At 41.5% G+C, this 144,179-nt stretch overlaps 2 protein-coding genes across 10 annotated transcripts in view; one reads left to right on the forward strand and one right to left on the reverse strand.

The window, feature by feature from the left end:
• Positions 1-24,744: 24,744 nt before the first annotated feature.
• Positions 24,745-113,921, forward strand: spdef (SAM pointed domain containing ets transcription factor). 2 transcript variants are annotated; one of them, XM_043716944.2, is made up of 6 exons: positions 24,745-24,842; positions 68,639-69,109; positions 91,065-91,262; positions 99,944-100,027; positions 108,087-108,227; positions 109,764-113,921. In XM_043716944.2, exons 2-6 carry the CDS (start codon positions 68,662-68,664, stop codon positions 109,940-109,942), a joined length of 1,050 nt encoding a protein of 349 aa, XP_043572879.1. In that variant the 5' UTR covers positions 24,745-24,842; positions 68,639-68,661; the 3' UTR covers positions 109,943-113,921. The 2 variants fall into 2 exon arrangements, with proteins under 2 accessions (XP_043572879.1, XP_043572881.1); XM_043716946.2 differs by having other exon boundaries at positions 99,944-99,991.
• Positions 113,922-136,174: 22,253 nt separating this feature from the next.
• pacsin1b (protein kinase C and casein kinase substrate in neurons 1b) overlaps positions 136,175-144,179 on the reverse strand; it is a 390,938-nt gene continuing 382,933 nt past the window's right edge. For all 8 annotated transcript variants that reach the window (XM_043716952.2, XM_087973658.1, XM_087973659.1 and 5 more), the window contains 2 exons: positions 142,596-142,795; positions 136,175-142,277 (listed from right to left, as the gene is read on the reverse strand). In XM_043716952.2, coding sequence (XP_043572887.1) covers positions 142,168-142,277; positions 142,596-142,795 — 310 coding nt within the window. In that variant the 3' untranslated portion in view covers positions 136,175-142,167. The remainder of the gene's footprint in view (positions 142,278-142,595; positions 142,796-144,179) is intronic.

The raw sequence follows: 144,179 nt of genomic DNA on the forward strand, positions 1-144,179 counted from the left end.
GCCTTATATTGGCCTTTTATATTTTGACCCCTCAGCCAGAGCTTACAAGATTTACAGTATCTATATTGTCACTTGCCTTTCAGCACAGACACAAAATCAGTCATCCTGTCATGCTTGACAGCAGTTATCAAGCTAGACATATTGCTGTGAGTGACAAACGCACTGCATGTGCTTCAAGCAAATGGCAATGTTTCGAAGTCTAGATGTTGGATCTTAGTCAAGTCAAGGGAGACACCTTTCCATCAGGCAGTCCAGCACAATAAGTGAAGGGTAACCTATGATATTGATCAGAGGCTTGGGCATGGTTAGTTGACCACCTGCAGTGGTCAGGGTTGAGGGGGGAAGATTTGTCCTTCTAAACCTGGAGAGTGCGCTGCAATCAGCACTGTGAGTTCAGTGCAACCATTCCAGGGAGTTGTGGGAATTCAGTTCGAGAGCTGTACAGGTATCAGTCAGGGGTCTGGATTCATCATTTGAGTCTGTCTGTTTAAGTCAGTCAAGCGCTGGGTCATGGTCAATCCTGGGGTTCTATCTATTAAAAGTCAAAAGGAGGTTATCAGGGGTGGATGCTTTGGGAGGGACACTGGGGAACTTAATTGTGAGGATTGGAGAGAACAGAGATCCATTATTTCAGGCTATTCTGTCCAATGGAGCTTATCTATTTCATACTCAATTTTATTTTGTTCAGTCTCTTCCCATTTACAACCAAAGGTCATCTGATTCCTTTTGTCATTTTAAGAGTTCCCTGATTCCTGGTCCTGCATATTTCCTCTTTTCCATAGATATCTAGATTCTTTACATCTCCCTTTTCCACCTGGACAGTATCAGTGCCTCAGCAACAGAGGCCAACTAGTCTTCATCAATCACTATTTTCACACATTGAACAACGTCTCCTTTGACTTCACTCACTTTGTTCAAAGGTATTTCTATAAGATTCTATATTGGTCTAGTAATGCCTGCACTTTTGTGGGAGAAATGGAACATACTTTATGCCAGTGCCACACCAAACCCCTTCCTCACCTATTGCGCCACTGCATTGTTGGCCGGACAACCATGTCAGCTTTGTTTCCAATATCCTTCTCTCAGCTTCACACGGTTACTGGTAATGAACTATCTTCTAATATTTATTATAAATCCACCAAACGTGGAATAAGCAACTTCTACTCAGGCCTCTGGTCAACTATGTGATGACCATAGTTCATAACCCTAGATTTCCTATTCCAAGTTTTATTTTTTAAAAGAGGATTGATACTGTCAAAATAACTGAATGTAAATCCTCTGGAATGTCACATGTTCAAGCATCAAAAAGGCTTCAAAGGGGAAAATGTACTAGAAACCGGACTGTAATTCCTGTGAGTATCTCAGATTATGAACGTGAATGAGGACAGGATTAAAAACAAGTTTTAAACCTTCTCTGTGTGTTAGTGGCCTGACATCATGATGTGCATGGACTGATGTGCTGTAAGGGCCACAGGTTTGAGAACAGCTATTAAACACGCCAGCAACGCAGGTGGAGAAAGGGAAAACACTTATTGTAGTACTATCAGCCAGCCACTGTTGAAAGCAATTAGGACAAGAGAATTTCAATCAGCATTCAAAGCCAAGAATCTCAAAATCAACTGTTCAACTATCAACATCAACACCAATGGTAACAGCCATTGTAACGAGTGCAATGTTCTTCCATCTATGCTTCACACATGATTCTGAGACTGACTTGTAATCTTTTTCTAACTTTACATTTTTTTGGACTCAGGTCTTATTCCCAAGCTGCGTGTTGCGTTTTACTTCTTTGCACATTCAGTAACTAACAAACTCATTCTTTTGCTAACTCAAGAAAGATTAAATTGACTCCTTTTAAAGCATAAACATATTTGGTCTGGGTTAAAGTAACCCACAATAGTGCTGATCCTTTGTCAATTAACTTTGTTGCGATTAATTGAGAGAATGGTTTAATAATGAAGGGAATTCAGTTTATCCTTCTTCATTAGAAGCTTGACAGTTTGGGGTAATTTATTTGGAACTGTAATAACTTGGGGAACGTGACTCTGGCTTGGTTGTAACATTGTTATTTTAAATCTGCCCCACTCCAACATTGACCTGACTATCCTTGGCCTCACACACTGCTCAATGAAACTCAGTGTGAACTTGAGGAACAGCAGCTTCTTTCAATTAGACATTTTACAGCCTCCCAGATGCAAACTTAAGTTCAACAATTACAGATTATAATCACTACCCGCACTTCACTCAGCAGATATTGATAATGATCCTGCTATACCTGTTTACAATTTAGAGTCATAAGCACAGACACAGTGTCTTCAGTCTAACTCACCGATGCTGACCAGATATCCGAAAGGAACCTAGTCCCATTTGCTAGCATTTGGCCCATATCCCTTTAAATTCTTCCTATTCATATATTCATCCTGATGCCTTTTAAATGTTGTAATTGTACCAGTCTTCAACACTTCGTCTGGCAGCTCATTCCATACACGCGCTACCATCTGTATGAAAACGTTGCCCTTTAGGTCACTTTTATATCTCTCCCCTCTCACCTTAAACCTATGCTCTCTAGTATTAGACTCCCCCACTCCAGGGAAAAGACCTTGTCTATTTACCTTATCCATGCCCCTCATGATTTTATAAACCTCTATAAGGGTGCCCCTCAGCTTCCAACACTCCAGGGAAATCAGCCTTAGCCTATTCAACCTCTCCCTTTAGCTGAAGCCTTCCAACCTGGCAACATTCTTGTAAATTTGTTCTAAAGCCTTTTAAGTTTCACAATATCTTTTCTATAGCAGAGAGACCAGAATTGAATGCAATTCTCCAAAAGTGGCCCTGTACAGCCGCAACATGACCTCCCAACTCTTCTACTCAGTGCTCTGACCAATAATGACAAGTGTATCAAACGCCTTCTTTGCCACCCTATCTACCTGCAAATCCGTTTCCAAGGAACTATGAACCTGCATTCTAAGGTCTCTTTGTTCAGCAACACTCCCTAGGACCTTACCTTCTTTAGGCCCATATTTTTGTTCTTTTACTTGCCTGATTACCATCCATTTTTGTCTTGCATTATCAACTCTTCATTTCATCTCTCGTGCTTCTCACCTGATCCTTTTATTCTTTCCCTCACCCTTCATTTTCCTGCCCCAGTACTTGCTTAAAGCCTGTAGCATCTCCACCATTTCCCAGCTCTGATGAAAGATCATTGATCTTGAGCATTACTTCCATTTCTGGCTCTTTAGATGCTGCCAGACCTCCTGAGCATTTCCGGCATTTTCTGTTTTTATTTCATCCAAACTAGTCACAGTTGGGGATCTCAAAAACTTTTATTACGTCCTATTACAGTTTTCAGAAATATTTCTAAGTGCTTCACGTATGATGCATTCCTCTATACTGCAGACACTGTTTCCAATGTAGACATGTTGCTCCGAGTCAGGGAGCTTGATTATTTTCAGCAGCTGCACCTGACTACAGGGAAAATTGAGCTCATTCTGCTTCTCCTACAGCCATGCAGTCACTGTTAGAATCTTGAATGCCTCTTTAATACCTCCAAGGACACTGTGCACTGCTAATGATCGTTATGTATTTGAGTTATACTTTACACTTGTGAATTATTATTTCTGCACTTTTTTGTTCAGACTCTGATATAACAGTACTGCAGCCAACAAAAGGTAACAATCACACCCATAACATAAAGCAAAGCAGCGAACCAATACATGTTCTGTGCTTTATAAATAAATCATTCACTAGAAAAGCTACTCAGAGTTCCTCAGATTGCTCTACTGTGTGGATCTCAATCATACTCTGTAGGAAGAAATTGGTGTTGCAATGAGGACGCTTTGTTTAGGACCTAGGTTGGTGAGAAATCCTTTATCTTTCTTGGAGCTTGTTGGGTTAGTAATTCATCACTGGTCTCCTGACATAGATTTGTTGCCAGAGAGCGCATTAGATCTCCCATAATGGAGTCATTGTCGGCTACAGCTTAGAACTAGCACCTTCATCTCAAAAGCTTGTTTGTTCAAGTCCCACTTCAGAGTCTTGAGCACAAAATAACTAGGCTGAAGCTCCAGTGCAGTACCAAGGCAACATTGCACTGTTGGAGGTGCATCTTTGAGATTAAACTAACGTCCTGTTGGTATCTCAGATTGATGTGGAACATTCTGTGCTACTATTTCAATGAGAATGTCTTGCTCAATATTATTCTCTCAACCAATCAATGGATTATGTGGTGATCATCATGTTTTGTTTGTGGGCTAGCTGGATATAATTTGACTATCAGGATTTGGGCATTACAACAGTAAATACACTTCTAAAATCCCCTGTGATTGATTGTAAATTTGCTCAAGAATGAGGAGGAATCGATTTTTAATGCCCCTGAGATGCGATAGCCAGCACTGAGATTTACATGGGAATTATTTCAACAAACCTCAGGGAGCTAAGTCTCAGCATGTGTCAATGGCTTCAGGAGAGGAGGGTGAAGAAAAATAAGTGAGATTGCCAAGGTCAAACGAGTGAAATACGTGCTTCGTTATAATGATGTATACAATTAAAGCAGATAAGGAGGGCAATATGACCTGCTCTTAAACCTTTGCCAAAGATTTTCCTTCTTTCCTATTTGGGATTCTGAGGTGGGAGTTGGCCTTGCTGCTACTGACTACTCACAAGCAGGGGCAAAGGCGAATGGTATCGAAATTTAGGCAATGCCCATGGAAAGCATGCCTATTTCTGTCCTGCCCACTCTATTACACATTGCTGTGTGGCAGAACAATGGGGGACATTGAGTGTGTCACCTACCTATTGCTCAATTGATGCACGTAAATTGGTAAAGAAAGCCTACATTTTTTGTATTCACTTGTAGGATGTGGGCGTCGCTGGCTCAGCAAGCATTTATTGCCCATTCCTCATTGCCCTTGAGAAGGTGGTGGTGAGCTACCTTCTTGAACAGCTGCAGTCTATTTTCTGTAGATAGGGCCACAATGCCCAGAAGGCAAGAATTCCACGATTTTGACTCAGCAACAATGAAGGAACATCAATATATTTCCAAGCAAGGGTGGTGAATATTTTGGAAGGAACTTGTAGTGATTGGTGTTCCAATGTATCTACTGCCTTTGTTCTTCCAGGTGGAGGAGGTCATGGGTTTGGAAGGTCGTATCTAAAGATCTTTGGTGAATTTCTGTAGTGCATCTTGTAGATAGTACACAGTGCTGTTAATGAGCGTCAGGGGTTGGGGGGAAGGGGGAGGTGTGAGGGTGTTGGGGGAGAGAGAATGCTTGTGGATGTTGTGCCAATCAGGTGGGCTGCTTTGTCCTGGATGGTGTCAAGCATCTTGAGTGTTGCTGGGGACAGGCTTTGGGAGTCAGGAGATAGGTTACTCACTGCAATTTTCTTAGACACTGATCTGCGCTTGAAACCATTGTCTTTATAAGACGGGGAGAAAGTGAGGTCTGCAGATGCTGGAGATCAAAGTTGAAACTTTATTGCTGGAACAGCACAGCAGGTCAGGCAGCATCCAGGGAACAGGAGATTCGACGTTTCGGGCACAGGCCCTTCTTCAGGAATCTTTATAAGACGGGTCTAGTTGAATGTCTGGTCAATGGCAACCCCCAGGAAGTTGATAGTGGGGGATTACGTGATGGCAACACCATTGAATGACAAGAGGTGGCTTCTGATTTGTCAGTAACTACTCTCCAGGAGAAACATCCTCCTGGAGGTGGCCAGAAGTCCTGCCTCAAACCAATTAAAAGGCCAAAAACCAACAAATTGAAGCTCACCCACTTCCATCGTTTATGCCAGGATGTGGGGAAACCATCCTCAGCATATAATCCAGCCCCTAATTCCTGAGAACCATTGGAAAGTGCAGATTGTCCACTGAAATCATTTGGTCCTGTGGTGATCTGATTCTGTCCAAGATGGATGACTTTCAGGGTAGTTTTTGTTATGAGAGTGACGTTTGTGTTAACACCCCATTCTTGTTTTGATTGGGTATTGCAGTCCAATGTATTGCATCACAGCACTTGTTTGCTGAGCTGATCTTGGATCTAAGTATAGACCTATTGAGCATACGTACAACACCCTATCCCTGTACAGTACAAGACAGAGATCTGTTATGAGCAGCATTTGTTCTTTCTTAAGCCTAGTTTAATGATAATAGTGGAACATTGAGATTAAATTCTCCTGCCTGCATCGTGGATTGGTTTGTTGGGCTTCTGGCACTAATGAAAGAAGTCGTGAGCGTCAAGAGTAGGCTATCAGAAAGAATGCTGTAAAAACTGAATGTTAATTGTTCAACTATTTACAGATATACTTGGCAGGCTTCCCAATGCTTCCAACCAGGGGTAACACTATGAATATAAACACATATATTAACTTTAGTGGTGTGGGGTTTGCTGGTTTGAATGGTTTAACATACTGGTATCAAATTCCTCGAAAATAATAACCCAATTCAAATTATAATGCTCTTCCAAGCCGACAGCACGAGAGGGAAACCATTTCTTCCACAGCTCTGGATGGCTGCTATAATAATGAATACTGCTATATGTGGACTAGTTAACAGTTTGACTCACAGCTCTTTCCCAGGAGGGCTGGTTAGATGTGATGGAAGATGGGGCATTTCTCCTCTCCAATCAGATACAAGTGTCCCACTGGACATCAACCCAGAATTCAGAGAGAAAAACTCTTCCCTCAGCAAGGAATAATTAAACTCACAGTCTTTCAACTCAGAAGAGAATGCTACCCCTACACCCCTACCGCTGTCAGGGTTTGCTCACGCTAATACCTGTGTTAATGCAGAATTATCTACAAATTAAAGCAGGGAAGCAGGTTATTTAGTGACCGTTCATTGCACCAGCACCTTGATAGTGAATCAGTTATCATCCTATCCCCTCCCAGAAAGGGTTAGCAATACTTTCAGGACTTTATGCAATATGACAAGGTAACATGCACTTTGTGGGTGTGTCTAACGTCCAGTTTAATGGAGAAATGCAAATATATTTGAAGGAAAATAAGATGAACATTTGAGGAAGAAGTGAATAGATATTTGTGATGGCAGATTTAAATGGACTTGTTAAGAGCAAGTCATATTTAATAATTTTAAAATAACATAGAGGGCTGATGAGGATAATGCAATTGATTTGATGTACATAGACTTCCAAATAAGGTATTGCATAAAGTGCTATACAACAGTTTTGTGAGTTCAAGGAAATAAAAAGTAACACTATGTTTGAGACTGGAGGAAGATTCTGGAGGTCAGTTCCAGGTCCCTGACTGTCCCTGACTGTACATTACTGAACCTCAATGTTGCTGGAGAGGATACAATTCCAAATTCTGTGGCTGACATAAAACCTCCATCAGTATGTAGCACTGGTGAAGCACTGTTTGAGATAGTTCACTGCCACCAATCCTCCTTTGTTTTAGTGATGAGTAATAGATGTGTTCAGGTGTAATTACTGGGATCATAGGGATATGGATATATGGGCGGCACGGTGGCACAGTGGTTAGCACTGCTGCCTCACAGCGCCTGAGACCCGGGTTCAATTCCCGCCTCAGGCGACTGACTGTGTGGAGTTTGCACGTTCTCCCCGTGTCTGCGTGGGTTTCCTCCGGGTGCTCCGGTTTCCTCCCACAGTCCAAAAGATGTGCAGGGTCAGGTGAATTGGCCATGCTAAATTGCCCGTAGTGTTAGGTAAGGGGTAAGTGTGGGGGTGTGGGTGGGTTTCGCTTCGGCGGGTCGGTGTGGACTTGTTGGGCCGAAGGGCCTGTTTCCATACTGTGGTGTAATCTAATTTATAGATATACCCACTCCGTCCAAATGCTAGAGTAAAACTCTTAGTTTCCAGTCACGGGCTGTGTGTAACATCAGTAAAATGTTTGGAGTGAACATTAACTCTTCAGGACCGTGACCTTATCCAGCATCTCCCCTCCCTGGTATTTCTGTCACATTTAACACATTACACAAGCATGTATACAAGTGGGGAGAATGTACTATTATCCCACCTGAACCATGCCCCCCACCTCATCCCTCCACTCCCCCTTCACAGTGCATCCAGTCTGGGTATTTCACACTTTTTACAGATTGCATTCTCTTTGGACTTGGATGAATGATAGGTATGTTGCTTATGGACGTTGGACCCTAGTCTGACCTTGTCCACTGGGATAAACTTTTCATATTCTCAATGTTACTGGAAGATTGATGCTCACTCAGCACCACCTCTGTCACTGACATTGACTGTTCTGTTTTAGAAGACAAATGATTGAATATTTCCACTAGTCATGTGGAACCTGTGACTTCAGTAATATTATATCTCTTAGGCCCACATACTTGATTCTTTAATAAAAACAGAAAGAACTGTGGATGTTGTAAATCAGAAACAAGACCAGAAATTGCTGGAAAAGCTCAGCAAGTCTGGCAGCACCTGTGGAGAGAAATCAAAGTTAATGTGTCGGGTCCATTCTGAGAAATGTTCACTGGACCTGAAATGTTAACTTTGATTTATCTTCACAGATGTTGCCAGACCTGCTGCTCTTTTCCAGAAATTTCTGTTTTTGTTGCTTTATTCTTTCTTCTCTTTGGATTCCACGAGGAGTCTAGGAAGCTCAGTGATTTTTTTAAAATTAGTTAAACATGACTTGCCCTTAACAAATGCAGTTAAATCTGCCATTACAACTGTATATTCACTTTCTCCCTCAAACGCTCATTTTGTTTCTCCTCAAATGTATTTACATTTCTCCCTTTAACTGGACGTTAGGCATACCCACAAAACGCATGTTACATTGTCATCCTGCATAATGTCCTGAAAATATTGCTAACCCTTTCTTGAAAGGGGGATTTGGGAAAAAAATACTTTTCTCACTTAGTGGATGGTAGGAATCTGGATAGTACTGCCTATGGAGGTAGTGGAGGCTGGAAACCTAACAACCTTTAAAAAATAATTTGAATGAGTATTTCAAATATCATAACATTCATGGAAATTGCGATTAGCATGCTTTAAGTGGTAGTTATGTCAGTGCAGATGTGATGGGCCAAAGGGCCTTTACTATGTCATATGAATTGTTTAGTCAGCCTATTTTATTTATGGTCAAGTTGTTCTCTGGGAAGTTATTGATTTTCTTTAACTTTTCTGATGTCATTGGGATTGAGAAGTCCTCGCAAGCTTAAAAGTGAAGTCAGTTGAGTGTGAAGTTAATGACCACAGATCAGAACCTTGAAGTACTATGGACTTTTAAATCATAATTCCAAAATGTTGATGTACAATGAGTGGCTGTCTGGGTAGAGAGGAATGTCACACCTAAAGTTGCAAAGAGGATTTCAAATACAAGCCCCAGCAAAGGGAGAAGAGACAAGTCAAAATCGACTGAACTGTGATATCTTCTGACTCCGTAGATAATGAATGGATGGTAACATTACTCTCAATAGCAAGTCAGCCTCCGTGGATTATGTCCCAAACCGCAGACACATTTTATATTTTTCCCTTTGAAGAACAGGGGTTAGAAAGTAAGTTTCACGTCTGCTGGAGCATACTATTGGCACTAAACATTTTAGTGTGCACCAGCTGGGTTTGAGCATTTGTGTGTTGTCAAGTTTAAAATCAAAGTACTTTCCCATAGTCACTGAAATATCTGCACAAGGGCCGAAATCCCGTCATCAAGTTACTCTTTATTTACTTGTCAAAAAGTGTGGCGCTGGAAAAGCAGAGCCAGTCAGGCAGCATCCGAGGAACAGGATAGTTGATGCTTTGAGCAGACGCTCTTCATCATTCCTGATTAGATTAGATTAGATTCCCTACAGTATGGAAACAGGCCATTTGGCCCAACAAGTCCACACTGACTCTCCGAAGAGTAACCCACTTCCCTCTGACTAATGCATCTAACGCTACGGGTAATTTAGCATGGCCAATCCACCTGACCTGCACATCTTTGGACTGTGGGAGGAAACTGATGAAAAGCTTATGCTCAAAACGTCGACTCTCCTGCTCCTCGGATGCTGTCTGACCAGCTGCGCTTTTCCAGCCCACACTTTTTGACTCTGATCTCCAGCATCTGCAGTCCTCACTTACATTGTGCAAAGTATACTGGTTATGGCCAGCCAGCTCAGAGTCAGTCCCCTAAACTTAGGAGATTCTAAATCCCCTGTTTATATTTTATTACGCGAATATTTTTCTGAAAACACCAGTTGCGCTGGTGCTCAATATCAGACAAGAATTCAATTTTCTTATTTTTGTACAGTGGTAAATAGAAATGCAGTGAGACCTTGAATGTATTTCTGGTGTAGTACAGCTAATGTTTATCATTTTGGACTCTCTAATTATTTTTATTGTGTGTATTTGTTGTGTTACTAATGTTTCTTGTGTTTAGTAGTTAATAAACTCTTTGCTAACTCAAGAAAACCATCTGCTTTGAAACCATTAGTTCTTTTGGGTATGGGAGAAGGATATCAACATGGGAAGGGACCCATTTTTAAATTAACTTTGTTCTGACTAACTGAGGATACAGTTGAATGAAGGGAAACCAGATCATCCTCACCTGGGACCTTAACAATTTGAGATATCTCATCTGGAACTGTAATAAATTGGGGAACCTTGCTCCAGAACTGGCAGTAACATGAGCATCATTCACATTTTCAACATGTGTGTAACGTATAGCATTCTGGAGATAGTAAGAATTTCAGATGCTGAAGAGTCAGAGTGGATAAAGAGTGGAGCTGGACAAGAGTAGACATTGGGCCACTTCAAACTGATGCTGGAAGCCTAGTGATGGGAGATAAGGAAATAGCAGGAGAACTTAATAAGTACTTTGCGTCAGTCTTCACAGTGGAAGACATGAGTAATATCCCAACAATTAAAGGGAGTCAGGGGGCTGAGTTGAGTATGGTTGCCATTACAAAAGAGAAAGTGCTAGAAAAGCTAAAAGGTCTTAAAATTGATAAATCTCCTGGCCCTGATGGGTTACATCCTAGAGTTCTGAGGGAGGTGGCTGAGGAAATAGCGGAGGCGTTGGCTGAGATCTTTCAAAAGTCACTGGAGTCAGGGAAAGTCCCGGATGATTGGAAGATCGCTGTTGTAACCCCCTTGTTCAAGAAAGGATCAAGGCAAAAGATGGAAAATTATAGGCCAATTAGCCTAACCTCGGTTGTTGGTAAAATTCTAGAATCCATCATTAAGGATGAGGTTTCTAAATTCTTGGAAGAGCAGGGTCGGATTAGAACAAGTCAACATGGATTTAGTAAGGGGACGTCGTGCCTGACAAACCTGTTGGAATTCTTTGAAGAGGTGACAAGTAGATTAGACCTGGGAAACCCAGTGGATGTAGTCTACCTAGACTTCCAAAAGGCCTTTGATAAGGTGCCACACGGGAGGCTGCTGAGCAAGGTGAGGGCCCATGGTGTTCGAGGTGAGCTACTGGTATGGATTGAGGATTGGCTGTCTGACAGAAAGCAGAGAGTTGGGATAAAAGGTTCTTTTTCGGAATGGCAGCCAGTGACAAGCGGTGTCCCACAGGGTTCAGTGTTGGGGCCGCAGCTGTTCACATTATATATTAATGATCTGGATGAAGGGACTGGGGGCATTCTAGCGAAGTTTGCCGATGATACAAAGTTAGGTGGACAGGCAGGTAATACTGAGTAAGTGGGGAGACTGCAGAAGGATCTAGACAGTTTGGAAGAGTGGTCCAGGAAATGGCTGATGGAATTCAATGTGAGCAAATGCGAGGTCTTGCACTTTGGAAAAAAGAATACAAGCATGGACTACTTTCTAAACGGTGAGAACATTCGTAAAGCCAAAGTACAGAGGGATCTGGGAGTGCTAGTTGAGGATTCTCTAAAGGTAAACATGCAGGTTGAGTCCGTGATTAAGAAAGCGAATGCAATGTTGTCAATTATCTCAAGAGGGTTGGAATATAAAAGCACTGTTGTGCTACTGAGACTTTATAAAGCTCTGGTTAGGCCCTATTTGGAGTACTGTGTCCAGTTTTGGTCCCCACACCTCAGGAAGGACATACTGGCACAGGAGCGTATCCAGCGGAGATTCACATGGATGATCCCTGGAATGGTAGGTCTAACATATGAGGAACAGCTGAGGATCCTGGGATTGTATTCATTGGAGTTTAGAAGATTAAGGGGAGATCTAATAGAAACTTACAAGATAACACATGGCTTGGAGAGGGTGGACGCTAGGAAATTGTTTCCGTTAGGTGAGGAGACTAGGACCCGTGGACACAGCCTTAGAATTAGAGGGGGTAAATTCAGAACAGAAATGCAGAGACGTTTCTTCAGACAGAGAGTGGTGGGCCTGTGGAATTCATTGCCACAGAGTGCAGTGGAGGCTGGGATGCTAAATGTCTTCAAGGCAGAAATTGATAAATTTTTGATGTCACAAGGAATTAAGGGCTACGGGGAGAATACAGGTAAGTGGAGTTAAAATGCCCATCAGCCATGATTGAATGGCGGAGTGGACTCGATGGGCCGAATGGCCTTACTTCCGCTCCTATGTCTTATGGTCTTATGGTCTTAAGCACAGCAGGACAGGCAACATCAAAGAAGAAGGGGAATCGATGTTTCAGGTCGGAACCTTTCATCAAGACACTTATCGCATTCCTATGTTTCTGGCAGTTATTCCACCTGTTGTTTATCTCTATCGGATGTAATTTCTGCCTCTTTGGTCTTGGTAACCAGTCTGATGGTTTATAAAATTTACTCCTGCATCAAACCAAAGTCTACAGACTGTATATTGGCTTAGATAAGCTGTGTCTCTTCTGCTTCAGCTGTATTAGTTAATTCATCTGGGAAAACATCTGATGCCTTCTCCAGTGGAAATATCTTGTGAATTGCAGGTTTAATTTTGAATGGTCATTGGTTTTATTGTACAGACCTCTATACAAATTGTGATTGCCAGTATTTTACTGTGTCTTACTTCTGCACATTTTCTAGAAGTGACCTATAGTTTTGCAAATCTAGTCCTCCTTAATGATGACTTGAGATTGTGCCTGTTGGCCTTGTTGCCCCAAAGCACCGACAATGTTTGTTTTTAATACTACATGTTTGGCTTATTCCCCATGTAGACTTCTCATGTCCCTCATAAGAGTGTCCTTACCTGAAAAAATTAATAAATTTTGTTGCCCTCTTAAGGTAGTGTCAGTCACTTCCTGTCATGGTCTGTCGATGAATCACTCCGACTCCTGCTTCCAGTATGCTCTGAATCGCTTTCCCTAAAGTTCAATCGTTCTTGTATTGTGAATAGTCTGACGAAATTTCATCAAAAGATCCAAGCATAGTTTTGTCTTGTATGAATTCTGATTTCAAAGCTTCATTTTCACAGTGTTCCATTAATCTGTAGAGGTAATTAATGAAACTGTCTATGGATTCTCCTGGATGCTGAACTCATCTGTTAAATCTTGCTTGTTCAAGAATTTTCTTAAATTGAAGTAATTATCAAAAGCCTTTAGGACATCTTCAAAAGTGCAATTCTGAAGAAGAGTCATCGGACCTGAAATGCTAACTCTGATTTCTCTCCACAGATGCTGCAAGACCTGCTGAGGTTTTCCAGCAATTTACATTTCAAGGTATTCTTTCTTTGATGTTTTACCTGTTAATAACAATCTGAAATCAAATCTACTGAACATAATGGTCTATTAACTTTCTCATCTTCAGTCTTAGCTTTTAATTTTGAGGTAATGATGTTTCTTAAGAATTGTCACCTCCTGAAACTCAGTCTTGTATTCTGTACAACCATTCACACACCCTGAATCTGTTAGGAAGTGTTATTACTTTTCCCATTTCACTTCATGTCTCTCCAGTTTTCATATTGCTCACCATCAAACTGCAACTCAGGCCCCAATTCATAGGCACCGGTCACCTGTGCTCTGTATTCACAGACATTGGCATCCGACATTTAACAATCCTTCATGGCCATTGTCTAGTACATTGGCAGGACAGACATAGGAAGGACAGACCTACATTGTAGGGTGTACCAGCAACCGGCATTGAATGCCCACGGCAGAGATAAACTCACAGACTGGAATAGGTTGCAGCTCAGGGCTATCACTTCCTCACTTAGTGATCATTCATTTAGTACCTACCTGTATTCTCACAACACCCAGGAGTTGCTGTGCCTATTAGCCAGAGCTGTATCAGCTGTATTAATGTGCTGCTTTGTGCAGATATATAGACAAGCTGCTTGACAGTAGGGATTTGTGTACGGAGGGGGTCAGGTTGATAGAGGTATATAGTGTTGGTAGTGCTCTGTTTAACACCTACAGCATGTGCCAGCTGCCTGCACAGCGAACACACTGCATGTGTCATCAACCAAATGGCCATGTCAGAAACTGGGTGGGAGATAGTCCTCAATCCAGTTAAGTGAGGAAGCTGTTGCTAAAGAGTCTCAGTACTGTCAGTCACAGACATTGTCCACTCACAGTCAGGGGCTTGGCCACAGTCAGTTGTCTGCTTTGATTACTCATGCTCAGGGGGTTAGTCTGAGGAGAAGACAACAGACCAACAGTAGCAGTCAGGGCAATCATTTATCGTCACTCAGGGAGCTGCACTGACAGAGGTCAGATTTCTGGTTAGTCATATCTTGACTTATTCAACTCAGTGAGAGGTAAGGAGTGAAAACAATCCTGGAGGTTTGTCTGTCAATCTTTAAGGAGGGTGCAGGGAGGGCCTATAGGGACAGCAGGGGATTTCTGCTAAAAGGTTTGGGACGGTCAAGGCTGGGGATGGAAGCAGAGGCCTTTGTTGAGGTGGGGACGTGGATGGTGATGAGGGGATGGGGTTAACAGCCTATGGGGGAGGCGGGACATCATCGAAGGCCATTGTAGGCTATGGAAGGGGGTTTCTGGCAGTGGCCACCACTGTAGCCTCCACAGGACAGGCATAGAGAAGCAGGGTGGACAACTTGAGTTGTAATGTCAAGGTTCAGGGGTCAGAGAGGACAATTAGAGATGAACTTTGATTGGGTGGGTCTCCATAAAAGGGTGATGGGTGGAAATGGGCAGTTGGGGTAGAGCAAGTTAAAAGGGGACATGGAGACTTGGGCCAGGGAGATGGGGTGAACCATGACTACCAGGCAGGGCCCAGTGCCGATGGTGCCCACCATGAGCTGCATTTCCTGCCATCCTTTGTCATTTTCTAGCTGGGAGAAGCAACTGGAAAGTGGTTAGGACAATGCCCTGAATGGGCAGAGCCAACTTTGACAAGCGAGAGTGTCCATGGCTGTTGGACACTATGACATTACGGGAACAAAAACATGAAGCAAGCATTTGCAAACTGCAGCTAAACTTAATTTGCAATTTTATCTTCACTTATATGCGATACATGCGGAGTGAACATGTTAATGAATCAACTGCTGCCAAAGGTGGATGGCAGCATGCCATTGGTCCTCGTAAATCTAACATTGTCCTCTGAGTGATGGAGAAGTTAGTGGCAATGACTTTGAAGAGGTGAATACTTACCAAAAACATCTCATCACTTGTGGAATTTCCAATGCTGTGACTTCAATAGAATGGGCTTAGCCAACGTAACATGAAAATTAACCTGTTCAGAACCACAACCTTGAGCAATAGCTGGATGGGCAAAATTATTTTCATGCAGTGCATGGTTAGGATCTGGAATTAACTGCTTGAAAGCGTGGTAGAGGTAGTTTCAATTGAGGCATTAGAAGGAAATAATTTATTATCTGGTGTTGTAGTTATTCTCTTGAAAAGATGAGAGGAGACTTGTGTAGCACGGACTGGTTGGATCATGGCCTGTTTCTGTGCAATGTATCATTTGTAAACCTATCTCATCTGACTGTACTTCCAGGAATAATTTGAATTAGCATTGGTGATACCAGATTGAAGTCAACATTTCAATAATCCCTTTTTTGTAAGTTGGATTTCTGACACATTTCTATCTCTGACACACTCCACTGTCCGTCAGTAACAAGCATCAGACATCCCAACTCCACAAGGTCTGAAAGGATCAAGTGTCAGATTGTACCGTACCCAAAGCACTAGCCAGCTAATCTGTTCAAATAGGCTTCACCAAAGCACCTGTTTATTTATATGCGGAGTAATCAAAGCATGTGGGCAGCAATTAATTTTCTGAAGTAAAAACACTCAACAATTCTGGCAGCATCTGTGGAGAAAGAAACAGAGTTAATGCTCACGTCAATGACCTTTCATCAGAACTAAATTCACTTTTGTTTTTTTTTAAAGTTATCGGTACAGAATAGCCAGTCCTGTTTTGCTGCACCCTTATTCTAAAAGATTTATGGGGACATTTTGCTCCTATTGTGAGACCTTCCTGCAAAGTTGAGAATTTTTCTCTCCTGTGAGAATTAAGTTATTCAGCTTGATTTGCCATTTAAGTAGAGCACTTCTGATCTGTAATCAGAGTTTTCTGCTATGTCTTTTTAACTCTATGTTGCCCCCCAGGATTTGCAGCTGATTTCATGATCGTTTTAAATAAACATTGAGGGTATCTGGCACAATCTCAAGAAAGACTTTGTGAGTTGCAGTTTGCTGTGTATAACAGTGGATGATTCATACAAATGTTTGACTTGGTCAACAGCACTTCAGAACAGGTTTACTGCCCCTTCTCCCAATAGTCCAAAGGCAAAAGTGGGGCGAGATGGATGAAAAGAAGAGGAAGTAAATTAAAAGTCCTGAGGTTTACCCTGTCATTTCTGACATAATCTCCAACAAGAGAGAATCTAACAATCTTGGCATTACCATCACTATCAAAGTCATGGGGGATACCATTGATTAGAAACTAATCCGTTGGCTACAACTGAATTGAATTGAATTGAATTTATTGTCATGTGCACCGAGGCACAGTGAAAAGCTTTGTCTTGTGAGCAGTACAGGCAGATCACAGAGTTAAATAGCATAGAAAGTAAATAATAGGTAAACAGCTGGAAAGACAAAAACAGTGGTACAGGCGAATGTTAAGAGTTTGCAAGTCCATTCAGTATTCTAACAACAGTAGGGTAGAAACTGTTTCGAAACCGGCTGGTGTGTGTGTGTTCAGGCTCTGTACCTTCTCCCCTATGGTAGAGGTTGTAGAAAAACATTGCCAGGGTGAGATGGATCTTTGAGAATGCTGGCGGCCTTTGCTTGACAGAGGGCCTGGTAGATAAATACTTTAGACCCGGTCAGAGGCTAAGAATCCTTCAACTCCTGCCTTTCAAAAACCCGTACGGACCACTTACAAGGCACAAGCCAGAAGTATAATGGAATGTGTTCTACTTGCCTGGCTGATTGTAGTTCCAACAACACCCAGCAATATTACAGCTTCCAGAACAAAGAAGTCCACTTGATTGGCATTACATCCAATCACTTTCAGCATTCACTTCCTTCATCATCAAAGTCAGAGGTTGCAGCAATGTGTACCATCTCAAACATGTACTGCAGCAACCCACCAAGTCTCCTTCAACCTGACCTTCCAAAAACAAACCATATGACCTAGAAGGTTAAAGGTGCAGAATCATAGGAACCCCACCATGTGCAAGTTCACTTGCAAGCCACTCACCATCTTAATTTGGATTTTTTTCACCATTCCTTTTCTGTTGAGAAAGTCAAAGTCCTGGAATCCCTCACTAACAGCATTTTGGGTATAATTAAGGTACAAGGACAGCAGAGATTCAAGAAGGTAGCTTACCACAAGCTCCTAAAGGGCATTTAAGAATGAGCTGTGCAATTAATAAATAATTAGCCAGCGATGCCCATGACCCATGAAAGAATAAAAGTCATTGGACTCCGAACTCAGGAATATTGAAACTTCGGTTCAACAACAATGTTAAGCATTTTTAAATCGCAAACAAAATTCAAGGAATGAATTTCTGAATGACTTTGAACAGAGTTACAACAAAAACTCTCCCTCATTTCCTCTGACTCTTCTTTTCTTCCCATTCTGTACAAAATCTCTTATTCATTTATTCAGCTAAGAAATGGTCTTTTTAGCAAGTTTTGAGAAGTTTTGTTGTTCAGGTTGAAGTTCTGGATGTAAGTTTGCTCGCTGAGCTTGAAGGTTTGTTTTCAGACATTTTGTCACCATACTATGTAACATCATAAAGAGTGGGCCATGTCACCAGTGCTTCACCGGAGGCTCACTGATGATGTTTTTGAGGAGAAAGTGAGGTCTGCAGATGCTGGAGATCAGAGATGGAAATGTGTTGCTGGAAAAGCGCAGCAGGTCAGGCAGCATCTAGGGAACAGGAGAATCGACGTTTCGAGCATTAGCCCTTCTTCCTGAAGAAGGGCTAATGCCCGAAACGTCGATTCTCCTGTTCCCTAGATGCTGCCTGACCTGCTGCGCTTTTCCAGCAACACATTTCCATCACTGATGATGTTGCCTAGTATGGTGACGAAATGTCTGAAAACAAACCTTCCAGCTCAACAAGCAAACTTACATCCAATTTTATTTGTCCTCTTCTTGCATCATGACATTGTAATCATGACAAGTTGAATTGTAATCTTAGCGGAATGTGCAAGATTCACATTCCAACTCAAAATAGAAAATTGGTTCAGTCAGGATGTTAAAAGTTGCAACATCTTGAATGAAATGTATTTGTCCTGAAGGGAGAGGAACTAGAGAGATGGCTTTATTTTCAGCACAATAAGACTGCATGCCTTATGTCACATCTCGGCTAAGCCAAAAGTTTTAAATTACAAAGTTGCCTAAAGCATTTTGCATGGTTTCATTGAAATTGTGAAGTTACCCCAAAGATTTGGCGTACCTCAAACGTCAGTAAAATTTTTATTCATCCCCAGCGGGAAAATATGTTTCAGTATGATAAGTAAATCACCGAATGGTTGCAATCCCAACAAAAGCAATATAACTAATGTCAAGGAACTGAAGAACTCCACAGCAAGGAACTGAAAGAGTCATGAGGAAGATGTACCAGAAAATTAAATTCTATAAAATGAGAAAGTTGAAAATTCCATCCATAACTCATCCTACTTGGGTGGATTCTAATTCTCACTGGTCAATAGCAAAGTTTGTTGCCAAGAGATTAGGGTTGAGGTTTTGGAAGGTAGAGTTAGAATAAGAATCATAATTCTTGCGCAGTGATATGACTCCTTTCGGATCCACTGAAATTACTTTCCGGTTTTGTCCTTTTTGACAGTGGCTTACACAGTGCAACCCAAATCCTACAATGACAATAGGGACCCTATCTACACCATAGAACCCGAATTTCCGTATCCAACAAAGTCCCAGTATCTTGAACTATCTGGTTCTCCAGCTACTGGATGGTCAAGCTAGTTGGGAGTGAAATAAACTGCAGTAACTTTAAGGGTCCTTGCATCCAGTTTCTTCTTATCAAGAATCAGTGAAACACCTTCTCCCGGTTTTCTTCCAAATTTATTCTATCCTAGGAAAGTGTAAATTGTGGAATTCCTTACTGAGCTCTTTGGTCCTATGTTCTCAGTTTTTAAAGGTCCTACTCAGATTGCAATTAACTATTTCCTTACAGTTTTACTTGCCTCCTCACCCACTCTTTTCCAGCTAGATACTTTATGACAATCTGCTCTTTCAGCCCATTTCATTTAAAAGGAATTCCTCCCTATTTATACATTTCTTGATGCTCTTAGTGAGTTTTGAGAAGATTTGCTTGCTCAGTGAGCAAGCCTACTTCCAGAACCTCAACCTGAGCTACAAATCTTCTCGAAACTGGCTAAGACCTATGGGTGCAATAAGCTAAAAATGGCCCGAAAATGGGAAACAAATGCCATCCGTCCGAGTGCCACCCGCGAACAGCTGTACTTCCTGCACGAGTGCCTAAGAAAACAGGTTGGAAATGAACCTCCCAGCTCAGCGAATAAACCTACATCCAGCTCTTTCAGTCTCCTCTCCTGCATGAATTACTAGGTCTCTAAATTCAGTCTGCTCCTATTCATGCTTCTCCTATATAAATTGATAAGGAAATGCTGGATTGCCCCAGTGAGATCAGAAAAGCATAAATGTGTCTCTTTTAGAGGGTTACAACTGATAAAGGACTAGAATTTCCCACATTACAACAGTGACTACACACTGAAAAGTACTGACATAGAATCCCTACAGTGTGGATTTAGGCATTTGACCCATCAAGTCCACTTTGGGATCCTCCAAAGTGCATCTCACCAAGACCCATCCCAACCTGGTAACCCTGCATTTCCCTGGCTAATCTACCTACTCTGTACATGCCTGGACACTATGGGCAATTTAGCATGACCAATCCACATAACCAACACATTTTTGGACTGTGGGAGGAAATCAGAGTAACCAGAGGAAATCCACGCAGACACAGAGAGGATGTGCAAACTCCACACAGTCACCCGAAAGTGGAATCAAACCTGGGTCCCTGGCACTGTGAGGTAGCTGTACTAATCACTGAGCCACCATGTCACCACTTTGTTTACCATAAAACACTTTGACATATCTGGTCATCATAAGACCAGAAGATATAGAAGTAGAATTAGCCAATTGGTCCATTGAGTCTGCTGTGCAATTTGATCATGGCTGATGTGTTTCTCAAACCAAACAAAGAGACCTTGGGGTGTAAGTTCATAGTTCCTTGAAGGTGAAGTCACAAGTAGACAAGGTAATGAAGAACTCCATCCACCTGGACACCCCGCGCTGGCCTATTACCCACCCTCGACCTCTTCATTTCCAACTACCGCTGAGACATTAACCACCTCAAACTGTCTGCCCCCCTCCCCACTCCAACCTCTCACCCTCACAACACGCAGCCCTCCACTCCCTCTGCTCCAATCCCAATCTCATTATCCAGCCAGCAGATAAAGGGGGTGCAGTGGTAGTTTGGCGCACTGACCTCTACACCACTGAAGCCAAACACCAACTCGAAGACACCTCCTCCTACCGCCCCCTCAACCATGACCCCACCACCCCATCACCAAACCATCATCTCCCAGACCATAGAACCTCATCACCTCAAGAGATCACCCACTCACAGCTTCCAACCTCGTAGTCCAGGAACCCCGCATTGCCCGATTCTACCTCCTTCCCAAGATCCACAAGCCTGACCACCCCGGCTGACCCATTGACTCGGCTTGTACCTGCCCCACCGAACTCATCTCCACCTACCTCGATACTGTCCTATTCCCCCCTAATCCAGGAATTCCCCACATACGTTTGAGACACCACCCACGCCCTCCACCTCCTCCAAGACTTCCGTTTCCCCAGCCCCCAATGCCTCATCTTCACCATGGACATGACAATCCCTCTACACCTCCATCCGCCATGACCAGAGCCTCCAAGCCGTCCATTTCTTCCTCTCCCGACGTCCCCAACAGTACCCTTCCACCGACACTCTCATTCGTCTGGCTGAACTGGTCTTCACACTTAGCAATTTCTCCTTCGAATCCTCCCACTTCCTCCAGACCAAAGGGGTAGCCATGGGCACCGTTACGGGCCCCAGCTATGCCTGTCTCTTTGTTGGCTACATAGAACAGTCCACCTTCCGTAGTTACACCAGCACCACTCCCCACCTCTTCCTCTGCTACATCGATGACTGCATCGGTGCCACCTCGTGCTCCTGCGAGGAGGTTGAGCAGTTCATCAACTTCACCAACACATTCCACCCCGACCTTAAATTCACCTGGACCATCTCTGACACCTCCCTCCCCTTCCTGGACCTCTCCATCTCCATTAATGATGACCGACTTGACACTGACATTTTTTACAAACCCACCAACTCCCACAGCTACTTGGATTACACCTCTTCCCACCCTACCTCCTGCAAATATGCCATCCCGTATTCCCAATTCCTCCGCCTCCGCCGTATCTGCTCCCAGGAGGACCAGTTCCACCACAGAACACACCAGATGGCCTCCTTCTTTAGAGATCGCAATTTCCCTTCTCACGTGGTTGAAGATGCCCTCCAATGTATCTCATCCACATCCCACACCTCCGCCCTCAAACCCCACCCCTCCAACCGTAACAAGGACAGAACCCCCCCGGTCCTCACTTTCCACCCTACCAACCTTCGCATTAACCACATCATCTGCTGACATATCCGCCACCTCCAAATGGATGCCACCACCAGAGTCATATTTTCCTCCCCAACCCTTTCCGCTTTCCACAAAGACCATTCCCTCCGTGACTACCTGGTCAGGTCCACGCCCCCCAACAACCCACCGTCCCGTCCTGGCACCCTCCCCTGCCACTGCAAGAATTGCAAAACCTGCGCTCACATCTCCTCCCTCACCACTATCCAAGCCCCCAAAGGAGCCTTCCACATCCATTAAAGTTTCACCTGCACATCTACCAATGTCATTTATTGTATCCATTGCTCCCGATGCGGTCTCCTCTACATTGGGGAGACTGGATGCCTCCTCACAGAGCGCTTCAGGGAACATCTCCAGGACACCCGCACCAATCAATCCCACCGCCCAGTGGCCAAACATTTCAACTCCCCCTCCCACTCTGCTGAGGACATGCAGGTCCTGGGCCTCCTCCACCATTGTTCCCTCACCACCCAACGCCTGGAGGAAGAACGCCTCATCTTTCGCCATGGAACACTTCAACCCCAGGGCATCAATGTGGGCTTCACAAGTTTCCTCATTTCCCTTCCCCCACCTTACCCCAGTTCCAACCTTCCAGCTCAGCACTGTCCCCATGACCTGTCCTATCTGCCAATCTCCCCTCCCAGCTATCCACTCCCCCCTCCCCCCGACCTATCACCTCCATCCCCACCCCCATTCACCCATTGTACTCTTTGCCATCTTCTCTCCAGCCCCCCCACCCCACCCCCAATTTATCTCTCCACTCTGGAGGCTTCCTGCCTCCATTCTTGATGAAGGCCTTTTGCCCAAAACATTAATCTTCCTGCTCCTTGGATGCTGCCTGATCTGCTGTGCTTTTCCAGCACCACTCTGATCTATACTAAGGTAGTGAAGAAGGCATTTGCTATGCTTGCCATTATTGGTCAGTGCATTCAGTACAAGAAGTGGGATGTCATGTTGTGGCTGTACAAGACATTAGTTGGGCCACTTTTGAAATACTGCATTCAATTCTGGTCTCCCTGCTATAGGTAAGATGTTGTTAAACTTAAAAGGGAGCAGAAAAGATTTACAAGGATGTTTCCGGGCTTGGAGGGTTTGAGGTGTAAGGAGAGGTTCAATAGGCTGGAGCATCAGAGGCTGTGGGGTGACCTTATCGAAGTTTATAAAATCATGAGGGGCATGGATAGGGTCAATAGCCAAGGTCTTTTTCCCAGGATAGGGGAGTCTAAAAGTAGAGGGCATAAGTTTAAGGTGAGGGGGAAAGATTTTGACTATAAGAGCTAAGACTGTATAAGGCTCTGATCAGACCGCATTCGGAATACCATGAGCAGTTTTGTGCCCTGTATCTAACGATAGTTGTGCTGGCATTTGAAGAGGTTCAGAGGAGATTTACAAGAATAATCCCGGGATGAAGGGTTTGTCATATGAGGAGCCGTTGAGGACGCTGTGCCTGTACTCGATGGAGATTTGGAGGATGAGGGGGATCTGATTGAAATTTTCAGAATATTGAGAGATCCAGATAGAGTGGACATGGAGAAGATATTTTCCTAGTAGAAGAGACTAGGACCTGAGGAGTGAATGAACAATCCCTTAGAACTGAGATGAGGAGGAATTTCAGCCAGAGGGTGGTTAATCTGTGGAAATCATTGCCACAGAGGGTGGGTTCTAAGGGGCGACTTTTTCATGCAGAGGATGGTGTGTGTATGGAATGAGCTGCCAGAAGAGGTGGTAAAGGTTGGACCAATTACAAAATTTAAAAGGCATCTGGATGGGTACATGAATATGAGGAGTTAAGAGGGATATGGGCCAAGTGCTGGCAAATAGGGCCAGATATCTACTTGGAATGGAGGAGTTGGACTGAAGGGTCTGTTACCGTGCTGTATAACTCTATGACTCCTGCTTCTCCCTACAACCCTTGATCCCCTTACTAATCAAGAACAATCTATCTCTGTCTTAAATATACATAGGCACTTGACCCCCACCCAATGATTTCCACAGATTACCCACTCCTCTGGCTGAAGAAATTCCTCCTCATCTCAGTTCTAAAGGATTGCCCATTCACTCCTCAGGTCCTAGTCTCTGCAACGAGGAAAAAAATCTTCTCCGTCCACAAAACTGCTCACTGTATTCTGAATGCGATCTGCTCAGAGCCTCGTACAGTCTGAGCTCCTATATTGTAGCCCTCTTGAAATGAATGCTAACATTGCATTAAACTTCTTAACTGCTAACTGAACATGGTAATATTCATGGAAAGAACTTCAGAAATACAAATATTTAATTTCAAAATAGAAATATTAATTAAGACTAGTATTAACCAATCGTAATATTATTTGATAGCAATACTATTTCCCATCCCTACTGCTCAGTCCAGTTCCTGTTGAACCCATTGTCTGGGGAAAATGCCAGGAATGGCATGCTCCCTCTCCACAACCACATTAGGGTGTTAGCATAACCACTCTAGTCAGAGGGACCACCCTCATGGATCATGTTCAATCTAAACCTTTGGACTGCTGTCTTTGCCCGGGGCAGACCCACAAGGAGGTCACCTTAATTACCCCTAACCCATCAAAGGGGTAAAGTGGTTTTCAGTTTCAACTTGCTATCTTGAGTTAAGCAGAAAACGGATTGAAGAGTTAATCACTGGCTGGAATACACAAAAAGTCAACTGATGCAAGCCTATTGTGTTTGCACAGGTAAACAATGTGTGATTATAAATTCAGCCACTGCCTACAGCTGCTATAACCTGACAGGAAACATCAGTACAAGGTGTATTGTGGAGCTGTACCAGATAGTCCTCAGCCAAGCAATCTGACGGCGGATACAAAGAATTCTTTTATTTTTTTTCACAAGGGGAAAGGTGCTGAGTGGAGGTAAGTCTGATGTCTATCAATATCCATTTATGAAATGAAGTTAAACTTTATTAAAGCAGCTCAATATAATATGGACCTGAAGTGATTTTAAATGCAATAGATTAGGAAGGACAGAGTGTTAACTGGCAGAACCTGTTGGATTATTTTGCACTGTGTGTTGCAATTTTTTAATACTCTTCTGTCTTTTGTATTGATCAGAATAAATTATGTACAGACTTACACTTTGTCTTAAACTGCTTAAGAGTAAGTTGGTCTGTTCAAAATTTATAGATTGCATAAATCAAAAGAAGGACACAATTAGAAGATTTAAGTGGCATTGGTTTAAGTGCCAGTAGTGGAGGCCATTCAGGCTCTTTGAAGGAGCTACACAATTTGTGCTCCTTCTTTATTTCATTCTCATTGCACAGCATTACTTTTCCTTTTTGTGTTTATACATAAGTGATAGCTGCACACTTGCCAAAACCAAAAACAATGAGGTTGTCTGAAGTTACAAACTGATTGTAACTAGAAAAACGTGCTTATTTCCTGTGTTTCCCTTTACAATATTGCATCAAATCTGCAGACATGGGTCACAGTTTATTCCTGTTCTCCTACACAATTAGGTGAGTCCCATTGAGAATAAATGCAATGTGGACAGCTGTCATAAGGATGCATATTTAACTTGTCTTTCCCATATCTAGTGTAGAATGTGTGTGCTATTTGAACCTAGTAGAAGTTAGCTGACTGTTAGTAGTGCAAATGTGAGCTTCTCCAATAGATCACTGGACATGGTATAAGAGCCCACGAAAGTCTTTGTTCCAATCCTCAGTCTGTGTTGTGTTTGACTGATCTCAGTCAGAGTAGGGACATGATCATGTGGCCAACTGGTATTGGAAAGTGCTGGAAAGTATGTGTGCAGTTGCATCACACAAGGACAGGATTCAGTTTGGCTACGATGCATCACACAGATGAATAGCTTGTTGATGCCAACTCTCAAAGCTCACCCATATAGGCATTGGATAGGGATACAGGAACCTAGTTGACAGTCAAAGTGTCAGTACCATATATAGGGGAAAATATGGGGAAGGTACCTGGCTGTCCTAGTGGAGACCATGCAGATGCTTTCATATGTGGCCAACATAGTCTTTTCCTGCAGTTCCACTACAGTTCTTTTTGGAGCACAGTTAATACATACTATGCTCAAAGTTTCCTGTAAAGGTGGCGCTTGTGTTCTGAGGAAGGATCACTTGACCTGAAATGTTAACTCTGATTTGTCTCCACAGATGCTGCCAGACTTGTTGAACTTTTCCAGCAATTTCTGTTGTTGTTGTTATTGTTGGCGTCCTCTGTTCATTGGTCAAGAGCTTAAACTTACTGCACTTTTAGATGGGTGCAAATGTTCTATTCCAGGATTTCACAGGGTCAAATCACACTTTGAAATATCTCATTGAATTTCCAGAAATATCCGATACTAAATGCTTTGAAAAAATAAGTTCCAAAAAATTAGACTGAATTAAAGTTGCATGTCTAAGTCAAACAGTCACTCTCAGTCAAAAGGACACAGGTTCAAATTATTATTAGACAAATTTAAGATTGATGAAGGGTTAGAAAAAAAATTGACATCAGAAGTTCTTCTTACAAAGTCTGATTGACACTTGGAAATGAATGCCTGGATAGAGAGGTGGGTGAACTTTCCTATCAAGTGTTAGGTGTAGAGGCTGGAGTGGGCGCATGGTTTAGTTCAGTTGCATGTTCATGTCGAATGAAACGTCACCATGGCCAGAACCACACCCATCCATCCGGCTCTGGGTGACACCCTTGATGTTGGCACCTTGTGTTTCTGTCATGTCCAAGAAGCACCAGTAAACAGTATGCAGTTTCCTTCTATAAGGGCTGATCTATATGATTGTATCCTGATCACATGACAATAATGAAAACGGTAGGCCATTTGGCCCAACTTAATTCATCTACTGGCCTATCCCAGGGGGCTATTTGAATGTTGACCAATTTTTGTGTGAAAAAAGAATGCCTGATACTAATTCAAAATATTATTTTGTGCTCATTGACCTACTTACACAATTGTGTTTATAGAATTCTTTTCAGTGGCATGTGTTAAAAGGTCACCTATTGGACATCTCCTTTCAGAGAGGAAAGACTAGATACCAATTGTTGTCTGAAAGCACGGGGGGGGGGGGGGCACCACCATCTGTCAAACCCCCTCCAACACTGGACTTCTAACTCTGGAAGACAATTCAGTAACATGGTTGTGAGAGACAGAAACTATGACTGTACTTCCCTAACTCAGACAGTAATTTCTTACCCGCTCTGAGGTACTGCAGCTCCAGTTAAACCGTTCCTCACTGTACTCACATGAGGAACAGAAAAACTTAGGTTCACCTTACATATTGGAGTAACATATTAGCTTACTTACAGTGTGGAAACAGGCTCTTCGTCCCAACAAGTCCACACCGACACGCAACCCACCCAGACCCAGCCCCTACATCTAACACTACGGGCAATTTAGCATGGCCAATTCACCTAACCTGCACATTTTTGGATTGTGGGAGGAAACCGGAGGAAACCCTCACAGACATGGGGAGATGAGGTAGGAATTGAACCCAGGTCTCTGGTGCTGTGAGGCAGCAGTGCTAACCACTGTGCCACCCATGAAATTTATATGTCCGTGAAATATAAATACAGAGAACCTCAATTATCTGGCATTCGATTATCCGAATATCGGATTATCCGGCAAGATCATAAAGTCCCAGTGCTTGACGAAATGATATTATCTGGAATTCAATTATCCGGAATTCAATTAACCGAGCAAAATACTCCCGCCTGTGTCCTTCAGATAATCGGAATAACTCTGTGGTTAAAGTGGATTGAAGGGACTGGGAGAGAATACAGATCAAGGTGAATTGGCAGGGTCTGAAGAGCTGAACCAAGAGATCTTGGAGTACAGGTTCATAGTTCCTTGAAAGTGGAGTCACAGGTAGATAGGATAGTGAAGAAGGCATTTGGTATGTTTTCTTTTATTGGTCAGAACACGGAGTATAGGAGTTGGAAGGTCATGTTGCAGCTGTACAGGACATTGATCAGGCCACTTTTGGAATATTGTGTGCAATTTTGGTCTCTCTGCTATAGAATGGATGCTGTAAAACTTGAAAGAGTTCAGAAAAGATTTAGTAGGATGTTGCCAGGGTTGGAGGGTTTGAGCTATAGGGAGAGGTTGAATAGACTGGGTGATTTTTCCTGGAGTGTCAGAGGCTGAGCAGTGACATTATCAAAGTTTACAAAATCATGAGGGGCATGGATAGGGTAAGTAGACAAGGTCTTTTCCGTGGGGTGGGAGAGTCCAGAACTAGAGGGCATAGGTTTAGAGTGAGAATGAAAAGATTTAAAAGGGATCTGGAGGCAACTTCTCCACACAGAGGGTGGTGCGTGTATGGAACAAGCTGACAGAGGAGTTGTGGATGCTAGTACAATTACAACACTTAAAAGGCATCTGAATGGGTAGATGAATAGGAAAAGTTTGGAGCGGTGTGGGCCAAGTGCTGGCAAATGGGACTAGATTAATTTAGGATATCTGATCAGCATGGACAATTTGGACCAAAGTGTCTGTTTCTGTGCTGTACACCTCTATGACTCTAAGTAGCAGTCTTTTCTTTTGCTTTTGCTGAATTGGAAGTGAAGCCCACTTATATCCATATTGCTAAGGGTCCAGACTAGATCAAATCCTTGAAACAGGTGTCGTGTCAGTGTGCATTTGAATTGAGAACAGAATTACACTCAAGTGTGATGTCTTCAAGGTTCAGTTACCTTCAGCCAAATAAAATTAACATTCATAGATGAAGAATGGCTACGTGCTTTAACTGAAGAATTACTCCATTGCACTTGAACCCTCCAGGAAAGATGAGGAGAAAATACCATGGATGTATGCAAATTAAATTTTATGCTTTCTTTCATGGGATGTGAGTGTCACTAGCTGGGCCATGCATTTATTACCTATCCCCTGATTGGCGGTGGTGAGCTACTTTGGTGAAACACTGTAATCATTGTGGCCTGATTAATCTCTTACTCACACTGACAGATTTTTAAGGCAGGCTTTGGAATTTATTTTCACTTTGGATAACAATGTAAAAACAACCAGGTTAAAGATAATCTGTTCTGTTTATCAGAGTGATCATTCATTATCAATGATTCATCTTTTTATCACTAACTGGGACTGGGAGAGAAAGCTCCTTCTGTGATAAAAGATCAATGCAATTGATTATTGATTTTCAGTAATGGACAGGTTTATCCCTAGATTGATGGAGAACTGTGTCCATTTCATCTGAGTTCTCATTTCAGTACCTGAGTTTTGTAGCTGAAGGGTTTGTTGTTAAAATGGAAATAGACCATTGCTTTAAAAGGCGTGTGATAGGATTGTTTATTTTAGGGTGTTCTTAGAGCAGGCACACAGTGTTTTACAGTTATGGCCTTATCCCAAGTGTTTTTAAAAGTTGGTAAGTGCAACACTGAATTATTGCTATTCCGATCTGTTTGTATAGCTAGTCCAGCACAAACGAATTTTTGTGAGCAAACTCTGCTCCCAATCAACATTGTTTGAAGAAATAAACATCAAAATCTGTTTGTCACTGCATTAGGCCATGCATCCTGTCACCTTGAAGTTGAGCCAGAAAGCTGTTCAGGCTGACCCTATTAGTTGACCTCATCTCCTGTCAGCCAGCATAGTGATGACCATGATAGAGCCTTGAGACTGCAGCATGCTAAACATGCCTTCAAGACCATGACTGGTTGGTATGGGCCAGTTTGGGTCAAAGGGGCCTGTCTCCGTGCTGTAGGACTCTATAAATCTATGACTGGGACAAATCCAGACCTGTAGATATGGCCTTTAGGCCCCACAACACAAAGGCAGCACAGTGGCTCAGTGACTAATACTGCTACCTCACAGTGCTAGGGACCCAGTCTTGGGTGATTCTCTGTGTGGAGTTTGCACATTCTCCCTATGTTTGTGTGGGTTTCCTCTGGGTGCTCCAATTTCCTCTCATAGGCCATAGATGTGCAGGATAGATGGATTGGCCATGGTAATAGTGTGTCCGAGTAGAATGTTCTTCAGATGGCTGGTGCTAAGCTGATGGGCTGAATGGCCTCTATCTGTATTGCAGGGATTCTATGATTTTGGGGAAGGCAGCCTGGTGGATGTATTGTCACCATTATGAATGGTTCATAGTAAGCTTCCTCTAGACTTTATGACGAACTCTGCCGGAATACAAGGAAAATTTCGAGAGATTTTGTATCATTTTCTTTGTCTTCTCTGGAACACTGGCCATTTGAGAGTTGAGAAAGAGCTGGTGAGGGTGATGCTTTTTGACTGACTAGATGCCATGTCCAGTTGACAGCAACTAATTTCACAAGAGTTCTAAGAATCACTGGAGCAAACAATGGCATTCCAGGAAATCAAAATGAGGACTCAGAAAGGGAATGATTAAATTGGAAGAAATTAAAAGCAACTTCAAATTGTTCCGAAGCAAACCCTGTGATTTGCAAAGTGATCTTAATGGCCATTCTATTTTTAGAATAAATCAAACATCAAATAACTTGAAGAAAGGGGTTGCACCCAGTGCCAGAAGATGTGCAGGTGACCTTACTTCTCTCATCATCTCTATTGAAGGAGTAGACACAGCGTAGAAGCTACGGAGATAGTCAAAGCGCACAAAAACACACAAACTCCATTCTGCTATAAATATAGGTTGCCAGACAAAGTGCCAATGTGAACATTTTACAAATCAGTCAAATCCTCTAGAGTCATAGAGTCATAGAGATGTACAGCACGGAAACCAAGCCTTCGGTCCATCTCGTCCATGCTGACCAGATATCCTAAATTAATCTAGTCCCATTTGCCAGTACTTGTCCCATATCCATCTAAACCCTTCCTATTCATATATCCATCCAGATGCCTTTTAAATATTGTAATTATCCCAGCCTCCACCACTTCCTCTGGCAGGTCATTCCATACACGCACCACCTTCTGCACGAAAAAGTTGCCCCTTAGGTCCCTTTTAAATCTTCTCCCTCTTACCCTAAACCAATGCCCTCTAGTTCTGGACTCCCCCTGAAAAGAATTTGTCTATTAACCATATCCATGCCCCTCATGATTTTATAAATCTCTATAAGGTTACCCCTCAACCTCCAATGCTCCAGGGAAAACAGGTTCAGCCTCTAAATGTCAGTCAATTTCCTTCCATCATGTCATTTTACTTTGACATCATATCAGCATGAAAGAGGAGGACTTGATGTCTGTTAAATAATTCTGCAATAGTCTAGATACATTTTAACAATAACCTTTAATCATAAACTTGAGTAACCCATGGTAATCATGCTTCAGTTGTTGAGATCAATTAACTCAGAGAAACAAACCAGAGACTTTTTATAATCGATTGATTCTTTCGTGAATTTAATAGCTATCATATTAAAGTTAAACTTTGTTCCCAAGACATGTTTCAGCCTCTTGTTGGTGTGTTGTTTACAGCACCAGTTTACGTTGGTAATGGCTGCAGGACATTTCCCAAACACTCATGATTCTTGAATTCTAAGGCAGAACCTCATTATCCGGCAGCTAAGAATTACAAAGGCAAGTTCCTGAGGCAGGAAGTGAGATATTTCCCAGTGCTGACAAGTTTGTGATGTACAACTCCTCTGAGTGACATGATGATGATAACTTAGGCTTTAAGAACATAAGAATTAGAACAGAAGTAGGCAGTTCAGCTCCTTGAGCCTGCTCTGCCATGAAATACAATCATGACTGATCTCAGCTTCAAGTCCAGCTGCTGTCAGTGGATTCAATCGCCTCCTCCAGACTTGATATTAGAGGGAGGCCCACTGGTGTCCTCTAAGCTGCCTGTTTGGAAGAAGACAGAGCGAGCCTTTCTCTGAAGAGTCAGCGCATGTGCCTCACCTCCTTTCCAAGAGTGAGTGAGACATCTAATGAAAACAACAGATTCCATACAATGTCTTTGAAGAAATTCGTTCTGGATGTAGGAAGCTATTATATGGTCTGGTGGTGACTAGCTGGTATCCAAAACCTCAACCAACTGGCCCTTTGGAGAGTCTATGGCCTTTTTGATCCTGTTCATACAGTCAAAAACAACTCACATCTTATGCTTTTCAGAGAGTAGACTTACCACTTTGTATCAAATTAATACTAACACTTAAATAACACTGATAAGAAAATCGAGGTTCTCAATATCCATGTTGAACCCCTGAATTATGGGTTTGAGCAGGAATTCTACACTGCATATCTGAATAGTTTCTGTATATTATGAGGATACTGTCCGATGTGACTCATTGAGTGTTATTTTACTGACTGCAAAGGAGGTTTTCAACAATCAAGAGAAAGTAACATTTAAACAATGAAGGAAATCTAGGGTAATGGGAGATAAAGAAAGAAGAGCCCTTCACAGTTAATTCAATTCATCTGCTGGTATTTTCCTCTAGGGTGGAATTACCTGAGCAAACATCACACACCTATTCATAACGTGTTTTTGGGAGTGTGCCAGGCCAGGTAGAAAATAATGAGCAAACATGAATCCACCTACTATGTAAATAAGCAGCTTCACCTGCTTTGGCTGATCACCCGCAAAGTATTTCTCCCACAGAAAATTTTGCATAAATTTTAAACGGACAATTGCAATTGTATTCAGATTATTTTATGTAAAGAGTACAGGCCCTGCAAAGTGGAAAGCTGTGTGCTTTGAAATTTTAGGAGACTGTTTGTTGAACTGTTGTGTAATAAGGAACGGTTATATCCAGTAGTTATTACCTCCCCTTGTACGTATTGTATGTATATGACTAATGTGCTGACTGGCAACTATTTATTTTACCCATTCAGTTCTGAAGGAGACATTATTCCTCTCTGTTGATTTTTGAATCTTTCGCAAGCTAAAGGACAATATTTTGTCAATATATATCTGCAATCATGACAACCTGGGGAAACGGTTTAACAGACGCAATAAGGTTGATGACTCAAAGTGACCCGGAACATGCCAGGTCATGTGAAATGTAGCACTTCCCTACTCAGAGTCAGTAGTTCCAGGGGTCCCAGCTGCATTCCAGTGACTTCAGCCTAAAGTTTGGCTGCAGGGTGATGCTGAAGGAATGCTACACTCTCACAGGTGCTGACTAAACTGGAATCTCCATATGCCCCCTTTGGTGGTTGTAACAAATTCCATGGCATGATTTTAAAAAGAGCAGGACATTCCTCACTAATATTTGCCAGTGAAACAAATCTATATGCTTATCATCTTACTTGTGGGAGCTTGAGCACAAACTGGCTGCTTTATTTCCTATGGTAGAGTGGTTACAGTTTAGAAGTACTTGGTTGACTGTAAAGCTCTTTGGGGTGTTCCAGGGACATGAAAGGTGTCTTAGAAATTGAATTTGTTTTCTACATAAAAGCTATGGGCCACAGCGTGTACATTCAGTTATGGAAATACCCAACATTGGAAAATCCTTATGCCTGAGCATAGCACTGGCATGGGGTAGTGTCCTTGCCTCTAAGTCAGAAGGTCAATTTCTACCTTCTCCAATACCAGATTGATTGAATATGTTTATATCCAGCACTGGTAATTCTCTAATCCTGTGCTCCAGTCAACATTCACAGCAATATGGAGTCCAAAGGTAAGAACTACAGTATTGCAAATCTTTCTTTGTCCCATTGCCTCATGCAAATGATGCTCCCGAATGGAAATTCAGGTTCATGTATTTATCCCAAGCATTCCAATACTCACATTGGAATCATAGGAAATCACAGGCACTTTGGATCTGAGTCACTAATCATTAATTTCAAAATAAATGGATAGTAACTCACAAGGTGAGCACCCATAACATCCCAAGATCAACTCTCTGTCCATTCCATTCACATTCAGGTTCTAGATCATGTTATCACCCATTCATAAGAACACAAAAAGCTGAAAGGTGCGCAACTGGTGGTACAAATCTCAAGTCTGACAACACTGCGACTGAAAAATGCTCAGCCTTGTTTTTAAAACCCACCATGGCTCTGTCCCTCTCTGACTCTGGAATCTCCTCATAACCCTCCATGATCTTGATGCTGTTCCACTTTTGGTCTCTTGCTCATCTCCGATCTTAACCATTCTACTACTAAAGACCAAATTACTTTCCTGCACATTTCCACCTCAACAATTCTTTCCTGCTGTAAAGCAGCTTAATGAGGCAGCTTCTATTTTAACCATGCAATCCTACTGTCTCCTTATGTGTCAAAAGGTGTGGTGCTGGAAAAACACAGCCGGTCAAGCAGCATCTGAGGAGCAGGAGAGTCAACGTTTCGAGCATAAGCACTTCATCAGGAATGTGGGGGTGGGGGGGGGGTGGGTGGGTGGTGGCCCAAGGGGGCTGAGAGATAGATGGGAGGTGGGTGGGGCTGGGAGTAGGTAGCTGGGAATGTGATAGATAGATGAAGGTGGGGGGTGATGGTGATAGGTTAGAGAGGAGGGTAGGAAGACGGACAGGTAGGACAGTTCAAGAAGGTGGTGCCGAGAAGAAGGGTTGGGTCTGGGAAAAGAGGGGGGGAGGGGAGATGAAGAAACTGGTGAAGTTGACATTGATCCCATGGGGTTGGAGGGTCCCAAGATGGAGGATGAGGCGTTCTTCCTCCAGGTGTCGGCTGGCGAGAATCTGGCAGTGGAGGAGGCCCAGGACTTGCATGTCCTTGGCAGAATGGGCGGAGGAGTAGAATTGTTTGGCCACAGTGTGGTGGAATTGATTAGTGTGTATATCCCAGTCCCACTCCCCTTCCCACTCCATCAATGACATGCAAGCCCTGGGCCTCCTCCACCACCAAAATCTAGTTACCCGACACATGGAGGAATGCCTCATCCTCCAGTTTGGGACCCTCCAACCCCGCAGGATCAATGTTGATTTCACCAGTTTCCTTATCTCCCCTCCCCCCACCTTATCCCGGATCCAACCCTCCAACTCAGCACCATCTTCTTGAACTGGCCTACCTGTTCATCTTCTTGCCCACCTTTCTGCTCCACTCTCCACTTATCGCCATCACCCCCAACCTTCATCTACCTATTGCATTCCTAGCTATCTTCCTCCAGCCCCACCTACCTCCCATTTATCTCTCAGCTTCCTTACCTGCCACCCCCACACCCCACATTTCTGATGAAGAGCTTATGCTCAAAATGTCGACTCTCCTGCTCCTCGGATGCCACGTGACCAGCTGCGCTTTTCCAGCACCATACTTTTTGACTCTGATCTCCAGCATCTGCAGTCCTTACTTTCGCCCTGTCTCCTATGTAGTTTGATATTGTATTTTGTTTGATAATCCTCTTGGGAAGAACATTGGAACATTTTATTACTTCCAAGCGTCAATATAAATATAGGCTGTTGTTACTTTGTTGTTGAAAGCACAAGATTTACTTTCTGAGATGATCTGGGGCATGTTGTCCCAGACCAGTTTGATTTGTGATACTTTATTTGATGCACTTTCCAGAACTTTGAAGTCTACAATGGATCAGATGATTCATGTCTGCCCCCTCCACAATCCTCCAGAGTAGGTATGTCGCTATGAATAAATCATCTATTTTTAAAAATGGTTATTTGAAACAGTGAAACTAACAAGAACATTTGATCTTGCTGTTTTCTAATACACAGGAATCTAAAAAATGTTTTTAATCTGAAATATGACCAATTTTTAAAACAAATACATGGGGCTGAATTTTCACCAGGGAGGTGAGAAACAGGAGTTGGAACTGTTTTTGGGGTTTTGAACCCACTTTTGGTGTGAAACTGATTAAAGTCAACATTTTCAAGTGGGTGACCTCTTAGTTGCCATGGAAATGAATGGAGGCCCTGTCAGTTGAGATGGAGGGACAATCAGAGGACTACCAGCTTCAGACATGCACTCAACTACGCAGGTAAGTGACCAGGAAGACTCTTCAGCCAAAAGTGACATCTTAACAACTTTTCAAAAACTTTAATTTAAAGAGAAGCCAGGTCAAGGTGGGGATTGTTGGGGTGGGAGATTCTTAGAGTCCCAGAGTCATACAGATGTAGAGCATGGAAATAGACTCTTTGGGCCAACTTGTCCATGCCGACCAGATATCCTAAACTAATTGAATCCCATTTGCCAGCAGTTGTCCCAAATCCCTCTAAACCCTTCCTATTCATACACCCATCCAGATATCTTTTAAATGTCGTAATTGTACCAGCATCCATCACTTCCTCTGGCAGCTCATTCCATACACGCACCACCCTCTGTATGAAAATTGTTCCATAGGTCCTTTTTAAATTTTTCCCCTAAACCTATGCCTTGTAGTTCTGGATTCCCCCACCTCAGGGAAAAAGAAACTTGTTTATTTACCCTATCCATTCCCCTCATGATTTTATAAGCCTCTATCAGGTTACTCTTCAGCCTCTGACTCTCCAGGGAAAACAGTCCCTCCATATAGTTCAACTCCTCCAATCCTGGCAACATCTTTGTAAATCTTTCCTGAACCCTTTCAAGTTTGACAACATCCTTAATAAGCCAAATTAGTTGTCTGTCTTGTGGGAGTGAGAAGCCTTCCCAGGACTTGAACCCACGTAGGCCTAAATAGTTAATATTGAGATCAGGATCAGGTAGCTAATGTAATCAGGAGCCTAGTGATGTTTGTATTCCATCCACCTCTGTTCCCAGCGAGGCCTGATCTACAACTCAGTGTCACATTATATGCTGTCTGCTTTCAACCAGAGGTAGTGCATAACTAAAGAGCATAGAATGGGGAACTTTGTTTTCTCTTCCTCTCAGTTTGCTAGTGCTTGGTAGCCAGAAAGCAGATACAGAGAAACCTTAATTATCCAAATGATTAAGGCAGGGAGTATTTTGTTTGGATAATCGAATGTTTGGATAATTGAATGACGGATAACACAGTTTAGCCAAGCATCAGGACTTTACGATCTTGTCCGGATAGTCTGAAATTCACATAATCGAATGCTGGATAATCGAGGTTCCTCTATATGCTCATGGAAAGAAACATTTCTCTCCAATATGGAACTGTTACAAGGCAGGAGATAGTAGTAGAAGAACATGAAAACCTGCAAACAGGACAGAAACACGTCAAAAGGCCCTTTAACATGGCTCCACTCATTAAGTAATGACTAAAAATCCAATCAATTCCATTTTCTCACCATATTTTCATATCCCTTGACTCTCCTCATGACCAAAATATAGTTAATATCAATCTTGAATATACTCATCAAGAAAGCATCCAAACAGCCTTCTGAAGTCAGAGCTTCAAAGATTCACAATCTGTTTAGTGAAAAAGCTCATCTAAGTCCTAAATGATTGATCTCTTATCCTGAAACTGTAAGGCATAGTCAGGGTCAACATCCCCCTGGCCTGTCAAATCCTATATATTTCAGTGAGATTGTTTCTTATCCACGATATCTCAGATAGGCATAGTCTACTCAGTTTCTCTTTATGAGATGGTGCTTTGATCCAGGTATAAATCCAGCAAAGCAAATATTGTCTTTCCTTAGGTACATTGACCAAAACTGTACACAGTATTTGAGGTATGATCTCAATAAGTCATGTGTAAATTCAGTGAGAGTTCTTTGCTATTATTTTGCAGCTCCCTGCAATAAAGAACAATGTGCTGTTGTCTTGCTAATTGCTTACTGCATCTGCAACCGATATCTGTAACCATTAACCTTCCATGATTTGTGTGCAAGGAAATTAATAATCCCCCAAAACCCATTATTTATTTGTTTCTGATGTTTACCTCCTTTTGCTTTGCTCTTATCGTCATGTCCCCACGTTGTATTCCACTTCTCTACCAATTATTTAACTAATACTGCTTTCACTTCCTCCTAGCATGTAGCTGCTGAATTTCAGTGAGTTCTTCCTAGCAATGTTCTCTGCACTAGTGTTTAGTGACTAGGTGGCTAAAAAGCGCTGATACTTCAGCATGTGTTTTAGCTTATTAATATGGACCAAGTGCAGTGAAATGGAGTTAGCATGGACTGACATTTTTGGTCTGCATGGACCAGTTTGGGCCAAAGGGCCTGTCTTTGCGCTGTAGGACTCTATGACTCTAATTGGATCCTTCCCTCTGAGTCTGAAGGCATAAACTCACTCCAATGACTTGAATGCAAAGCCAAGGTTGCTCCAACAATGTGGGACAGGAGTGCTACACTATTGGAGACTCTGTCTTTTGATGAAACTTTAAAATGAGGCTCTGTCTGCCTCATGGATAAATGTGAAAAATCCTATGGCACTACTTTGAAGAAAAATTGGAGTGTTATTGCTGATTTATCCAGTTTTTATCGCTCAATCAGCATCGCACAAACAGATAATCTGCCTATTATTACATTGCTGTTTGTGGGAGCTGACCATGCTGTCACATTTCCTGCAGTACACCAGAGAGTACATTTCAGAAGTATTTTATTGGGCATAAAGTGTTATGGGAGGTCCTGAAGACATGAAAGGCACTGAATTCATGCAAGTCCATCTTCCTTTAATGAACAGGCGCCTGTCTGGTCCTGGAACATTACTCTGGGACAGAACATCTTCTTCCTATAGCGATAACATTATTGTACTTACACTTCTCCTGGCTGAGTTACAGGAGGCTAAAGTTCCCCAGTGACTTTATTCTCTGTAAACGTTTCACTTTCCAGTTCCATTTTAATGAATAGCACAACTTGTCTGTGCTTTCATTTCAATAGTTAACGTTTGCCTTTGACACTCTCTTCTGCGTGTGATTCTATTGACAGTTAGTCAGATCCTCAAGTCCTGAACTTTGGTTTGATTTATGTTGTGCTCATTTAGGTAATGAGATGTCAGCATGGTGAATGTGACATTTCCAGTTCATTGACTAATCTAGTGACAGCAACTAGCACTCCCAGATCAGATACAACATGCTTAGATGCAGTTTAAAGCTCCTTTTACTCAATCCTGTATTTATTTCAACCTACAAAGCGCAGGAGAACTGATCAGTCACACATAAAAGGCTGTGACAATGTCTTGCATTTTTAAAAAAGAATTACGCTGATTTGAGAAACCAAGTGCAGCACTAACTGAAAATTACAGTGAATATAATTATGACCACTACCTGAGGGTAACTACATCTGTTAATTTGTTTAATTATAGTGGAATTCAAGAGTTTGGGTCAGATATTGGGGATCCCAATTAAGTTTGTTTCCTGGTAAACTCCAATGGCCTGGCCTATGATACACAGAATAAAAAACTACAATTGAAATGCCACAGAAGATAATAGATTGAATTCTAGCCAACCCTAATAATCCTTATTTTGCTTTCCAAAATTCCATTAACCAAGCAATGAGAAATAAAATATATTATACAAAGCCCATAGTTGTAAAGCGTACTTGAGCAAACAGTTCACATCCGCTTTCCCAATCATACCACTTGCATGGTATATACTAAAATAGATTTCTAATCACACCTGACGTTTGTGGTTAGAGCAAGTTTTGAATGTGTGGCAAATATCGTGTATGATACATTGCAAAGAGACATACTTGATGACAGCAGGAATCCTCTAATGCTACGAGGCAGGGATAACCTTTTGGCTTGGATTATGGTATACGTGTCCTCAATAAATGATGTGAATGAGAAAGTGAAGTTGATAGAAAACCAATCACTGCTCTTTCCTATCACTATGGCTTAATATTCTTACTTCATTCTCCTGTCTCTTATCTTTGTCCCAGGGTTTGATTCACTTGATCTTTCCTCATGAGACCTGCTCATTTTCTTCTTGATTTGATACACTGCTCTCTTCTACCTCACTTTCAATCAGCAAGCTCTAATTGAAGCAAACCATGAATTAAATCTCTTGATATGCAAGTATTGACATTGTGTATAACATGGCTTTAAAGTGCATAATAATAGTGTTAAAGAGTAGTTAATGATGGTCAAAGATTAATAAATAGTGAAAATGTTTAACAGCTAGATTACTTTACTGTGCAATATTTTGACATTTAAATTACAAAGAAAGGACAAGTAGAGTAATTGAGTTAAAAAGTCATATGTCAAAGAAGAGACCCTTCGGCTCATCGAGTCTGTGTTAGCCCATCTATGCTAATCTCACATTCCAGCACTTGGCCATGAATATTATGACATTTCACACATTCATCCTTAAAATTAGTATTAGAATTAGAATTAGATTTTATTGTAAAGTGTACTCAAGTACAGAAGAATAGGAGTAAAGTGAAAAGCTTACAATATCACCTCTCATGGCGCCATCTTAAGGTACAAAGTACCTCGGTACAAATCTTAGTTACAAAAAGAGGAATAAAGAAGAAAAGAAGATGCATTACCTTACAATGATCCATAGGATAAATTAGAAATAAGACCTTGTTAAAAGGACAAACATCACAGTCGGATAAACAGACTACAGCAGCTTTCAGATTTTGGCCTGAATGGCCTTGCAAGCCACTGACCGCCCACTCTGGACCCCAGTCCAACAACTGTCTCCACTCAACTCCATACTTCCAGCCCACTCCACTCCAGCTCTCAGCTTCTCCACACCACTCCATGCCTCCAGCCCATTCCACTCCAGCTCTCAGCTTCTCCACTCAACTCCATGCCTCCAGCCCATTCCACTCCAGCTCTCAGCTTCTCCACTCAATTCCATACTTCCAGCCCACTCCACTCCAGCTCTCAGCTTCTCCACATCACTCCATGCCTCCAGCCCACTCCACTCCAGCTCTCAGCTTCTCCACATCACTCCATGCCTCCAGCCCACTTCACTCCAGCTCTCAGCTTCTCCACTCAACTCCATACTTCCAGCCCACTCCACTCCAGCTCTCAGCTTCTCCACACCACTCCATGCCTCCAGCCCACTCCACTCCAGCTCTCAGCTTCTCCACATCACTCCATGCCTCCAGCCCACTCCACTCCAGCTCTCAGCTTCTCCACATCACTCCATGCCTCCAGCCCACTCCACTCCAGCTCTCAGCTTCTCCACATCACTCCATGCCTCCAGTCCACTTTGCTTCAGCTCTTAGCTGCTTCAAGCTAAGTTTTCTTACAAACAAAAAACTTTAAAATCTTAGAAAAGGAAAGAAAGCAAAATGGAAAAATAAAGATTGGAGGTGTAGTAGACAGTGAAGAGGGTGACTTCAGGTTACAACAGGATCTGGACCAGATGGGCCAATGGGCTGAGAAGTGGGAGATGGAGTTTAATACAGATAAATGTGAGGTGCTGAATTTTGGGAAAGCAAATCTTAGCAGGACTTATACACTTAATGGTAAGGTCCTAGGGAGTGTTGCTGAACAAAGAGACCTTGGAGTGCAGGTTCATAGCTCCTTGAAAGTGGAGCCGCAGGTAGATAGGATAAGGAAGAAGGCGTTTGGTATGCTTTCCTTTATTAGTCAGAGTATTGAGTACAGGAGTTGGGAGGTCATGTTACGGCTGTACAGGACATTGGTTAGGCCACTGTTGGAATATTGTGTGCAATTCTGGTCTCCTTCCTATCGGAAAGATGTTGTGAAACTTGAAAGGGTTCAGAAAAGATTTACAAGGATGTTGCCAGGGTTGGAGGATCTGAGCTACAGGGAGAGGCTGAACAGGCTGGGGCTGTTTTCCCTGGAGCATCGGAGGCTGAGGAGTGACCTTATAGAGATTTACAAAATTATGAGGGGCATGGGTAAATAGGGTAAATAGGCAAAGTCTTTTCCCTGGGGTTGGGGAGTCCAGAACTAAAGGGCATAGGTTTAGGGTGAGAGGGGAAAGATATAAAAGAGACCTAAGGTGCAACTTTTTCACGCAGAGGGTGGTACGTGTATGGAATGAGCTGCCAGTGGAAGTGGTGGAGACTGGTACAAATGCAACATTTAAAAGACATTTGGATGGATATATGAATAGGAAGGGTTTGGAGGGATATGGGCCGGGTGCTGGCAGGTGGAACTAGACTGGGTTGGGATATCTGGTCGGCATGGACAGGTTGGACCGAAGGGTCTGTTTCCATGCTGTACATCTCTATGGCTCTATGACTCTAAGAAAAAAGCAAACAGATGGACGAGCACCGGGCTGAGGAGCCCGAATGCTGCCTCGTCTGCATCCCAAGTATCTTTTAAAGCTTATGAAGTTTCCCACTCATCCTCACCCCCATCCTCTAAGTCAATGCATTCCAGATTCCCAACACATTCTGAGTGAAATATCTTTTTCCTCAAATCTCCACTAAGTATCTTACCCTACACTTTAAAACTATGCCCCCTTGTCATTGACCCTTTAACTAAGGGGAACAACTGCTTCCTATTCACCCCATCCATGTCCCTCATAATCTTATACACCTCATTCAGGTCCTCTCTCAGCCTGCTCTGCTGTGAAGAAAACAACCCAAGCTTCTCCAGCCTCTCTTCATAAAGAAACTGCATCATCCCAAACAACATGTGGTGAATCTCCCCTGCACCCTCTCCAGTGTGATCCACCCTTCCTATAGCAAAATGACCAGAACTGTACAGTACTCCAACTGTGGCCTAAACAAAATTCTGTACAGCACCAACCTAACCTGCCTGTTCTTGTAATCTATGCCACGGCTGATAAAAGCAAGTCATAGAGATGTACAGCAAGGAAACAGACCCTTCGGTCCAACCTCTCCATGCTGACCAGATATCCCAACCCAATCTAGTCCCATCTGCCTACACCCGGCCCATAACCACCCCATTAACCTGTCCTGCTGACTTCATGCCCCTGTGGAAAAGCACCTGAAGATCATTGTGTTCCTCTGAGCTTCCTAGTGATCTATCATTCATTGAGTATTCCCTTGTCTTATTATTTCTTCCAAACAGCATCAGCTAGTACCTTTCACGTATAAGCTCCATCTGCCACTAATCTGCCCATTTAAGCACCTTGTCAATATACTCCAATAACCTAAGACTTTCTTCCTCACTATTAACAACATGGCCAATCTTCATATCATTTGCAACTGTACTTACGACCCTCCTCCATATTTTTATCTCCATCATTTATGTATATCAACAGCAATAATGGACCCAGCACAGAGCCCTGTGGTATAACCCCTGGAGACACCTGCCTCCAGTCACACAAACAACGTTCGAACACCACCCACTGTCTCCTACCACTCAGCTAATGTTGGATCCAATTTGCCAAGTCTACCAAAACCTCCAATACCTTCATTACTTCTCAAATCACTCAAGTACCTCCCAGTCCCTCTTCCTGAATTCTGTATCTACATCTTCTTTCTCCAGAGTGAAGACAGATGTGAAGTACTTGTTTAACACATTATCAATGTCCTCCCCTTCCATGCAAAAGCTCCTCTCTTGGTGCCTGATGGGCCCTACTCCTTTCCTGTTTACCCTCTTTAATATACTTATCGAATACCTTGGGATTCTCCCTGATATTACCCAACAGTACCCCTTCTTTACTCTCCTACTTGCTTGCTTAAGTTTCCCCTGCACTTGCCATACGTCACTAGGTCTTTGTCGATTTGCTCCCTTTTGTAGTTGCTAAAATCTGTTTCCTTTTTATCAAATCCTGAATATATCTGGGCTTATGGCTCCCACATTTCACCCTAAAGGGGAAATGTTGGGCCTGAACTCTCCCCATTTCCTTTTTGAACAATCCTCCTTCCTCCAATCTGTTCTGCTGTAGATTTTCCCAAATGTAGCTGTTCATAAACAGGCAGAAAACTAGCCACCAGGATACATGAACATCAGCTGTTCACTGTTTATGAAAGCATTTGAGAAGGTCCATCATGGTAAGGCTGGTCCAGATTATTAAGTCACCTAGAATTCATGGCCAGTTGACAAGGTGGATACAAAATTATCTTGGTCAAGACAAGGTGTGGCTATGGAAGAGTGATTTTTCTGACTGGAGTTGAGTAACCAGTGGTGTTCCTTAAGGATCAGCACTGGAACCTCTGTTGTTTGTAATATCTAAACCTCACAGCAAGTCTCATTTACCTGTTCATCTATCACATCTTGTGCTCACTCAGCTTCTAGCCTTTTAACAGTCTCATCCTGGTTTTAAAATCCCTCCAAAGCTTCACTCTCTATATTTCTCTAACCTCCTCCCACCACTTAACCCTGCAAGATATCTGTTATTCATCAATAATAGCTTTACACGTGTTTCAAATTTTAATTACTTTATCATCAGTGTCTGTGCATCAGTTGCATAGGCCCAAAGCTCTGGAATTCTCTACCTGAAACATGCTGTTTCTAGCTCCATCCTAATATGTCTTTTTATGGCCTGGTGTCAAATCTAGTTTTGATAACAACTCTGCAAAGCACTTTGGAACATTTTACTCCATGAAAGGTACTTTATAAAATATAAGTCGTTGTTTCAAGCCTACAGGGGAGCTTTATTTTCTGGCTTTTCAAATGGGAAGCTGGAGGTGAGTATGGGAATAAATTCTCTGTGTAAAAAAGCCCTAAACTCATATATGGTATCACACAGGAAATCTTTCTATTTGATTTTGGGTTGTAATGGCGACCACAGAAACTTCAAAACATTTTCATACCACTTCTTAAACCTCAGTGAGCCATAATTAGTGTTGAAATACAGAAATTAATGATGCTGTTGAGATATAAGACACTTTGTCCTTTCTAATTTCCCTGCTCAGTATAATAGTGAATGTGGTAACCCGGTGAAATAGACAGAGCTGATTATCAGTGATGTACAAAAAATTGCCAATTAATCAGTTTACACCAATATTCATTTAGTAACCAGCAAAGTATTTATTACTGGTCTTCCATTACAATATTTGACCTTGTTTCTCATTCAGTATTCTTCTAATAAAAAATAAAATATTACAAAATCAGGTAATAAAGTTATATATTAATCTTTGATAGATATGAATTATTCTTTGAATTGCATATGCATTTTAAAGCTTTGTTATGCAGTGGCACCAATTGACTTTACATAGACTTATTCAATTGTCTTTTGCATCATAATTATGATTCAATGACCTGAGTCCCAAGCTGCTTTGAAGCCAGCTTCTCATACCTGTTTCATGCTTTCATGTTTCGGTCTGTCAAATTGCTGAAAATGTTATTTCTAAGCAATGTCACTCTTGGCAGATTACCAAAAAAACCCTAAAGGCTAAAGAGTTAGGCAATTCTGTTTTTTTAATTAGGAACTAGATTCAGCTGTCCACCCAGATTGCTATGTAGGTCATGACTGATTCCTATTGTCATTAACTGCAAACTTCATTCAAGCGCTGATACGAAGCTAAGATCTGCTGGGTTATGGATGATTCACCTTTTACTAAAGCAGGGATTCCCATGGGGCATTGTTAAACATCGAAATGTAAGTTAAATTTCATGAGCAGCAGACAGCCAATTCATTGCTAACATTTGAAATATTAATCATAGTCTCTGATTGTCAGAATGTTTTGATTTTGAATTCACAATGCAAGTGATTTTAATCTATTCAATGTGCATTATCCTTATGAGACAGGCTATGACATTTCTTGCCTAACTGTGCTCCATGTAACTCCACACCCAGATTGCACAACACACAACCCAAGTAGCAATTACATTGCATGGATGTAAATTATGTTGCAAGACAAACCTATTAAGTGCAGTCAGTAGGCCAGTACCCGAGCGGAGTTAAAAAAAATCCCCAGCCCAAAATTTAAAAGACAACTAATGGCATGAGATAATGATGTCTTGTAGATTCCACAATTTAGAATTAAATACATGAGGATTAGAAAAAATGCTAGAACTGCATGCTTTGTCTGATAGTGTTCCCAGGACTAGCTCATACTTCTCCTAAGGATTCTTAAACTATTTGTGGGCACTTTGAAAAGATCCTATATAGAAGTCCAAAATTCAAATTTTCTCCTCTCTTGTACTGAAAGCATTTCTCATGGTAGTGTATGGTTTTCAGGGCTCCACTAGTCAATTGCATCTTGCCCAAGTGAATTTTCTTCCTGTAGAAGCTCAGGCAGTGAATATCAACGGGGTACTCACTGATGATCATCATATCTGAACTCACACTTGTCCTGGCTGACATGCGCACATACAATTTTTAGTAGAAAGCACTGGGTAGTCATAGAGTGATAGAGATATACAGCACAGAAATAGGCCCTTTGGTTCAACTAATCCATGCTGATCAGATATCCTATATAAATCTAGTCCCATTTGCCTGCACTTGGCCCTGATCCCTCCAAATCCTTCCTATTCATGTACACATCCAGATGCCTTTCAAATGTTGCAATTGTACCAGCCTCCGCCACTTCTTCTAGCAGCTCATTTCATACATGTACCATGTCCCATATGAAAATGTTTTCTCTTAGGTCCCTTATATATCTATCCCGTCTCACCTTAAACCTATGCCCTCTGGTTTGGACTCCTCCACCCCAGGGGAAAGACCTTGCCTATTTATCCTATCCGTGCCCCTCATGATTTTATAAATCTCTATAAAATCACTCCCAAGCCTTCAACACTCCAGGAAAAATAGCCCCTGCCTATTCAACCTCTCCCTATAGCTCAAGCACTCCAACCCTGGCTACATCCCCAGAAATCTTTCCTGAACCCTTTCTAGTTCCTATTAGAGGGAGACCAGAACTGCATGCAATACTCCAAAAGTGGCCTAACCAATGTCCTGTAGAGTCACAACATGACCTCTAAACTCCTACACTCAATGCACTGACCAAAAACGGCAAACATACCAAACTCTGTCTTCACTATCCTGTCTACCTGCAACTCCACTGTCAAGGAACTATGAACCTCCACTCAAAGTGTCTTTATTCAGCAACACTCCCTAGCACCTTACCATTAAGTGTATAAGTCCTGTCCTGATTTGTCTTTCCAAAATGCAGCACCTCACATTTATCTAAATTAAACTCCATCTGCCACTCCTCAGCCCATTGGCCTATCTGTTGTGCTCGGAGGTAATCTTCTTCATTGGTCACTACACCTCCAATAGTGAATTAAGAGCTGAAGCTCTAGTGGTTATTTTTCTCTTTCTCTGGTGAAGGAGCACTGATGATATTAGAGTAACCGCTCCACTGACAGATCACTGACTGAATACAGTCGTAAATCCTCCTAACCCAGATGACTAAATACCATAACAAGCACTGGCTTTACCCACTGTGCCATCAGGAAAGATAACAATGCTTTCCTCAACAAGAGACCTGCAATGTTATTGTATTGTATCAGTTGATATTGACTCAGCCTCTATGCAATTGATAGTGATAATAGGCTTTGGAAACACCTAGCAATCATTTCAAAAACAATGGGAGAAGAAATCTAATGTTTCCTCTTCTATTCCCTTTGAGCAACACCTTATAATTTTCCTGTAAAATATACACATTCCTTTGGCAATTTAACTGACAAAAGGTAAAATTGCTAGTCATCCGCCAACTCAGACTCAAGATATTTACATAACAGATACATTCCTTTAAGGGGATATCCTCTTTAACTATAAAGGTTCATACAGGGTAATATTAAAAAACCTTTTATTAAATCATTATGCAATACAATTAATCATCGTAAACTACTTGTGCACTCAGTTCATTTTACCATCTTCCTACATCATTACTGAGCTGGCAGGAAATAAAAGATTCCATCGAGCATTGACAGCTATTGAATTATGTGGGAATTTTAGTCTTTGCATAACCTTTTGCAGTGAGGTGTAATATGTGATGAATTACAACGTAAACCTGTTTAATGCTTCAGCAGCTTTATTCTTCTTGGACTAAATGTAAAAATATCCAGGGCAAAGTGACCACAAATGTTCACTCTTTTTGTCTGACTTGGACATGCTGTTTTTCACGGGCTCCTGCACCTGTGGACTTCAGACACATTTAAGAGCCCAAAGAGCAGAAAGGAGATTTGACTTTCTGACAGCACATGGTACCACGTTATCTCTGCTGTAATCTTACTAAAGAAATAAAGAGCCTGTATTTGTATGACACATTTTACATATTCAACACCCCAAGACTCCTTACAACTAATTAAGTATATTTCTGAAGTGTAGTCACTGTTACAGCAAACATGGCAGCCAAAATGTAACTTGTCCAAATTAGAATGGTCAGATCATCTGCTTTTTCTTAGTGATGTAGGTTAAGGGATAGATCTTGGACAAAACACTGGGGAGAATTGCCCTGCTCATCTTTGAAGCTGTGTCACAGGATCTTCAATATACATCTGAGAGCTGATAGGTCTTTGGTTGAATGACCTACTGAAAAGACAGCACCTCCAGCCGTGTCACACTCCAATGAAGTGTCAGCTTGGATTGAATTTGAACTCATGACTTTTTGTTTCAGAGGGGAGAGTGCTACCAATGAAGTTATAGCTGACACAACTAATGTGCAATATTTAAGCAAATATTTGACCCTTACTCTCGATACTCAATACTGAAATACAACTAGTTGTTGTTTAAGTCCTTTTTTTATAGAATTAATGTGGTTTTAAAATCTCTCAAATTGATATTGCCCACTGCCCGTGCATATACATGCACACACACACGTGCACAGAAAAACATACACATACACAATGTGCGCACATAAATAAAAATATACACAAAACACACAGATATGCAAAAACATACCTGCACAGACACACATATACAAATACACTCTCATTAAGTGAAATTGTTCAGTTTGTGGAAGGCTTTCATATCTGTTTGCCTTATCAGGGAGAACAGGTATATTTATTTTGATCATAGTTTGGATTAAAAGGGTTATTCCAGAAGAAATAATTTAGGGCCAATTAAAGGCTAAACACTAATGAGTTGGGTGATGAGTGCCTGAATCTGAACTATATGCATAGAATGATAATCAATTGACAGAGCAGGAACAGGCCAAACTGATATATATTAATGTTTATGTTTCATATTAGCTTTCTCTCATCTGAATTCCTCTGAACACAATCACCTCTTTAGCCACTAGTACCAATTTGCTGTCATCAGCTTCTGGAACCTGACTTCTGCCACTGGTGCAGCACGGTGGCTCAGTGGTTAGCACTATTGCCTCACAGCACCAGGGACCCAGGTTTGATTCCAACCTTAGGTGACTGTCTGTGTGGAGTTTGCACATTCTAACTTTGTCTGTATGGGTTTCCTCCCACAATCCAAAGATGTGTAGATTAGGTGAGTTGGCCATGCTAAATTGCCCATGGTGTTCAGGGGTGTGTAGGTTAGGTGCAATAGTCAGGGGTAAATATAGGGTAGGGGAATGGGTTTAGGTGGGTTACTCTTTGGAGGGTCAGTGTGGACTTGTTGGGCTGAAGGGCCTGTTTCCACACTATAGGGATTCTATGATCTCTTCACTAAATCATATTTGTACATAAAGTTACTCATTAATAAGTTTACAGATGTTGGACTCATCAAGAACTTGACTGTCTGTAGTGTATATTACATGACCGAACACATAGAAAACCACAATGGCCATGATGGTGACAGCAATGAAAACAAACAGATATGAGAAGATAGTGTCAGAAATCAAGTTCCAGAAGCTGGTGACAGCAAATTAGTATTGACGGCTGCAGTGATGATAGCAGTTGTGATATAAACCTTTCACTATGTTCATTGAGTATATGTGACAATAAAGGCTATTCTATTCTATTACTGACCTGTCTGAGTGACAGTTGACGTGTTTAATTAGTGAGTAAGACTGAAGACAATGACAGTATTGAAGGAAGGAACATTTCTGAGTTCTCGCTCTCTCTCTATCCCTCTTTGTGCACCCCCACCCCCACTCAGTGGTTAGCATTGCTGCCTCACAACGGCAGGGTTCAATTCCTGCTTCAGGCAACTGTCTGTGTGGAGGTTGCACTTTCTCCCCATGTCTGCGTGGGTTTCCTCTGGGTGCTCCGGTTAACTCCCACAATCCAAAGATGTGCAGGTCAGGTGAATTGGCCATGCTAAATTGCCCATAGTGTTAGGCGCATTAGTCAGGGTTATATATAGGGCGAGCGAATGGGTCTGGATGGATTACTCTTCAGAGAATCGGTGTGGACTTGTTGGGCTGAAGGACCTGTTTCTATACTGGAGGGAATCTAATCTAATCTAATCGCACACACACACTAAAAGATTGTGATGGTATGGTGGCAGAAAAGAACACTGGAGAACAAAACCATTTTTGACTTGTTTGCCATCATCAGTTGATTCTGCTATCTTGATTCTTGCAAATGGCAAAAATAAAGAAAAAAGAGGCACATGATGTAACAACTCTCTTTTTAATTAAATGTCACCTACAGGCACAAACCTATTAATTTTAAAGCAATAACTTTAATTAATTTTAAAGCAATAAAGTTACAAACAGAGAAAAAGGCAAGTAAACTAATAAGCAGATAAACAGTACAGGTGGTCCCCAATTAATGAACATCTGACTTCTGAATGCTCATATGAATGAAATAGGTCCCATATTATTCTTTATTTTAAGAATTTGATGTGTGAACCTTCTATTGTACTTACAAATGGCTATTTTATATTGTGCTATATTGTGTTCTGATTTGCGTACTAATTGACTGAGAAATGTACTCAGGAACAGAGCCTGTTCTTACCTTGGGATTGCCTGTACACTGAAACAAAAATCTGTACTTGCAACTTTTAAACAAGCATGATCAGAATGGAAAGTAAACCTTAGAACATGGATTAGTATTCCAGTGACATTTTGTTCAAATTTCAATTATTCGAAAAGAATCTACACTTCATTGATCAACTAGTAAAGAAAGACAGGCTGCCAAATTTCTTATTCCTTTGGGGAATGAAGCATTAAGAAGAATAAGACTCTTTAGCATTTTCAGTTGATTACACAAATCCATACTAGATTTTCCAAGTTCTCAAAAACCGGGTGGAAATATTGATCAATCCATTGCCTATTTTTAAAGCAAAGAACATGACTTCACCAATGCTAACCCAGCCAAAAGGATGATGGAGCTCGCCATTACCTCTATACTTACCAAATCTTTCTGAAAGGCATTTCTGGACAAACCTAAAGGTTATACCATTCGCAGATTGCTAGAAGAAGGATGAATGTTTGATGCAAGTTGTAGCTGGATAATAACCTCTATAGATGCTTGACTCTGTAACATCACTTGCAATTACCAATAGAGTCAACAAAATATCCAAATCGTCTGTGAGATATCCAAAATATGTTCCTCAAGAGGACATTGGGCCAGAATATACAAAGAGTCCAAGAGTTCTGAGATTATCAAAGTGCAATGTAATTCTCAGCCTCATAATGTGCAGAAGGACTAACCAATGAACAATGGCAAAGATGTTTCCAAACTCCCATTTATGGCACATATGCACTTCAATGAAGTGCAAGAAATAACAGGAATGTTACATTCTGCAGACTCCAGTACACGCGGTTAATTTGAAATAATGCATGTATACTGTCAGAAATGTTGAAACTTTTATTTCCATCCAAGAGATATTCGCCAAATGGAATGGACAATATGTGCTGTATGCCAAGTCTCATACTAGTGCAAATTCAAATTTCATTCTTTTACGCATCTTACATGTGATGTACTCAGGACACTGACACAAACAGGTGCAGTCCATATATGATAAGCTAACTGCTTACACTGGGTCTGACATCCCAGGCATTGGGGTTATCCATCTTAAATTTAAAACAGCTTCTCAGGATGGACATCTGAAAGCTTTTACATCATTGAGGCAATGGGACCTACTATCATTGGTGCACCAGCATGAATAGATCTCCTAAATATTATGACCTGCCAGATGATCAAAATTTCCATTCAAATAGCAGAGATTCTAGACTGTGGTATCAAGTCCATTCAAAATTGTTATCCATTCAAATCTATTTCATTAGAAATAAATGCAGCCAGAAAGGTCTCAGAGCATATTAGCTACAGAATGACGAGTATATTGCATTTATTTCCAAAGTCCTCATGACAGCTCAAGCAAAGTATTCTAATGTAGAAAGGGAAACACTTGCTCTAGTTTTCAGATTATAAAGATTCTATATGTAGCTATTCAGTAAGAATTCTGTTGTTCCTACAAAGCACAGAGGTTGGAAAGGATCTGTGAAAAGCATCTCAAGAGCCCCTTCAGCAAAGCAACACCTACTTGTGAAAGAACAAGGGTTCCGTTTTGAAATATGAAACAAACCAGGCTCACACACGGCTATTCCTAGTTCTCACACACTTCCAAAATCTGTTAAGAAAGATATTGCTCTGGACTTACTCTGGGATAATGTTGAATCCTGGTTCAATGATGGTCTCCCCATCAATCTCATTCATTTTAGTCATAGCCAAATAAAGTCAATCCAGAAAATTATATCTGATAATGTCAAGCTGCAATTGCTCAATAAAGTTATCATTAGCAGGTGGCCTGACGGGGCTCATGTGGTGCAATGGTAATATCCCTACCTCTGAAGTAGGTGGCCTGGGTCAAGTCACCATCAACCTATCCGTTCCACCCTCCTCTCTGGCCCATCACCATCACCCCCACCTTCATCTCCCTGTTGCACTCTCAGCTACCTTCCCCCCGAATTCCAACCCCTCCTATTTATCTCTCAGCTCCCTTGGCCCAAAAGCCTCATTCCTGATGAAGGGCTGAATCCAGAAACGCCAATTCTCTTGCTCCTCGGATACTGCCTGACCAGCTGTGCTTTTCCAGCACCATACTCTCAACTCTGGGTTCAAGTCCCACTTGTTCTAAAGGTGCATAACAATGTCTCTGAACTTTCGTAAATTTTCAGCATGTGGCTTGGCTAGGTTCTTGTAATGCAATGGTAATGTCTCTTCCTCTGAACCAGGATGCCCAGGTTCAGAGGAAGGGTCCTGCTGTAGAAGTGTGCAATATCCAATATGATCAGGTTGATTAAAAAATGATCTCTGGGTGGCCTCAACTCAGCCAACGAGTCCCTCCCTGGGCAAACATATTGTTACTGGACAATCAAATTCAAACTTTCTAGGAATGTGATTTTCAAAGGAAAGCATATAATCATTACATAAGCTCTACATAATAACAGAGGCCAAATGGCTGCAGAAAAAAAAACCCAAGGACGTGACATTCAAATCTATCTACTGACTTCATATCAGTGAGGACATGGACCAAGTGATCAAGTCAATGAAACGTGTCAACTTCGTGAACCCCAATAATCGAGATAACGTCTCATTTCTTACAAAACTTTTCTGATCCATGGTGCAAATCCATAACTGATACTTTCAAAGTCCAAGGAGTCAACTGCATTCTGATGGCTAATTATTTCACGAAATTCCATTTTGTGAGACAGATCAACGAAACCACCAGTGTAACCATCATATCCAGTATGTTTGATGTTCCTCAACAGGTTTTTTTACAAAATTTACTCATTATTTGTGGGCATCCCTGGCTAGGCCAGAATTTATTGTTCATCTTTAATTACCCATAGGGTATCTAAGTGTCAACGACATCATTGTGAGTCTGGAGTCACATGTAGCCTAGACCAAGTAAGGACTGTAGAATTCCTTCTCTAAAGGATATTAGTGAATCAACTGTATCTTTACGACAGTTGACAGTGGTTGCATCATCATCAGTAAGCTAGCGTTCAAATTTTTTTTTTAGTTCTTTTTTTTATAATTTAACCCCCCACTACCAGCAACCCCTGTTTATTTTATTGTTTTTTTGGTCGACACCATGTGCTACCCTCCTATTTATTTATTTATTTATTTATTTTCTCCCCCAGCACCCATGGTGTGTGTGTGCAGGTGTGAGACACAGTGAAAGACACAAAGTGCACGAATCTTTATTCAAATTCCACCACCAGGAAGATAGGAAAACACCCGGGTGGCCAGTGACAAACACTGCCCTTCACATCAAAGGGCAGTGCTGTGTGATCAAAACAGTGAAGGGGAGGGTAGGGACTAAATCAAAATAGAGTTGGAGGGAGAAATGATGCACTCCACTCCCTGCGGCGCCCACCTCTCCCTGAACAACTCCAGGGTGTTGGTCGACCCCGCGTGCTCCTTCTCCAAGGACACCCGGGCTCTAACGTAACCGCGGAAGAGGGGCAGGCAGTCGGCCCTAACGACCCCCTCCACGGCCCGCTGCCTCGACCTGTTAACGGCCAGTTTGGCCAGGCCCAGGAGCAGACCCACGAGGAGGTCTTCAGACCTGCCCTCCCTCCTCCGTACCAGGTGCCCAAAGATCAGGAGCGTGGGACTGAAGTGCAGCCAAAAGCAGAGGAGAAGGTTTTTAAGAAAATCAAAAAGGGAGTGCAAACGCCCACACCCAATATATACATGGTCCACGGACTCCACAGCGCCACAGAACAAGCAGTTGGGCTGGGAGTCCGTTAACCACCGCAATCTGCGGTTGCAGGGGACTGCTGTGTGCAGCACCCTCCACCCCAGATCCTCGAGAGAAAGGGGGAGGACTCCCACATAGAGAGCCGTCCACTGGGGATCCCCACCACCCGGTGAAGCTAGCTTTTAAATACAGATTTTACTGAATTAGAGTTTCACCATCTGCCATGATAGGAATTGAAGCCAGAGTATTAATCTTGGTTTCTCCTTGGTATTACTATGATACTGCCAACTTCCTTAAATACCCATTGTGTTTGACAATAGTCTGCAGTATGCTAGTTGACCCTCCCAAGCTATGTGTGGGAAGTGATGTATCAACACATTACCTCTTCTCCTCACTATGCTCAATTTCATAGAATTATAGACTCCCTACAGTGTGGAAACAGGCCCTTTGGCCCAACAAGTCCATACCAATTCTCCAAAGAGAATCCCACCCAAACCCATTCCCCTACCTTACTCTCTGCATTTACCCCTGATTAATGCACCTAACATACGCACCCCTGAACACTATTGGGCAATTTAGCATGGCCAATTTACCTAACCTGCATATCTTTGAATTGTGGGAGGAAACTGGAGCACCTGGAGGAAACCCACGCAGACACGGGGAGAATGTGCAAATTCCACACAGGCAGTCGCTTGAGGCTGGAATCAAATCTGGGTCCCTGGCACTGAGAGGCAGCTAACCACTGAGCCACTGTCCCATTGAGTATGCTATTCATGTGGTGAAATCCACAATCATTAGATTCAGAGCTATTTGCCAAGATTTTCAGATATCCATGAAAGACTTGCATGCTCCTACTCAAGACATTGAATTAACATCACCAGCAGCTCTCATATTTGGAACACAGATAACACCCAACTGTATGTATATGATTCATTGTTGGAAAGAAGGAAGAAGATGGTGTAAGTGTATGAGCCTGCAAACAATTATCCCAACTTGAACCAGAGCAAAGCATAATTTTGAAATCTTATTTTAAGTACATGGATCAATGGAAACAGTGTTGTATGCTGCCCAGGTCACTCAACTTTATCACAAATTATCACATTATGAAACAGGTTATACGTGGCCAACCTGTAAGATGTATGGACAAAGTAAAAAAATCACACAATACTGCGTTGTAATCCAACAGATTTATTTGAAACCGCAAGCTTTTGGAGCCCTCCCACTCCTTCCTCAGGCAGTTAGTCAGAGAGCTTACATCAGACACAGAATTTATAATAAAAGATCAAAGGGTCATACAACTTATGCAAATGTGTTGAACAAACCTAAATGGCTATTAAGTCTTTAATCAGAATGGAGGTGCGGGTTCCCATTGATTAATATGTAAACCCCTGCCCCAAGATAGCTTCAGGTTTTATCAGAATAAAGGTGACACCTGAGGTCAGACAATGCATTTTCAGTGTCAGGCCATGTTTCAAGTCTCATCCTGGAGCCAGACTGGTTTTATTTCCAAAGTATGAATTTATAAAATGCCACATTGACTGACTGTCTACAGATTGTGTGCTTTTTGAACAAAATAGAATGTATCTGCAAATTCAAATCTGCAAATGCAATTTCATCCCATAGATTTATATGTGCGTGTACGTGTTTGTCTGAGGGAGAGAGAGTGCTTGTGTGAGAGAGTTTGTGTATGTATGAGTGTGTGCGTGTGTGTGTTTATGCGTGCGTGCTCTTGAGAGAGGAGTGTGTGTGTGTGTGCTTGAGAGACCTGAACTCCATTCTAACTGATTAAAGACTTAATAGCCATCTAGGTTTGTTCAACACATTTGCATAAGTTGTGTGACCATTTAATCTTTTACTATAAATTCTATGTCTGATGTATTCTCTGTCACTAGCTGCCTGAGAAAGGAGCAGGGTTGGGGGGGGGGGGGGGGGCGTCCGAAACCTTGCAGTTTCAAATAAACCTATTGGATTATAACCCAGTGCCATGCGATTTTTGATTTTAACCTACATGATGATTATTCTGTTATTGAAAGTATATCACAAGACAACAACCGGACATCCATTAAGCGTGAAACATGTGTCCACATCAACAGGTAACACACCACAGAGTGAAGCTACATAACCAAATTGAGATAATGATATAAGACCTAGATCTAATTACATTGTCCATGTGTCAAAACATTATTCCCAGGTAAAGATGGTGTACTGATGTGTATCCTCATGTCAGAATAAGTTTTCTATTCTTCAAAGAGAAACAGGAGATTGTTGTATTATTGCACAGATCTCAGACAGTATACCTTTAAGGCAGCTTTTTGGCATAATAAAATGACACTCAGTACAAGAGATCTCCATCTTACTCTCTGTACTTTCAGTCAGCAGTTAAGCCATCAGTCAGCAGCCTGCTGGTAAACCTTTAAGTCAGCCAGTGAACCATGTATGCAATATAATAGTAACCTAAGTAGGAATATAGCACAAACCATATATGCAAGTCATATTAGTGTGTTACTATTAGTTGTTAATAAGTTTCAAAGATATCTGAATTCAGTAAGACTCTTTATGTTATGTGGGCTAACCTTGATCGCAACAAATCATTTCAGAGCACTGACCCAACATAATAAAATAAGGAATTGCATTTTCAGAGCACTATTTATGACTTCAGGACCTCCCGAAACACTTCCCAGCCAACAAAATACTTATTGAAGTAGAAAATTATGTTGGCATTATTTTTATTCGAATATGCATCCGTCTGAAAATCATTATCTCCAGGCTTCAATGATACAGATACTTCCAAATATGGTTTTCCTGTTCCAAATTAGTGTCAACATACACTTGACCAGGACAAAAGGTTTAGTGGCTACTGATAGAAGCAACAAGATTAGATAACCTACAGTGTGGAAACAGGCCCTTCAGCCGAACAAGTCCACACTGACCCTCTGAAGAGCAACCTTCCCAGACCCATTCCCCTACACCAAACACTACGTGCAATTTAGCATGGCCAATTCATCTAACCTGCACATCTTTTGGACTGTGGGAGGAAACCCACAGACATGAGGAGAACGTGCAAACTCCACACAGACAGTTGCCTGAGGAAGGAACTGAACCTGAGTCCCTAGCACTGTGAGGTAGCAGTGCTAACCACTGTGCCATCGTGCTGCCCAGATGTTCATTGAGTTCAAATCTGGGAGACAACTGATGAACATGCTGCCTTATGGTTTAAGAAAAAGAATGAACTCTGTCCCCTTAACTAAATTACGTGGTGTTGATTTTACAATATGGAATGATTCAAAGTCTTTTTAAAATTTTTTTTAGGCTCTTCACCTATGTTTTGAGATATTTAGATCTGTGGTTACATCGACTTATAATTAGATGCATTGATTCATGGTGATTAAACGTGCCAACTTTCATATGTAACTCATTTAATCACACAGTTTTGCCTCATGATTTGGAGATTGTGCTCAATGCTCTAAATGCTTAGAAATGAGGTCTCTGACTTTGAGCAATTGAATGAAACTAACTTACGGTAGTGTTATGTAGAATTCTGCGATTTTTCCAGGGTAGTTAATGCTGTTTTTGAAATTTTGCTTTCATTAATTTTTGAATTAACTTTCATAACCTGATGACTATATCCTCAATTACTGAGGTCTGAGTCAGGAGTAACTGCATTTCATGCCACTGATAGTTCTTTTAATGTGTGCAAGGGTATTTATGAACTTTGCTCATGATTATTTTATCCATCTCTATCAGAATTCATGTTGATGCTGTTCACAGTGACATTCTTGATTTTAGTGCAATCTTACCCTGCCCCACTACTGAAACCTCTAACTATTTCTCACTTGATGTCCAAGCTTATACTTTGTCTGTTTTATAAAGTTGAACTAAAAGGTTTTTTAAAGAAGTGACAAATATTGAGTCAATAACAGAAGAAATCATTGTAATTAAATAATCATTTGACTCTCCTGACTTTGCTTCTTCACTAAACACAGCATAAGTTTACAAAATGAGGAAGATATTCCTTTATCTCTGCTCGTGTAAGATTAGAGAATGCCTTTAACGTTCAAGGAAGATAAAATTCTGTTTCTTAAGAAAATGCCTTTTTTGGCTATTACAGTTTAGAGATTAGCCTTCCGGTGTTCAGAATTCATTGTTCCAGAAAAAATGCCATGACATAGTTATTCAGTGATAAAGCAGACAAGATTTAACCAGGCCGTGCAATCTTTGGTCAAGCATTTCCATGGCATTTAGCAGCACAATGATATAATTTGTTTCAGAAAAAGTCCTTGCACTGCAAAATAAAATGTGTTTTTTTTGTATCTTACATTTTCATCAGCAAAAAAGAATGCAAGCCTTTTCTGTGTAGTCCTTTGAAATGGACACACTTTAACCCAAGCAATTCTAACTTGAAGTGTATTGTGTTAAATATCAAAGCTCAAACTGATTGTTTCTCAAATAATGAAATACCTCACAGTATAACTGAGTGACAGCAATTTGCATTCATCTAATGTCAGTTAAAACCTCCTAAGATGCTTCACTGGAGTGTTATTAAATACAGTTTAACACTGGAGAGCAAGTTTTAATTGAGATTGATTATTATTTTTCCTACGTAAATCACAGCCTTGGTTTCTGTGGGTTGCTGTTGGACCAATAGAAGTTGTTTGCAGGGTTTACTGCACTAATGGATAGTCATCAAGCTGTTGCAGGATTTAAAGGAGTGAACTGCAGGGGTCAGTCCTCTAATCACTTAATCCAATCCTGGGCAAATAATGGAAAATAAAATCCCCACAGTAATACACAGCCACTATGTGCAGCCAAAGCTATGGTCTTTTAGATGCAACACATTGAGATCAAACTCAGAGCGACAGACCACCTTTCAATAGCATTATTACAGTCTCAGATGTACTACCTTCAGTCACTGTGATCCACAGTAATATCCATAATCTTTAAAAGGGTACCAAGTTTCAGCTGGCTTTTATTGAGAAAATATAATTGACATAGTTTTTAATCTGTTTCCAAAGGGCATCAGGCAACAGCTGGACATTAGCTCCAGGAAAAATCCACCCTTGCAATTCTTGTATAAATATTACCCTTCCTTTTAAGTGTAGATTTTCTCTATAATCGTTTTAGAGCTAGGAGGATGGGAGCAGTTCTAATTAAGCAGTAATTAAGGGAGTAATTTCCATGTTCGCAAGGGCAATCAGTAACCACATGCCTTCTTTGGGCGTTGTGAGGTTTTGATAATAGTTACACATTCATTGGGAGATTTTAATAATGGTTAGACATTAGTGGCTGTGGTATAATGGAGGCTGTTGTATATTGCAGCTGTACAGCTGACTGTGGTGTACAGAGACAATGATGTTTTAGAGGCTACAATTTATTGAGACTGCCTTATATTAGTGTCTATAACAGAGGCTGTGATAAATCTGACTATACAGTATCTGGCTGTGTGTATCTGACTATGGTGTATCTTGTAGTGTTTCTTGCTATGGCATATCTAATTGAAGCATATCCAGTTGCGTTATATCTAACTGTGATATATCTGGTTGTGTCAATCTGGTTATGGTAAATCTGGCTATGGTATGTCTGCCCGTGGACTATCTGGCTGTGGAGTACCTGACAATGGTTATCTGGGTGTGGTATATCTAGCTGTTGAGTATCTGACTATGCATCTGCCTATGGTATATCTTGAGGTGTTTCAGGCTTTGGTATGTCCCACTGTAGTATGTCTGGTCATGATGTGGTGTGTGGCTGTTGTGTATCTAGCTGAGATGTAATTGGCTGTGCTATGTGTGACTGTGGACTATCTAGTTGAGGTGTATCTAGTTGAGATGTATCTTCTGAGATGCATCTGACGATGGTATCTGTCTGTGTTGTATCTGGTTGTGGTATATCTGGTTGTGATATATCACCAGATCACAAGATAATCCTTCCAGAATTTGCCAATGTCCTGAATTCAATCTTAAGTTTATACTATATTTTACAAAATAAAGTAATTGCCCAGGTATACTTTGCCATGCACTTACCTCTTTATAATATCACCCTTGAGACCTCTCCTTTTAATACTGAAGAGCCCATCCAATCAGATTTCATCAAACATTGCTTTAATATTTGAGAGCAAAATTGTGGTTATTCTCTGCACTATCTGCCATGTGTGACAAGCTCACTTGTAGTTTAGCAGTTGCAGTGGACACAGTCCATAAGGTTTAATCACATCAGAACATCTTACTGCTTGATCACAGCTTCCTCAGTCTGTGTTCTACAGTTTTGCCTAAATGGTTTCTATTTGGGAGTTGCTGTTTTGTCACATTTGGACGCATTGACTGTCAGTTATTTTTCAACTTTATTCTTAGTTATTTCTGTCATCTCTCTATTCTGTTATCTATGATAGGTGACTTGTATGGAGCATGTTTCTTCTTTGCAATATCTTATACCGCATTCCACTTCATCCAGGTACACAGACCATCAAACATTAATGTAATGGTACAAAAAGCAATCGATAAAGCTCATGTAATCTTAGCCATATTACCAAAGGCTGAATTACAAAGGACATGAAGTTATTCTCAGTTGTATGGAGCCTTGCTCAGGCCCTACCTCCACTATTACTATCAGTTTTGGGCAACACATTGGAAGACCATAAGATCAGAAATAGAAGAGGTATTGAATTTGGAGAGAGTGAAGTACAGATTTGTCAAAAGGTTAAAATTAAATGGTTCTCTAATAAGGTTAGGTTATAATTGGTTTTAATTCCCTCAATTAAAAGGTTGAGGAGTTGTTTGGTCAAGGTGTTTAAAATGATAAAGTAATTCAAAAGGATATACATATATGGAGAAACTATTTCCTCTATTTAAAAAAAAATCAAAAAGATGACAACATATCTTAAAACTAGTGAGGCCTTTTAGGAGTGAAATCAGTAGGAGTATTTCAAGATTGAGACTCTGAAGGGAGATTACAGAGAGGTAGAATTTTAAAAAGGAGGTCCTCAAGGGTAGTAATATCTGGATTACTCCCAGGGCTACGAGCTAGTGAGGGCAGGAATAGGAGGACAGAGCAGATGAATGCATGGCTGAGGAGCTGGTGTATGGGAGAAGGATTCACATTTTTGGATCATTGGAATCTCTTTTGGGGTAGAAGTGACCTGTACAAGAAGGACGGATTGCACCTAAATTGGAAGGGACTAATATACTGGCAGGGAAATTTTCTAGAACTGCTTGGGAGGATTTAAACTAGTAAGGTGGGGAGGTGGGATCCAGGGAGATAGTGAGGAAAGAGATCAATCTGAGACTGGTACAGCTCAGAACAGAAGTGAGTCAAACAGTCAGGGCAGGCAGGGACAAGGTAGGACTAATAAATTAAACTGATTTATTTCAATGCAAGGGCCTAACAGGGAAGGCAGATGAACTCAGGGCATGGTTAGGAACATGGGACTGGGATATCATAGCAATTACGGAAACATGGCTCAGGGATGGGCAGGACAGGCAGCTTAATGTTCCAGGATACAAATGCTACAGGAAGATAGAAACGGAGGCAAAAGAGGAGGGGGAGTGACATTTTTGATAAGGGATAGCATTACAGCTGTGCTAAGGGAGGATATTCCTGGAAATACATCCAGGGAAGTTATTTGGGTGGAACTGAGAAATAAGAAAGAGACGATCACTTTATTGGGATTGTATTATAGACCCCCCCAATAGTCAGAGGGAAATTGAGAAACAAACTTGTAAGGATATCTCAGCTATCTGTAAGAATAATAGGGTGGTTATGGTAGGCGAATTTAACTTTCCAAACATCGACTGGGACTGCCATAGTGCTAAAGGTTTAGATGGAGAGGAATTTCTTAAGTGTGTACAAGGCAATTTTCTGATTCAGTATGTGGATGTACCAATAGAGAAGGTGCAAAACTTGACCTACTCTTGGGAAATAAAGCAGGGCAGCTGACTGAGGTGTCAGTGGGGGAGCACTTTGGGGCCAGTGACCATAATTCTATTCGTTTTAAAATAGTGATGGAAAAGGATAGACCAGATCTAAAAGTTGAAGTTCTAAATTGGAGAAAGGCCAATTTTGACGGTATTAGGCAAGAACTTTCAAAAGCTGATTGGAGGCAGATGTTCACAGGTAAAGGGACGGCTGGAAAATGGGAAGCCTTCAGAAATGAGATAACAAGAATCCAGAGAAAGTATATTCCTGTCAGGGTGAAAGGGAAGGCTGGTAACTATACGGAATGCTGGATGACTAAAAAAATTGACGGTTTTGTTAAGAAAAAGATGGAAGCATAGGTCAGGTACAGACAGGATAGATCGAGTGAATCCTTAGAAGTGTATAAAGAAAGTAGGAGCATACTTAAGAGGGGAATCAGGAGGGCAAAACGGGGACATGAGATAGCTTTGGCAAATAGAATTAAGGAGAATCCAAAGGGGTTTTACAAATATATTAAGGACAAAAAGGTAACTAGGTAGAGAATAGGGCCCCTCAAAGATCAGCAAGGCGGCCTTTGTGTGGAGCCACAGAAAATGGGGGAGATACTAAATGAATATTTTGCATCAGTATTTACTGTGAAAAAGAATATGAAAGATATAGACTGTAGGGAAATAGATGGTGACATCTTGCAAAATGTCCAGATTACAGAGGAGGAAGTGCTGGATGTCTTGAAACGGTTAAAGGTGGATAAGTCCCCAGGACCTGATCAGGTGTACCTGAGAACTCTGTGGGAAGCTAGAGAAGCGATTGCTGAGCCTCTTGTTGAGATATTTGTATCATCGATAGTCACAGGTGAGGTGCCGGAAGACTGGAGGTTGGCAAACGTGGTGCCACTTTTTAAGAAGGGTGGTAAGGACAAGCCAGGGAACTATAGACCAGTGAGCCTGATGTTGGTGGTGGGCAAGTTGTTGGAGGGAATCCTGAGGGACAGGATGTACACGTATTTGGAAAGGCAAGGACTGATTCGTGATAGTCAACATAGGAAACCATGCATGGGAAATCATGTCTCACAAACTTGATTGAATTTTTTGATGAAATAACAAAGAAGATTGATGAGGGCAGAGCAGTAGATGTGATCTATATGGACTTCAGTAAGGTGTTCGACAAGGTTCCCCATGGGAGACTGATTAGCAAGGTTAGATCTCATGGAATACAGGGAGAACTAGCCATTTGGATATAGAACTGGCTCAAAGGTAGAAGACAGAGGGTGGTGGTGGAGGGTTGTTTTTCAGACTGGAGGCCTGTGATCAGTGAAGTGCCACAAGGATCGGTGCTGGTTCCTCTACTCTTTGTCATTTACATAAAGGATTTGGATGCGAGCATAAGAGGTACAGTTAGTAAGTTTGCAGATGACACCAAAATTGGAGGTGTAGTGGACAGCAAAGAGGGTTACCTCAGATGACAACTGGATCTTGACAAGATGGGCCAATGGGCTGAGAAGTGGCAGATGGAGTTTAATTCAGATAAATGCGAGGTGCTGCATTTTGGGAAAGCAAATCTTAGCAGGATTTTATACACTTAATGGTAAGGTCCTAGGGAGAGTTGCTGAACAAAGAGACCTTGGAGTGCAGGTTCATAGCTCCTTGAAAGTGGAGTCGGAGGTAGATAGGATAGTGAAGAAGGCGTTGGTATGCTTTCCTTTATTGGTCAGAGCATTGAGTACAGGAGTTGGGAGGTCATGTTGCGGCTGTACAGGACATTGGTTAGGCCACTATTGGAATATTGCGTGCAATTCTGGTCTCCTTCCTATCGGAAAGATGTTGCGAAACTTGAAAGGTTCAGAAAAGATTTACAAGGATGTTGCCAGGGTTGGAGGATCTGAGCGACAGGGAGAGGCTGAACAGGCTGGAGCTGTTTTCCCTGGAGCGCCGGAGGCTGAGGGGTGACCTTATAGAGGTTTACAAAATTATGAGGGGCATGGTTAGGATAAATAGGCAAAGTGTTTTCCCTGGGGTTGGGGAGTCCAGAACTAGAGGGCATAGGTTTAGGGTGAGAGGGGAAAGATATAAAAGAGACCTAAGGGGCAACTTTTTCACGCGGAGGGTGGTACGTGTATAGAATGAGCTGCCAGTGGATGTAGTGGAGGCTGGTACAAATGCAACATTTAAAAGGCATCTGGATGAGTATCTGAATAGGAAGGGTTTGGAGGGATATGGGCCGGGTGCTGGCAGGTGGAACTAGATTGGGTTGGGATATCTGGTCAGCATGGACAGGTTGGACCGAATAGTCTGTTTCCATACTGTATATCTCTATGACTCTATGACTTAAAGAGTAGAAGAAACCTGGAGCACTTTCTCTGAAAAGGCTGTGGTTAAAAGATGTTTTTAAGACTGAAATCAATAGATTTTCCTTCATTAAGTTATTGAGTGATATGGAGCACAGATGGAAAAGTAAATTTGGGATAGAGATCAATCACAATTTAGCGGAATGACAGAGCAGGCCAAGAGTTTAAATAGCCTACTCCTGCTCTTAACTGTCCTGCCTCATACTCTGATCTGTAATTTCTAACTTCCGTTTTTCCATTTCCTCCTGGCTTGGAGGACAATGGGAATGTCATTCACCACTTCATTTCCATTTAGTTTCTGAATCTAAAACCTTGGTGTGATTTAAGGTAGCAGTGGTTCTGATAGTAATGCCTGGGGCACAGCACTCAGTACTTCTGCCAATGCGTCTCTACACTCAAAGCTATGTCTGTTCTTTACAACCATTTTGCCAATTTCTATTGATTACAAAATTATTCTTGGTCAGTGACATTTAGCTTTAGCTACTGTGTCACAAGAAGCACCTTTGAGGGGTGGAGAGCACCTTTAGCAAATTAATGCTGAAGCTTCCTGTTAAATTGTGTTGAAACCGGTCAAATGCCTTTCAAGTTGAGGCACACCAAAGCCAGGGGGTTTTCCTCAATCCACTTGGAATGTCATTTTTCCTGAATCCATGTTGATATTGTTGCCAGTGTAGGGTTGAAATTTGTATTATAATTCCATAGTTTCATGTCTCCATCGTGTGACTGTTTTGTATTTCATGTTGTTGCTACCTGTACATCAACACCTCTCCAGTCTCCAGTGACTCTACTATAAGATAATACTCCTTATTATCTCCAGTCTCTCTATTGTGGCAGTGTGAATATTAATTGCTGTGTCATATGCATGCCTGTTGAATGTTAATGGTTGCGACATATCAACTGCCATTGAGTAGGCCCAGACTGACCCCATTGCAGTGGCCAGTGAGCCCTATTTACTTCCTGGGGTGAGACTGGGACCTCGCATCGGAATTGGCAGCTGTTACATGGGTAGAGATGATGTCGGCGAGGTAGATCCAGTGGCAAAAGATGATGCCTGAAGATCAGTGATTTTGTTGTTGGTTGGGTCTAGTGCTGGTGGTGGCAAAGCAGTGATGGAAGGGCATCTTGGCAACAAGAATGAGAGATGCGACCCTAACATTGGTTGGGTCCACCACAGGTAACGGTGAGGCAGTGGCAATAGAGAATTGGCCTAGCGGCAAAAGATGGCAGCTGAAGAGTGGCAACTTCCACATTGGTTGGGTCTGGTGCAGATGGCAGTGAAAAAGAGTGGAGGAGGGATGGTGGCATAGGCGTCATTGATGAAGAGTCATCTCAGGGCTGATGGACTCTCTTTAAGCCATTTCCTTCTTTTTTTTCTTGTTCTTAAAACTATTCAAAATGGCGCTGGATTGTAGCGACAATGGAAAAGCTTTTCACTATATTTTACTGCTTTTCTCACCATAAAATATACATGACAGTAAAACCATTCATTTGTTTTTAAATTTTGGGTATATCAGAGTAAAAGGTGTAGTATATGGAGTATACAGTCTTTGTGACTGTCTTGTATAGCTTTGATGGTGACTAGCAAGACAATGATACACAATCCAATTGGAATCAATTATGTATTGAGAGAAGCTGTGACCTGCCTGATATTTGCACATCAGATTGGCCAAAAAACTTACAGTGTGACAAGAAATATTTATTAAATGTGAAAAGGAATAATATGAACAGACATTTCAAGTTAAAGATTTAATTCCAACAAAACTTTCCAAACAGGATTGAAAATTGTGATATTCTCAATTCTGCCTAAGCTTATGATGGTGGATTTTCAGATTGCAAGTCTGATATCTCTGATTATAATGGCCATAATTGCGATAACTTCCTAACTTGTGTTCACTGTGTCCCTTGTGTTTTGTTTAAATTCTAAATGTTAGTAGTTTAACCTTCCAGCATCTACAGCTAAATTATCCATCGACAAGAGATTAAATGAACCAAACGAGTCGAGAGTTGAGAAGGTGGAGTCAAATTGAATCAGTAAAACAAATATAAGCATTCAGACCCAAGCAGCTGTTATACTTTATTTCAGCTTTGGTTTGGGACTAAGATAACTTTCTGGAACAGAATCATTGACTACAGAAAACAAAAAGTGAGCAACCAAAATCAAAGCCTTTCGGGATTCCCCCAGATCTCCATTTCCTCATAATTTTTTTTCTTCCTATTTTGAGTCCTTGAATAATCTTGGTTAAGACAAAACAGTTAGTGATAGAATTGTACAGCAAAAAAGAAGACCATTCAGCCCATAATACCTGTACAGAGCTTGTAAATAGCCATTTTGCAAGTCCCAATCCCAAAGGTCAGTTCCAGTTCATTTAAATTTGTTTCATTACAATAAAACTCTGCATCTCATCTTTTGTTCTTTTTCTAATTAACTTATTTCTGTGTCCTCTGCTTACTGACTCTCACGTGGAAACAGTTTCTCATTTTTTGTATTACTGTACTAACTCATTACATCACTAGTGAAGCCTCATGACAAAATTCCACTAGTTTATCCAATAACTCAACCAGATTTTGCACAAACCACTCATCAAGAAAATGAGTGTGAACAAAATTGAAAACCAAAGAGCCCAAGTCTGACTCTGGGTTGTTGGATGCAATGGAGGCCTTTCTTTGAGCTTAACTTTCACCATCACCAATGGGCTCAAATCTTTTTAATCTCGTGCCTGTTTAATATTCAATAATTCCTTCAATTTTTATATCATTTTTAACAACTTTCATTCACTGTTTAGTCTTTTGATGGGTCCAGTTAAAATGTTATGCAATTCTGCTTGACAGACTGTCCTAGATCAATATGATATTGTGCAGTGCGTGTAACAGATTGTTCTAGATTATTGTGAAAGGATCACTAAGTGACCTGTGCACTAGCCAATAATGGATTGGCATTAAATCAGTCTCAGTAAAGCTGCAAGGTCCAAGTTTCTAAAAGCTTGCTATCTTATAGTCAGATGGTAGGGAAGAAAGGCAAGGAAGAGGCTTAAAGCACAACAGAAGAAACAAAAAGCTCCTAAGATAACCTTGCCACAGACGAAGGCATCATTCCATGTAGCAGTAAGCAATGCAGACTCAAAAATCTCTAGTTAGATATTAACTATACTCAGTTCGATGATAAATAGACTTAACATTAAGATAGGGGATTGAGAGTAGGTTTGAAACACACCCGTATTTCCGTCTCACCGAGATCTGTGTTGATGGAATCAGTTTTGGCTGTGGTTCCCGCCATGGTTGAATGTCCTCTATTGGTGTTCACAGAATAAGGAAAGCCAGTTGGTTGATTCTTTAGCAGGAGTCAGCATCGTTAGGAGGGGAAAAGTTGAAGACTGAAGAAAAACTTGCAGAACCCCGAAGAGTTCTTCAAATCATCTTCTGTGCCTTTGGTGGAACCCCAGAGAAGTAGGATAAATGGTTGAAAGTGGTGTTACGATGGAAGAGCTGGCACTGTCTCTGCAGAAGCTGCAATGTTTAAATGACAAATTAACCGGCTGTGCTTTCTCTCTTCCATTAGTTGTGGGGGAGAGACCAATCTTAATTATCCTAATAGCGTAAGACTCTTGGTGGTGGTAAATTGTGAATATTATGATCTTAATATTCTATTATACAAGTTTTATACAAAAATTTCTTTTCAAGTTGACCTGTGTTTTCTGTCAAGCTGCCAAACTGCAGTTGCACATTCACACTGCATCATAGTTTATACCTATTTCCCAGGCTTGTCCACGGTACTGGCAGAAGATATAACCTTACTTTCACATTTGGTACTACTGCAGGTCCTGATGGAGATGCAAAAGTATTTAAGTCAAGGTTTGTAGTCTAATTATGTACACATATAACCTAAAAGCATTCTTTAAAACTAGGATATATTAAGCTTAAGAATGAGCAAACCTTAATGTCTAATTCTCTTTTTTTTGCCACCAACCACAATTAATTCCTATTCATTTGGTAAAAGGCAAAGACGTTGTTGTAAGAAAGAGTCGGGCCCTTTTAATTAAAGTCATGAAAAGAAAGTCAGATGTTGTCTGTTTAAGTAGCAGCTTTTCTTTCCACAAGAAAGAAACTACAGTTTGAATCCTGTATTTGAACGAACAGCCCCACTTAACGTGATCATCCATTAATACAAACTGACCCATGAGTAAAACATTCATTAAAGCTCATTCAGGACTTACTGGGATACTTAAGTGACCAACTGACCTCATAATCCCCGTTTCTAGCTTACAGCTTCCCAAAGGGTTCAATGAACAGTTTTGTTGTGAAGCAGTCAATAGTCATCAGTGTATGGATAATGTTATTATACAATTAAACATTTGTCTCATCTTGTTTTGATATAGATCTGAAGAGTTTACTTGAGGTGATGGGCAGTGCTGGTCGGCGACTGACCATGCTGCAGCAGAATCGAACTGCCTTTGAGGATGCAATACTCACCAACCTGGAGAAACCCAGTCACCCAAAGGGTCTCGAGTGGACCATGGTGGAACCATCCAGTAACCCTTCAACTCCTGAACGGACACTGCCTGTCTACTTGTCCTATTTCGACATGTTGCTAACTGAAGACTATGCATGGCTATCTAAGGGGCTGGTGGAGCGGCCAGAGACTGACCACATCATGAAGACTGAGCTGCACAAAGAGCCAGAACAATGCCCCATAGTGGACAGTCAGGAGCTATGTGTACCCACAGAGCTGGACTATCAGAACAGTGTCCACTTTGAAGAAAGGTCACTAGAACAGGTTCAGACGATGGTGGTTGGTGAAGTTCTCAAGGAGATAGAAACAGCCTGTAAGCTACTAAACATTGCAGCAGGTAAATGATTCCAAAAGTAACTTAAACATTTGGGTTCAACAGCTAATCTGATCAAAATCATCATTTTAACTTTTCAAAATTAATCTAAAATATGGATTGTCTGCTGAGTTCAATCCCACAGTTATTGACTATTTATTAATTCCTTATTAAAAACATTTCATGAATTGTCACTGAATTAATCCTCTTGATACTCATAATTTCAATTTAATATGTTACTGTGCAACAGACTATTCTAGTTGGTGTGAGAGAAAGCAGTTGTAACCAGGTTTGTTAGATTAATCGATTTATTCAATTGTGTGGCATTACTGACTGATCAATGTGCTCTGATGCCCTAGAAGAGTTTGCTCCAAATTAATCTGACATTGTTTCATGGCAGATTGTTCCACAATGGAACAACGTTCACTTGCTCTGTATTAGTGTGACACACTGCATTATTGTACATTAACGATAGAGATAAAGAGAACATCTGCTATTGGCCGTAACATAACTGCATGCCATAGCATCTCTCCCAAGTGAGTGAATGTGAACTGATCTGCAGCACGCTGTGCCTTATGATAGTTTAATGATCTTATAACAATGAGATATATTGAGCATTCGCAGTTTGGCACTAAACAATTTGATGAAGTGCACAGTAGCTCAAACAACAAGTCTAAAGTTCATTTAATGAGGAATTAACTATTTTAACTGGAAGGAAAAGCGAACCTTGAACAGCTGAGCGATGAAGTAACCGATTTACAACCTTCAAGTTTTGTTCAATAAAATTAAGGAGAAAAGCAATCTTGTATCATGTCATTATGCAGAAGGTGGGTTTGAGTACTTTACAATAAAAGGAAGAGATGAATCTAGGAGGCACTGAGCAGGTGCAAGAGGGAAGGAAATAGTGAGGTTGGAAACAAAGGCTGAGTGAAGATGAGAGAGAGTTTGATGATGCCTAAGAGCAGGAAAAGACATCTAAAAAGGGGGAACTTGATAGAAAACATTAGAGTGCAGGAGTAGGATGGTTGGATCCTTGTAGAGCAGAGGGAGTGAGGGTTGAGGGGAGGTTATAATAAAATAAATAGGAGGTCAAGTGAACTTTTCAGATTGCTCCTTCTTGCTTTTAGTTATGTCCCTCCAAATTTAAATGCCCGATCTGGCCTATAGTCAGGTAGATCCAGCAGCTCCTTTCAGACATTTTCACAATCCACTGAGTATAACACGCAACTTGTGTTTGCATGAAGGTATTAATTATATGTGGAGGAGACTGTATTAAGCTCTTATCTATGGCAGTGGTCATGTTTCACTGCAATTACTCAGCAACTGTCATGCAAATGTGTCATTGTTGTCTGGTTTATATTTGCAGGAGTTTAGTGAGTTGGACCCTGTTATTGTTTTAAAACAGAGTTTTAGACCTAATGACATGAAGCATGGCAAAAAGGGTGCATTAGAATTTTATGCTTGCTTCTTATTTTAAGTGAGGTTCATTGCAATTTATTTAGTAAAGAAAGCAGACCAAAGGGTCACAGCAGGCTCTTTGAAAAAACAATCTAATTAGACCCACATTCTCCCTATAACTCTGTAATTCTCTCTCTGACAAGTATTTACGCAATTTCCTTTTGAAAAGTTACTTTTGAATTGGCTTCCGTCATTATTTACTTTATCATAATGACCATTTCCTGTAGAGGCCCGCATTGTCATGTTAATTTGCATGTATTTAAGGATAATTTGGACTCAGTACATATAAGCGTTGACTGTGCATCAGAGTATCTGGCACATTCAGTCAATTTTGATTTCTGAGCAAAGCTCAGTGTCAGGAGTGGTCTGTCTGCATTTTAGGGTTGCACTGTACTAATCGAAACATAGCCTCTTTGTCTTGACTTCAATAATCAGCAGTCCCCAAGATTTGAAGGTTTAAAAAATGAAGACATAGAAACATAGAAAGTTGCTGCAGGAGTAGGCCATTCGGTTCTTCAATCCTGCAACACCATTCCATATGATTGGCCTGATGTGACATGGTGGCTCAGTGGTTAGCACTGCTACCTCACAACGCCAGGGACCCGGGTTCGATTCCAACCTCGGGTGACTGTCTGTGTGGAGTTTGCACATTCTTCCTGTGTCTAGGTGGATTTCCTCCGGGTGCTCTGGTTTCCTCCCACAGTCCAAAGATGCGCAGGTCAGGTGAATTGGTCATGCTAAATTGCCCGTAAATTTAAGTGCATTAGGTAGGGGGAATGGGTCTGGTTGGGTTACTCTTCGGAGGGTTGGTGTGGACTAGTTGGGCCAAAGGGCCTGTTTCCACACTATAGGGAATCTAACCTAAAAAAATGGTTATGGTTGATCATGCAATGTCAGTATCCCGCTCTCGCTTTCTCTCTGTACCCCTTGATCCCTTTAGCTGCAAGGGCCTCATCCATCTCCCTCTTGAATCTATCTAATGAACTGGACCCAACAGCTTCCTGTGGGAGAGACTTCCACAGGTTCGCAATTGTCTGAGTGAAGAAATTCTTCCTCATCTCAGCCCTGAATGGAGTACCCCTTATTTTTAGACTGTGATTCCTGGTTCTGGACTTCCCCAACATTGGGAACATTCTTGCCACATCTAGCCTGTCCAGTCCGATCAGGATTTTATATGTTTCTATGAGATCGCCTCTCATTCTTTTAAATTCCAGTACAAGATTAGAGTGGTGCTGGAAAAGCACAGCAGGTCAGGCAGCATCAGAGGTACAGGAAAATTGATGTTTTGGGCAAAAGCCCTTCATCAGGAATGAACCTAAATTCCATTACAAGCCCAGTCAATTCAGACTTGCCTTACACTTTTATTCCTATCTTTTGTTATATTTTGCATACTACTGAGTACACTGTTTCAATTCTCTTCTTTGTACCCTGACTAGATTGTATGGAAGTTAAAGTATGGAGGTCTATACATCTTTCTTGAATGACCCCTCCTTTATTCTGCTCAACGTTAGTGGAGAACACCTCCCTACACAGCATGAGAATTCAATTATCATATTTCCAATATACAGTCTTACAGTCTTATTTTTGCTCTCTTCAAGTGAGGTCTCCAATTATTTGTTTCTTAGTTTTTAGACTGATTTTGTCCTTTGCCTCCCCTTTCACGTAATCACTATAGTCATTATTGGACCTCCTCCATTAGGTTATCTAGCAGCCAAGTTGACAGGATATTGAACCATGTGGTGCATCATCAACAGCTTTATCCATAGCTGGCACCCTCACATTCATACTTTCAGCAAGGGTCACCAAAAAGTGACCTACAGACGAGAGACTTTGGTGGATGGATGTGGCCTTCCCATTCCTGGACATGAAACTACAGAGAAACTTTGATTATCTGAACGTCGATTATCCAAATTGTCTTTGGATACAGCTAAGCGTGTTGCTAAATTCATGTAAGTTTGCCACTGGTCAGCTGTTACAGTTTATGATATTTGAACATAGTTGCAGGAGTTGACCATTCGGACCCTCGAGCCTGTTCTACCACTTAATTAAATCATAAGTGATCTGTATCTTAACTGCATTTACTCAAGTTGGTTCGATAACCTGAGAGTAGAGATATACAGGCGCTGAGGCACAGTTTATTTGAGTCTGAAGACAGGTGGCAAGCAGTATTCTAACTTACTCTCCAAGTTTCGCAATGTATCCCATCCCTTCATAAAATGTCAATCTGTTTATGCAGTGGCAAGAAGGAGGATGTGCATTGCTAAAACAATAATTTCTAGGTGTGGGTTAAAGACCAACATTCTGTTCAACAGGTTATAGCTAATACCCTGCATGTAACCCTGTTCAAAGAGCCCAGAACAATATTCAACAGTTTCATTAACAATAGGGATTGGAAAATGCAAAAAGAGGAACAAATGTATTCAAGGAATCAAATTAACTATTAATGGAGTTGGAAGGACATGTGGAGTGCTGCTTCTTTATTTTCTTTATTCATTCACAGGATGTGGATATCATTGGAAAAGCCAGCATTGATTGTGCATTTTCCATTGCTCTTGAGAAGGTAGACAGCAAAGTGACTTCTGAGGCCAGGTTTGAGGTAACTTAGGAGTTAACAACATTGCTGTGGGTCTGGAGTCCCATGTAGGCCAGACTAGGTAAGGAAGGCAGACAGCTTTTTACAGCAATCAGGTTGTTTCATGCTCATCATTACTGAGTAGCTTTTAATTCCAGATTCATTTCGTTCATTGAGCTAAACTGCCCTAGTGATGGGATTTCAACACGTGTATCCAATTCATGCCTCTAAAGACTAGTCCAATAACAATAGCCACTATTCTATTGTACCTACTTATAAAAAGAGTTAGTACACTTCACAGTTATTTATTGTCTGAAGTACTATTCATATCTTTCTGAGTGGGCGGCACGGTGGCACAGTGGTTAGCACTGCTGCCTCACAATGTCAGAGACCTGGGTTCAATTCCCACTTCAGGCAACTGTCTGTGTGGAGTTTGCACATTCTCCCCGTGTCTGTGTGGGTTTCCTCCAGGTGCTCCGGTTTCCTCCCACAGTCCAAACAAAATGTGCAGGTTAGGTGAATTGGCCGTGCTAAATTGCCCGTAGTGTTAGATGAAAGAGTAAATGTAGGGAGTGGGTTGCTCACCGAGAGTTGATGTGAACTTGTTGGGCCAAAGGGCCTATTTCCGCACTGTAGGTAATCTAATCAAGGTGGTGTATGAATGCATGTCTATTTTTCTTATCCTGGTTTGTATGCTCAGGTTTTCCTGTTGGCCAACATTCATTCCTGTTATAAAACAGAAAATGGTCGAGAAATTTAACTGGTGGGGCAGCATCTGTGAAGAGAGAAACATAACTTTCCCTTTCTCCTTTACATCTCCAGCATCTATAGTATCTAGCTTTTATCTACTACTGTCAATTTTTTTGCTGGCCATTAGCACCAGATTAATCCTGAGCTACCCTCTAAAACAACCCGAGCAACTGTAGGCAGCTCATATTTTTCTTCAAGAACAATTAAGGAGGGGCCAGAAGTACAGACCCAGCTCACGATACCCATGTTTCACAGAAGGCTTGCAATCTCCTTACCCCCTTATTATCATCATTCCAGGATATTAATGAACTGCAAAACAGATTTGTTTACATTTCTCAGAGCATTATCTAAAAATCATTCTGTGGCCTTACATCACAGGTGAGGTGCCAGAAGACTGGAGGTTGGCTAACATGGTGCCACTGTTTAAGAAGGGTGGTAAGGACAAGCCAGGGAATTAAGACCAGTGAGCCTGATGTTGGTGGTGGGCAAGTTGTTGGAGGGAATCCTGAGGGACAGGATGTACATGTATTTGGAAAGGCAAGGACTGATTAGGGATAGTCAACATGGCTTTGTGCGTGGAAAATCATGTCTCAGAAACTGGATTGAGAACAATGGGGATTGATGAGAGCAGAGCAGTAGATGTGGTCTATATGGACTTCAGTAAGATGTTCGACAAGATGAGACTTGTGAGCAAGGTTAGATCTCACAGAATACAGGGAGAACTGTATACAGAACTGGCTCAAAGGTAGAAGACAGAGAGTGGTGGTGGGTTGTTCTTCAGACTGGAGGCCTGTGACCAGTGGAGTGCCACAAGGATTGGTGCTGGTTCCTCTACTCTTTGTCATTTACTTAAATGATTTGGATGCGAGCATAAGAGGTACAGTTAGTAAGTTTGCAGATGACACCAAAATTGGAGGTATAGTGGACAGCAAAGAGGGTTACCTCAGATGACAACTGGATCTTGACAAGATGGGCCAATGGGCTGAGAAGTGGCAGATGGAGTTTAATTCAGATAAATGCGAGGTGCTGCATTTTGGGAAAGCAAATCTTAACAGGATTTTATACACTTAATGGTAAGGTCCTAGGGAGTGTTGCTGAACAAAGAGACCTTGGAGTGCAAGTTCATAGCTCCTTGAAAGTGGAGTCGCAGGTAGATAAGATAGTGAAGAAGGCGTTGGTATGCTTTCCTTTATTGGTCAGAGTATTGAGTATAGGTGTTGGGAGGTCATCTTGCGGCTGTACAGGACATTGGTTGGGCCACTGTTGGAATATTGCGTGTAATTCTGGTCTCCTTCCTATCGGAAAGATGTTGCAAAACTTGAAAGGGTTCAGAAAAGATTTCCAAGGCTGTTGCCAGGGTTGGGGGATCTGAGCTACAGGGAGAGGCTGAACAGGCTGGGGCTGTTTTCCCTGGAGCGCTGGAGCCTGAGGAGTGACTTTATAGAGCTTTATAAAATCATGAGGGGCATGGATAGGATAAATAGACAAAGTATTTTCCTTGGGGTGGGTGAGTCCAGAATTAGAGGGCATAGGTTTATGGTGAGAGGGGAAAGATATAAAAGAGACCTAAGGGGCAACCTTTTCATGCAGAGGGTGGTGCGTGTATGGAATGAGCTGCCAGTGGATGTGGTGGAGGTTGGTACAATTGCAACATTTAAAAGGCATTTGGATGGGTATATGAATAGGAAGGGTTTGGAGGGATATGGGCCAGGTGCTGGCAGGTGGGACGAGATTGGGTTGGGATATCTGGTCGGCATGGACAGGTTGGACCGAAGGGTCTGTTTCCATGCTGTACATTTCTATGACTATGGCTCTAAGAAATAAAGTCTTTCAGCCTGTTCAATATAATTTCTCACTTTGCCTCTCAGTTCCTCATTTCTGATATACACAGGGATTCAGTGGTCTTGTATTCATAAACTATCCCAATATTAAAATCTGACCGTATCAATCGAAAACATAGGACCTGACTTTTGGTCATCAAGGTCAATTAGAAAGGAAGAAGTCAGATTGATTACAGGCTTTAGTTGATTGAACATTTTCAGGGCTGAGCCAATTGTCAAATTGGGCATCTAACTCAACCAATACAATGTTAGAATAGAGTCAATCAAGGTTGGGTTGACCTGTAAACATTAAATTGGCAATAGAGTTTAAAATGTGATAGAGTTTCTGCAATTTATGCTTTACTAATTCTACTAAATATTATGGTTTTATGTAGTAGCAGTCACTTCACCAATGTTAAAGGGTCTACAGCTGGCGTAATGGAAAGTTTGTGACGGTGCCATGCACAGCCTGTTCCAAACAAACGCCACCATTTTGGCTATGGCTACAGGGCAGGTACAGGTTACACCAGATCATATCAAGTAAACGTGCTAGCCCAGTGCTTTCAGCATGAAACAATTCTAAACCAGTTGGAAACAGTGCCAGGCCTTTAACATGTGCTTCCTCATAGCATGGCACCTTGTTGATCCCATAAGCCTACCTGCTTTTATTACCTCATTCCAATGTTCATCTTGATGCCTGGGGTGCTGTTTTGAAGGGAGGGCTATGATTCAGACATTCACTCTTCACAGTAAACATTTCTCACTACAACTAGAAACAGGAATCTCAAGAGTAATTACCCTTCTATAACCTATAGAGTCATCATTAAAGAGATGGGCTAAGATGGCACATGATTTGGAGATGCCGGTGTTGGACTGGGGTGTACAAAGTTAAAAATCACACAACACCAGTTTATGGTCCAACAGGTTTAATTGGAAGCACACTAGCTTTCGGAGCAACCATCACCTGATGAAGGAGCGTCGCTCCGAAAGCTAGTGTGCTTCCAATTAAACCTGTTGGACTATAACCTGGTGTTGTGTGATTTTTAACTAAGATGGCACAGATCTGGTAAAGAACCTGAAGCCATGTTATGCATCATTGACACTTTTGTTTGGAGTAGGAGACATGTTCAGTCAAAGTTTACAGTTTCAGTCAAAATTGTAAAAGCAAACATTCCATAATGACAGCCTTGTATTAGTCTTTCTGTCCTTTTAAGCACTTTCACTTATCAGCTGCCTGGTTCAGTGCTGAATGACAGAGAGAGTTAAGTGCACCTTCATGAAGGCTAGGCAAATATGGTGGGCAGCTGTTGGCAGCTAAACTGATAGATTTGAAAAATTCACCACATCATAGCATAAATATGTTTACTCCTGGTTTAGAGACAGTGGGTTTTGGGGTTTTCAAGTAACCCACTGAGAGACCTAGGCCTATAATTCTCACATGTGAATGAAGTTTCCTTACTATCTGATCTGAAGTCCTGATTCCCAACCCCGCCCACCAAAGTGTGCAACTTCTTGTTTGTCAGGGACCGTCCTCCACCAATAGCATTTTCACATGGCAATTGGCCAATTCATAAACGTGGCAAACTGCCGGGCTAGGACAGGAAATGATAATGAGAACCTGCTATTAGAGTTGTCAGGATCTCTGTAATCATAGCATTCCTGGGATTTCACAATCATTTATCCTTGCCCACTCCCAAAATGTCAGAAGTCACATGACCAGGTTATAGTCCAACAGGTTTATTTGAAATCACACAAGCTTTGAGAGTGCAGTCCCTTCGTCAAATTCAATGAGAGAGCAGGGCACACACACACAGAATTTATAGGCAGAGCGCTCAAAAGATCAGACAACTGATGTGTCACATAATGTGTCTCTGCAGGTGACCAACAGTGCTAGACGGTGTGTAAAGCGTTTATAAAGTCAATGCCAGTGGTGTACTGTCATGTCAGGTTCTAGATTAGAGTGGTGCTGAAAAAGCACAGCAGTTCAGCCAGCATCTGAGGAGCAAGAAAAGCCCTTCATCAGGAATAGAGGCAGAGTGCCTGCAGGGTGGAAAGATAAATGAGACGAGGGTGGGGGTGGGGAGAAAGTAGCATACCCCCCTCTCATTTATCTCTCCACCCTGCAGGCACTCTACATCTATTCCTGATGAAGGGCTTTTGCCCGAAACATCGATTTTCCTGCTCCTCGGATGCTGCCTAAACTGTTATGCTTTTCCAGCACCACTCTAATCTAGAATCTGGTTTCCAGCATCTGCAGCCCTCGTTTTACCCTGTACTGTCATGTCAATCAAGCAAAGTGATAGGAATATACAAAAGGTAACATCTCAGGCCCAATGAAATGATTCACCCCATAGATTTTTATGTGTGTAAGATGGTGGGGAGAGAGTGTATGTGTATATGTGTTTGAGGGTGTATGAGAGAGTAAACGTGTGTGAGACAGTATGTGTGTCACACACACATACTCTCTCACATATGTTTACTCTCTCATACACTCTCAAACACACATACACATACACTTTCTCCCCACCACCATCCAACACTCTTTGTCACCTGCAAAGACATATTATCTGACACTCCACTCATACCAGTTGTATGATCTTCTGATCTCTCTGCCCTTGATCTCTCTGCCTATAAACTGTGTGTGTGCCCTACTCTCTCACAGCACCCAACAAAGGGTCTGTGCTCTGAAAGCTTGCGTGATTTCAAACCTGTTGGACTATAACCTGGTGTCATGTGACTTCTGACTTTGTCCACTCCAGTCTTACATTAGCACCTCCACATCATCACTCCCAAAAATATCGGATTATAGAGTAGGAAATTTGCAATATTTGTAACAAAATTCAGCCATTCAGCTTCTATGATTTGGAGACGCTGGTGTTGGACTGGGGTGTACAAAGTTAAAAATCACACAACACCAGGTTATAGTCCAACAGGTTTAATTGGAATCACTAGCTTTCAGAGAGCTGCTCCTTCATCAGGTGGTTGTGGGCTAGCACTCTGAAAGCTAGTTTCACTCTATGTTTCACTCAATCACTTTGATAGGACACAGGAGAGAGATAGACTGGAAGCCCCAACTCTTCCTTCCCTTATGTCCATATTCAGTGCAATGTAATTTTGATAAGGCTGAAATGTATTCCCAAACCTCCATTAGCTCGTGGTCCATCTAAAAGTCAGAACCAGCATGCTTTCCTGGATGTAATCAAGGAGCAGTATAATTTAGTCGCAGGTAGATAGGATAGTGAAGAAGGCATTTGGTATGCTTTCCTTTATTGGTCAGAGTATTGAGTACAGGAGTTGGGAGGTCATGTTGCGGCTATACAGGACATTGGTTAGGCCACTGTTGGAATATTGCGTGCAATTCTGGTCTCCTTCCTATCGGAAAGATGTTGTGAAACTTGAAAGGGTTCAGAAAAGATTTTCAAGGATGTTGCCAGGGTTGGAGGATTTGAGCTACAGGGAGAGGCTGAACAGGCTGGGGCTGTTTTCCCTGGAGCGTCGGAGGCTGAGGGGTGACCTTATAGAGGTTTACAAAATTATGAGGGGCATGGATAGGGTAAATAGGCAAAGTCTTTTCCCTGGGGTCGGAGAGTCCAGAACTAGAGGGCATAGGTTTAGGGTGAGAGGGGAAAGATATAAAAGAGACCTAAGGGGCAGCTTTTTCACGTGGAGGGTGGTACGTGTATGGAATGAGCTGCCAGAGGATGTGGTGGAGGCTGGTACAATTGCAACATTTAAGAGGCATTTGGATGGGTATATTGTGTGTAATCAGGCTCAATAGCACTGATTTGTTACCTGGACACACCCAGAGGCAGACAGTATTGTTCCTTTGGAGTAAAATCCTCGACAATGACAGATGTGGAATTCCACAGAAGAGTACTATTTTAGATATATCCACTAAAAGTTACTTTGGAAACTTCCAGAAGCTTGAATTGTATTCAAAGAATCCCTACAGAGTGGAAACAGGCCCTACAGCCCAACAAGCCTCCAAAGAGTAACCCACCCAGACCCATTATTTACCCCTGACTAATGTACCTAACCTACACATCCCTGAAAACTATGGGCAATTTAGCATGGCCAATTCACCTAATCTGCACATCTTTGGATTCTGGGAAGAAACCAGAGAAAACCTATGCAGACATAGGGAGAATGTGCAAACTCCACACAGACAGTCATCTGAGGTTGGAATTGAACCCAGGTCTCTGGCATTGTGAGGCAGCAGTGTTAACCACAGTGCCATGTATTCCTGTGGTAAAAGTTAATTGATCTGTTAGCAATTAAAACAGAAAATGATGGAGTCTGGCAGCAGCTATGGAGACAGAGAAACACTAACATTTTGAATCCTGTGTGATTGTTCTTTGGAACTGCTAAATTTTGGGTGGACACTGTCCGTTTTGGCACAGATTGAGAACCCCATTGATTTCTTGCTTCCAAGGTCTAAGAGTAAGGAACACATCAGAATGACTGGAAATGAATTTGCAAGCAAATCAGCCATTTATGATCCAAGTAGGAGCCAATGATTTTGGGAAGGTAAGGCCTGAAGAAGTTTAGGAGATTAGGAGACAGATTTAAGACTCGGGGAGCAATCCCAAGTGTTCCTTCATCAAATCACTAAAGAGTTATGACACAGCAAGAAGCTCTTCAGCCCATCATTAAATGAAAATCATTATCAGTACTAAGCTCCTGCTTTCCCCCCATACCCTTACGTATTGGCTTTATCCAAATATCATCCAGTGCCCTTTCAAATGCCTCAAAGTAAGCTGCCTCCTCCACACTTGTAGGCAGTGCATTCCATCCTCTAGCATTGACTTAGTGAAAAAAGTTTTGCTCTCTTCACTCTTGTTTTGCAGATCACTTTAAATTGTGTTCTAGGATTGGGAAGGATAAAAAAGATGGGGGAGCATAACTGACGCACCATGGTGTGTTGCAAGATAAAATTTTCCAACACTACTATCTTCTATAAGCTCATTTTGAGATCATCTAAATGTTGCCTACATACAAACTCCCTATTAGTCCTGCCCATCCATTAACGCTAGGTTACTGAACGACATTGGCTCTCAGTCCAGCAATGGCTTGATTCAAAAATTCTAGTCCTCCTGTTGAAGTTCCCCTGTCCTTTTCTATTCCTTTAGGGTGAATGGTGGCTCAGTGGTTAGCACTATTGCCTTGTAGTGCCAGAGACCTGGGTTCAATTCCATCCTTCAGCAACTGTCTACAAATTCTCTCTGTGTGGGTGTACTCCCACAGTTCAAAGGTGTGCAGGTTAGGTGGATAACTGTGCTAAAGTGTCCAGGGATGTGTGGGTTAGCCAGTGGAAATATAGGGCAAGGGAGTGGCTCTAGGTGGGATGCTCTTTAGAGGGTTTGGTGTGGATTCAAGGGGCTGAATGGCCTGCTTCCATGCTGTAGGGATTCTATGATTTGATTCTCTGTAAATCTAACTCCCTCCAACCAAAACCACTGAGAGCTCTGCATTTTTCTAACTCTAGCCTAGTGTCGTCTTTTCAACTCCTTTTCCCTATCACAGGCAGCTGTGATTATAGCTGCCTCACTCCTGCTAACCCTCTCTGTTCTCTGCTGCTCCGTCCCACTACATGGCACTCCTTAAAGTACACCTCTATTCGCCACCAAGCTAATATCGGAACTTTTGCCCCAAAATCAATTCTCATCCTATGTTTGTTTTCTGGGTCTTATATAACAGAATTCATCATTATATGGGACACTAGTTCAGGAAAAGGTGGGAACCTGTCTAAAATGATGACCACATTTCAATAGGATGGGGGCTAATGTACTGATGACACAGAGAGCAAGATACCCTTTAAACGACATTGTCAAGGGACAGAAAGAATGAAAACAATCAGAAAAAGCAAGAAGAGAAGGTAGAACTTAAAGAGGTAAATATACAAATAAAGAACATTGGATTGTGGAAAGCATAAAGGGAAAGAGTAAGAAGAGCAAACTGACTAGTTAAATAGCAAAGACTGAGATAAAGTAATGTGGTATTACCTTGGTCACAAGCTAAAGGGAAATTAGAAGTGTTATGTAGGGTCAGAAAAAGATAAAATGCATATATTGCATTGGATGCAGAAAAAAAAATTGAAGAATTGAGAAAATATTTCAAAACAGGCAGGAAATAATTCCAGAGAAGAATTCTGAGTGGGAAGGTCCAGGGCTCCATATTTCCAAGTGGCCTACTGCCTGTTTTGGGGATCCATCAATATCAAACAAATGGGTCCAATGTTTGCAAGGGGACAAATGTCGACACAGTAGTAAGAACTTGGTTGACTATCGGCTAGAGGTCTCAGCTGAGAGGGAGAATGTTGAGTTAGTTAACACTGTGAAGTTAATAAAACATCCTTAACAGGAGCATCAACAAATTAAATTTGACACCATTAAACAAAGTGTTGCCAACATTAACAGGGAGATTTTCATTTTCATTGCTGACAGAATGGATTTTGATTGCTCATTTGTAAAATCCTCTTACATTCCATCCCGTCAAGGATTCTGCCTGCAGTCTGTTCCTCTATCTTCTCTGTCACACAATGGAATCAAAGATTGACCCCAAGGGTTCAGTTACTTACTGCAGAATTCTCAGTCTCTAACCTTATAGAACATAGAACATTACAGCGCCCTCAATGTTGCGCCGACCTGTCATACCAATCTGAAGCCCATCTAACCTACACTATTCCATGTACGTCCATATGCTTGTCCGATGACGACTTAAATGTACTTAAAGTTGGCGAATCTACTACCGTTGCAGGCAAAGCATACCCTTACTACTCTCTGAGTAAAGAAACTACCTCTGGCATCTGTCCTATATCTATCATCCCTCAATTTAAAGCTATGCGCTCTCATGCTGCCGTCACCATACTTGAAAAAAGGCTCTCCCTGTCCACCCTATCTAACCCTCTGATTATCTTATATGTCTCTATTAAGTCACCTCTCAACCTTCTTCTCTCTAACAAAAACAACCTCAAGTCCCTCAGCCTTTCCTCGTAAGACCTTCCCTCCATACCAGGCAGCATCCTAGTAAATCTCCTCTGCATCTTTTCCAAAGCTTCCACATTCTTCTTATAATGCGGTAACCAGAACTGTACACAATATTCCAAGTGCGGCCGCACTAGAGTTTTGTACAGCTGTAGCATAACCTCATGGTTCCGGAACTCGATCCCTCGATTAATAAAAGCTAAGACAATGTATGCCTTCTTAACAACCCTGTCAACCTGGGTGGAAACTTTCAAGGATCTGTATACCTGGACACCAAGATCTCTCTGCTCATCTACACTACCAAGAATCTTACCATTAGCCCTGTACTTTGCATTCTGGTTACTCCGACCAAAGTGAATCACCTCACACTTGCTCGCATTAAACTCCATTTTCCACCTCTCAGTCCAGCTCTGCAGCTTATCTATGTCTCTCTGTAATCTACAACATCCTTCGTCACTATCCACAACTCCACCGACCTTAGTGTCGTCTGCAAATTTACTAACCCACCCTTCTATGCCCTCATCCAGGTCGTTTATAAAAATGACGAACAGCAGTGGGCCCAACACCGACCCTTGCGGTACACCACTGGTAACTAGACTCCAGGATAAACATTTCCCATCAACCACCGCTCTCTGTCTTCTTTCAGCAAGCCAATTACTGATCCAAACTGCTATATCTCCCACAGTCCCATTCCTCTGCATTTTGTACAATAGCCTACTGTGGGAAACCTTATCGAACTCCTTGCTGAAATCCATATACATCACACCAACCGGTTTACTCTCACCTACCTGTTTGGTCACCTTCTCAAAGAACTCAATAAGGTTTGTGAGGCACGACCTACGCTTCACAAAACTGTGCTGACTATGCCTAATCAAATTATTCATTTCGAGATGATTATAAATCCTCTCTCTTATAATCTTTTCCAACACTTTACCAACAACTGAAGTGAGGCTCACTGGTCTATAATTACCAGGATTGTCTCTACTCCCCTTCTTGAACAGCGGAACCACATTTGCTATCCTCCAGTCTTCTGGCACTATTCCTGTAGACAATGATGATTTAAAGATCAATGCCAAAGACTCGGCAATCTCCTCTCTGGCTTCCCAGAGGATCCTAGGATAAATCCCATCCGGCCCAGGGGACTTATCTATTTTCACACTCTGCAGGATTTCTAATACCTCCTCCTTGTGAACCTCAATCACACCTAGTCTAGTAGCCTGTATTTCAGTAATCTCCTTGACAACATTGTCATTTTTTAGAGTGAATACTGTTGAAAAATATTCATTTCGTGCTTTCCTTATCTCCTCTGACTCCACACACAACTTCCCACTACTACCCTTGATTGGTCCTAATCTTACTCTCGTTATTCTTTTATTCCTTAAATACCTATAGAAAGCCTTAGGGTTTACCCTGATCCTATCAGCCAACAACTTCTCATGTCTCCTCCTGGCTCTTCTGAGCTCTTTCTTTAGGTCTTTCCTGGCTACCTTGTAACCCTCAAACGCCCTAACTGAGCCTTCACATCTCATCCTAACATAAGCCTTCTTCTTCCCCTTGACCAGAGATTCCACTTTCTTCGTAAACCATGGCTCCCGCGCTCTACAGCTTCCTCCCTGCCTGACAGGTACATACTTATCTAGGACACACAGTAGCTTTTCCTTGAATAAGCTCCACATTTCTTATGACCGATCCAGTTCAATTTCTGCAAATCCCAGGAATATGATAGTGTGGAATTCAGTAATGGTAATGATTTTGAATATCAAGAAATGATTCTCTTTTGTTGGAAATGGTCATTGCCTGGTACTTGTGTGTTGTTAATATATTACTTGTCACCCATTGTGTGGTCCAGAACTTGTTGCTTATGGACATGGATTGCTGAAATATCTGAGGAGTCACAAATAGTGCTGAATTTTATGCAGTCATTAATAAACATTCCCTTTTGTGACCTTATAGTGGAAAGAAGGTCATGGATGGAGGAACTGACGATGATTGGATCTACCTTGAGGAGCTGCAGTAATGATTTATTTGGACTTGCAATGATTGTGCAACTACAGCTATCTTCCTTTGTGTTAGTCTTCCTTTAGGACTCTTAAAACTTCCCTTTCCTCATGATCAAAGCTTTTGATCTTCTGCCGTCATTTCTTCTTATGTGATTCAGCGTCACTTTTTTTTTTGTTTGAGAATGCCATGTACTGCTTTTGAACACTCTGCTATATTAAAAATGGCACATACATTTATGTTACTGTTGTTGTTAAATGCATCAATTAGCAATGATGTGTTGTGTGAAGATTACCAAGTAGTCAGGAATTTGTTGTAGGGCAGAAAAAAGATAAAAGGCTCAGGGTGTAATTATAAATTAAACAGCAAAGGTTGAATGGGTTAAAGCACAATCTGAACAAAAATGATTTGCTGATGCCTTGAAACATAATCCTAGATGATTTATTAAATATCAGTGAATCTCATGCGGCATTTTTCACTATTAAATCAAATGAAAAATTGACAACTTGTGACATGCTACTAAAACTCCATGGCATCAGTGCCAACCTGTACCACTTCGTTAATTGTACAGGATCTTATTCTCTGGATGTGTGACTGCTACAAAATGACAAGCACAGATTCTTTCACATCAATGTCAAGATTAGAGTGGTGCTGGAAAAGCACATCAGTTCAGGCAGCATCCGAGGAGCAGGAAAATCAGTGTTCATCATTCCTGATGAAGGGCTTTAGCCTGAAATGTCGATTTTCCTGTTCCTCGGATGCTGCCTGACCTGCTTTGCTTTTCCAGCACCACTCTAATCTTGAGTCTAATCTTCAGCATCTGCAATATCCACCTCCGCCTCCTTCACATAAATGTCAAGTTCTGATCTTGTGTTGGAAACGTTGGTGGTTATTTTGGACAGGTCAGAAGGAAGGCTGCTGTTTGGAAAATTGAGTTGTCACACAGGTTCAATGAGAAGTGCTTCCCTGAGGTTGAAGTCAATGTTAATAACTGAGGGAGGATAGAATTAAGTTAGCTGCCAAGAACATCTTTTTTTCAGAGTCTCTTACCTGTGGAACAAATTGTCAGAACATGCAGTGACAATGGAGTTATAACAGCCATTCAGTATGGAATTGAATGAATTTTTGTGAACAGTGAGAAGTCATCTCGACCTATAGCAAGTCAATGGGTTAGCTGTACAATTGATACTGGTCATTGCAGTCCCCTGGAACTTTCACGATTTACCTTTGAGAATCAAGCAGGAGTCACCCGGAGATTTATCCCCCTGAACTTGTTCTCTTTATTGTCAATACCACTCCCAGGAAATTGTATGAGTTGGGTTGGCTTTGATGCAGATGGATAGTAACATGCCTGGGTGGGAACAAGTAAAGTGGATCAATTTGTCTTCTTCATGCTTCATATGTTTGCTCAATTTACCACTGCAAATCTGCTTTAATTTGATGGAACTCTGTTACAGGAAGGATATTATTAAGTTTAACCAAGACTCCCGCCCACCCTCTGACGACCCCTTCTCCTGCCTCCAACACACCCCATCCACCTGGACACCCCGTGCTAGCCTCCTACCTGCCCTCGACCTCTTCATAGCCAACTGCCGCCGCGATATTAACCGCCACCTGAACTCCCCCACCCCTCTCACCCACTCCAACCTCTCACCCTCAGAACGCGCAGCCCTCCACTCACTCCGTTGCAACCCCAACCTCACTATCAAACCAGCAGACAAGGGAGGCGCGGTGGTAGTTTGGCGCACCGACCTCTACACCGCTGAGGCCAAACGCCAGCTCGCAGATACCTCCTCCTACTGCCCCCTTGACCAGGACCCCACCTCCCACCACCAAACCATCATCTCCCAGACCGTCCATAACCTCATCACCTCGGGGGATCTCCCATCCACCGCCTCCAACCTCGTAGTCCCACAACCCCGCACCTCCCGCTTCTACCTCCTGCCCAAAATCCACAAACCTGACTGCCCCGGCCGACCCATTGTCTCCGCCTGCTCCTGCCCCACCGAACTCATCTCCGCATACCTTGACACCGTCCTGTCCCCCTTAGTCCAAGAACTCCCCACCTACGTTCGGGACACCACCCATGCCCTCCACCTGCTCCATGATTTTCGCTTCCCCGGTCCCCAACGCCTTATTTTCACCATGGACATCCAGTCCCTGTACACCTCCATCCCCCATCATGAAGGACTCAAAGCCCTCCGCTTCTTTCTTTCCCGCCGTACCGACCAGTACCCTTCCACTGACATCCTCCTTCGACTGACTGAACTGGTCCTCACCCTGAACAACTTCTCTTTCCAATCCTCCCACTTCCTCCAAACGAAAGGAGTAGCCATGGGCACCCGCATGGGCCCCAGCTATGCCTGCCTCTTCGTAGGATATGTGGAACAATCCATCTTCCGCAACTACACTGGCCCCACCCCCCACCTTTTCCTCTGCTACATCGATGACTGTATCGGTGCCGCCTCGTGCTCCCATGAGGAGGTTGAACAGTTCATCCACTTCACCAACACCTTCCACCCCGACCTCAAATTCACCTGGACAGTCTCAGATTCCTCCCTCCCCTTCCTCGACCTTTCTATTTCTATCTCAGGCGACTGAATCAACACGGACATCTACTACAAACCGACCGACTCCCACAGCTACCTGGACTACACCTCCTCCCATCCTGCCCCCTGTAAAAACGCCATCCCATTCTCCCAATTCCTTCGACTCCGCCGCATCTGCTCCCAGGAGGACCAGTTCCAAAAATGCACATCCCAGATGGCCTCCTTCTTCAAGGACCGCAATTTCCCCCCGACGTGGTCGACGATGCCCTCCACCGCATCTCTTCCACTTCCCGATCCTCCGCCCTTGAACCCCGCCCCTCCAACCGCCACCAGGACAGAACCCCACTGGTCCTCACCTACCACCCCACTAACCTCCATGTACAGCGCATCATCCGCCGTCATTTCCGCCACCTCCAAACGGACCCCACCACCAAGGATATATTTCCCTCCCCTCCCCTATCAGCATTCCGTAAAGACCACTCCCTCCGTGACTCCCACGTCAGATCCACACCCCCCACCAACCCAACCTCCACTCCCGGCACCTTCCCCTGCAACCGCAGGAGGTGCAAGACTTGCGCCCACACCTCCCCCCTCACCTCCCTCCAAGGCCCCAAAGGAAACTTCCATATCCGCCACAGATTCACCTGTACCTCCACACATATCATCTATTGCATCCTCTGCACCCGATGTGGCCTCCTCTATATTGGGGAGACAGGCCGCCTACTTTCGGAGCGTTTCAGAGAACACCTCTGGGACACCCGGACCAACCAACCCAACCACCCTGTAGCTCAACATTTCAATTCCCCCTCCCACTCCACCAAGGATATGCAGGTCTTTGGACACCTCCATCGTCAGACCACAGCGAAACGACGGTTGGAGGAAGAACGCCTCATCTTCCGGCTAGGAACCCTCCAACCACAAGGGATGAACTCGGATTTCACCAGTTTCCTCATTTCCCCTCCCCCCAGCCTGTCTCAGTCAAATCCATCAAATTCAGCACCACCTTCCTAACCTGCAATCTTCTTCCCGACCTCTCCACCCCCACCCCAGTCTGACCTATCACCCTCACCTTGACCTCTTTCCACCTATCACATTTCCGACGCCCCTCCCCCAAGTCCCTCCTCCCTATCTTTTATCTTAACCTGCTGGACCAACTTTCCTCATTCCTGAAGAAGGGCTAATGCCCGAAACATCGATTCTCCTGTTCCCTAGATGCTGCCTGACCTGCTGCGCTTTTCCAGCAACACATTTCCATCTCTGATCTCCAGCATCTGCAGACCTCACTTTCTCCTATTATTAAGTTGGATAAGGTTCAGAAGAGATTTACCAGAACGTTGCCAGGACTGGAGGGTTTGAGTTATAAGCAGAGGCTGGATAGGCTGGGACTTACTTCACTGGAACATGACAGATTGAGGTGCAGCCTTATAGAGGTTTATAAAATCAGAATAGGAAGGAGACCAGAATTGCACACAATATTCCAACAGTGGCCTAACCAATGTCCTGTACAGCCGCAACATGACCTCCCAACCCCTATACTCAATACTCTGACCAATAAAGGAAAGCATACCAAACGCCTTCTTCACTATCCTACCTGCGACTCCACTTTCAAGGAGCTATGAGCAGATCTGGGCATCACATCTTAGTAAGGCTTTGGCCTTGGAGGGAGTTCAATGCAAGTTTGCAAGGATTAAAGGGATGAAGTTATGAGGAGAGATTATTAAAATTGGGCCTTTATTATTTAGAATTGAGAATACTAAAGGAAGATCTATTCGAGGTCGTCAGGATATTAACGGGGAAAGACAGGGTAGATAATGATAAACCATTTCCACTTGGTGAAGATTCTAGAACTGGAGGCATTGTCTTAGAATTAGGGCCAAGCCATTCAAGAGAGATGTTAGAAAATACTTCTACATGCAAAGGATAATAGTGGTTTGGAACTTTCTTCTTCAAATGGCGGTTGATACTAATTCTATTGTTAAATTTAATTAGAGTCTTTTTTAATTAAACAGGCCACAGATTAGCTATGATCTTTGTGAATGGCAGAGCAAGCTCGAGAGGCTGAATGGCCTACTCCTGTTCCTATGTTCCTGGTCAGCACTGTCCACATCCCATAAATTAATACATTTTTGAAATTGTAACGTAGAGGAATAGGAAATATAGTTAAGGAGAGCATTAAAACAGACAATGCTGAAAATGCACAACAGACCTAACAGACTGCATTCTATATCCCTCCAGCTCGTGGCTCCGTACTGAACAAGTCTCTAAGACTGTCATTGACCTCATGACCTTTGGTAACCCAGAACCATCTTTGTTTCTTCACATGTACCATTATCACGTGCTTGCTCTTTGCATCTTCGTTCCTTTTGTCATTTAATTTCTCCAGTCTTTCCCCATAACAATTGCCTTTTGCCTTTTTTACATTACTTACAGTGTGGAAACAGGCCCTTCGGCCCAACAAGTCCACACCACATGCCGAAGTGCAACCCACCCATCCCTATACCATTTTCCCTGCTTGTATATTTGTTAAAGCATTTACCTCATGAACAAAATCAGTAACTGTGATATTAACTCAATTGCTGTCTCCAGAAACACTGCTTGACTTGCTGAATATTTCCAGAATTTTCTGTTTTTATTTCAGATTTCCAGAACTGCAGTATAATGCTTTTCTAAAGTAAAGTCAAATGCAGCATTGTGCATTTTTTTATGAAAGCAACAGGTAGCATAAAAAAAACCTGTTCAGTTGGTGCTGAATTTAAGAATCACATTTGTTTCCTAGTTCTGCAAAGCATAGTGGGAATCCGATCTGAATTAGTTCAATTATAGTCATCAAATAATGAACATGCAAGGAGGGAAGGTAACAATGAACCTTAACTGTTTCCTGCAAGAAGAAAGTTCTTTTAAATATGTAACCCAAAATATCAGCATTAGCAAATCCTGTAGTTCAGACGACCATACCTGACACTCACAAACTTTAATTGCCTGAGCAATGCATGGAAATAGCTCATCTACTTTACTATAGAATAGAGCAAGATACAGATAATTCAGTTCAGATCAAGGTTATTCATCTCATTCAAAATGCATGCCTTTGCTTTCTGATGGTGACTAGGACTGATACGTTTGTCAGATGCTAACAAAATGGAGCTGAGGTAGAGAGGGTCAAGAGTGTCAAATTCCTACAATAGACGATTACCAACAATCTGTCTATGCCACCCACATTGATACGATGGTCAAGAAGTTACAACAACACCTTTTCTTCCTCAGGAGACTAAAGAAATTCAGTATGTCCATCAGGACCCTCACCAACTTTTATAGATGCACCAAAGAAAGAATTCTATCTGGGTGCATAATAGCTTGATATGGCAACTGCTCTGCACAGTACTGTAAGAAATTTCAGAGAGTTGTGAACACAGCCTAGTCCATCACACAAGCTGAGCTTCCACCCATTGACTCCGCCTACTCTTCTCACTACCTCTGAAAGGTAGCCAACACCATCAAAGACATCTCCCACCCCAGTTATAACTTGGTCCAACCTCTTCTGTCAGGCAAGATACAGTATCAAAGCTTAAACACAAGAAACAACAGGTTCAAGAACAGCTTCTTCTTCACTGTTATTAGACTTCAGAAAGGTCCTCTGAAATTTCAAATCTCATGTTGCTCTTGCTTTTTGTGCACCTTCCTTGCAACCATAACTTGGTAATCCTAGGTCTGTTCATCATCCTATAATCTTTGTATGCTATGATCCACCTGTAGTGCAAGCAAAACAAAATCTTTCACTGTACCTAGGTACATGTGACAATAATAAATCATATCAAATCAAATGATTAATTCCTACAATGTTCTTGTTTCTAGATCCAATAGAATGGAGTGTGGGCAATGTTCAGAAGTGGATTCTATGGACAGAGCATCAATACCGACTGCCACAAATTGGGAAATCTTTCCAGGAGCTCAGCGGCAAGGACCTGTGCTCCATGTCAGAAGAGGAATTCAGACAAAGATCGCCGATGTGCGGTGATATTTTGTATGCACACCTGGATATCTGGAAATCTGGTATGTACAAGGCAATAGTACAAGGCATGAACAGCCAATGCTCTTGTCTCCGCATTCATTTAACAGGCCTCTTATCCTTCCCCCAATTTTGGATAGCTGTAGTAGTTAAAGTACAATCCCTCCCTCGGTGAAAGTGAGGACTGCAGATACTGGAGATTAGAGTCAAGAGTGTGGTGCTGGAAAAGCACAGCAGGTCAGGCAGCATCCGAGGAGCAGGGGAGTTGACATTTTGGGCAAAAGCCCTTCATCAGGAATCCCATCCTGTTGCGTATACTTTACCTATGAGTGGGTCCAGGCAGCAATTGAAGAAAGTTGTTTAACTGTGGAGACATCACAGGCTAATATGGATTTACCTGACATCCACTTAATAGTCAAAAGCTGTTGGATCGAGATGGGAAAAAGGTTCAAAGGCTTGTTTTTCATCTCCTGACACACTTTGATCAATCTCATGGTCACTTGCTGACATTCCATCAGAAATCAGTTCACACAACACAAATTTCATTGAACTTTCAACTCTGTTGCTTTATCTTTGCTTAGCTTGGAAACAGCATTCCAGGTCATCTCTCCCATCCCCTCCCCCTGCAACTTATCCTCCACCCCAGTAAATTCTGCCCACCTTGTGATTTTATTGAAGTGTCACTTTGACATTCTGGCAGAGTGAGTGGTTACCCTATGCCAACCATGATATCCATCCCATCAGACTCCTTTCACAAGTTAATGCAGGCTTCATTGCCCTGGTTACTTGTGGTGGCAGTAAGTCCAAGCCACAGCTCGAATTATGTATAAATAACAGCCCACAGAATCAGCAGGGCACTCTGTTCCTTATCTGGATGGCAGCTAGTGTACAGTAGCTTGGAAGCCACCATTACGAACAGAGCACTTTAATTTTATGTTGGTGATTCCTAGAATTCTTTTCCATGACTTTATGAGCAGAGTTTCACAATATAAATAATTAACATCAATTGTAATGGAGACTGGTATCAGATTTAAGACTTGATAAGATCTATAAAGCTTGTGGTTATAAAAACAATGCTGGTAAACCTTATTATCATAAACCCTCATTACCAGTACAGTACTGCTGTTTGAAATGCCCCTTATGTACCAACTTTCTATTACAAATATTAATTGACATTATGGGACTTTTTACAACACAGGAGGTCATTCAACAATCTACCTGAGAAAGTTCTCTAAACACGTTATCCATGTTTTCCAGTTCTGAACTCTTTTCCACCTTTAAATTTTTTTTAGCTTTTCAATAATCTCCCTTTAAAAGCTATCAGTTTGGTCACTGTTTACTGTTAGTAAAAAGAATATCACAGCTGATTGTCTTGTTCCTATTTACCTCATTGTAACTTCCCATAACTTGAACTTACTCTCCTACATTGAATAGATTTCTCTAGCCTCTCCTCATTGCAATCTTATATGCTCTTACAAAGTCACATTATAAACCCTGCCATTATTCATGGCCTTCAATATAAATAATTTTGTTAAAGTAGTGCTATTGGAGCCAGTTCCATCATATTTTTATATTGCAAACCCTTTCCTTATTCTTATTACAAATCTCAGCATTATTAGACTTGTTCATTACAAATCTAGGTAGACTTTCTCACTATAAATCTATACATTTAGATGGATGATAAATATTAGAATAATTGTAAGTGCTTATTTATAAATCTCTATTACTTTTATTGACTAATAAGTAAGTAAAGGCTGCAGAGTCTGGGACTTCTTGCTTCAGAGCATAGCAGGTTCATGACGGGTATAGATAGAGTGAATGGTAGGTGTCTTTTCCCTAAGAATGGGGGATTTCAAGAATAGGGCATATTTTTAAGGTGAGATGAGAGAAATTTAAGAACGACATGAGGGGCAATTTTTTTTACACAGAGAGTGGTTTGGAATGATCTTCCAGAGGAAATGATGGATGCAGGCATAGTTACAACACTTAAAAGACATTAAGTAAGTACATGAATAGGAAAGGGTTGGAGGGACATGGCCCAGGAGCAGGCAGGTGGGACTAGATTAGTTTGGGATGATACTCAGCCTAGATTAGTCAGACTGAAATCTGTTTTCGTGTTGTATGACTCTATGTACGGTGACCAAATTCCTTGCCACAATTATTTGACTCTGATTAGAATCTACAGTATTATAAGAAATGCTTTAAGAAATCTTTGTTATTATAAACTCTGACGTTACACATTTCTCCATTATTAAAAGGCATTTTCATGGTCTTGAGTGAAGTTTCACTGTGATGGTTAAAGGACTTCAATGAAATGAATCTTAGATTTAAATAAAAACCAATTGCGTTGGTTCCCACACATCTGTGCCCATTAGAATGGATTATTTTTTAATTACTTCATCAAAACATGAAGTTTTTCATTTGAAAATGTAATTGAATGATCTAAGGCATCGGCTGTACTGTGCCTGTGAACTTGTAAAGGGGCAACCCATAGGGCTGGCACCAACTGTGTGTGTCAGATTGACCACTCCATTGTTTTGTAACTCAAGCTACCACAGAAAGAACTGTTGGTGCGAGATGACCTCTTACTCAGTGATGAAATTGCGACTGCAACCAGCTGACCACTTAGTTGATTGCAAGTTTGTCATAATCAAGCAAGCAATATCGTTGGTTTCCAGCAATGGAAGAGAGTGTGAGCAACTGCACACCAGAAAGCATTCGCAGTATTATACCAGGGTGCATTGGCAAATTTACACCAAAGGAGGACGACTAGTTTTACGTAGGGGGTGTGAGCAACTTTGCAGCATAGCGGATGGAACTTTACAGAAGTGGGTATGAGTGAGCACCTTTACATCAAGGATTCTGAATGACTTTAAACTGGGGAGTGTGAACAAATTTACACCAGGGAGTACTGGTAAATTTACACCAGGGAATGCTAGTAACTTTACATCAGGAAGTGAGCAGCTTTAAGGCTGTGTGGATGAGTATCTTTATACCGGATGTGGGAGAAAATATGGGTCCCGGCCTCCCCATGACATGGCCACAAAACAGACAGCACAAAATGTCTGCACTTAGTCACGAAGCCTACCACAATGCCTCAAATTTTCCAAACCAGCCACCTCAGACATCACACATACCTGAGGACACGACTCATCCATCCCCAGACCAAGAGAATATACTTCTTCAGATTAACCAATAAAGATTCTCCCACTCCACAATAGCGCAGCACCTCTGATGTCCTTAGGGCACAGCTGCTCGCACTAGGAGTCAAGCCTTGACAAAGGGTACCCAGAGAATGAGGCACCAAAGGTACTTTGCTTGCTCCCTCAACAATACAAACACCTTGGTACCAGGATGAAACCCACTAACACTCACTCCAGCCAAGGATCGGAATCTCCTGAGTCAATTAAGAAACTCATTGTCAGACACTGGACACTTGAATCTTTTCAATGAATAAATTTTATTTCTCTTTGTTATACAACTCACACCATTGCCCAAAACTCACCCTTCATTGTTGTTAGGGTATAAAACTCCACTGGAGAAAGTGAGGTCTGCAGATGCTGGAGATCAGAGCTGAAAATGTGTTGCTGGAAAAGCGCAGCAGGTCAGGCAGCATCCAGGGAACAGGAGAATCGACGTTTCGGGCACAAGCCCTTCAGGCGGCTTGTGCCCGAAACGTCGATTCTCCTGTTCCCTGGATGCTGCCTGACCTGCTGCGCTTTTCCAGCAACACATTTTCAGCTATAAAACTCCACTGTATTCTCTGTTCAGAGAAGAAGCTGAGGTTCCTTCTGAACAGCCCATTCAGTGACTGTTTCAGTGGGGTCAAGTCTCTTCCACGATATCGCTGTTTGTTCAATAAATCCTTGTCAGTCCTCAGTCTGATCTGTGTGTTTGTGTTCTCTGATTAATTGGGCTAAATTCTCCAACACCAGAGCATAATTATTTATCAGTGATTGTGATCAACCTTACACCAGGAAGTATGGGCAGTTTGATACTGTATTGTGTGAATAATTTTATACCACAGCTGTTAAGGGTCTATATGGTATTTAATGGTAATTGATCTGTAATGTATTGCATTAATCTGTTCACTGATCTTTGTAATTGTGCTGGATAGCTTCAGCCTACACAGTTAACTCCACAGACAGAAAGAATATTGAGGAAAGGAGATTACATACAAATTGAAACTTGAGTAAATTGTAAGATATTTTAAGTCATGTAAGTGAAGTGTTTTGGTTTAAAACTACTTCTATGTTGCCCTGACAGAAGTTAGATAAAGAAAATCTACATCAACTCAATCCAAATGTAACTATGTTCAGGTACGTTTAACTACAATGGGATCAGAAAGAGACAGTAAACTGGGCGAATTTGTTCCAGGTAAATTGAGAAGGTGTGTGTAGACAGTGGTCACTGTACTTATCTCTGCAACTGGAGGTCTAGATTCAAGTGCCATCTGTTATCGGGCTGTGCCATTACCTGCCTGAATGGGTTGATTAAACTGGTTTTGTTTTAATTGGAGCAGCAACGTAACCATCATTCCTGTTGGAATTTCTTCAGTTCTTCATTATCATGGATAGTAGGCTCAGATACCAACCCTGATGATGAGCTTATGCTCAAAATGTTGATTCTCCTGCTCCTCGGATGTTCCCTGACTGGCTGTGCTTTTTCAGCACCACACTCGTTGACTGAGATACCAATGATAGGCTCTAGTTCTGTGTAAAGCCTCATGTCAAGCTAGAGCCAAACTTTTCCAAGTACCTTGACAGTGGTGCCAGGTTCTCTGGCTGGCCTGCCAATGCATTGTGTGTAAGCCCATTTTTTCAGATTGTGACCCCACTGAAATCCTCATCCGAGTCTGTATTTGCAACATGGTGACCGCAGCCTCTGGGCATCCAGTGGCAGTTCTGCCCCTTCCCCATGCCTGGTGACTCACCAGGTACAGATGCTGCTCCCCTGCTCCCCTCTGAAAAACACGCTGTGTTAGTCTCTGAGCTGCTGGCTGGAAATGCACAGTTTTCCTTCCTTACCAGTCTCCTGTACCTCTTGGACTTCAGGCTCATGCACTGGCTTGTTACCAAGTGACAGCTTCTGGGTATTGGAAAGTGCAAGATGGGGTGGGAGCCAGGGAAGCAAAAGGTGCATCTTTAGTTAGTACACCAAAGGAGATTGTGGTTTCAGGAGACTGTGGGACGTGAGAGGAGGGTTAAGGACAAAAACAAAAGGTTTGAATCCCATGTTCTTGACCCTGGCTGTACTAACGACTGCCTGTACCAGGGTGGGGGGGGGGGGGAGATGGTGGAGGGGATGCAGTTTGTATCTGCTTCCTGCTAGTTAGTTGCTGCTGCTTTTGTGAAGAGAAAGTGTATCAAGTGTGGTTCAATGCGTTTGGATGATGCCAGACACAGTTGCATAGCTGGGATTCTACTGCTGTTCCCTCATCATTGTGGGTGCTCCTACATCCCATGGACTACAACAGTTGAGGAAGATGGCTCAATGCCACTTTCCCCAGTGCTATTCAGGATGGGCAATAAATACTGGCCAATCCAGCCATAATCACAATGCATGAGCAAATAAAAAGAATTGTGTACAATCTGTGAATTCTAAATTTGAAGCTTGCAGCTGTGTTAAATGTGTGAGGATGAGGGCAGGCTGGTGAATGTAGGGATTGAATTGAGTATGGTAGGGAGTGTTTTGGGATTTGAGATGTACTCAAAAGTGGAGAGTTTATAGTGAATTGAACTATGTGTGAGAGTACTGGTAAAGGGACATGGCATATGAAATGCATTCACTGACCATGACTGCTCAAGGTCATTGAACTTTTTATGTAAGTGCATCCAGATTCTCAGACCTAAATACTAGCATAAACTAACTGCTCCCACTTCCTTGGCAGTGTCCCTCCCAGAGCATCTTGTTTTCTGTGGAGAGAGGAGATCCATCCTGTTAATTTCCTGCACCAGGGCCTCCTGTGCTGCATTGTGTGGCCCAAGGGAATGCTGCGTGGCTTTTTGGAGCATTTTCCTTCTTTTTCCTGCTCATAAATTCTTCCATGAGACTTCCAGCACTTGCTGCAGACTGGATGGCCTTAACAGGTGCAGCCTGGCTATAAGTAGCACTTGCCAGTTTTAAGTGGTGCTGGACCCACATGGGTAACATCCTGACACATGAAGCCATGCATCAGCACATTGAATGCTAATGACATGCCACTATCATTATAACGGGCAAGGAGCATGACTTTTGTATGCTTCCTAAGTTACTTGTTAACAAGTTAATCATGCATTGCCATCTGTGGATCCATTTTCTAGGACAATCAAAGTTTAGTTGAAAGTCAGTATGTTGACTACTGATCTTATCCATATGCACCATTCACGCAATGAACTACTTAGTGTACATAGCAACTATTGGATGTTTACTCTGCACGCTAACAGATTTGGAGGTGCTGGTGTTGGACTGGGGTGGACCACCTGAAACCAGTGAAACCACCTGATGAAGAAGCAGCGCTTCGAAAGCTAGTGATTTCAAATAAACCTGTTGGACTATAACCTAGTTCTGTGTGATTTTTAACTAGATTCAGTATTCAATACTGACAAGATTAGAGAAGTGCTGGAAAAGCACAGCAGGTCAGGCAGCATCCGAGGAGCAGGAAAATCGATGTTTCAGGCAAAAGCCCTTAATTCAGTACTGACACTCAAGGCTGCACTCCGGTTTTTATTTTTTATGGTCTTATTGAGCTAAACAGTTGAGGTTACTTGACTATCAGGTTAATTTCCATGTCTCCTTACAATAGACATACACCAGACTAAGTTCAAAACTGTGAACAACTTCCTTGTCTACTGCTTATAATAGTCCAGCAGAGCAGTTAACAAGCAACAAAAAACCTATTCAGTATTTTCACATGAAGTAACATTTTAAAACTGTTTGTAAAACAAAGACATGACACTGAATGGAAAGGAAGAGGTGAGATGAAAGAATCATAGAATCGTTACAGTACGGATATAAGTTGTTCAGCCCATTGAGTGTGCATCAACCCTCCAGACAGCATCCTACCCAAACATAGCTCCTTACCTTGTGCCTGCATTTACAATGGCTAATTCACTTAGCCTGCACACTGTAGGGCAATTTAGCATGGCCAAACCACCTAACCTATACATCTTTGGACTGTGGGAGGAAACCCACACAGACACGAGGAGAACATGCAAACCCCACACAGACAAACATTCAAAGTTGGAATCAAACCCAGATGCCTGGTACTGTGAGGTTGAATTCCAGAGCTTAGGTTCCAGGCAGCAGACCTGAATGAATGGTCATCAATGGTGGAGCTGTTAAAATCAGGGCATGAAAAAGACCAGATTTGAGGGATTGCAGCCTTGTAGAAAGATTACAGAAACAGTGAGGTATAAGGCCATGGGCTATTTGAGACCAAGCATATAAATTTAAAATCTAAACACGTCTGCAACTGGTGTCAATGCATTTCAGTGAGCATCTGGGTGCTGGGTGAATGGATTTGGTTTGAGTTAGAGAGCTGCAGTAGTTTGCGGATTGGTTGAAGTTTATGGAACGTAGGAGATGGAAATGTCCAGTCTAGATCACAAGGTAGAAATGAAGGAGGGGTTTAGCAGCAGATAGGTTGAGGCAGGGCCCAGCACACACAGTGAGAAATGGATGTAGACTGTTTTGATTGTCCGAGCAGAGGAAGAGAGAATCAGCAATGATGAGCCCTTGATGCCAAGTACAAAGTTCATAAGTGAGAAGACACCAGCGCTAGAAATGGCATTCAGGAAGAGTGAAAGTCGGAATATGGCATTATCCATCATGGTTCGCTTTAGGAAGATCTAGCCATTATATTTTGTCAGTACTCCTAGGATGCTCGAAGGAGATCAAAGAGTAATCCATAGACTATGTTCCTGTGCTCTTTTCTGAACACGTTGCACCAACATTCCCCATTTCTCTGAAATCAGGGGTAATTATCATTGTGATGCATCAGTGATAAGCAGCCAAGCTAATTCTGGACATCAGGAAGCTCAATTCCGAGAAAGGGTAAAGGAAGTTGGACTGGTTTTTTTTCAAAACCAGTAAATGTCAAAATGATTTATTAATCTATCTATTTAGTTAACATTTCCAAGATCGTAGAAGAGATTACAAAAGCTCTTCTTACAAATATAATAAACAGGGAAGGAAGAATAGATTATAAATTATGAGGTGCCAATGGTGTCCTCCTTTAGTGAGAATGTGTCTGGATCAAATCCAACTCCAGAGTAGGTGTTGCATTCTTTGACTTTCTGTCTTTTGAGTCAGACAAGGCTCCATTTGCTTGGAGCAGTGATACTATGACACCATTCAAAAAACAGCAGGGTTGTTCTCTTTGCTGTCCTGCCACGTGCAACTCTCAGATAGAAATCACTCAAACAGATTGATCATTGACCTCAGTGCTGTTTGTGAATCATTCTCTGTGTGCATGGTGGCTGTGGTTGCCACTTTACAACAGGGTCTACACTTCAAATATAGTTCATTAGCTCCAAAATGTTTTAAGACATTCCAAAGTCATGAAATATTAAATGAATGTTTTTCTATTTTTCTACAAAGTGGAGGGGAGCTGTGGTCTATGAATATTAAAGGGGATGAAATATATTTGACAAGGACTATTAAAGGGAAGGAGAGAATATATATTGAAGAGATTGGAGGATATTGATTGGTGGATATTAAAATGCAGTGCTTTTGTATTTTTCAGCTGCCTGGATGAAAGAGAAGTCATCACCAGGAGATAACAGATATAATGGTAACATGCTGCTCACGACATCTGAACGTTCTATCTGTATGTAAACTCTTCTTATATTCATTCAATTTGAGATATGCAATGCAATTGTAGCTGTGCATGAACACTTGCAGGGAGGCCATGGCTCGGGCTGCAACTACGAAACGTAACTAGTTGGGGAACAAATGTGTGAATTATCATCTGATCAGTTTTGATCCAGTTCATTCTGCAGAGGGTTTCTCTACAGATACCCTACACTAACAGCTGAATGCAGTAACTTCTGTGGAGTGCTCTGTGCTGGAAGTGTTATGGCAAGGAGTCTTTTGTTTTAAATTTCTTATTTTACTACAAAGTGAAAAGAAAACAATGTTTAATAAAGTTAAAAATCACACAACACCAGGTTATAAATTCTGTGTTACGATTGAGCCCTCCACTATCACCTGATGAAGGAGTGTCGCTCCGAAAGCTAGTGTGCTTCCAATTAAACCTGTTGGACTATAACCTGGTGTTGTGTGATTTTTAACTTTGTACACCCCAGTCCAACACCGGCATTTCCAAATCATGTTTAATAAAGATTGTCCCGTTGAGGATGTTCCATATTTGCCATGGATTGAGATCACAGCTCAGCTGTAATCTTATAGAATGCTGAACAGACTTGAGGGGCTCTGCTTATATTCCTGTGGCCTAGGGAAGGAGCGGAACTGCAACATCCCCAAACAATAGCTATCCAGAAAAGCCTGAAAGTCAGCCACTAGTGGCATAGAACCTCACTCTCTAACATGAAATTGGCACAGTGGCTCAGTGGTTAGCACTGCTACTTCACAACACCAGGAACCTGGGTTTGATTCCACCCTCAGGTGATAGTCTGTGTGAAGTTTGCACATTCTCCCTGTGTCTGTGCGGGTTTCCACCCACAACAGAAAGATGCGCAGGTTAGGTGGGTTGGCTGTGCTTAATTACCCATAGTGTCCAGGGATGTGTAGGTTGGGTGGATTTGCTGTAGGAAATGCAGGGTTATGGGGTGAGTCTGGGTAGAATGCTCTTCACAGAGTCAGTGTGGTTTCAATGGGCTGAATGGCCTGCTTGGAGAAAGTGAGGTCTGCAGATGCTGGAGATCAAAGTTGAAACTTTATTGCTGGAACAGCACAGCAGGTCAGGCAGCATCCAGGGAACAGGAGATTCCCTGAAGAAGGGCCTGTGCCCAAAACGTCGAATCTCCTGTTCCCTGGATGCTGCCTGACCTGCTGTGCTGTTCCAGCAATAAAGTTTCAACTGAATGGCCTGCTTCCACACCGTAAGGATTCTGTCATTTTAATTCAAGCATAAGTACTCAATACTGCAATATACAACCATTGCTGAGTTTGAATGTTGCATTCAGTCATGGACATCACTGCAGAAGAACTGTATGACTGGAGTTTGTGGCCTCCTTGCAATTTATTTATGTTAAGTTTCACGTTCTGTGTTGCAGTAAAATTGCACTCTTCAAGAATATTATAGATGTTTATAAAATCACAAGGGGGCTAGATAGAGTGAATAGTCAAGCTCTTTTTCCTAGGATGGGTGAGTCCAAAACTACAGGGCATAGGTTAAAGGTGAGAGGGAAAAGATTTAAAGAGGGCGGTGCATGTATGGAATATGCTGCCAGAGGAAGTGGTGGAGGCTGGTACAATTACAACATTTAAAAAGCATCTAGATAGGTACATGAATAGGGAAAGGGTTAGAGGGGTATGGGCTAAATGCTGGCAAATGGGATTAGGTCAGATTGTGATGTCTGCTTGATACAGATAAGTTGGACTTAAGTGTTTGTTTCCATGTTGTATGACTCTATAATGCATCCATATACATCCTTGTGTTAGGTGGAACAGGCACATGCATATATATTAGCTGTGTTATGACTATTGATTTGTTTTATCTAGTTATTTTAACAACTCAAGCAAAACCAAAATAGTTATGACAAAATCCCTTGCTGCCTCTTGGACCTGGGGAGGACGTGTAAATAGCTTGGATCAGGAGGGGCATGGTCTCTCAGCTGGGGGTCTGTGAAAGGCTACTGTCAATATGAAAGGAGGTCCCCTACCCAGAGGAAGAAATCCCACACGAGTAGGCTTCCATAGAATGTGATCTTACAAGAAGAATAAGTTAGATAAAGATTGAAAATGGTTCTTACCAATTCGCTGCTATTTTCCAATTTTACTCTCTACTCTCTATGTCTTCCTGCAGTATGTATTATATTCGGATGGAACATGTGATCTATGTGAAGGCCTTTGCGGGTGGTGTTTGCGCTGATCATTGCTGGCTGCACAATAGTGACTGGCTCTCCACTGTTCCTTCCTTATTGTGATTTCCAAACCTTTACTTTCTGTCTTTCTTTGAATACAAGACAGGAACTTAACACTTGATAGCTATGGACCTTGCAGCACTAACATGTGTGTCATTGTCCCAATCCTAATTTAAGGTCTCAGAAGTGGTGGGGTCTCATGTCCATTTACTGTGCCACAGACATGTGGTCCTTGCCCATTGTGTGCCTGTCCTCCAGTTACCTAATGAACAGCAGCATTCACAGCAACCATACAGATTTGTCCAGTAATCCTGATGCTCCTCACAGTCCATGGAAAAAAAAGATATGAGATAATTGCATGTAAAGAGAAGTTTTGTTCTAACCAAGCACTTTGATCATCAACCTCTTAGAAGGAACTAGGATTAACAAGTCTTTACAAAGTACTCAGGTGAAAGGATTCTCTGTTTTTTTTCCTGGACTATACAATGTTGTGACTGAAAGCAGTTCCATCTCTCTGCTGTACTTTAAATGATTCTTTGTCCTCACCAAGACCTATATTCGGGTCCACGGTGGTTCAATGGTTAGCACTGCTGCCTCACAGTAACTTGGACCCCAGATTCAATTCCACCCTTGGGTGACTGTGTGGTGTTTGCACATGCTCCGAGTGTCTGTGGGGTTTTCTCCGAGTGCCTTGGTTTCCTCCCACAATCTAAAGATGTGCTGGCGTGGTGGATTAGCCAAGGAGATGCAGGGTTAGAAGGCTAGGGGATTGAGTCTGGCTGAAATGGCCTTCGAAGGGTCAGTATGGACTTGGTGGACAGAAGGGCTTGCTTGAAGCTGGAGGGATTCTATGAGGTACTTTCCCTTAAAAACCAATACGACAGTGATGCCGATAGGGAGAGACTGCCATTTAATCAGCCCTGAAGAAAGCAGAGTACTCAACTTGCAGTACACTCTCCCTTTTGCTGAACTGTGTCTTTCTCCCTCTCACAACTATACCTCCTCAACCTCCACCAAGAGACTTAAGAATAAAGAAAGGAGATACAAAGTGTCAATGACTGTTCTGGAACCCTCTACTTAAACCTTTCCATTTTCCTACTCTCTCCTCCAACTCTTTTCTTGCTATTGCTCAGCGTTTGCCTTTGCCCACGTGAAATAGTTGTGGGTGGTAAAGGAGTAAAAGGAGTGAACAAAGTACAACGTGAGAGGCAAAGGACATGCTCTTCAACACAGAGAGAGTCCTACTCCATGCCATTGACTAACATATATCATCAATTAACACTGGTTCATGAATCAGTTCTTAAAAATAATGAGGTCATTGATTAGGATAATGAATTGACACTCAAGTAGACACAATGAAATGCTCATCTCCCTCCAATTTGAACTCTAACACCTCTCAGCCACCTTCCCTGTCTGGATCATTACCTCATATCTTCAAAGCAAAAACAAATTAATCCGGAAAATAATGGCTGGTACTTCCATAACATTTTTATGGGTACTGAGAATAAGATTTTATCTGCCTATCATATTGAAATAATTTTGTAATTTTTTTCAACACTGGCTGCAGATTTGCATTGGAAAAAGCAGGTTTATCTTAATTTTATTCATACTCACACAGCTTTGGTGTTACAACACTAATAAATCAAATCAGTGCTTGCTCTCCTTGTGAGCAAATACATTCTTAATTATGCTTTTCTTGCATTTCGAGTCATAGAGTCACAGAGGTGTACAGCATGGAAACAGACCCTTCGGTCCAACCCGTCCATGCTGACCAAATATCCCACCCCAATCTAGTCCCAACTGCCAGCACACTGCCCATATCCCTCCAAACCCTTCCTATTCATATACCCATCCAAATGCCTCTTAAATGTTGCAATTGTACCAGCCTCCACCACATCCTCTGGCAGCTCATTCCATACACGTACCACCCTCTGCGTGAAAAAGTTGCCCCTTTGGTCTCTTTTATATTTTTCCCCTCTCAACCTAAACCTGTGCCCTCTAGTTCTGGACTCCCCAACCCCAGGGAAAAGACTTTGTCTATTTATCCTATCCATGCCCCTCATAATTTTGTAAATCTCTAAAAGGTCACCCTTCAGCCTCCGACGCTCCAGGGAAAACCGCCCCAGCCTGCTCAGCCTCTCCCTGTAGCTCAGATCCTCCAACCCTGGCAACATCCTTGTAAATCTTTTCTGAACCCTTTCAAGTTTCACAACATCTTTCCGATAGGAAGGAGACCAGAATTGCAAGCAATATTCCAACAGTGGCCTAACCAATGTCCTGTACACCTGCAACATGACCTCCCAACTCCTGTACTCAATACTCTGACCAAAAAAGGAAAGCATACCAAATGCCTTCTTCACTATCCTATCTACTTGCGACTCCACTTTCAAGGAGCTATGAACCTGCACTCCAAGGTCTCTTTGTTCAGCAATACTCCCTAGGACTTTACCATTAAGTGTATAAATCCTGCTAAAATTTGCTTTCCCAAAATGCAGCAGCTTGCATTTATCTGAATTAAACTCCATCTGCCACTTCTCAGCCCATTGGCCCATCTGGTCAAGATCCTGTTGTAATCTGAGATATCCTTCTTCGCTGCCCATTGCGCCTCCAATTTTGGTGTAATCTGCAAACTTACTAACTGTACCTCTTATGCTCGCAAATCATTTATGTAAATGACAAAAAATAGAGGGCCCAGCACCGATCCTTGTGGCACTCCACTGGTCACAGGCCTCCAGTCTGAAAAACAACCCTCCTCACTACCCTCTGTCTTCTATCTTTGAGCCAGTTCTGTATCCAAATGGCTAGTTCTCCCTGTATTCCATGAGATCTAACCTTGCTAATCAGTCTCTCATGGGGAACCTTGTCGAACGCCTTACTGATGTCCATATAGATCACATCTACTGCTCTGCCCACATCAATCTTCTTTGTTACTTCTTCAAAAAACTCAATCAAGTTTGTGAGACATGATTTCCCACGCACAAAGCCATGTTGACTATCCCGAATCAGTCCTTGCCTTTCCAAATACATGTATATCCTGTCCCTCAAGATTTCCTCCAACAACTTGCCCACACTGAGGTCAGGCTCACCAGTGTATAGTTCCCTGGCTTGTCTTTACCGCTCTTCTTAAACAGTGGCAACACGTTTGCCAACCTCCAGTCTTCCAGCACCTCACCTGTGACTATCGATGATACAAATATCTCAGCAAGAGGCCCAGCAATCACTTCTCTAGCTTCCCACAGAGTTCTCGGGTACACCTGATCAGGTCCTGGGGATTTATCCACCTTTAACCGTTTCAAGACATCCAGCACTTCCTCCTCTGTAATCTGTACATTTTGCAAGATATCACCATCTATTCCCCTACAGTGTATATCTTCCATATCCTTTTCCACAGTAAATACTGATGCAAAATATTCATTTAGTATCTCCCCCATTTTCTGTGGCTCCACACAAAAGCTGGCTTGCTGATCTTTGAGGGGCCCTATTCTCTCCCTAGTTACCTTTTGTCTTTAATATATTTGTAAAACCTCTTTGGATTCTCCTTAATTCTATTTGTCAAAGCTATCTCATGTCCCTGTTTTGCCCTCCTGATTTCCCTCTTAAGTATACTCCTACTTTCTTTATACTCTTCTAAGGATTCACTCGAACTATCTTATCTGTACCTGACATATGCTTCCTTTTTTTTCTTAACCAAACCCTCAATTTCTTTAGTCATCCAGCATTCCCTATACCTACCAGCCTTTCCTTTCACCCTGACAGGAATATACTTTCTCTGGATTCTCATTATCTCATTTCTGAAGGCTTCCCATTTTCCAGCTGTCCTTTTACCTGTGAACATCTGCCTCCAATCAGCTTTTGAAAGTTCTTGCCTAATACCGTCAAAATTGGCCTTTCTCCAATTTAGAACTTCAACTTTTAGATCTGATCTATCCTTTTCCATCACTATTTTAAAACGAATAGAATTATGGTCACTGGCCCCAAAGTGCTCCCCCACTGACACCTCAGTCAGCTGCCCTGCTTTATTTCCCAAGAGTAGGTCAAGTTTTGCACCTTCTCTAGTAGGTACATCCACATACTGAATCAGAAAATTGTGTTGTACACACTTAAGAAATTCCTCTCCATCTAAACCTTTAACACTATGGCAGTCCCAGTCGATGTTTGGAAAGTTAAAATCCCAGACCATAACTACCCTATTATTCTTACAGATAGCTGAGATATCCTTACAAGTTTGTTTCTCAATTTCCCTCTGACTATTGGGGGGGTCTATAATACAATCCCAATAAGGTGATCATCCCTTTCTTATTTCTCAGTTCCACCCAAATAACTTCCCTGCATATATTTCCGGGAATATCCTCCCTCAGCACAGCTGTAATGCTATCCCTTATTAAAAATGCCACTCCCCCTCCTCTTTTGCCTCCCTTTTTATCCTTCCTGTAGCATTTGTATCCTGGAATATTCAGCTGCCAGTCCTGCCCATCCCTGAGCCATGTTTCGTAATTGCTGTGATATCCCAGTCCCATGTTCCTAACCATGCCCTGAGTTCATCTGCCTTCCCTGTTAGGCCCCTTGCATTGAAATAAATGCAATTTAATTTACTAGTCCTACCTTGTCCCTGCCTGCCCTGACTGTTTGACTCACTTCTGTTCTTAGCTGTACCCGTCTCAGATCGATCTCTTTCCTCACTATTTCCCTAGATCCCTACCCCCACCTTACGAGTTTAAATCCTCCCGAGCAGTTCTAGCAAATTTCCCTGCCAGTATATTAGTCGCCTTCCAATTTAGGTGCAATCCATCCTTCTTGTACAGGTCACGTCTACCCCAAAAGAGATTCCAATGATCCAAAAATGTGAATCCTTCTCCCATACACCAGCTCCTCAGCCATGCATTCATCTGCTCTATCCTCCTATTCCTGCCCTCACTAGCTCGTAGCACTGAGAGTAATCCAGATATTACTACTCTCGAGGACCTCCTTTTTAAATTTCTACCTGACTCTCTGTAATCTCCCTTCAGAATCTCAACCTTTACCCTTCCATTATCGTTGGTTCCAAAGTGTCTAATGATCTCCTGCTGGCCCCTCTCCCCCGTGAGAACATTCTGCACGCTCTCTGAGACATCCTTGATCCTGGCACCAGGGAAACAACACACCATTCTGCTTTTGCTCTGCTGGCCACAGAAACGTCTGTCTGTACCTCGGACTACAGAATCCCCTAACGCAATTGATCTCTTGGAAGCCGACGTACCCCTCGTTGCATTAGAGCCAGTCTCAATACCAGAAACTTGGCTGTTCGTGCTACGTTCCCCTGAGAATCCATCACCCCCTACATTTTCCAAAACAGCATACCTGTTTGAAATGGGTATATCCACAAAAGACCTCTGCTCTAGCTGCCTCCCTCTCTTACCCTTTCTGGAGTTAACCCATCTATGTGACTGTATCTGAGACTTTCCCCCCTTTCTATAACTGCCATCCATCACATACTGTTGCTGTTGCAAATTCCACATCGCTTCTATCTGTCTCTCCAACCGATCCACTCGATCTGATAAGATTCGCATCCAACAGCATTTATGGCAGATATAATCTGCCATTTTTGCTCCTTCACAATCTACAGACCCTCTTCATTTCCTTTTTCTTCCATCCACCTATCTTGAATGCTAACTATAGAACAGTAAGAAAGTATTAACTTTGAAAATGATCAACAAAACATTCTCAAAATTCAGCCTCTCTGTGTTAAGATCACTTTACAATTCATTTTGTATTGACTGCCACTTTATAAGATTAGGCGCTGTCCAATGATTGAACAGTGAATAAGTAAAAGTGACAATGACTATCTGTGGTTGCTCTCACCAGGCAGTGATGAAGGATGGATGGACACAGAGGCAGACTCCTCCTGCTCTGGTCAACCAATTCACCTTTGGCAATTCCTGAAGGAACTGTTGCTGAAGCCACACAACTATGGTCGATTCATTCGCTGGCTGAACAAAGAGAAAGGTCAGTCTCAAGCTGTGCTTTTAATCCTGTTGCAATGTGTGCAGCAATGCTTGACAGTTCTGTGTAACTGCAAGGTTTCTGAACAACTGCGTGCAGGACAATTCATTAATGGGGCAGTCAATTTGTGTACAGCAGGATTCCACAAATAAGGTCATACAGCATGGAAACAGATCCTTCGGTCCAACTCATCAATGCCAAGTTTCTCAATGCCAGTTGCCTGTACTTGGCCCATATCCTTCTAATTCTTTTCTATTCATGTACCTATCTAAATGTTGTAATTGTACCTGCATCTACCACTTCAGCTGCTAGTTCATTCCACATGCACACCACTCTCTGTTTGCAAATGTTGCCCCTCAGGGCCCTTTTAGAATCTTTCTCCACTCTGTCTACCTGTGATGCAACTTTCAATGAACTATGTACCTGAACCCCGAGGTCTCTCTGTTCTCCAACACTCCCCAGGGCCCTACCATTAACTATGTAAGTCCTGCCCTTGTTCATCTTATCAAAATGCAACACGTCACATTTATCTAAATTAAACTCCATCTGCCACTCCTCATCCCCGTGGTTCAATTGATTAAGATCACTTTGTAATATTACATAACTTTCCTCACTGTCTACTAAACCACCAATTTTAGAGTCTTCTGCAAACATACTAACCATGATTTCTGTATTCTCATCCAAATCATTTACATAAATGATGAACAGCAGACTCAGCACCCATCCGTGCGGAATACCACTGGTCACAGGCCTCTCATCTGGGAAACAACCCTCCACCACCACCTTCTGTCTCCTACCATCAAGCCAATTTTGTATCCACTTGGCAAGTTCTCCCTGAATCCCATGTGATCTAACTTTACAAACCAGGCTACTATGTGGAACCTTGTCAAAGGCCTTACAAAAGTCCATGTAGATAATGTGTACTGCTCTGCCCTCATATTAACTTCCGCATGATGCTGGAGGTCTGTGTAGTGGAAAGAAAATATAAGGGATTGTAGCTAATAGCACGATGGATGTTCCTACAACACATGGACTACTACAGTTCAAGGAGTCAGCTCATCAACTTCTCAAGAGCAATTATGTATGGGCCACAACTGCCTTGGAAAAAATAAGGACTGCAGATGCTGGAGATCAGAGTTGAGAATGTGGTGCTGGAAAAGCACAGCAAGTCAGGCAGCAACTGAGGAGAAGGAGAATCAACGTTTCAGGCAAGTGTTCCTGATGAAGGGCTCTTGTCTGAAACATTGATTATCCTGGTCCTCGGATGCTGCCTGACCTGCTATGCTTTTCCAGCACCACACTCTCAACACAAATGCTGCCTTTCCAATGATGCATACATGGGAAGTTAGCAGCTGTAGGGCACATTAAAGTTGTGCTGTCCCAGTTACAGCCCCAGAGCAGTTCACACCAGAACCACATTTGAACTTTGATCATGGAAAGGCAAGCATTTTAACCTAGGTTCTTTAGTCTACTTAATACTGAAAAAAAGTTAGTTACCACTAATGAGCAGAAACCTTGTTCATCTTGTTCTTGATGTAGGTATATTTAAGATTGAAGATTCTGCACAGGTTGCTCGGCTATGGGGAATCCGGAAGAACCGACCAGCAATGAACTATGACAAGCTAAGCCGTTCTATCCGGCAATATTATAAAAAGGGGATTATTCGGAAGCCTGATGTATCGCAGCGTTTGGTGTACCAGTTTGTACACCCTGTGTGAGGAGAGGAAAGGAACCTTCAGAGACTTAGTGATGTTCACACCCCTGAACAGGTGACTGGAAATGTCTGAACATCAAAGGCCCGATGCTTGCCTGAAGATTCAGGATGTGTTTTGCATGCACACTGCCTGCCTGTATTTGCATTTCACAACTCCTTTCAGATTGGTTTTCAATTTATTCTGGTGATCAGAACATACCTTTTTTATCGGCCGCACCCCCAGATTGGATTCACTAATTGTGAAATCTGGTAGCGCATTAAAACCCTGAAGTCATGTGATCAGATCTGAACCTTATTTTCTTTCTCACCACCTAGGTCCTGTTCTATGATTTGAACATTTCAGTGGCCCACGTGGTTTTTTCAGTAGCCTGAGGCTTCACCTTGAGGTCTGTCCAGGGTTTTATTTCTGTCTTTAATAATGATTCTGCATAATTTAAAATATAATCAAGGCATATGTGTCATTTTATTGGTTATCACTAGGGTAGGCACAGGAGATTCGGTGAGTGTGGCCTAGACAGTGGAGAGGGTCAGGAGAGTAATTAGATTTCTCTCTTCAGAAAAAGTCTTTAAAGATTTATTGACAACCAAATATTTCACCAATGTAGCCACAGTGGCTCCTTAAACTAGTTTCTGTAACACGCCACACATGGGATTATAGTAGTTCATCACATTTAACTAATGTTTCACCCTTTGCTCTTCCTATTTCTATCAATGAAAGAGAGTAACAATGTGTGTTGCACATTCTTAGTGCCTAGAATTGAACAGGTGCCTATATAGGCTGATGTTAATTTTGTGTAAGTGTGTTGGTTAAAATTGGGCCTGTACACTCTACAGCACAAGAAAAGACCATTGGCCCCAATTAGACTATGTCAAAAGTTGCTCCCTCCCCTCACTCAGCTCCAACCTCATTATTCATCCAGCCTTATGAACATATCCTTCTATTCCTTTCTCCTTTGCATTTATCTAGCTCTCTTTTAAATATATCTATGCAGACTAACTTTACTTCTTGTGATAGCATATTCCTATCACTTTTTAGAATAAAACATTTTCTCCCAAATTCCCTTTGAATTGTTTTGTGAGTCTCATTTTTATAACACCTCATTTTGTGCGTATTTTTTATAAATGCATTCAATTGTCCGGGGCCTATCCACTGGGATTTCCTCTATAAACTCTTCTGTCTGTCTCACTCACTTTTCCTGAATACACCTCTGCAGAACCTACCTTTATGACTAAGCTTTTGACTAACTATTATTGCCTAATGTGGCTTAACATTAAATTCTGATTTCTAACATTGCACTGTAGCACATTGGCATGATTTATTAAAGTTGATATATACATATACATTTTTTTAACTAACTCTTTCATATCCTTATAGCCCTCTATTGCATACCTAGACTCCTCAACGTCGTTGTCTCATTCAAATGTTTCTTATACAAAGGTATGTGGCCTCTCTATTCTTCCTAACACAATATATCACCTCACACTATCAACATTTGGCAATTACATGCCCATTCTGTGAGCTTACAAATGTCTTTTGTAATTTGTTGCAGTCTTCCTCAGTATTAACTTTAGTGCCCAATTTACTACCATGTAAAAATTTTGGAATTGCACTTTCCAATTCCCAAGTCCAAATGTTAGCAAAAACATTGGTGTTGATGCCAATCCCCTTGGAACAGCACTGTCCACCTTTTGCAAGTCCAATAGTGACCTTTAACTCCCATTTCTGAGCCATAGCTAGCTTGTTATTATCTTTATCAGATCCTTATCTGCTAACTACATATGACCTGATCATAGTCGTAAGTCCACAATATGGGAACCTTGTGAGACTTGGAAACCAAATACATTACATTATTACATTACCCTTGTCTACTCTTTGTATTACTTCAGTCAGCTTGGTCAAATACGACAACTATTTCTGATGTTTTGCTGTTACATCTTTGAGTGAAGATTCTATTAGCTTTCATACACCTCTGTTAAACGAGCTACGTTTTAATTCCCAAGGCCTATTTTTAAATATGTATGTAGAAGCCATGACACTGATTATCGGGCTCTGATGTTCTGCAATCAGGAAGCTCTTGGGTAAGTTATGTATGAAATCTGAAATGTTGTGAAATACAGCAGCTTTCCTCATTCTTACAATGGAGGACAAATCACTCAAGCAAGACCAAACGTATCTGAATGTTTACCTGCTTTCAAATATAGTCATAAAGAAATGTCGCCATCTCCATGAGCAAGGCAGATGCATATTCCCAGCTAAAGAGAGAAGTTCAAGTACCAAATTTGACAGAATTTTTATAATGAAAAATAATATTGTGAGTAGGCAAATTGTATAGATTTCCCATGACTAATCCACCTCACCCGCACATCTTTGGACTATGGGAGGAAACAAGAGCACCCAGAGGAAACCCTGTCACACTAAGATTTAGATTCCTAAATGTCCTCATTACAGCAAGGCTTAATCTAGGGTGTGGTCCATATGACATATTAACATAAAATGCTCCATTTACCATGTTTTTGAAGTATATCAAATATAATATCATGCAGGTTAATGTAAAAAAAAGGCATGGCTTTGGACCAAAACCCATTTCTGTCTGAAGGTGATGCCAGTGAAAATAACTCATAACATCTGCTGAACCTGTATTGCCATCTTCACCTGCCCACCTCCCCCTTCTCTTGCTGACCCAGAAAGTTGGGTCCACTGCAATAGTTTCTAAGAGATCCACCATCACTATTTCTACTGACTGACAACAAGACCATGAGAATGCAAGAAAATTGTACCACATTTGTCACGTGTGCACATTCATTTCTTTCCAGTTGGAGATCAAATTATCAGGGCAAGCTGCCTCTACAACATCAATAAGTTAGATCCTTTAATAGAAAAATTAAATTTTAAAAAATCAAATCAAAACATGCCAGAATAATCTGCAATTGTATTAGACTCATTGTTGATTGAGATGGAGTTTCATGATCTCAACAACTGCGAGGGAAGACCTCTTGCTGTGGTTTCTAAGCACATAACTTTCCGTCACAGGTAGGTCAATAGTGGACCTTTACCAGTTCTAGTTCACATTTGTCTGCATTGATACAGTTTGCTACAGAACAATGACTAAGCCTACTTTTGGCCACATCAGTCAACTGAGTAGGTCTATAATAACCTTCATTTGACCATCATCTACATTCATGAAGTCGAATGGAGTTTAAGGTAGTTGATAAAGTGTGAGTGAATTCTGTCTAAAAGTAACCTGAGGAGTGTTCGGATTTTACTAAATTGTCCCTGACACTTGGTTATGTAGTTATGACATTAAACAATCCTTAGTTAAGGGGAGAAAATAATTAAAGGAGAATCTAATCATGTTTGAAATGATAGTGAAATATAATTGGTCTAACTCCCAGCACAGACTTAGAGATCATTTTGCTCTGAACTGCTGCTGGTTATCTTGACCAGAGTCTGTCAGAGGGATCTACTACTGAACACTGTCAGGTTAAATTGTATATAAATACTGTTCACATTCCAGTGGGGGGAGTTACTGTTCACACTGCCTAAATACTGCTTTTTTTAAAAAGACACTCACTATTCATCTTGTAATTTTTCTGCACTTCAGGCTAATATGGAGACTGCAAAAACTTTATTTATGTGGTTTTAACTAAAGACAATGTTTGTGTAGCATTATAGCTAAAAATAGCTTAAAGTGATTATCACTTTGTACTTGGGTGGAATTGAACGGGTGGCTAACGATGGAGTGGTAAATAATTGAAATGTTTACACAAATTGGAAGGCAAAGTTTTCGATGCTTTCCAATTAATGCCTATTGAGAACGAAATGTAAATTTAGTGGACTCTGAATTGCACCTAATCCATGTTTGATATTTTCACTGGTTACAAAATGTACAATTAGTACCTTCCCTGCAATCTGCTCCCCTCGTCTATGATTAACACCCTATACCCTAACCCTGTAATAAATATGTTTCAGTTCTTTTCTTGAATGAAGGTGCACTGTCGTTTAAAGGTTAGTCATCTCATCAAAAATACAAACCTTGTTTCAATATTCTTTTACTGATGTTGGTCACATGGTCACACTAATCATGGTGAAGCATAAACAACAACATTAACCTGTAAGAACTTAATTCTTTCTTTCCCTCTTTAAACTTGTTTCCTACTACAAGAAGTTTGGATTGGTGCCATTGAAGTGCTGCTTCTCTGTTTACTGGACGTTGCACTTGCTTACAAATATCAGTGGGTTTGTGGCTTTTTTTGAAATGAATCCATTATGTTAGCGTCTGGTGGAACTGTATGCATATTCCCAAAAGGAAAGTGTACCTGACCAAAAGCTTTATGAACTCTTCTGTCACCAGTGACCTACTTTCAGGATGAACATGGAGAAAAGCTCCCTGTAGGTAATGATCATGACCAATGCCAGGGTGATCATTGTGTTGCTTTACTCTGTGTCAGTATTGGCCCCACACATTACTTGGGATTATTTGGATTGATGTTGACATTGTACCAAGCTTTAGTCCTGATAATCCATCATTTCCCTCTCCTTCACTGAAGCCTGAAGATGGAGTCAACTAACAGCAACACACAAAAGTACAATTTGCTGTATAGCTCAAACTGTGATCTTGCAGGTCAATGAGAGGTGCAGATCAGTCAACATTGCAAAGACTTTCAGAAGATACTATTTTCAACATCTGTCCATTTGGTATTACTGAAAGAGTTTTGGAAGATTTATTAACATATGGAGTACCCAGTAAAGAATTCTGGCCTTATGGGGAATAAATGAAATTGTTTAACTTAATCTTAGCAGATTTGTGCAATAGGTTATCAGAGGAAGCCACAAAATGTGACAGTACAAATAAGATCAAAGGGAAATTAAATACATTTGCAGAAAATGCAAGTCTTAATAAATTGCCTGAGTAGGGAAAATTGATCCGTGAAATAGGAATCTTGTGTAAGACTTTATGACCTTTCCTTAAAAGGTTCTCATCTAAAATTTCCTTGAAGATTATTAGCATGAAAGATGGAGATAGTGAGAGTCATGGAGGTCTACAGCATGGAAACCTGCCCAACATGTCCTTACTGCCCAGCTGTCACAATTTAACAAGTCCCATTTGCCTACACTTGGTTCACATCCCTCCATACCAGTCCCATCCACATACCTGTCTAAATTTGTTTCTTAAATGACAAAACTGTATACAGTCCTGCAAAATTCCAATGCAGTTCTCCTCCTTCTAAATTGGCCACTTCCAACTTCCATGAAATGGTTTCTCTCACGCCAAACAAACAGGCCACCTATCCACCCAGATCATTTGTGTAACAGACATTTGGTGATGAATATCAGCCCAAAACTGCTTAAAGTGAAAATTCCTTTCAACAGTTTAGCTCTCAAAATTGCAGAAAGATTCCATATAATAAAACTCAATTTGCAATGAGTTTATTTCATGACAAAATGAATACTTTTGAATAATTGTATGGAGCTGGGGTGGAAGACCCTGAATGGAGAATGGTGTTGATTTTTAAATGAAGTGAGGTTTGGTGAATTTTAGATTTTTAACATTTGCTTTCAACATGACAGTTTTTGTTTGATACTAGGAGTTGTAAAATTAAAATTGCAAAATACAATAATTAAAACTACATGTTGAAATTCCGAAAGGGGTTTGTTTTTAATTTCAATGTTTCCTCACTTTGGGGTATCAAAATGTCTTTGACATTAAAGCCAAACCTCTTCACAGTGCACTCACATCAATCAGAAAGGAGATGGAAATGTGTTGCTGGAAAAGCGCAGCAGGTCAGGCAGCATCTAGGGAACAGGAGAATCGACGTTTCGGGCATTAGCCCTTCTTCGGGCTAATGCCCGAAACGTCGATTCTCCTGTTCCCTAGATGCTGCCTGACCTGCTGCGCTTTTCCAGCAACACATTTCCATCTCTGATCTCCAGCATCTGCAGACCTCACTTTCTCCTCAATCAGAAAGGAGACAAGAATAAGTCCAATCATGAAGACAGCCCGCTGTGAAGATTAGAGAAGACTAATGTTCATATTTTAGAAAAGATACTGAACTTGATCAAATTAACAAAATGAAACTGTCATAGAAGATAAGAAGAACTTATTATTGATTTAAAGTATAGACCGGAAAGGAAGACCAAGAATATAAATAGAAATTAGTAAAATGTTAACAGAGAACATTTTATATAAATACTGTACTTGATTACATTCTTTGGGAGTAAGTTGTATGGCAGGGTAACAGAAACAAAACATTGGTTGGAAGTCATGATAGGAGAATTTACTTAGTATTTTGTATATGGGAGGAATTGGCAATTTTAATATTTATGAAACATAAGGCCCTGGCTAGTGCAGAGTTCCTTCAATTTCTTTCCTAAAAGGAGACCTTTCCAAATGGCTAATCACATAATTTATAATTGCATTGCTCTGATTGAAATAACAACATAATAAATTACTTACATGTTTACACTTCTGAATGCAAAGTGTAGCAGAGTCCTGTTAAAGTGACCTGCAACAAATGTTGCCAGGGCGGTCCAGAGTAAGTGAACAGTGATGTGACCTTATATGAAAGCCAACTTTATTGGTTCAGCAACATGCCTGTTGAACAGTACACTGTATAATACCTACCTGCTCCTCCTGGGGTGGACTCAGCTTCAGTAGTTTCGGTTGAGAATGGCACTATTTTAGGTGTAACTCTTCATTGCCCTCCCACTCAGCTCTGCTGTCAAACTGTTTCAGGTGTCATTCCCTCCGCTAACTCTATCTATCAAGCCATCTGCACCAGAATATTACGGGCACACTGCCTGGTGTGTGTCATTTCTGCCATTGGTGACAATACCAGTAAGTGAGATGGCATTTTTACCTAGGTCTAGTCATAAACCCAGCTGCTGCACTCGTAAATAAAACTCTGCTTGATGGTCATTCCAGTTTGACTTTGCCCCCAGCACCCTCCTGCCTTCTGAACCATTCTGGGGCTTCTCCTCTTTCAGGATTTTCAGATACTCTGAAATGTGGCAAATTCAAATTTCCATTTCCAGAATTGTCTCAGTCTTGGTGCCCAGTTTGCTCCTCAGTGTCTCCTGGGCAAGTGAAACACCCAAACTCCCATCAATATTCTGGGTGTATGATTGACCAGAAATTGAACTAAAATCACCATGTCAGTACAGTATCTACAAGAGCAGGTCAGAGGTTAGGAATACTGCAGCAAGCAACTCACTTCCTGTATTCCCAATGCCTGTCATCCATCTACAAGGCGCAAGTCAGAAATGTGATGTAATACTTCCCATTTATCTGGATGGGGGCAGCTCCAACAAGACTCAAGAAACTTGACACCATCCAGGACAAAGCAACCCACTTGATTAGTATCACATCCACAAGCATCCACTCCCTCCACCACCAATGCACAGTAGCAGCAGTGCTTACTACCTACAAGATGCACTTCAGAAATTCACAAAAGACCCTGAGACAGCACCTTCCAAACCCTAAACCACTTCCATGTAAAACGAAACAATGTAGCAGAATCCACTCACCATCCTGGTTTGGAAATATATTGCTGTTCCTTCACTGTCGCTGGGTCAAAATTGTGGAATTTCCTCCTTAAGTGCAGTGTGGGTCAATCCACATCAGGTGGACTGCTTTATTTGGAAGCACAAGCTTTTGGAGCACTGTCTGATGAAGGAGCCGTGCTCCAAAGGCTTGTACTTCCATATAAACCTGTTGGCCTATAACCTGGTGTTGTGTGATCTTTAACTTTGTCCACCCCAGTCCAACACCGGCACCGACATATCATGCCTTTGCAGCTCACTATCACCTTCTCAAGGGCAAGTGGGAGGGGCCCAGCTAGTGATATGCAGATCCTCTAAATGGATACTTTTAAAAAGAGGTGTACTAATTTCTCAGACTTGACATCAAACACTGAGCTGGTCAACTGGATGAAGAAAATCAGAATAATGACTGGTGCCTGACCTGCACCAGAGCCAACAGCTTTGTTTTTTTTTCTATTCCTTGGGAGATGTCAATGGATTCTCAGAGGTACATGCCTCCAGTTTGAGAGGCACTGAGTTAGTGTGGCTTCACAATCCCAACCACAGGGCAGTGGCATTGAACAGTGAGCATGGTCTACTCATCTCAGTGCTAACCCCCTCAGCTCAGAATCAGGAGGTTGTGAGTTCAAAGCACATTGCAGAGACCTGAGAACATTATTTAGGTTGATACTTTAGCATTGAGTGGGTGCTCATTGTAGCGGCCTTGACTATTAGATCAGATTTTAAACAGAGCTTCAAAGCTGCCTCTCCGACAAATGTAAAAAGGTATGTACTGGCTAACATTCATTTCACAACTAAAAGATATGAAATATATTTCTAATTATTGATCACCTTGTCATTGGTGTACAAATTGGTTTTACATTGCAGCGTTTTAAAAGGCATCATCTGGAAATCATATATAGGCATGATTTCATTCATTATATGTGGGAGAAAGTAAGCACTAAAAAAACTCACACATAATACAACCTATCTGGCTCTATGTCGCTTGACAGGTAAGGAGCACTGGGAATGGGCTCATTACATACGGTGCTCAGCATAGCCACAGAGTAACTAGACTCCCAACAGAGGTGAACATATCATAGACCTACTATCATAGACTTACTTACTATCATAAACTCATATCATAGACCTACTATATACTACTGAAAGAAGAAGATTCTCAAACAACTTCAACTTATGTTTGTATTCTATCTTTAAAGGCAATTAGGGATGGACAATCAATACTGGCTTAGCCACGTCCTATCAAACCTTTATAAAAGATCTAATTGAATATTCCAACATGTTTCCATGGTACCTTGTAAATAAAATATGGTCTGAGAATACAGCTCAGGATGGGGAGTAAACATCAGAGGCCTATAATCGGTGCTCGGGGCTCTAGGGTGGCCTGCTGTGCCAGGATGGGGTGCCAGGGTCCCAGGCGACGGGCAGTACCAGGGTCAGTGAGTTCTGTTCCAGCCCCAGACTGAGACCATAAAAGTCTTTAAGTCATGTCACCAACAGATTGGTCAAAAGGGTACATTTTTAAAGTATCTTAGTGGGGGGGAAGAGAGATGAAGAAAAGGTATCCCAGAGCTTAGTGTCAAGGTAACTGTAAGGTGTGGTCACTGCTAGTGGAGCACATAAAAGAGAGGGTATTCAAGAACCCAGAACTGGAAGGTTGCAATGTCTCTTGCAATAGGTTGTAGGGCTGAGCAAGTTTGCAGATTTTGGGAGGGGTGTGGCTGTGGAGGGATTCAAAAACAATGATAGCAAGGTTACAAACTGATTGGCTCAACCTCTAACTGTTGCCAGGGTGATGGATGCAATTGGTTGGTAGGGAGTGGCGTTTGGAACAGGGGCCAAAAGCAAAAGCTTCAAGTCTCCCGATATTCAATACCAGGAGATTCTGCCCAGCCAGCTGACATGCAAGCATTCTGATAATTGTGCAATAGTAGGGAATTCAAGAGAGTTAGTGGAGAGGTAGAACTGGGTGTTGTTTGCATTTGTATGAAGATTTACACTAGACTTTTGAATAGTATCATAGGGAGCCAGCAAATGGATGAGAGACAGGAGGCGATTGAGGATAGATCCTTGAGGATACCAGAAGTAACAGTGTGGAGGAACCTTTGCAAGTGATTTTCAGGATTAGGGGATAGCCTGGATTCCCTATGAAACAACATCTTGCATTTATGTAGCACTTTAAGCATAATAATTTAGCATTAAGTGACACATGGAGATATTAAGCCACCAGACTTGGTGAAACAAGTAGGTCTTGAGGAATATCCTGAAGGATGAGAGAGAACCAAAGATGTGGTAAAGTTTAGGGAATTCCACAGCTTAGGGTCTAGGCATGTTGAAGGCATTCTATTATGGAATAATGAAAATTAGAAATGCACAAGATTCCAGAGTGGAGGAATGGAACGATTTCATAAGATTGTAGGGCTACAGGAGGCTATGGTAGGGAATGCAAGGTTGTGGACGGATAAGAACATTTGGGAAAATGTTAGAATCCCTGATTAACAAAGCTGGCAGCAGGACATTTAAATAATCATAACATCATCAGGCAGAGTCAACATGGTTTTGCGAAAGAGACATCATTTGCTTGACAAGTTTAGTAGGATCTAACAACCAGCATGAATAAAAGGGAATGAGTAGAGGTAGTGAATTTGGGTTTTCAAAAGGCATTTGATAAGGAGCAATATAGATGGCTATTGTGGAAGGTAAGAGCTCATGGTGTTGGGCTGTTGGATTAGCATGGATTGACTAATTAACAGAAAGTAGAGAATTGGCATAAATTAGTCATTTTCAGATTGACAAAATTAAAGTGGCCCAGCGATCAGTGTTGGGTTAACAACAAATTACAATCTATGTAACTGACTTGGATGAAGGGTCCTATTGCATTGCAGGCAAAATTGATAATGATACAAAGTTGGGTCAGAAAGCAAGGTGTGAGGAGTCTGAAAAGGGATATATCTAGGGTCAGTGAAATGGACAAAAAATTGACAGATGGAGTATAACATGGGAAATGTGAGACTGTCCTCCTAAACGAAGAATAGAAAAGCAGAATTTTATTTAAATGGCAAACTGCAGAATTGTGAGTACAAAGGAATATGGGTGGCTTTGTCAATGAATTCCCCCAACATGAAATGTTAAGTCTGTTTCTGCCTCAATGGAGACTATCAGACCTGCTGAGTAATTCCAGCATTTTATGCTTGCATAGCTCAAATTCTCACATATAGACAAAGTGGTTAAAAAGGGATTTGGCAAACTTCTCTTCATTGCCCAGACCATTGGGTATAGGCATTGGGAAATCATGTTGAGGTTGAACAGTAATCCTCTTCTGGATTACTGTGTCCAGTTCTGGTCACCCAGTTATAGGAAGAGTATTATTAAGCTGGAGAGGGTTCAGAAGAGATTTACCAGGATGTTGCAGGGTATGGAAGGTTTGAGTTATAAAGAAAGGCTGGGAGTTATTTCACTGGAGTGCAAGAGGTTGAGAAGGGATCTCATGGAAAATTTATAAAATAATGAGGGGTATGGATAAAGTTAATGGTAGGTGTCTTTTCCCTAGGATGAAGGATTTAAATACTAGGAAACACATTTTTAAGGTGAGAGGAGAGAGATTTAAAAAAGGCATGAGGGGCAAATTTTTTATATAGAGGGTGGTTCATGTGTTGAATGAACTTCCAGAGAAGTAGCAGATGTGGGTACAATTACAATGTTTAAAAGACATTCGGATAAGGACATGAATCGGAAAGGTTTGGAAGGATATGGGCCAGGCGCAGGGAGGTAGGACTAGTTTAGTCTGGGATTATGTTCAGCATGGACTGGTTGGACAGAAGGGTGTATTTTTGTGCTGTATGACTCTATGATTTTAAACTCCCTTTAAATGCATCTATACAGTTTGCCTAGTCACTCGCTACTTTTATTGATATATTCTGGGGTGAATAGGGATGTTGCTGACTAGATTAGCATTTAATGCCCATCCTTAATTGCCCTTGATAAGATTATGGTGAGCTGCCTTCTTGAACTGCTGTAATCCATGGGGTGTAGGTTTACTCACAGTGAAATTAAGGTGAGAGTTCCAGGGGTTTTACCTGACAACACAAAATGAATGGCAATGTAGTTCCAAGTCAGAATGGCTTATAGCTTCTCCTTACAGCCTTCCTTAAATAAAGGCACAATATTAGTCACCCTCCAGTCCTCCAGCACCTCACCCCTAGTTATAGATGATACAAATATTTCTGCTAAGGGCCTTACAATTTCCTCCCTAACTTACCAAAACATCCTGGGATATACTTGATCAGGTTCTGGAGATTTATTCATCTTTATGTTTTCTAAGATCTTCTAAGTCACTTCCTCTCCTGTAATGTGAACTATTTTGAAAATATCAATATTTATTTCCCTGAGTTCTCTAGCCTCCATTTCTATCTCCACCATAAAAACTGATGCAAAATATTCCATTAATATCCATTCCATCTCCTGAAGTTCAATGCATAGACAACATCGTTGATCTTTAAGGGGCCTATTCTCTCTTTAGTTACTCCTTTGCTCTTAATGTACTTGTAGAATGTCTTTGGATTATTCTTACCCTTATTAAGATTACAAAGAGGGAGTTTAATTTGAAAAGATACGAGGTGTTGTACTTTGGGAAAACAAACACGGGCAGGACTTATACAATTAAAAATAGGGTCTTGGGTAGTGTTGTAGAACAGAGAGACCGAGAGCTTCAGGTACATAATTCTTTGAAATTTGCATCACAGGCAGACAGGATGATTAAGAAGGTGCTTCTTGCCTTCATTGCTCAGGCCTTTGAGTATAGGAGTTGGATTGTCATGTTGAGGTTGTACAGGATATTGGTGAGGCCTCTTCTGATGTACTGGGTCCAGTTCTGGTCGCCCTGTTATCAGAAAGGTATTGTTAAATTGAAGAGGGTTCAGAAAAAAAATGGAGGGTTTGAGTTGTAAAAAAAGGCTGGATAGGCTGAGACATTTTTCCCGGGTGTGTAGGAGATTGAGGGGTGACCTTACAGAACTTTATAAAATCATAAGGGGCATACATTAAGTGAATAGCAAAGGTCTTTTCCCTATGGTGGGGAAGTTGAAAACTAGAGGGCATATTTTCAAGATGAGAGGAGAAATATTTTACAAGGATATGAGGGGCAGCTTTTTTTACACAGATGATGGTTCATTTTTGGAATGAACTGCCAGAGGAAGTGGTGAATACAAGTTACAACATTTAAAAGACATTTGGATAAGATTATGAATAGGAACGGTTTGGAAGAATATGGGCCAAATGCAGACAGGTGGGACTAGTTTAGCTTGGGATCATGGTCAGCATGGACTAGTTGGACAGAAGGGTTTGTATGACTCTCTGACTCTGTGAGAGATAGTGGTGTCCCTATGAATCTGCTGCTGTCTTTTTCCTTCTAACGGCAATTGTCATGAGTTTGAAAAGTGCTGTTGAAGGAGTTGCTCCAGTACATATTGTAGATAATACACATTGCTGCCACTTTGTGCCAGTGTTAAATAACGAATGTTTAAAGTGTGGATGCAACACCAATCAAGCTGTCTGCTATGTCCTGGATAGTGTCAAGCTTCATTCATATCCAGGCAAATGGAGAGTATTCCATCATACTCCTCACTTGTGCCTTGTAGATGCTGGTCAGGTACTGGGGAAACAGCAGGTTGGTTAGTTGCTGCAGAATTCCTAATCTCTGGCTTGCTCTTGTAGCCACAGTATTTATACAACTGGTCCATTTCAGTTTCTGATCAATGGTAAATCTTAGGATGTCGATAGTGGGAGATTCAGCAAAGTTAATGTTATTGAATGTGAAAGGAAAATGATTAATTCTTTATTGTTTGAAATGGTCACCACCTGCCATTTATACAGTGAAAAGGTTATTTGCTACTTATCTGGCCAAACTTGGAAGTTATCCATATCTTGTTCCATAAGTATTCCATAAGGAACTTCTGATCTTGTGATGGAAGGAATGTCATTGATGAAGCAGCTGAAGGTAATTGGGCCTAGGACACCACCCTGAGGAGCTCCTCCCAGTGATGTTCTGGGACTGAGATGAATAACCTCCAACAACAACAACAATCATCTTTTTTGTGTTAGCTATGTCTCCAACCAGTGCAGAGATTTTCCCATGAGTCTCATTGCCACTATTGGTCAAGTGCTGCCTTGATGTCTAGGGTAGAAACCCTCACCTCAGCTTTGGAGTTCAGCTCTTTTGTCCATGTTCGGACTAAGGTTGTAATGAGACCAGAGTTGAGTGGCTGTGATGAAACTGAAACTGAGCTTCAGTGAGCAAGTTCTGCCTGATAGCACAATCAATGACATTTTCCATCACTTTACTGATGATTGTGAATAGCCTGATGGGGACAGTAAATGGCCAGTTTGGATTTGTCCCACTTTTTGTGTACTGGATATACCTGGGCAACACACCTGGAACACCACTTCTCACTTTTCCCCCCCACACTGAATGGTGACACAGTGGCTTAGTGGTTAGCACTGCTGCCTCACAGCACCAGGGTCCCAGGTTTGATTCCAGCCTTGGGCGACTGTCTGTGTGGAGTTTGCACATTCTTCCCGTGTCTGCGTGGGTTTTCTCCGGGTGCTCCGGTTTCCTCCTACACTCCAAAGATGTGCAGATCAGGTGAATTGGCCATGCTAAATTGCCCATAGTGTTAGGTGTCAGAGGGAAATGGGTCTGGGTGGGTTACTCTTCGGAGGGTCAGTGTTGACTTGTTGGGCCGAAGGGCCAATTTCCACACTGTCGGGAATCTAATCTAATCAACCATCCTTTACTACAATGTTTTCTCTCTGTCTTGAAACCAGATGAAAAATAACTTTGCCACTTTTCACTGATTCCACTTTCTCAAATCTTATTCATCAATCTATAATGAGACACTTTACTGAAAGCCTGTTTTTAAAATATCCAGATAAATTACATCCACCATTATCCACATTCCTTGTTATCACCTGAAAAAGAACTTCAGTAGCTTTGGTGGTCAAGCAAGAAATTCTCGTTTTAAATCCATGCTCACTATTATTATTTATTTCTTATTTCTGAGTGTACTTCTATTCTTTCCTTAAGCAAGTATTCCAGTATTTTTCCTACCACTATGTTAAATTGATTGGTTTATATGTCCCTAGGTATGTTCTATCCCTCTTCATGTACCAATGCTCTTGCTCCTACCCTTTTTCTACTGAATTGATAAACAAGAGCAGCAATGCGTCTGCTATCTCTTTCTTAGATTATTTTCAATACATAGATTCAATCTATCCAGACTAGAGGCATTGTCCTCTTTGAGTTTGATTTGTTGGTTAAAACATATCCTTTTCAATTTTAAATGCATTTATGTAATTAATCATTTTATTATCCAATGCCTTGTTTCCATGTCTGATTAATACAAGAGGGAAATAACTATTTAATATTTCTGCCATCTTTCTCTCTCATTACCTCTCACGTACATTAATGGACATCTTTCCGATTTAGCATTTTATTTTCCTTCTTGCTTTGTGTGTAGAATACTTGACTAGTTTGTTTAATGTTCTATGATTAATTAGTTTTGTAGTCTCTCGTTGCCTTCCTAATGTTGTTACTTCTCTCACAATCTCTGCATTCTCTCTTTAAATGCTGCTTTGTTGTCTATGTACGTGCAATGTCATTGACTCTTAACTGTCCTCTAAAATGGCATAGCAAATCTCTCAATGGTGTCTAAATGCTAGTCTGATAAAACTAATGAAACTGGACAGACCAGCCAACATTGATCTAGCCACAGGGAATAACAACAGCACACACAATCTTATCGATCATGCAAAACCACCCTGAATTCCTTCACTGTTCAAAAATTATCTATTTTAGCTTTAAAAGCATTTACTCTGGAAGCCTCAACTACTTCACTGGGCAGGGAATTCCATAGATTCACAACCCTCTGGGTGAAGGAGTTCCTCCTCAATTCAGCCTTAAATCTGCTCCCCCTAATTTTGAGGCTATGCCCCCTTGTCCGAGGTTCACCTACCAGTGGAAACATCCTCCCTACTTCTGTCTTATCTATTCCCATCATAATAGAACTTAGAACAAAGAACAATACAGTGCAGAACGGACCTTTGGCCCTAGATGTTACGCCGACTTGTGAACTAATCTAAGCCCATCTCCTTACACTATCCCATCATCATCCATGTGCTTATCCAAGGATTGTTTAAATCTCTGTAATGTGGTTAACTACATTGGCGGGCAGGGCATTCCACGCCCTCACCACTCTCTGAGTAAAGAACCTGCCTCTGACATCTGTCTTAAATCTATCACTTCTCAATTTGTAGTTATGCCCCTTCGTACAAACTAATGTCACTATCCTAGGAAAAAGACTTCCACTGTCTACCCTATCTAATCCTCTGATCATCTTGTATGTCTCTATCAAATCCCCTCTTAACCTTCTTCTTTCCAATGAGAACAGACCCAAGTCTCTCAGCCTTTCCTCATAAGACCTTCCCTCCAGACCAGGCAACACTCCGATAAATCTCATCTGCACCTTTTCCAATGCTTCCACATCCTTCCTGTAATGGGGTGACCAGAACTGTACATAATATTCCAAGTGTGGCTGCACTAGTGATTTGTATAGTTGCAGCATGACATTACGGCTCTGGAACGCAATCCCTCTACCAATAAAACCTAACACGCAGTATGCCTTCTTAACAGCACTATCCACTTGGGTGGCCACTTTCAGGGATCTATGCACATGGACTCCAAGATCCCTCTGCACATCCACACTACCAAGAATCTTTCCATTGACCCAGTATCCTGCCTTCCTGTTATTCTTCCCAAAGTGAATCACCTCACATTTAGCTGCATTGAACTCCATTTGCCACCTCTCAGCTCAATTCTGCAGTTTATCCAAGTCCCCTGTAACCTGCAACATTCTTCCACACTGTCCATCACTCCACCGACTTTAGTGTGATCTGCAAATTTATTAAACTATCCACCTATGCCTGCGTCTAAGTCATTTATAAAAATGACAAACAGCAATGGTCCCAAAACAGATCCATTAGTAACTGGACTCCAGGCTGAATATTTTCCATCAACCACCACTTGCTGCCTTCTTACAGAAAGCCAGTTTCTAATCCAAACTACTAAGAGACCCTCAATTCCATGCCTCTGCACTTTCTCCAACAGCATACCATGTGGAACCTTATCAAAGGCTTTACTGAAGTCATGTTCACCATGTCATCTGCCCTACCCTCATCTACATGCTTGGTCACCTTCTCAAAAAACTCAATGAGGTTTGTGAGACACGACCTGCCCTTGACGAAACCATGCTGACTATCTGCAATCAAATTGCTGCCTGCTAGATGATTATAAATCCTATCTCTTATAATCCTTTCAAAAACTTTTCCAACAACAGATGTATGGCTTACTGGTCTATAATTACCTGGGTCATCTTACAAGTGCACATTTGCAATCCTATAGCCCTGTGGTACTAAACCTGTAGACAATGACGATTCAAAGATCAAGACCCAAAGGCTCCAACACCTCCTCCCTAGCTTCCCAGAGAATCCTCGGATAAATCCCATCTGGCCCAGGGTACATGTCTACTTTCACTCCTTCTAGAACTGATAATACCTCTTCCTTACTAACCTCGATCCTTTCTAGTCTAATATCTCATATCTCATTCTTCTCCTCAATAATATTCTCCTTTTCCTGAGTGAAAACCAATGAGAAATATTCATTTAGTACCTCTCTGATCTCCACGGGGTCCACACACAACTTCCCACTTCTGTCTTTGACTGGCCCTATTCCTACCCTAGTCATCTTTTTATTCCTCACACACCTATAGAAAGCTTTAGGGTTCTCCTTTATTCTATTTGCTAAAGACTGCTCATGTCCTCTCTTTGCTCTTTTTGACTCCCTCTTTAAATACTTCCTAGCTAATCTGTAACGCTGCATCGCTTCATCTGAACTATCTTATCTCATCGTCACATAAGCCTCCTTCTTCCATTTAAGAGATGCAACTTCTGTAGTAAACCACGTTTCCCTATCCCTTTCCATTGGTAAACTAAATGTAACCGAATTATGGTCACTCTCTCCAAAGTGCTCACCTACCACTAAATCAAACCTGGCTCATTGGCAAGCACCAGATCCAGTGTGGCCTCCTCTCTTGTTGGCCCTTCGACGTACTGTGTCAGGAAACCCTCCTGCACACATTGGACAAAAACTGATCCATCCGACGTACTCGAGTTATAGGATTTCCAGATTAGAGTCGTGCTGGAAAAGCACAGCAGGTCAGGCAGCATCCAAGGAGCAGGAAAATCGACGTTTCGGGCAAAAGCCCTTCATCAGGAATAGCATTTCTAGTCAATGTTGGGGAAGTTAAAGTCCCCCATAATGACCACCCTGTTCCTTTCACTCCTACCCAGAATCATTTTGCCGATCCTCTCCTCTACATCTTTGGAACTCTGCGGAGGCCTATAAAAAACTCCCAGCAGTGTGACCTCTCCTCTCCTGTTTCTAACCTCAGCCCATACTACCTCAGTAGACGAGTCCTCATCAAAAGTTCTTTTAACCATTGTTATAGTGTCCTTGACTAAAAAGGCCACACCTCTTATATGTTTCTATAAGACCCCCCTCAATCTTCTAAATTCCAATGAATGTAATCCCAGTCTACTCAGTCTTTCCTCTTATGCTAACCCACTCAGCTCCAGAATCAGAGCTGAAAATGTGTTGCTGGAAAAGCGCAGCAGGTCAGGCAGCATCCAGGGAACAGGAGAATCGACATTTCGGGCATAAGCCCTTTTTCAGGAATCCTGAAGAAGGGCTTATGCCCGAAACGTCGATTCTCCTGTTCCCTGGATGTGGCCTGACCTGCTGCGCTTTTCCAGCAACACATTTTCAGCTCTGATCTCCAGCATCTGCAGTCCTCACTTTCTCCTCCAGCTCCAGAATCAACCTCATGAACATTCTCCAGTGCCAGTTCGTCCTTTCTCAAGTAAGAAGACCAAAACTGCACACAGTACTCCAGGTGTGGCCTCACCAGCACCCTGTACAACTGCAACGTAACGTCCCTGCTTTTAAACTCAATCCCTTTAGCAATGAAGGACAAAATTTCATTTGCCTTCTTAATGACCTGTTGCATTTGCAGCCAACCTTCTGTGATTCATGCACAAGGTCACCCAGATCCCTCTACACACCAGCATACTGCATTTTTTTTTACCATTCATGTAGTAATCTTTTTTACTGCTATTCCTACCAAAATGGATGACTTTACATTTATTAACATTATACTCCATCTCCAATTGCCCACTCACTTAAACCATCTATTTCCCTTTGCAAAGTTCAGTCCTCTGTACACTTTGCTCTACCACTCATCTTAGTGACATCTGTATACTTTGACACACTATACGTGGTCTCCAACTCCAAATCATCTATGTAAATTGTGAATAATTGTGATCCCAACACTGATCCCTGAGGCATGCCAACCAGAAAAGCACTCATTTATCCGTACTCTTTACTTCCTGTTAATCAACCAATCCTCTATCCATGCTATTACGTTGCCAGAAATACCTTGTATCTTATGCAGCAGCCTTTTGTGCAGCACCTTGTCAAAGGTCTTTTGGAAATCTAGATATACCACATCTCCTGGGTCCCCCTGTTGTCCACTTTGCTCATAATGTCTTCATAGAATTCCAGTAGACTAGTAAAGCATGGCTTGCCCTTCATGAATGCATGCTGTATCTGCCCAACAGGACCATTTCTATCTATATGCCTTACTCTATCATTTCTTAGACTAACCTATTTTACCAAATAAAAACAAAATAGTTCAAATGCTGGAAAACTAAAACACTGAATGTTGGAGAAACTCAGCAGCAAATGCAGCATTTGCAGCAAGTCACAGAATCAATGTTTCAACTTCGGGTTGACTTATTCAGAACTGAAATGGATTGGAAAATCTTCATTTTTAATATTTTTGCTCTGGATGGAGGAGGGAGCAAAGGGAACAGATAGTGTGGAGGCTCAGTACAAAAGACAATGGGATAGTTATGGTTGTGAAAGAGAAAAAGAGATGTAAATGGATATAAATTAAGGCACAAAAGTAAGAGAATGGGACTTCTCAAGTGAAAGTAAAGCAAACAAAACTCGAATGAGTAAAAGCTGTTATGACGGTGGGGTGGGGCACCTGGGCCATCCTCTGACACTGTAAAACTAAATATTGAGCTGGAGAGGCTATGAAGTGCCTGATCAGAAAATGAAGTGCTGTTCCTTGAATCTGCGCTGAGATTCATTGGAACATTGCAGCATTCCATGACAGTAAGGTGGTTTATTGAAATGGCAAGCGAGTGGAGGTCAAGATCATTCCTCAGGACAGAGTGGATGTGTTCCATAAAGTGGCCACCCTCTCTGTATTTGTTCTTATCAACGTAAAGAAGATCACACTGTGAGTAGCAATTACAGGTGATTAGACTGAAAGAAGTACAAGCAAAATACTGCTTTCCAGAAATGTGTTTAGGGCCTTGGACCACATGTAAGGAGGAAGTGAACAGGAAAGTATAATACTTCTGTGCTTGCATGGGAAGGTGCTATGGGGGAGGGAGGAAGCATTAGCAGTGATGAAGGAGTGGACCAACGTATCACGAAAAGAACAGTCCCTGTGGTATGCTAACAGTGGAGGGGATAGGAAGACACCTTTACTGGTGGCATTCTGGTGGAGGTGGTAGAAATGACAAAGAATTATGCATTGAATAAAAGACTGCTGGGGTAGAGAGTAAAGGCAAGGAGAACCCTATTGTTGTTCTGAGAAGGAAGGGTAGGGGTGAGGGCACAAGTATCAGAGATATGTTGAACACAGCTAAAGACTCTTTCAACAACAGGCTGGGGGTCATGGAGCAGCAGAGTCTCAGTTGAGGCAAAGGGAAGTCCTGTCAGAGGCAGCCCAGTGAAAGGTGATATCATCAGAACAGATGCAATGGAGGCAGAGAAACTGGGAGAATGGAATGGAGTAGAATCCTTGCAAGGTGTTGAGGTAGTTTAGTCAAGGTAACCCCGTGGGAATCAGTAGGTTGGTAGTGACACGGGGGGACAACCAATCCTTAGAAATAGAAACAGTGAGGTCAAGGAAGGGAAGGGTCAGAGATAGATCAGGTGAAGCTGAGAGAAGTCATAAAGCTGTACAGCATGGAAACAGACCTTTCAGTCCAACTCATCCATGTCGAACAGATATTGCCAGCATTTTGCCCAAAACCCTCTAAACCCTTCCTATTCATATACCCATTCAGATGCTTTTTAAATGCTGTAATTGTACAAGCCTCCATCACTTCCTCTGGCAGCTCATTCCATACCGTACCACCCTCTGCGTGAAAAAGTTGCCCCTTTGTTCCCTTTTAAATCTTTCACCTCTCACCTTAAACCTATGTCCTCTAGTTTTGGACTCCCTCACCCCAGGGAAAAGACCTTAGCTGTTCACTCAATCCATCATGAAGAGAAACTGGTTAGATCCTGAAAACTAAAAATTGTGGAATAGTTAGAAAGGAAAATACAAAACCTTAACATTCACCAACCAATCACCTAACTGTATGCCTAATGCCTTTGTATTACACCTCTCCAACCTTGCTGTCTCACACTGCCTCTCTTCGGCCACCCCTCATTCCTTGAAAGACCAGAGCACCTCCCCTAAGGCCATAAGAAATAGGAACAGACGCAGTGCATTTAATCCCTCAAGCCTTCTGCGCCTTTCAATATGATCACAGCTGAATCACTATTCCTCATGTCCAGTTTCCTGAGTTTCCCTACAACCCTTGATTCCCTACTGATCACGAATCTTTTTCAGCCTTAAATATATAGGACTTTGCTCCCACAGCCTCTGTGGCAAGGATCCAAAGGTCCCTTCATACCTGGGATCAACCTAGTGAACCTTCACATTTTCCCACATTCTATTTCTTCTGCTTAGTTTAATGCCAACACACTTCATCAGTCTACATATATTTAGCAAGTGTGGGAAACAGCAGATAGACTTGTTTTTGAAATATTTTTCCCCATTGTTAAAATTGACTCATGACTCTGAACTTTATTTTCTGAATTAGTTTTAAGTCAGTGAAAATTCTAAACTCTAGTCAAGATTGCATTTAGCACTGAATTTAACTTGAACCATCTGCTTATTACTGACAGCTACACAGTTAAGTAATCAAGCAATTGGATATGCAGGGCCCTACTATGGTCTTTGCAATTTTTGTTAGTATACACTAAATACAGGAGGTCTGCTTACTTCTCGTGTTAAGTCCTGCTTGATTGATTAGGAGTACAATAGAGACCTTAACTCAAAGAATTCGGTGAATAAGAGCACTTGGTGCAGTGAGGGATGAGGTGGGAACAATTCTTTAAATAGATAAAAACTGCAGAAAGCTGCAGCACAAAGGCACTTGTGGGAACTTGTGCCTGAAACACAAAGCGAGCACATAGGTGCAGCAGGTAATTAGGAAGGCTCATGGAATGTTGGAGTCGAAAAGCGTGATGCTGCAAAAACACAGCCAGTCAGGCTGCAAAAACACAGCTGGTCAGGCAGCAACCGAGGAGCAGGAGAATCAATGTTTCAGGCAAAAGCGCTTCATTAGGAATGGAGGGAGGGGTTGCTGAGATAAATAAGACGGTGGGGATGGGTATGGGGAAAATGTAGCTGGGAAGGTGATAAATACATGAACGTGGGAGTGATGATGGTAGGTCAGAGAGGAGGCGGAGCGGATAGGTGGGAAGGAAGATGGACAGGTTGGACAGTTCAAGAGGGTGGTGCCGAGTTGGATCTGGGAAGAGGTGGGGGAAGAGGAAATTTGGAAACTAGTGAAGTCAGTGTTGATGCCATGTGGTTGAAGCGTCCCAAGGTGGAAGATGAAGCATTCTTCCTCCAGTCGCCAGGTGGCTTGGATTTGGCAGTGGAGGCGGCTCAGGACTTGCCTGTCCTTGGTGGAGCGTGAGGGTGAGTTGATGTGGTTGGCCACAGGACAGTGGGGTTGTTTGGTGTGTGTCACAGATATGTTCTCTGAAACTTTCCACAAGTTGGCATCTCGTCTCCCTAATGTAGAGGATTCCCAAGGTATAATGCTGGCTCTTATTTCAAGAGGGTTGGAGTATAAGAGTAGGGAAGTCTTACTGCAACTGTAGAAGATGTAATGAGGCCATATCTTGGGTACTCTGAGCAGTTTGGTCCCCTTAATTTAGGAGATATTACTTCTTTGGAGGTAATTCAAAGAAGGTTCACTAGGATGATTCCAGATACAGAGAGATTGTCTTATGAGGAAAGGCTAAGTAAGTTGGACTTTACTCCCTGAAGTTTAGAAGAACAAGAGGTGATTTCATTGAAACCTATAGGATTCTTAAGGAGCTTGACAGGGTAAATACTGTGAGGATGTTTCCCCCTCATGGGAGAGTCCAGGACCAGAGGGCACAGACTCAGGATAAAGGGGTACCAATTTAAGCTGGAGATGATGAGGAATTTCTTCTCCCAGAGGATAGTGAATCTATGGAATTCTTTATCACAGAGGGTTGTAAAGGCTGGGTCGTTAAGTATACTCAAGACTGGGATGGACAGATTTTTAATCAGTAAGAGAGTGGGAAATTAAGTTTAGAAATATCAGGTCAGCCATCTTCCTGTTAAGTGACAGAGCAGACTCAAAATGACTGAATGATCTATTTCTGTTCCAATACCTTATGCCTGTGATTATACAGCAATGATAGAACATTTCCATCCTCCACTGAGCCTGTGTTGCTCACCATTAAGGATTTAGAACAGAAATGGAAAATTCACTAGGCATCTATGGACAGGACAGACAAGTCATTACTTTAAGTGAAGCCAGGCATTTTAACAAAATCAGGAAAAGAGTTTTTTTTAAAATGTAAACTTAATCCCAAGGTCATCGTGAATGGAATGATCTGTAGAATTTCTGTCAAGAAAATGAGGAAGATGGAAAATTCAGGGCAAGAATGAAATCAAAACAAGTTTGAGATTGTTACCATGTAATTCAACCCAAGCTGATAAAACAACACATCATTTTTCTTCTGAATACACTAAATCATTGATCTGAATATTAGCCTTAAAACCTTCACAAAATATAACTATTGAACTTGATCCCTTTGTTTTCCAGCTCTCATTTCCCTGGTCTTTCTGTCCTTTAGCTAATGACGATTGGTTAAAGCTAGCAGTCCAAAAACAGGTTCACAGTGAATCCATCGTTGATTTACCACACCATTCAATTTTCTTTCCACTGTCACTCTCAGGAATGCAAACTTAAATTCTTTTTGAATTTTGGCTTCCCAGTCTCACTGAGGGTCACTGGATCCAAAACTTTAACTCTAATTTCTCGCCTCAGATGCTGCCAGACCTGCTGAGCTTTTCCAGCAACTTCTGTTTTTGGGTCCCAGTCTCATTATTGCTTTTATTTGTATTGGAATTAAACTTTACAATAAAATTCAAATCAATGGAAAATTTAAAAAAAGGATACAGTTGAAAAGCTGATGTCAATTCGCTAGGAGTTTTTTTTGACATAGCTGGCACAGACCCAATTTCTTTCTTCTTTATTCCCTTAATGAGAAAGTACAGAGCAGGCATTTCACAGCCTCTTGTAGGATGGGGGTTTACTTTGCTGATGTATCTCTGACTCCACCCATTTTTCTTAGGAGTGGGTTGTGCTGCCAGCAACCCAATTTCAGGTTGTCAAAGGTACTATTTGTTAGCACTTTCTCTACAAAACAATCTTTCTAATGTCAACAGCTAACCACCATGTCATCATTTGAGTACTTGAAGAAAGTGGCTGTATAACAGGGTGTCGGAATTACAAGACACCTCATGGATTTGGCAACTTTATTGGCACCTACTTGTATTCCTATGTCAGACGCTTGCCATCAAATGAGAATTTCCTGATATCTCTTATAGTGCTGGACCTGATGCAGTGGCAGCTGTTTCCCTGCTGATGCCACCCCCATTGCATCCCCACTACTGTTGTTGCCCAACCTTCCTCAGCAACGCTCTCAATTGAGAGATTTATTTGGGCTATACCGTATTCAGCTCCTCTTGCCTATATTTGCCTGATGTCTCAATTGAATATCAAATTTTGAGGCAAGCTTATTGCCTTTCCTAAAATTTTACCAGAAAATGCATTATTTCATGGAGGTCTGATGCTCCCAGTAAAATGTAGCTTAATGCTGTGCTCATATGACAGAAATGGTTTGTTACGTCAATTTATTTATAGATCCCACCTTGATTTATATATTCTGTACTGTTTCCTCCTGTTTTCTGACTGTTTTAGGCGTTTGCAATTTACAGAATGGAAACGATCATACTCAAACATTGTGCTTTCAGGCACAAGATGTTGCTGCATTTCTTTTTGAATTTTTTTTTTTAAGAATTAGAATCCCTACAGCATGGAAACAGGCTCTTCTGACCAACAAATCCATACTGACCCTCCAAAGAGTAACCCACCCAGACCAATTTCCCTACATTTATCCCTGACTAATAACCTACATTATGGGCAATTTAGCATGGCCAATTCACCTAACCTGCACATCTTTTGGATTGTGGGTGGAAACTAGAGCACCCAGAGGAAACCCATGCAGACACAGGAAGAATATGCAAACTCCAAACAGACAGTTGCCAGAGGCTGGAATTGAATCCGGGTCCCTGGTGCTGCAAGGCAGCCGTGCTAACCATGGAGCCACCATGCTGCCCCAAATCTGAGGGGGCAAAAGGCAGATCAACATCACACGAGGGACCACTCAGTACAAAAGTTTAGAATTGCCCTGAAACATGAACCTGTCTTTTATTTCTTTGAGATGTTTATCAAATTGCTCTAAATTCTTAAATTATAAGAAAGAGACTTCAGTAACAGGGAAACAAGACTGGGCAGCTTTGAGGAGTGGCCCACATTACTGTTGACTTGATGGGCTAATGATCACTTTTAAAAAGATTTTCATTTCACAAGCACAAACTGGAGGTATGTGCTCTTTCCTTCACCACTTTGTTTTATCTGTCCATGGTTTTGTTTGTAAATTGCATAATTCAATCACAAAATACTAATGCAATAAAGTTCTTAGCTGCAAGTTATGATCAGTGCTTGATAGAGGAAATATAAAGAAGACTAAAATCCTTACATTTTAAGATGAGTAATAAAGGTGGCAGAAGCTCTTGGGGGCATTAGTCAGCATAGAAAAATAAAAAGGTTGTACACATCAATAAAATATTCTCTTTATTGATATTCTTTTGAATGGAGTAATTGACAAAAGTGCGCAGGTATGTTCATTAAAGGCGTCTACTTTCTTTGCCAAAGTGGAGCAGACAACAGAAGGAAGTTATCCACAAGTAATCAAAACTGTAACACTCAGACATGGTTGTTCCACTGTCCACCTAACATGACTTGCTAACCATTCCACCATTACAAATCTTCAATATTCTGGAATTCATCATTATTGATTTTGGTAATTTGCAGAATTCAACCAAAGACAAGTTTGAGAAGAATCACCATTTTTGTGTGTGCGCGCGTGTGTGTGTGTTGGGTGGGGTGCAGAGGAAGAGGGCAAAGTTTACCCTCAAACAGTGAAAGGCATCTACGTCAGGCAATAGCCTAAGAATAGAACCCCTATTCAAGAAGTTATTTTAGAAGTCCATAAATTGCTCAATGAATTTTTAAAAATGATTAAACTGGGAGCTAAATTAACCACACAATGCACTGCGAATGTTGAAGTGCATTTTTTTTAATGTATCCTGGAAGACAGTTGAACATAATGAATGGTTGCTGTTGTTAGGATCGAGTGTAGTTATCATAAGAGAATACAAATTGCTGCAATACGTGGAGATACAAAGATGACACACAAAGATGTGACCTCTACACCAGCTTTTTTTACGGCAATTAGCACTTGCTAGCAAAGACAGTACCACTCAGTCAGGGAATAGACCACTGCAGTGAAAGATAGTGTATTTGGCAGTCTGAATATAAATAGAAGCGTCTTGAACATTATGTAGATACTTTCTCAGCCTTCCTCCAGCTTTGATCAATGCCCATTTGGTACAGGTATATTTTATTTTGAAATAATTTTCAGATTCTGGAACATTCAAAAATGATAACTCAACAAAACTCCTGTCTTTAAGAGATTTATAAGTCACTTCATAACTCAGCTTAGTATTTGATTGTTCTTTCCACTGGCTCAGCAAGCACTCTATTCCACTACTGTAATGTCAATGTGACACATGTGGTACTGAGGCAGGACCCAGCTGGCACTCCCAGAATCCTATGCAAACAAAAAACTGGAACAGTCTCCATATCATATATGAATATGGCTCAATCACAGTTCACATTAACAGCAGGTATTGTTTAAACAGGCACTACATCAGTAGTATCAACTTCCAGCTAAAGCATGTAAACACAGGCTTTAAAGGAAGGGAGCATTCACTTCACAACAGTGAACGTACAGAGGAAATTCAATTCAAACTTATGCACATAGTACAATCACAAGATACTAGTTAAATTACAGAGTCATATACACTGATTATACAACAGCATCATATGCAACTTTTATACATGTATTTGGAATTGAATTTGCAGAATGGTATATCAATACATCTAACTGAATGTTGCACTGCCACATGTCACTACATTGACATACAAATTGACCTCATGAATTAAGCACTGATACTGCCTTTTCCATTTAATAAATAACTTGCATTGCGCACAGACTGCGCATTAAGCAGAATGGCCAGTAGCAGATATTGGAATGTATCCCAGGTCACTAATGGTGTCGCTATCAACCTGTTTCCATAGCTGTCAAGATAATTCTTAAAATAGACACAAACCTGGATTTTAAAATAAACTCCCATTATCACCCTTTACTTGGTCTTGCAAAGAATGCACAGGCATTAAATCAGTCTTAATGAAGTAAACCTCGTAAAGAGTTATTATCTGATACTGAATGTGGCAAATGGTGGCAACCCAAGTGTCAGCTGGTAAAGATAGGGGGCAAGGCACCCCTGCATAGAACATTCATTCTAATATAAACATTCTCAGAAATTCCAAATGTTGCATACATAGTTACTGAGATTTGTAAAGGGATCACATTTCTTAATTTGAGCTGCACTTACACTTTTGCAAGGGTTAGTATCCTTTTAATATTACATATTTTTTATAGATTTTTGCTTACAAAATACTCTGCTAAATATACATTTTTTTAAACCAGCTGCAACTTCGCTTTAAACAGGGCAAAGTAGAGAATGAAAATTTTAATAGTGCAGAACCTCCTTGAGTCAACTCCAGCCATAGAAGTTACAAACCATTAAAAATCTGAAATCTATTTAACTTGGGTTCTTATACCTAAGCCCACATGACAGTTACATTCAGGAAGTAAGTAGTAACAACGTATTAACATTCTTGAATCAGCTACACCATATAATAGGGATTGGGTGTGAAGTTACTCAGAGGTGTATTTATCCAAGAAGGTTATTACCTTCAAGGCATAGTCTCATACCATTTCAGCTTCACACAAGCCCACTCAGAAACAACTAATGAAAAGTTTGGAGTTGGTCAAATTGGTACTTGCTCTCCTCTTAGTGAAGGCTAGAGTTGACCATCCAATTAGCAATCTAGACATTTATAACAGAACAAACATTTAGGTAGATCTGCTCAGGAGTTAGTTTATCCAGATTAGTGAGCAATGGGGAATTCACAGTAGATATCACAAGCCTGGCACATCGCCTGGCACATCCAAGAACGAGAAACAAGAACCAAGATTTACTCACAAATTCAAGGCATGGAATTTTTAAAAGAAAACCTAAAAATCAGTATGTCTGTTGTGTAATGTGGCAAAGAAAAATGCTCACGTTTTAGCATATTATTTTAAAACATCAGAGAAAGGTTTAGAACCAAAAGGAGGTATTAGGGTTACTAAATTGATTCCTTTTGTAAAATACTATCTGTCAACGCAGTCACTTTCTCAATTCAAAGTCTGAAACTTGAAATATCTTTCGATTTGTTAAAGTTCAATAATTCCATTTTGCTACGGTATTTACAATGCTTAATTGCTGGATAATTCAGATTTTTAAGCAGACTAAGTAGCTGCACTGTTAGAAGTATAATGCAAGCGGGTATTTACTACACACAATCAGTGAGCACCAGACGATTCAATAATCTAATGCTTCATATGGGATCTCACCTCCCTCCCAATCAACCTGAACGTCCAACAGCCGCTGATTGACAACTCATTCCAATAGCAACAGTATTTCAAAGAACTATAGTGCTCATGGGCACATTCAGACAGGTCACAAAATAACTACTTAACTGTTAATTAGACATCACAATCTAACTACAAGAGCACTGGAATCACTGGTCTCAAAATTAGACACGCATACTGTCCCAGGCCAAACAGATGGATAGCTCTTATATTACACTGAACAAATAGCTATGAATGGTGGGGAAACAACTTGTTCGCTCACATACAGAAATTTCACAATTCATACATTAAGGTGTGTGAATGATACAAATTAAAGTTTGACAACATGATCATATGTTGCATTTGGAAATTGTCCATCCAATTGTGCTTCTGAAGTGCAGTATAACACACTCATGATCCCCAAAATCGGGTGTGAACTTACTGCGTCACTCCTATAAAAAAGCACTCATGGATTACATGTGGAAGAGACAATGAGTCTCTGTGCAGAAAGCCAGTGAAGATTTGAATTTAATTAGGGGATGAATAAATTGGAGAATGAGTGACAACATGTGTGAATAAATTCAGGAAGGAAACAAACTTTTAAACAAGCTTGCCTACATACATATAAACACTCAAAATGGTAAAGTGTTTTGGCACCAACTTTGGCTGAGAAAACTGGGAGCAAGTGATCAAAACAGAATAAAAAATAAAATGAGACAATGAGGGAAAGTAGGACACAAACTTGGAGTCTGACAATTCGTGGGATTGTGTAGGGAGTTGAACTGGTAAATCAAAATGGATATCTCACACATTAAGTGAAGTTCATTAAATTTTCCTTCCTTTATTTCCTAGCCTAAAGTGGAATTGTGAAACCTCCACTGCTGTAAATTAATGATACAAATATTGGACTCTATTAAAGAACAAATCTTACATCTAAATATGCTGTTGAGTTGGTGACAAGTGCTGGGATCAGCCACTGACATCTGGGTCTCTGTCCTAATAAAATTGTCACATTTCCCACACACTCTTACTTTCTGACTGGAATCAAGTGGCGAGGGAATGTTTAAAAAACTCTACAACTCTAAGTCATCGATTAAATAGCAACATCCCTTTCATTTTATCCATCTTTAGTAGACAAAGTTAGAGGTTTAATAAAATTAGAACTTCCACTGAACGTAGTTTCATTGAATAGCTGTTAAAATTCAGAATAGCTTTCAATTCAATCTTTCATGAAATTGCTAGGGAGTGGGCAACTTTAACTGCAGCAATTGGAGTCAGCATGCTTGTGGAAATTTGCTCCAAAATGAAATGCCATCATTCTATACGAATGTCCAGTCCTTAATTCTTGTCTATATAAAATACACAGAAAAAGAGAGAAACATTTACACTTATTCTTGTTGCCTCATTTGGAAAAAGCTGGGGTTTTGACATTCGCCATGATTTTTTACTAAATGATTAACCTAATATATAGTGAGATAATTCAACCTCAACCATAAAAAACTTGCATAACATTTGTTTTAATGTCTACAAGGTGAGAGGCAAAGCATGGCACTGAAAACCTGTTCATTAGAAAGGTTGAGTCCAATATCTTAAAAAAAAAAATTGCAGAGAAAAAAATACAAACAGACTTTTGATATAAATGAGAAGTGGGCGGGGGGGAAAGAAAGGACTTAGATATAGAAACAATTCTCAAACATTAATACTTAGATTTAGCTTGCTTTAATTTACTACGTCAGTACTTTCGGCTAGGACTGCATTAATTCCTTAGGTCGCAGTGTTTTCGTTTTAAAATGAATTACATTTTCCAAAAAAAGATGTGAGACCTTCAGGAAGTTTGTGTAAAGGTCACTGGAGATGTCGAAAATAATAGCCATTCTAGAATTGTGACAATGATGCCGTCAATAAAGGGTTAGGTGTTTACTCAGTACAACTAAGGCTGAAAACACGAGAAGGTCCAACAGAGTTTGTATTTTCAATAGTTCTGTAGCACAACTGAAAAATGAATTTTGTTTCTCACTGAAATTATGCAGCTAGATTGCTAAGTATTTCCTGTTTTTAAGCTCAGATTTCAAGCCTCAACCATATTTTACTTTTGTATTTGTGTTTGCTTTTACTTAGATGTTTGAGCCCTCTGGTGACAGAAGCCAGCAAGTGCAGTAAAACCCTCACTGATCCATCAATTTTACTTTGGGATTTGTACATTGAGATCACAAAGACTCATTTTCAAGCCTTTTCTTTCAGTGGCAGTTACTTTTCAGCTTGAGTTTCATTGACCTAGACACCCAGACCTGTATGCATAACAGCTACATGGACAGTGATACTCTTCACTAGATTTCCTACAGTAAATATATTTTTAAAAGTGTTCCCAACATTGCAATGCACAGAACCAAAGGAAATTCAGTTAATAGCAATACCCAATTCATTCGCCACAATTCCTAACAAGATAATGGCTATCTTTTTTAAAAAAGATAATTACTTCAATATTTAGATTAACATTTCATCCATTGCAGCAGAATTAATGCACTGACAATTAAAATAGTGGTCAATGATAGACAACATATTACACTACACTAAATCAGCCTACTTGTAGAGTCGTAGAGTGTTTCTACATTGTGTTAAAAAGAAAAATAATCATATATAGCCAGTTGTATCATTACAGTTTTATCAATTTGATAATCTGAATTTCATTTACTTTAACTACCCAAGTGCTGCAAATAAACAGGTGCACAAGTGATTGGGTCCTTTAATGCCAACCAGTAGATTCAAGATCAAATACCTTAACAACCAATGTTACACTCTCTAATGAAGTAGCAAAAATCTTTGGGAACCTATCGGACAAATCACTGCGCAATGAGGTAAACACAGTCATTTTCATTGGATCAATGAGAATTATTGGGTGCAAGGAACATGACAGACATTCCCATGAATGGCCTTCAATTGAAATTGCAACAGTCAAAGGGTTTTGTCAAATAAAATCTCACAAAGATCAACAAATAAATGCAAAGTACCAAATGTCTAAAGTACTTTTAGACTTTAAAGTGTTGGTGTGTGTGTGTGTGTGTGTGTGTGTGTGTGTGTGTGTGTGTGTGTGTGTCTGTGTGTGTGGAGGAGGCTGATTTATTGATTATGCACAATTAAGGGACTGACAATGAAAAAATCAAAAACATGAATCCAAGTGAAATAAATAGATGTGTGTAAGATTGATCAAGGTGAGGATGGAAAATTGAGCTTAAGATGAGGCTTCCCGATTAAAAACAAACAGGGATAACAAATGGGGTGCCACTGCAAGAACCAAAAAGAGCTCACTTTAAGTTAAATAGGTTTCTTCTTAAATAGATGTTCTTATATCAACCATTAAAGGATACAGTCTTTTAAGCCCACAGATAAAAGCATGATTTGCACAAATGATAACAGGGTACTACTCTACGAACAAAAAGTACAAAATGAAATGATTTGTCAAATCACAAAAACAGCATTATCTAGAACACATATATACAGCAGCAGCAACTAGCTCAGCAAGTACAACGTGCTATCAGATGACCTCGACATAATTGGCTGGATATAAGCCCAGCTGTCCATTCTCCAGGCGTCCTTTGCACCAGCCCTGCTCATCCTCATCTTCGATCTTTGTTAAGAAATCACCTGAATTTGAAGGGGACAAAACAAGTAATTATAATTCCATTCTATGAAGCAGAGTTTCTTCCCTCTCTGTATTGTCATCAACTCACTTTCAGCAATTTGATGCATGAAAAATTTCAAAACCCTAATTGTGCAAGGTCAGGACTGACTAATGGCAGATTTGTTTGATACCCTGCTACAAGAAATCATGGTCCAATACGCGTATGGATAAGCAGTGCAAGAATTTGGGAAGACTTTAGGTAGGGAAGCAACAATGGCAGATAACTGTAATTGGCTTACTTGACACAAACAGCAAATCAAAAGATCTTTACACAGTCTCACCTGCTTTGAAGCTCAGTTCATCCTGCTCTTGACCTTCATAATCATACAGTGCACGCACTCGCACTCCCTGTCCATGGGCAGGAGATGCTTCCTCATCAAATGGATTGGTTCCTCCATTAGCATCATTTGTGGTGGGGTTATTTGTTTCATCATCAGACCATTCAGCAGAGTAAGCTTGGTTCTTCTCATAGCTACTCACACTACAACAGAAAAAAAAGCCTGAGCAAGACACTGACTTATGAAATGTAACTAGAGCAGCCATCTAATGTCTATGGAAATGCTTCATCAAGACAAGAAATGGTGAGAAACTGAATGCTGGAAACTCGAAATAAAACAGTGATAGTGGAAGTGACCCAATAGCCAGCACTGGGAAAATAGGCTGAAGTTCTGGACCAGGTTTTATACTAACAATGAGGAATCAGTATCCCTCTTCCCTCCGCTCTCCAGGAGTTGACTGATGTGCTGTGTATTTCTGTTTACATTGTCTAACATAAGGCCTAAGTGGACTTTAAGGGGCAGCAATACAAATTTAGCCTAAAAGAAAGCAAAAAGTGTAACATGTTGCTCATTCTGGTTTTAGAAATCAATGCTATTTTAATAGGATTTTTTTTTTTTTTACAATTTTAAATTGTCAGAAAAGTCTACAGAACAGTCTGAAAAGAGAAACAGCTGAAAACATTTTTCCTCTTCCTCCATCCAAAAACTAATTGAACAGTCTGTTCTACATCTACTTTGATGTGGATTCTTTATAAAAGAGAACAAAGTGTAATTTTCTCTCAAAAAACACACCTCACATTACACATTGTTTCTCAGCAGAGATTACGAACAAGCATCTCTGGCCTCAAGCCAGCGGCAAAACCCAGAATTTTGGCTTCCTCCATCTCCACAGTTGCACATGGGCGCTCAAGCAAAGAGCACCAAGTTAAGCATCTCCATGTTCAGAGATGGCATTCCTCCAAGATTTAGAAGGCAAGGTATAGTTTAAACTGGACCATGAAACAATGCATTGAGCAGGCTGTGTTCAGTTCTATGTTGTAATAGAGGGTTTACTGTCATTCCTGTAATTTGTAATTCTGGTCGGAGGACAAAATTGCCAAAGCTTTTTCAACAAAACCAGAACGTCCTTAGGAGGACCAGGGCAGCAGGCACATGGGAAGACCATCCCCTCCAGGATCCCTTCCAAGTCTCCCTTACATCGCCATCCCTTTATGGTTGCTGGATCAAACACTTGGAACTCCTAACAGCATTGCGGGGGCACTTCCACTATATGGATTGCAGTTATTGGAAAGGGAGGCTCACCATAAGCTTCTCAAAAAAGAATAGGGGAAAAAAATATTGGCTTTATTGCAATCATCCCTGAAGAAGGGCTCATGCCCAAAACGTTGATTCTCCTGTTCCTTGGATGCTGCCTGACCTGCTGTGTTTTTCCAGCATCACATTTTCAGCTCTGATCTCCAGCATCTGCAGTCCTCACTTTCTCCTAGAAGGTTTATTGCAATGTCCCCATTCAGTGAAGATGATGTGGTGTTGTAACTGTAGTGCAACACCATGACAGTGGGTTGTATTGAGTAATATGTAATAGCT

This window comes from Chiloscyllium plagiosum, unplaced genomic scaffold, assembly GCF_037043375.1.
Source record: "Chiloscyllium plagiosum isolate Xiang-an unplaced genomic scaffold, Cpla_swu_hap1 HiC_scaffold_26, whole genome shotgun sequence".
Taxonomy (NCBI): domain Eukaryota; kingdom Metazoa; phylum Chordata; class Chondrichthyes; order Orectolobiformes; family Hemiscylliidae; genus Chiloscyllium; species Chiloscyllium plagiosum.

What these genes read in the sequence shown, in the direction of transcription:
- spdef (XM_043716944.2), top strand. Translation starts at nt 68,662, where the DNA reads ATGGGCAGTGCTGGTCGGCGACTGACCATGCTGCAGCAGAATCGAACT. An exon ending in GCTACTAAACATTGCAGCAG is followed by an intron (nt 69,110 to 91,064) that starts GTAAATGATTCC and finishes TCTTGTTTCTAG; the next exon opens with ATCCAATAGAATGGAGTGTG. An exon ending in GACATCTGAACGTTCTATCT is followed by an intron (nt 100,028 to 108,086) that starts GTATGTAAACTC and finishes TGCTCTCACCAG; the next exon opens with GCAGTGATGAAGGATGGATG.